Here is a 144179-nt window from a genome sequence, read left to right on the forward strand (position 1 = left end):
CATCACAGGTCCTGAACCACACCGGCATCTATAGGAACGGACGCCGCTGAGGAGATCGTCTGGGTGAGTATAACCATTTTTTTATTTTTTTTATTATTTTTAAACATTCTATCTTTTACTATAGATGCTGCATAAATAGCATCTATAGTAACAAGTTGGTCACACTTGTCAAACAGTATGTTTGACAAGTGTGACCAACTTGTCAGTCAGTTTTCCAAGCGATGCTACAGATCGCTTGGAAAACTTTAGCATTCTGCAAGCTAAAAAAAATGGAAAAAAAAACGCAAAAAAAAAATGCGGATTTCTTGCAGAAAATTTCCAGTTTTCTTCAGGAAATTTCTGCAAAGAAATCCGGACGTGTGCACAAGCCTTCAGTGTCTGTGTCGGAGGTGTGTAGATAGGCCTCCTGTGATGCTAGTCACTTCTCACAGCCAAGCTGTGAGTCACAGTGGTCAAGTAGTCCAAAGTCAGAAGCCAGGAGGGTACATCTTAAACACAAGGAAGAGACAAAAGTGTAGTCAGGTAACGTTCTGAGATCAGAGTACCGGGAGGATAATGGATCAGAGCTGAAGGGGTTAAACAGGTGGATGGTCAGAACGAAGTCCAAGGTCAGGCAACAGATCAAGCATGCAGAACTCAAGGAACAGGAAAGCACAAACTTCCCAGGCTGAATGTACGTCTGGCAGAGTTCTGGGAGAAACAGCTCAGTTAAGAAGCATGGCAATTAACTGGAATAATGAACACATGGAGACAGCTGACACCTCACAGTCTCAGATTGGATAGCTGAGCTGTCAATCAATACATTGACAGCTCAGCACGCCCCTGTACCAGATTGGATGGCCAAGCTGTTAATCAAAGTACCAACAGCTTTAGCACACCCCTATACCAGACAGGACGGCCAAGATGTCAGTAACTGCATCCCAGACACACTGAGGGGTGGAACCATGACACCTCCAGTATTGCTTGTGCTTGCTAAAGAACTCAAGAGCTGGACACTAATGTGAGCTGGCGAACCCAAACTACTGTATCATCTATTTACTTTCTGTTCTCACTCTGTGCTGGAAAAGGCTGTCTTTTTGTTTGGTTATGATTAAAGGTTTATGACGTTTTAATAAACCAGCCTGGACATTTTACTGAAACCACTTCCTGCGCCTACTGCAACCACAGATGAGTGAGTAGAAACCCTACAAAAGTGACTGAAAAGAAATACTGAAAGATTACATAGAAATATTAATCAATGCCAGTTCATCTATGAAATAGCATTATGTTCTCTAACATAATAAAACTCTGATTTCATATAAAATTTTCATTTAAGTAAAAAAAAATAAAAGCTTGATAATAGCAAATTAATCTCTGTCATCCCAGGAAAGATTTCCAGTGACTTACATACATTCCTGCTGCCTCAGTGCATCTTATCCCCAAATCCAGCAGCAGCTGTTTTACTGTATGAATTGTGTTGGGATTTCAAGTGCATTGTCTGATTCACATTCATGTAACCTTTTTCTGACCTAGTCTGGAAAATGCTCAGCCAAAGAATTAGTTCTGCTAGTTATCTCAATATCCCCAATAAAGAGCCTGGCCGGGGTGTTTATGTGTATTCAAAAATATGGTGCCAGGACTTGCTAGAATAAAAAGTATGTTAATGTGGATAACATACCCACCCACATATATCTATTGGAAAATTAATGGGATCAAGACGACCTGATAGCTGCTGCAAGCACTTACATTTTCCTCCAAGTAATCTTGGCCTGTGTTTTTAACAAACAACTCAAAATAGTATCTCTATCAACAGGATTGTCCCAAATTAAAAAGTTAAAAACTTGTTGCTCACTGTAAAAACTTGTTGCTCACTGAGGGGTCTCACCACAGGGGTTCCCACATATACAAAGAATGTGGCTCTGAAGTGCCCCCTTGGCATGAGTGGAGTGGCAATTGAACAAGGGCACCACCCATCAACTAAGTATCTCTACTAGCCTTTGTTTATGGACTGCTGCAGATAGTGGAGCATTGTACTCAGGTATTTCCAGCAGTTGTGTAGAAAATAAATGGAGCAGATGTGCATACAGTGGCACGTTAAAGTTTGGGAACCATGGTCGAAATTACTGTTATTGTGAACAGTTTAGCAAGGTGAAGATAAAATTAATAGTGATGAGCGAATATACTCGTTGCTCGGGTGATCTCCGAGTATTTGTTAGTGTTCGGAGATTAAGGGTATATGCACACGTTGCGGATTTCCTGCGGATCTGCAGTGTTTTTTACCGTGCAGAAAAGCTGCAGATCCGCAAGTGATTCACAGTACAATGTCAATCACTGAGAAAAAAAAGCGCTGTGCTAATGGTGTGGAAAATTCCATGTGGAAACGCTGTGGATTAAAAGAAGTAGCATGTCACTTCTTTTTTGCAGATCTGTAGCGTTTTTGTACCCATACCATTATAGAAATCCGCAGGGCTAAAAACGCAGTAAATCCGCAGCAAATCCGCACAAAATCTGCACAAAAAAACGCGTCAAATCCACACCTGCGTTTTCTGCCAAGTAGAGTTGAGCGACTTTTACTTTTTTCGGATTGAGTCAAAAGTCGGGTCGGGTGAAATCGGATGATTATTGCGAAAAGTCGGGGGCCGACTGAAACACGAAACCCAATGCAAGTCAATGGGGAATCAAAGTCGGCAGTGAGAGGAGGACAGGAAAACACCTACAGTGCCCATTTTAATGCCAAAAACATCAATTCTTATTACTTAAGCTTGTCAATCTTAATTTACTTTATAATAATAGTTAGGCATTGAAAACTGGGGGTCATTTGGCTAAAGTTGTGGGGGGGTAGGGCTGGCTCAAGATTTTCATGGGCCCAGGAAACGCGGAATACGTCATGGTGGTGGAGCAGGGGGAGGTAAGTATTTCAACTTTGCAAGTGCTGTGATCCTGAGCAAGCAGGTGGGCCCACTCGTTCGTAGGAAGGTGCAGATGAAAGTGCAGGTTCCTTCATCAGGTGGGGGGCATACTCGGCGACGTCATTGGCACAGGGCCCCTCATAGTACGGCGGTGTGTTTGATGGCGGGTGGCGCCTCCCACTGGCACAGACACTTTTGCGTACTATGAGGGGCCCTGTGCCAGTGACGTCGCCAACGAGTATGCCCCCCCACCTGATGAAGGAACCTGCACTTTCATCTGCATCTTCCTCTTTGTCCCCGTGTAAGGTGGTATAGTATGCGGGAAGGGGAACCTGACTTTCAGCAGGGTCAGATTCTGGCTGTGTAGAGTGCAAGGGGAATGTAGTGGTCTGGGTCAATGTACCAGCAGACTCATTTAGCAGTAGCTGGGCAATAGGCAGGATGAGGAGGAAACACAGTTAGTAGGCCCAAATAATAAAGTGGGCTAAATGCAGTTCAAATGTGATAACAGGACTAAACAGGCGGCATTGCTTTGTTCAGTGGAGGAAAACTGTAATGAGTGGCAGACACAGTTAGTAGGCCCAAATAATAAAGTGGGCTAAATGCAGTTCAAATGTGGCAACAGGACTAAACAGGCGGCATTGCTTTGTTCAGTGGAGGAAAACTGTAATGAGTGGCAGACACAGTTAGTAGGCCCAAATAATAAAGTGGGCTTAATGCAGTTCAAATGTGGTAACAGGACTAAACAGGCGGCATTGCTTTGTTCAGTGGAGGAAAACTGTAATGAGTGGCAGACACAGTTAGTAGGCCCAAATAATAAAGTGAGCTAAATGCAGTTCAAATGTGGTAACAGGACTAAACAGGCGGCATTGCTTTGTTCAGTGGAGGAAAACTGTAATGAGTGGCAGACACAGTTAGTAGGCCCAAATAATAAAGTGGGCTAAATGCAGTTCAAATGTGATAACAGGACTAAACAGGCGGCATTGCTTTGTTCAGTGGAGGAAAACTGTAATGAGTGGCAGACACAGTTAGTAGGCCCAAATAATAAAGTGGGCTAAATGCAGTTCAAATGTGGTAACAGGACTAAACAGGCGGCATTGCTTTGTTCAGTGGAGGAAAACTGTAATGAGTGGCAGACACAGTTAGTAGGCCCAAATAATAAAGTGGGCTAAATGTCTGCCAAAAATTGTTCATAAATAAACAGGTGGCATAGCTAGGTACAGGGGTGGGCTCCTCTGCAGTAGCAGACAGTGGTAGTAGACGCAAAGTATTAACGGGTCCAAGTGGAAGCCAGGGCCCCTGTATATTTTAACTATCATCTATCATTTCAACAAATTTGTATTGGCAGTGCCATTGAAGGATTTAACAGCACAGACTACACAGTGGTGGAGCAGGGAGAGGTAAGTATTGCAAGTGGTAGAGCACTGTTCGAGCTGGGGGGAACACTCTCTCGTGGCCGGCGGTACTGGCACAGGGCCCCTCATATTACGATGGTGTGTCTGACGTTGGTTGTGCACCACCACCATCAGAGACACTTCATTGTACTATAAGGGACCCTGTGCCAGTGCCGTCGCCCAAGATTGGGCCCACCCACCTGTCCAGGCAAACGGTACTTGCACGGGTGCTTGCGCCAGGTGGTGACCATGGCCCTGTAGGGGGAGTCAGCCCATTTAGGGAGGTATAAAAATGGCCTATGGTGGACATTCAGCAGCTGCAAATGGAGGAATTGGAGAAGTCAGTAAGAGGAGGCCAAAAGCAAGACATTTTTCAGGCAAGCTACATGTCAGCAGGGGAAGGTGGGGCAAAATAATTTGAAATCCATGATTGGTTCATTTTAATGAAGGTTAGATCATCAACATTTTGGGTAGCCAGACGTGTCCTTTTTTCGGTCAGTATTGAACCAGCAGCACTGAAGACTCTTTCGGATAGCACACTAGCAGCAGGGCAAGCGAGCTCCTGTAATGCATATTCTGCCAATTCAGGCCAGGTATCTATTTTAGATGCCCAGTAATCAAAGGGGAATGACCTGTGAGGGAGAACATCGATAAGGGAGGAAAAGTAGTTAGTAACCATACTGGACAAATGCTGTCTCCTGTCACTTTGAATCGATGCAGCAGTACCTGTCGTGTCAGCGGTCATTGCGAAATCACTCCACAACCTGGTCATAAAACCCCTCTGTCCAACGCCACTTCGGATTTGTGCACCTCTAACACCTCTGCCATGTTGCCCCCTACAGCTCGTGTGAGAACCATCACCGCCGCTGTGTGCTGGGAATGCCTGAACCAAACGGTCTACAAGAGTTGCTTGTTTGGTAGCCAATATTTGCTCAAGGTTCTCATGTGGCATGATAATTTGTAATTTTCCTTTAGATAGTGGATCCAGGAGGCAGGCCAACCAGTAATCGTCATCGGTCATCATTTTGATAATGCGGGGGTCCCTTTTTAGGATACGCAAGGCATACTCAGCCATGTGGGCCAATGTTCCAGGTGTCAATTCACTGCTTGTGCTGGGTTGAGGAGCACTTTCTTCCAAATCAACATCACTTGTGTCCCGCAAAAACCCTGTACCTGACCTTGCAACGTCACCAGTTTCTATTGCCCCCTGAGAAGCATCCTCCTCCAATAAATATTCAGCCCTATCATCCTCCTCCCCTTCGTCTGCTACCTCGTCCAGGAGAGTTCCCTGAGCAGACAATGGCTGACTGTCATCAAGGCTTCCCTCCTCCTCGGCTGCAGACGCCTGCTCCTTATTGTGCGTCAAACTTTGCATCAGCAGACGCATTAGTGGGATGCTCATGCTTATGATGGCGTCATCTGCACTTACCAGCCGTGTGCATTCCTCAAAACACTGAAGGACTTGACAGAGGTCTTGTAGCTTCGACCACTGCACACCAGACAACTCCATGTCTGCCATCCAAGTGCCTGCCCGTGTATGTGTATCCTCCCACAAATTAATTACAGCACGCCTCTGTTCGCACAACCTCTGAACCATGTGCAGTGTGGAGTTCCACCTTGTTGCAACGTCGATTATTAGGCAGTGCTGGGGAAGATTCAGCGATCGCTGATGGTTCTGCATACGGCTGGAGTGTACGGGCGACCGGCGGATGTGCGAGCAAAGTCTTCGCACCTTCAGGAGCAGGGCTGGTAACTCTGGATAATTTTTGAGGAAGCACTGCACCACCAGGTTCAAGGTGTGAGCCAGGCAAGGTATGTGTTTCAGTTCTGAAAGGGCTCTGGCAGCCATAAAATTCCTTCCGTTATCACTGACTACCTTGCCTGCCTAAAGATGTACACTGCCCAGCCATGACTGAGTTTGTTGCTGCAAGTACTCGGCCAGTACTTCCGCGGTGTGTCTGTTGTCGCCAAAACACTTCATTTGTAACACAGCCTGCTGATGCTTACCACTAGCTGTTCGATAATGGGACACCTCGAGTGCAACAGTGGCAGCTGCGGATGGTCATGCAACTGCGCTCTGTGGACAAGCTTTCGCTTCTGGAGGAGGAGGAGGGGTGGCGAATGCCTATAGCCAACTGTTTCCTGGACCGTGGGCTGGGCTAGGCAGAACTGTCCCACTATGGCTATCCCCTGTGGATCCTGCATCCACCACATTAACCCAGTGTGCCATGATGGACACGTAACGTCCCTGGCCATGCCTACTGCTCCATGCATCTGTTGTGAGGTGCACCTTTCCACTGACTGATTGCCTCAGTGCATGGACAATGCGGTCTTTGACATGCTGGTGGAGGGCTGGGATGGCTTTTCTCGCAAAGAAGTGCCGACTGGGTAGGTCATAGCTTGGTACTGCATAGGCCATCAGGTCTTTGAAAGCTTTGCTTTCAACCAACCGGTAGGGCATCATCTCTAACGAGATTAGTGTAGCAATGTGGGCATTCAAACCCTGTGTACACAGATGAGAGGATGAGTACTTTGTTTTTTTAATGAAAGTCTCTTGTAGGGTGAGCTGGACTTGAGAGCTGAATATGGTGGAACTAGCAGGGGTGGTGGTGGACATGGCGGATAGAGAGAGGGTTGGTGATGGTATTCTTGATGTTGGCCTACATACAGTGTTTCCTACCAATAACCTTGTGATTCCCTGACTGCTTTGGCCTTGCGACGATACATCCACATTTGCTGCTGGTGGTGTCCTAACCGGTGGGCTTACAGTGAGGGAAGCAATGTAGCGTTGCTGACTACCTTCATTCTGAGCAGGTGCACCAACGGTACGGAATGTTTGGTAGTTAGTCCAGGCTTGCAAATGCATGCTGGTTAAATGTCTAAGCATGCACGTTGTATTTAAATTTTTAAGATTCTTCCCTCTGCTAAAGGTCTTTGAGCATTTCTTACAGATAACTTTTGACTAGTGTTGAGCGATACCGTCCGATACTTGAAAGTATCGGTATCGGAAAGTATCGGCCGATACCGGCAAAGTATCGGATCCAATCCGATACCGATACCCGATACCAATACAAGTCAATGGGACTCAAGTATCGGACGGTATTCCTGATGGTTCTCAGGGTCTGAAGGAGAGGAAACTCTCCTTCAGGCCCTGGGATCCATATTAATGTGTAAAAGAAAGAATTAAAATAAAAAATATTGCTATACTCACCTCTCCGACGCAGCCTGCACCTTACCGAGGGAAGCGGCAGCGTTCTTTGTTTAAAATTCGCGCTTTTCTTTCCTTACGTGAAGTCCCGGCTTGTGATTGGTCGCATGCCGCCCATGTGGCGGCGACGCAACCAATCACAGCAAGCCGTGACGTAATTTCAGGTCATTCAGTATTTTAAAATTACGCTCCGGCTTTGTGATTGGTTGCGTCGCAATCACATGGGCGACGCAACCAATCACAGCAAGCCGTGACGTAATTTCAGGTCCTTAAGGATTTTAAAATTACGTCCCGGCTTTGTGATTGGTTGCGTCGCAGTCACATGGGCGCCGCAACCAATCACAAGCCGTGACGTCACGGGAGGCTGGACACGCGCGCATTTTAAAATGGGCGCGTTCCAGCCTCCCGTGACGTCCCGGCTTGTGATTGGTTGCGGCGCGGTCAACCAATCACAAGCCGGGAGGCTGGACACGCGCGCATTTTAAAATGGGCGCGTGTCCAGCCTCCCGTGACGTCCCGGCTTGTGATTGGTTGCGGCGCGGTCAACCAATCACAAGCCGGGAGGCTGGACACGCGCGCATTTTAAAAATTTTAAAATGGGCGCGTGTCCAGCCTCCCGTGACGTCCCGGCTTGTGATTGGTTGCGGCGCGGTCAACCAATCACAAGCCGGGAGGCTGGACACGCGCGCATTTTAAAATTTTTAAAATGCGCGCGTGTCCAGCCTCCCGGCTTGTGATTGGTTGACCGCGCCGCAACCAATCACAAGCCGGGACGTCACGGGAGGCTGGACACGCGCCCATTTTAAAATGCGTGCGTGTCCAGCCTCCCGGCTTGTGATTGGTTGACCGCGCCGCAACCAATCACAAGCCGGGACGTCACGGGAGGCTGGACACGCGCCCATTTTAAAATGCGCGCGTGTCCAGCCTCCCGTGATGTCACGGCTTGTGATTGGTTGCGGCGCCCATGTGACTGCGACGCAACCAATCACAAAGCCGGGACGTAAGTTTAAAATCCTTAAGGACCTGAAATTACGTCACGGCTTGCTGTGATTGGTTGCGTCGCCCATGTGACTGCGACGCAACCAATCACAAAGCCGGAGCGTAATTTTAAAATACTGAATGACCTGAAATTACGTCACGGCTTGCTGTGATTGGTTGCGTCGCCGCCACATGGGCGGCATGCGACCAATCACAAGCCGGGACTTCACGTAAGGACAGAAAAGCGCGAATTTTAAACAAAGAACGCTGCCGCTTCCCTCGGTAAGGTGCAGGCTGCGTCGGAGAGGTGAGTATAGCAATATTTTTTATTTTAATTCTCTCTTTTACACATTTTTACATTAATGTTGTTTCGATACTGATACCCGATACCACAAAAGTATCGGATCTCGGTATCAGAATTCCGATACCCGCAAGTATCGGCCGATACCCGATACTTGCGGTATCGGAATGCTCAACACTACTTTTGACTGATCATTCGGATCTTGGTTAAAAAATTGCCACACTACACTCTTCCTACTATGGAATACCTTTTCAGGCATTGCACGCTGTGCTACTTTCACCAGATGGCCACGCTGTCCTAAAACTGTTTTTGTTTTTGACAAACGTTTTTGGCCTGATACGGGCCTGCCAGATGACAGCTGTTGCGATGTAGATGGCGGCTGCGGATCATCCTCCTCTGCTTCTGAGCTACTGGCAGCGGCACCCTCTTCCCCCAATGGCTGCCAATCTGGGTCAACTGGGTCATCTATCACCTCCTCTTCACTGTCATGTGCACCTTCCTCTGTGTCACCGTGTAAGGTGCTATAGCGTTCGGGACGGGGCACAATAGTCTCATCAGGGTCAGATTCTGGCTCAGTACACTGCGAGGGCAGTGTAGTGATCTGAGTCAATGGAACAGCATAATAATCTAGCTTTTAGCTGTGGCTGTGCATCAGTGAACTCCATGTCCGATTCATCTTGTAATGGGCAGTTAACAATTTCCCTTTCTAACCCAGGCACGGTATGTGCAAAGAGCTCCATGGAGTAACCTGTAGTGTCGCTTGACGCATACTTCACTTTTGGTTTGGGTGAAGGACACAAGGAAACGTCTTGTTCCTGACCAGGAGCATCCACTGACGACTTGCTGCATTTATATTTGGAACTTTCTGAAGAGGAGACGAAAGAGCTAGAGGCTGAGTCAGCATGGAAAGCCAAAACTTTTTCCTGCTGCTCCAGCTTTAAAAGCTGTTTTCCTACTCCCAGATAAGGGAGCCTTCGAGGCCTTGTGTAGCCAGACGATGACGCTGGCTCAACACCTCCAGCCTTAGGTGCTATTGTGCTTTTGCCACTACCACCAGATGCACCACCACCACCATCAGTACCAGCTGGCAACCACCGCCCACGGGCATTTCCACCAAACTTCCTCATTTTTTGGAAAATCTAACCAAAATAACAACCGTTATATGGTACTGTAAAACAAGGTAGAAGGTGTATATAAACTTGTTGAGAATTTAAATCTCCCTTTTTTTTGTGGGAGACTGAACCAAAACTCAGGCCCTGTGCATAAAACAACACAATGTAAGTGGCAGAAAGTGGCTGGCTGATATACGACAAACTAACAGGACTGAAGTATATCCACTTTGTGAGAATTTGAATCTCACTTTTTTTTGGAGACTGAACCAAAACTCAGGCCCAGTGTATAAAACAACGCAATGTAAGTGGCAGATAGTGGCTGGCTGATATACGACAAACTAATAGGACTGAAGTATATCCACTTTGTGAGAATTTGAATCTCACTTTTTTTTTGGGAGACTGAACCAAAACTCAGGCCCAGTGTATAAAACAACACAATGTAAGTGGCAGAAAGTGGCTGGAAGATATATGAAAAAAATACAAGGACTGTAGTACAATTTCAATCTCCCTACAATGATCTCAGGACAAGTATAGCAGCAATAAAAAAGACTGCTGCACACAAAAGTGTGGACAAATAAACAAGATAACTGTGCAGAAAGGAGCAACAGGATTTTTGCTTTTAAAAAAGCAGTTGGTTTGCACAGCAGCGTGCAAACAGCAATGCAGCTATCAGGGAGCCTTATAAGGCAGCCTAATAAGCTACAGAGCTGATGCACAAAAATATAGCCTCCACTGTCCCTGCAAAAAAAAGGTGGTGTTGGACAGTGGAAATCGCTACAGCACAAGCAGTTTGGGGGTTAATCATCCCTCCTTAACTATATCCCTTCTTCTGATGAAGCTGCAGCTACCTCTCCCTATGCTAAAATCGGCAGAAGTAAGATGGCGTTCGGCGTGCACGCCCCTTTATAGCCCCTTTATAGCCGCAGAAAGCAAGCCAATCACTGTCATGCCCTTCTCTAAGATGGTGGGGACCGAGACCTATGTCATCACGCTGCCCACACTCTGCGTCCTCCTTCATTGGCTGAAAAATGGCGCTGAAAGTGCAGAAATGCAGCAGATCTGCACAAAAGAATTGACATGGTCCTTTTTTGAATCTGCTGCGTTTTCCATGCAGATTTGTCCGCACCATTAGCACTACATTTTTTTTTTGCCATTGATTTACATTGTACTGTTAATCACTTGCAGATCTGCAGCATTTCTGTGAGGAAAAAAATCAGGAAATCTGCAACGTATGCACACACCCTTAATCTCCGAACACTAATAAATACTCGGAAATCACCTGAGCGTGCTCGGGAAAACCCGAGCAACGAGTATATTCGCTCATCACTAAAAATTAACTCTAAAAGGCCAAAAGTTAAAGATGTAATATATATATAAATATATATATATATATATATATATATATATATATATGTACAGTATATATATGTCTATATATATATATATATATATATATATATATATATATATATATATATATATATATACACAGCTCTTGTAAAAATTAGGAGACCACTGCAAAATATTCAGTTTGTCTGATTTATCTCGTTATAGGTATATTTTTGAGTAAAATGTAAATTGTTCTTTTAGTCTACAAACTTCTGGCAACCCGTCTCCAAATTTCCAAGTAATACATTTTGGGTTTTTTTTCTGAAAAGGAGAAATGATCAAAATAAAATAAAAAAACAGTGCTTTCAGACCTGTAATAATGCAAAGAAAATAAGATGATAATCATTTAGAAACAACAATACTAATGTTTCAACTCAGGAAGAGTTCAGAAATCAATATTTTGTGGAATAACCATGATTTTTAATCACAGCTTGCATGCGTCTTGGCATGCTTTCCACCAGTCTTTCACACTGCTTCTAGCACAAAAATGTAAGCAGTTCTTCTTTGTCTGATGGCTTGTGACTATCTATCATCCTCTTGATTACATTCCAGAGGTTTTCAGTGAGGTTCAGGTCGGGAGAAAGGGCTGCCCATGACAGGGTTTTGATGTGGTGGTCTCTTAATTTTTGCCAGAGCTGTGTATATATATCCTTATATATTATTTCTAAACACTCTTTTTCGGTGATTACTTTGTATCTCCGTTCATAATGCACCCACATGCACAAATGATACACCATTTGAAAGGTAAACTTGCCCTCTTCAGCAAGAAAATAGCCTAACAAACCACGCATCCACGATGTGATCACAAAATACAGTTTAACCATTAATTTTTATAAACCTGCAGTATGGAAAAATGACCTGCAGGTGGCACCACACTACCCCAAAGCATACTATCGCAAAGCTGCTTACAGACATCACAAACAAATCTTAACATTTGCCTTGGGGGCATTCCAGCTTGCCGAACTCCTTGCCCAGCCGATTTCAGGCATATTGGAGGATTGCACACTTCACTGCAGGTGAGTCACATATGCAAACACATTTGTAAACATGCACTGCCTATTCAATTGCACATTTGTTCCGTTTATACTCCACTGACACACACAAATGATACACCATTTCAAAGGTCAAATTACCTGCAGGCATGGGTCTTTCCAGCTTGCCAAAGTGCTTGCCCAGCCAATTTCAGGCAAATTCACTGCAGGTGAGTCACATATACAAACACATTTGTAAACATGCACTGCTTTTTCGGTGATTACTTCACCCCACACACACAAATAATACACCATTTGAAAGGTAAACTTGCCCCCTTCAGCAAGAAAAAACAAAAACAAACCACATATTCACAATCTGATCAATAAATACGGTTTGAACATTCATTTTCAGAAACCTGCAGAAATAAACAATAATCTGCAGGTGGCACCACAACCTCAAGTTGCTCTGTTTATACTCCACTGACACACACAAATGATACATCATTTCAAAGGTCAAATTACCTGCAGGTGGCATTTGCCTTGGGGTCTTTCCAGCTTGCCGAAGTGCTTGCCCAGCCTATTTCAGGCAAATTCGAGGATTGCACACTTCACTGCAGGTGAGTCACATATGAAAACACATTACTTCGTCCCACACACACAAATGGTGAGTCACATATGCAAATACATTTGTAAACATGTACTGCTTTTTCGGTGATTACTTCCCCCACACACACAAATAATACACCATTTGAAAGGTAAACTTTCCCCTTTCAGCAAGAACAGACACAAACAAACCACACATTTATGATTTGATCAATAAATACAGTTTAAACATTCATTTTCAGAAACCTTCAGAAAAAACAATAACCTGCAGGTGGCACCACAACCTCAAGTCAATTTTTTAGCCTCTACTTACAAACCAATTTATTGTATCACCAATCTACATATATAAATACCTCTCTGTGTTCATCACCTCATTAAATATATTAACGCCTTCACCCCGAAGCCTGTTTTCAACTACCTGACCAGGCCATTTTTTTCAATTCTGACCACTGTCACTTCATGAGGTCATAACTCTGAAATGCCTCAACGGATCCTGGTGATTCTGAGATTCTTTTCTCGAGACATATTGTACTTTATGATAGTGGTAAAATTTATTCGATATGACTTGCGTTTATTTGTGGAAAAAAATGGAAATTTGACAAAAATTTTGGAAATTTTGCAATTTTCAAACTTTTAGTTTCTATGCCCTTAAACTAGCGAGTCATATCACATAAAATAGTTAATAAATAACATTTCCCACATGTCTGCTTTACATCAGCATAATTTTGGAAACATAATTTTTTTGTTAGGAAGTTATAAGGATTAAAAGTTGACCAGCGATTTCTCATTTTTACAACAAAATTTGCAAAACCATTTTTTTAGGGACCACCTCACACTTGAAGTGACTTTGAGGGGCCTATATGACACAAAATGCCAAAAAGTGACACCATTCTAAAAACTGCAGCCCTCAAGGTACTCAAACCCTCCTTCAAGAAGTTATTTAACCCTTCAGGTGCTTCACAGGAATATTTGGAATGTTTAAAAAAGATGAACATTTAACTTTTTTTCACCAAAAATTTACTTCAGATCCAATTTGTTTTATTTTGCCAAGGGTAACAGAAGAAATTGGACCCCAAAAGTTGTTGCTAAATTTGTCCTCAGTACGCCGAAACTCCATATGTGGGGGTAAACCACTGTTTGCGCGCATGGCAGAGCTCGGAAGGGAAGGAGCGCCGTTTAACTTTTCAATGCAAAATTGGCTGGAATTGAGATTGGAGAGCCCCTGATGTGCCTAAACAGTGGAAACCCCCCACAAGTGACACCATTTTTGAAAATAGACCCCCTAAGGAACTTATCTAGATGTGTGTTGAGCACTTTGAACCCCCAAGTGCTTCACAGAAGTTTATAACACCCGGGCATGAAAATAAAAAATCCTATTTTTTCCACAAATATGATAGTTTAGTCCCCAATTTTTTATTTTCCCAAGGGTAACAGGGAAATTGGACCCCAAAAGTTGTTGTGCAATTTGTCCTGAGTACGCTGATACCCATATATGGGGGTAAACCACTGTTTGGGTGCATGACAGAGCTCAGAAGGGAAGAAGCACCGTTTAACTTTTTCAACGCAGAATTGGCTGGAATTGAGAACAGACGCAATGTCGCATTTGGAGAGACCTTGATGTGCCTAAACAGTGGAAACCCCCCACAAGTGACACGATTTTGGAAACTAGACCTCCAAAGGAACTTATCTAGATGTGTGGTGAGCACTTTGAACCCCCATTTGTTTCACTAAAGTATATAATGTGGAGCCGTGAAAATTAAAAAATCAGCCCGCAATTTTTTATTTTGCCAAGGGTATCCAGAGAAATGGGACCCCAAAAGCTGTTGTCCAATTTGTCCTGAGTATGCTGATACCACACACAGTACAGACCAAGAGTTTGGACACACCTTCTCATTTAAAGATTTTTCTGTATTTTCATGACTATGAAAATTGTAATTTCACACTGAAGGCATCAAAACTATGAATAACACATGTGGAATTATATACTTAACAAAAAAGTGTGAAACAACTGAAAGTATGTCTTATATTCTAGGTTCTTCAAAGTAGCCACCTTTTGCTTTGATGACTGCTTTGCACACTCTTGGCATTCTCTTGATGAGCTTCAAGAGGTAGTCACTGGAAATGGTTTTCACTTCACAGGTGTGCCTTGTCAGGTTTAATAAGTGGGATTTCTTGCCTTGTAAATGGGGTTGGGACCATCAGTTGTGTTGAGCAGAAGTCTGGTGGATATACAACTGATAGTCCTACTGAATAGACTGATAGAATTTGTGTTATGACAAGAGAAAAGCAGCTAAGTAAAGAAAAACGAGTGGCCATCATTACTTTAAGAAATGAAGATCAGTTAGTCCGAAAAATTGGGAAAACTTTGAAAGTGTCCCCAAGTGCAGTTGCAAAAACCATCAAGTGCTATAAAGAAACTGGCTCACATGAGGACCGCCCCAGGAAAGGAAGACCAAGAGTCACCTCTGCTTCTGAGGATAAGTTTATCTGAGTCACCAGCCTCAGAAATCGCAGGTGAACAGCAGCTCAGATTAGAGACCAGGTCAATGCCACTCAGAGTTCTAGCAGCAGACACATCTTTACAACAACTGTTTAGGAGACTTTGTGCAGCAGGCCTTCATGGTAAAATAGCTGCTAGGAAACCACTGCTAAGGACAGGCAACAAGCAGAAGAGACTTGTTTGGGCTAAAGAACACAAGGAATGGACATTAGACCAGTGGAAATCTTTGCTTTGGTCTGGTGAGTCCAAATTTGAGATTTTTGGTTCCAACCACCGTGTCTTTGTGTGATGCAGAAAAGGTGAACGGATGGACTCTACATGCCTGGTTCCCACCGTGAAGCATGGATGAGGGGGTGTGATGGTGTGGGGGTGCTTTGCTGGTGACACTGTTGGGGATTTATTCAAAATTGAAGGCATACTGAACAGCATCTTGCAGCGGCATGCTATTCCATCCGTCTTGTGTTTAGTTGGACCATCATTTATTTTTCAACAGGCCAATGACCCAAACACACCTCCAGTCTGTGTAAGAGCTATTTGACCAAGAATGAGAGTGATGGAGTGCTACGCCAGATGACCTGGCCTCCACAGTCACCAGATCTGAACCCAATCGAGATGGTTTGGGGTGAGCTGTACCTCAGAGTGAAGGCAAAAGGGTCAACTCTGGAACTCTGGGAACTCCTTCAAAATTGTTGGAAGACCATTTCCGGTGACTACCTCTTGAAGCTCATCAAGAGAATGCCAAGAGTGTGCAAAGCAGTCATCAAAGCAAAAGGTGGCAACTTTGAAGAAACTAGAATATAAGACATATTTTCAGTTGTTTCACACTTTTTTGTTAAGCATATAATTCCACATGTGTTAATTCATAGTTTTGATGCCTTCAGTGTGAATTTACAATTTTCATAGTCATGAAAATACAGAAAAATCTTTAAATGAGAAGGTGTGTCCAAACTTTTGGTCTGTACTATATGTGGGGGTTTCCCCACCATTTGGGAACATGGCAGAGCTCAGAAGGGAAGGAGCGCTATTTTGGAATGCATACTTTGATGGAATGGTCATCACTTTGCATTTGCCAGAGCCCCTGATGTACCTAAACAGTAGAAACCCCCCACAAGTGACCACATATTGGAAACTAGACCCCCCAAGGAACTTATCTAGATGTGTTGTGAGAACTTTGAACCCCCAAGTGTTTCACTAAAGTTTATAACGCAGAGCCGTGAAAATATAAAATCTTTTTTTCCACAAAAATGATTTTTTTAGCACTCAAATTTTTATTTTCACAAGGGTAACAGGAGAAATTGGACTGCAAAAGTTGTTGTCCAATTTGTCCTGATATGTGGGGGGGAACCACCGTTTGGGCGCATGATAAAGCTCGGAAGGGAAGGAGCACGGTTTTAGTTTTTCAACGCAGAATTGCCTGGAATTGAGATCGGACGCCATGTCGCGTTTGGAGAGCCCCTGATGTGCCTAAACAGTGGAAACCCTCCAACCCTAACCCCAACACACCCCTAACCCTAATCCCAACCCTAGCCATAACCCTAACCACACCCCTAACCTGAACACACCCCTATCCCCAACACACCCCTAACCCTAATCCCAACCCTAACCATAACCCTGACACACCCCTAACCCTAATCCCAACTCTAATCCCAACCCTAACCCCAACCGTGAATGTAATTCAAACCCTAAACCCAACTATAGCCCCAACCCTAACCCTAACTTTAGCCCCAACCCTAACCCTAACTTTAGCCCCAACCCTAACCCTAATGGGAAAATGGAAATAAATAAATGTTTTTTATTTTATTATTTTTCCCTGACTAAGGAGTGATAAAGGAGGGTTTGATTTACTATTTATAGCAGGTTTTCATAGCGGGTTTTTATGTTTGGCTGCTGTTACACACTAAAAGACGCTTTTTATTGCAAAAAATAGTTTTCGCATCACATTTTGAAAGCTATAATTTATCCAGATTTTGGCCCACAGAGTCATATGAGGTCTTGTTTTTTGCAGGATGAATTGACGTTTTTTATTGGTACCATTTTCGGGCACATGACATTTTTAATTGCTTTTTATTCCGATTTTTGGGATGCAGAATGAACAAAAACCAGCAATTCCTGAGTTTGTTTTGGGGGGGCGTTTATACCGTTCCGTGTGTAGTAAAATTGATAAGGCAGTTTTATTCTTTGAGTCAGTATGATTACAGCGATACCTCATTTAAATCTTTTTTTATGTTTTGGTGCTTTTACACAATAAAAACTATTTTATACAAAAAATAATTGTTTTTGCATCGCTTTATTCTGAGAGCTATAATGTTTACATTTTTCTGCTGATGGAGCTGTATGGCAGCTTGTTTTTTGTAGGAAAAGATGACATTTTCAGTGGTACCATTTATATTTGCATCCGTCTTTTTGATCGCGTTTTATTGCACTTTTTTTAGGCAGTATGATGATAAAGCATTGTTTTTTGCCTCGTTTTTTACTTTTATTTTTTACGGTGTTCACTTAAGGGGTTAACTAGCGGGATAGTTTTAAAGAGCGGGTCGTTACGGATGCGGCGATACCAAATATGTGTCCTTTTATTGTTCTTTTTTTTATTTACATAAACGAATGGATTTATTGGAAAAATATATTTTTTTATTTGGGGATTTTTTTAAAATATTTTTATACATTCTATTTTTTTTTTTACTTTATAACATTGTCCCAGGTTGGGACATTACCAAATAAAGTCAGATCGTTGATCTGACACTTTGCATAGCACTGTGTCTGATCAGCGATCTGACAGGCAATGTAGTAGGCTTGCCTGCGACTACTCTCAGCAGGCGCTGACAAGCCAACTCACTGAAGGACTCGGAAGGACAACGTAGCCATTTTGGATCTGGGTTCTCCATGGAGATGACCGGAACAATGCGATTGCATGGCGACATGCATTGTACTAGTATGGCGCATGTCAGGAATGGGTTAGCATTTGACCAGCTTGATTTTCCTGAAATTGCCTGCGCCCCCCATCAACCAATGTGTGAACACTTTGCAGGGGACAACTAGCATATATATTTTTTTTGGACTATAAGATGCACCGGACTATAAGACGCACCTAGGTTTTAGAAGTGGAAAATAGGGAAAAAATATTTGAAGCCAAAAAAAGTGGTAAAATATTTAATAACATAAATAACACTATTATATGTGGTGTTATTATATATAATAGTATGTTATTATGTTGGAAGCTACGGGTAGAATATGGTGCAGCGGGACCAGTGTGGTGTCTGTAAAGTACTATGTGAAGACACTGGAGGGTGAGTATAAAATTGTGGGCACAATTAAAGCCCACTCCAGCACTGAAAAATAACACTGGAGTGCTGCTTTGAGATCCCATGTGAGAACTATAACTCCCAGCATGTCCTGCAGATGCTATGGCATGCTGGGAGTTATAGTTCACCGATTAATTCCAATTTTATTTACTCTGTTGTTGGTTGTCTTTCTTTATACAGTTCAAGCACCTTCCTACCTACTAAAGCTATTCCTTGAATGCTGGACTGACTTCGGATTACCCTTGAGATGGATACATGTGGATGACACAATACTCAACTTAATCGCCTCTGGAATATGTTATTTTTTTTCAGTAAAAAAGAAGGAAAGACGCGCACTAAAGGTTGGGAGGTGCTGACTGAACGTGAAAATATTCCACTGACTGTAATCCAGATGATAAACAGTCGCACTCAGAGTCTCATATAATTTGCAAAAAAGGATTTATTTCAATTACCAGATAAAGAAAATTGCCTCACCGCAGTAGAGAAATGCAAACTATTCCATAAGGTAATGTTTCGACCATGTCCCTAAACTCACCAGTGATTCCCAAAGCAGCACCAGACAAGCCCACAATGGGATTTCAGTATTTATCAACTTTACACCACTCTACCCTTCCTTGATTCTCTAATATAAGGTTTGATAAAGACCAGGGACATGGTCGAAACGTTATAAATGATAGCTGCGTTGCTGTGTGTACGCCGCTGTACAAACCAACTGCTTTTTTCAAAGCACAAATCCTGTTGCTCCTTCCTTTCTGCACAGCTATCTTGTTTGTTTGTCCACACTTTTGACTTTTGTGTGCAGGAGTCCTTTTTATTGCTGCCTGCCATACTTTTCTGAGATTACTGTAGGGAGATAGTAATTGTAGTACAGTCCCTTTTTTTTTTTTTTTTTGTTATATCTCTTCAAGCCACTTTCTGCCACAGAAAATATACTCTAATACAGTGGCCCAGATTTATTCACTAGTCTCCCTGAAAAAAAAAAAAGGGGGCAGATTAAAATTGGCAAATCTGCATCAGTGCCAGTCCTGTCTGTGGCATCTGTCTTTCATTTTCTGCCACAGAAAACCTACTGTATAACAGTGGGCCTGATTTCTTCACAATTCTCCCATAAAAAATAAAACAAGTGGAAGATTAAGATTGGCAAATCTGCATCAGTGCCAGTCCTGTGTGTGGCATCTGTCTTTCTTTTTCTGCCACAGAAAACCTACTGTATAACAGTGGGCCTGATTTCTTCACAATTCTCCCAGAAAAAAATAAAACAAGTGGGAGATTAAGATTGGCAAATCTGCATCAGTGCCAGTCCTGTGTGTGGCATCTGTCTTTCATTTTCTGCCACAGAAAACCTACTGTATAACAGTGGGCCTGATTTCTTCACAATTCTCCCAGAAAAAATAAAACAAGTGGGAGATTAAGATTGGCAAATCTGCATCAGTACCAGTCCTGTGTGTGGCATCTGTCTTTCTTTTTCTGCCACTGAAAACCTACTGTATAACAGTGGGCCTGATTTCTTCACAATTCTCACAGAAAAAAATAAAACAAGTGGGAGATTAAGATTGGCAAATCTGCATCAGTGCCAGTCCTGTGTGTGGCATCTGTCTTTGTTTTTCTGCCACAGAAAACCTACTGTATAACAGTGGGCCTGATTTCTTCTCAATTCTCCCAGAGAAAAAAAACAAGTGGGAGATTAAGATTGGCAAATCTGCATCAGTGCCAGTCCTGTGTGTGGCATCCGTCTTTCTTTTTCTGCCACAGAAAACCTACTGTATAACAGTGGGCCTGATTAAATCACTTGTCTCCCATATCCAAAAAAAAAATTAAAATAAAGGGAGAATAATCTTGCCAAATCTGTGCATCTGTGCCAGTGCTGTCTGTGGTATCTGTCAGTCATTTTGTGCCACAGGAACTATACTGTGATATAGTGGGCCTGATTAAATCCCTTGTCTCCCATATCAAAAAAAAGAGGGACATTTCTACTGCCAGTGTGTGCATCTGCGTCAGTCCTGTTAGTGTCATATCTGCCAGCCTCTTTCTGCCAATCAAACTGTGTAGTGTAATACAGTGGGCCTGATTTTTCCCTGCATTCTCCCACACATAAAGAGGGACATTTCTATTGCCAGTGTGTGCATCTGCGTCAGTCCTGTTAGTGCCATATCTGCCAACCTCTTTCTGCCAAACAGTGTAGTGTAATACAGTGGGCCTGATTTTTCCCTGCATTCTCCCACACATAAAGAGGGACATTTCTATTGCCAGTGTGTGCATCTGCGTCACTCCTGTTAGTGTCATATCTGCCAGCCTCTTTCTGCCAATCAAACTGTGTAGTGTAATACAGTGGGCCTGATTTTTCCCTGCATTCTCCCACACATAAAGAGGGACATTTCTATTGCCAGTGTGTGCATCTGCATCAGTCCTGTTAGTGCCATATCTGCCAGCCTCTTTCTGCCAATCAAACAGTGTAGTGTAATACAGTGGGCCTGATTTTTCCCTGCATTCTCCCACACATAAAGAGGGACATTTCTATTGCCAGTGTGTGCATCTGCGTCAGTCCTGTTAGTGCCATATCTGCCAGCCTCTTTCTGCCAATCAAACAGTGTAGTGTAATACAGTGGGCCTGATTTTTCCCTGCATTCTCCCACACATAAAGAGGGACATTTCTATTGCCAGTATGTGCATCTGCGTCAGGCCTGTTAGTGTCATATCTGCCAGCCTCTTTCTGCCAATCAAACTGTGTAGTGTAATACAGTGGGCCTGATTTTTCCCTGCATTCTCCCACACATAAAGAGGGACATTTCTATTGCTAGTGTGTGCATCTGTGTCAGTCCTGTTAGTGCCATATCTGCCAGCCTCTTTCTGCCAATCAGTGTAGTGTAATACAGTGGGCCTGATTTTTCCCTGCATTCTCCCACACATAAAGAGGGACATTTCTATTGCCAGTGTGTGCATCTGCGTCAGTCCCGTTAGTGCCATATCTGCCAGCCTCTTTCTGCCAATCAAACAGTGTAGTGTAATACAGTGGGCCTGATTTTTTCCTGCATTCTCCCACACATAAAAAAGGAGATTTAAATTCACAACAAGTTCACGTACACCTTCTACCTGGTTTTACAGGATCACTGTTGTGAATTCTGCTCTTGGGCTCCCTCCGGTGGTTGTTGGTGGTAGTGCAGTTGTCTTGGGGTTGTAATCCGGGCAGGTGTTTCTGCTGATTGCAGCTCTATTAGGTATTTAGGTGTGCAGGATCCATGAGTCCATGCCAGTTGTCCATTGTACTTGGAGGGATTGCATCTCTCTCTGGCTCCTCATGCCCTGCTGCCAATTCTGCTAAGATAAGTATCTGTTTTTTTGTCTCTGTGCACACATGCAGTGTGCTTTGCAATTCAGTGCAATTCATTGTGTTTTTGTCCGGCTTAGACTTTGTTTGGATTTTTCAGTCATGCTGGATTCTCAGGAGATGCAGATATACTCTCTATGTCTTTAGATAGATGTAGAATATTTGTATTATCTGCTGTGGATATTTTTAGGATTTTAATACTGACCGCTTAGAATTCTGTCCTATCCTTTTCTATTTAGCTAGAAGTGCCTCTTTTGCTAAATCCTGTTTTTCTGCCTGCGTGTGTTTTTCCTCTTATACTCACAGTCAATATTTGTGGGGGGCTGCCTATCCTTTGGGGTTCTGCTCTGAGGCAAGATAGAATTCCCATTTCCATCTATAGGGGTATTTAGTCCTCTGGCTGTGTCGAGGTGTCTAGGACGTGTTAGGTACATCCCACGGCTACTTCTAGTTGCGGTGTTAGTTTAGGGGTTGAGGTCAGTACAGGTACCACCTACTCCTGAGAAAGTCTCTCCTGCGGCTCCAAGGTCACCGGATCATAACAGACCACATAACGGTTGTTAGTTTGGTTACATTTTTCCAAGAATGAGGAAGTCTGGTGGAAGAGGTCGTGGCCGTGGGCGGTCATTGCCAGCTGGTAATGATGGTAGTGTTGGTGGTCGTGGAGCATCAGGTGGTCGTGGGAAAAGCAATATAGCCCCTAATTCTCGAGTTGCTGAGCCAGCGTCATCGTCTGGCTACACAAGGCCTCGAAGGCTCCCTTTTCTGGGAGTAGGAAAACCGCTTTTGAAGCCGGAGCAGCAGGAACAAGTATTGGCTTTCATTGCTGACTCTGCCTCTAGCTGTTTCGCCTCCTCCTCGGAAAGTGCCAAATGTCAGAGCAGTGCGTCGTCAGTGGATGCTCCCAGTCAGGAACAAGTCGCTTCCTTGTGTCCTTCACCCAGAACAACAGTGAAGGATGCGTCAGGTGACACAACTGGTTACTCCATGGAGCTCTTTACACATACCGTGCCTGGGTTAGAAAGGGAAATTGTTAACAGGCCATGCCCATTACAAGATGAATCGGACATGGAGTGCACAGATGCACAGCCACAGCCAGATTATTATGCTGTTCCTTTGACTCAGATCAGAACATTGCCCTCGCAGTGTACTGATCCAGAATCTGACCCCGATGAGACTATGGAGCCCCGTCACGAACGCTATAGCACCGGCTTACACGGTGACCCAGAGGAAGGTGCACAGGACATAGAAGAGGAGGTCATAGATGACCCTGTTGTTGACCCTGATTGGCAGCCATTGGGGAACAGGGTGCAGGCGGCAGTAGCTCTGAAGCGGAGGAGGAGGAGCCGCAGCAGGCATCAACATCGCAACAGGTTCCATCTGGCAGGCCCGTATCTGGCCAAAAACGTGTGGCAAAACCAAAACCAGTTGTAGGACAGCGTGGCCATCCGGTTAAAGTAGCTCAGTGTGCAATGCCTGAAAAGGTATCCGATAGTAGAAAGAGTGCAGTCTGGAATTTTTTTTAACCAAGATCCCAATGATCAGTGCAAAGTCATCTGTAAAAAATGCTCAAGGACCTTCAGCAGAGGTCAGAATGTTAAAAATCTAAATGCAAGTTGCATGCGTAGACATTTAACCACCATGCACTTGCAAGCCTGGACAAACTACCAAACGTCCCTTAATGTTGTAGCACCCTCTCACAATGAAGCTAGTCAGCAACGCGACATCCCTTCCCTCACTGTAAGCCCACCGTTTACTAGTGTTGAGCGATACCGTCCGATACTTGAAAGTATCGGTATCGGAAAGTATCGGCCGATACCGGCAAAGTATCGGATCTGATCCGATACCGATACCCGATACCAATACAAGTCAATGGGACTCAAGTATCGGAAGGTATCCCTGATGGTTCCCAGGGTCTGAAGGAGAGGAAACTCTCCTTCAGGCCCTGGGATCCATATTAATGTGTAAAATAAAGAATTAAAATAAAAAATATTGATATACGCACCTCTCCGACGCAGCCTGGACCTTACCGCTGTGAACCGGCAGCCTTCTTTGCTTAAAATGAGCGCGTTCAGCACCTTCCATGACGTCACGACTTCTGATTGGTCGCGTGCCGCTCATGTGACCGCCACGCGACCAATCAGAAGCCGTGATGTCATCCCTCAGGTCCTAAATTCCTAGAAGGGAATTTAGGACCTGAGGGATGACGTCGCGGCCTGTGTCAAGTCCTTCAGTGTTTTGAGGAATGCACACGGCTGGTTAGTGCAGACAACGCTGTAATAAGCATGAGCATCCCCCTAATGCGTCTGCTGATGAAAAGTTTGACGCACATAAAGGAGCAGGCGTCTGCAGCCAAGGACAAAGGAAGCCTTGATGACAGTCAGCCATTGTCTGCTCAGGGAAGTCTACAGGACGAGGTGGCGGGCGAAGAGGAGGAGGACGAGGAGGATGATGGGGATGAGTTTTTTTGGATGAGTAAGCTTCTCAGGGGGCAATAGAAAGTGCTGGCAGTGCAAGGCCGGGTTCAGGGTTTTTGAGGGAGACAAGTGACGTTGATTTGCCCGAAAGTGCTCCTCAACCCAGCATATGCACTGACTTGACAACTGGAACATTGGCCCACATGGCGGATTATGCCTTGCGTATCCTCAAAAGGGACCCACACATTATAAAAATGATGACCGATGACGATTACTGGTTGGCCTGCCTCCTTGATCCTCGCTATAAAGGCAAATTGCAAAATATCATGCCACATGAGAACCTCGAACAAATATTGGCAACCAAACAAGCTACTCTTGTAGATGGTTTGATTCAGGCATTCCCAGCACACAGCGCCGGTGATGGTTCTCACACGAGCTGCAGGGGGCAACAGGGCAGAGGTGCTAGAGGTGCACAAATCAGAAGTGGCGTAGGACAGAGGGGTTTTCTGACCAGGTTGTGGAGTGATTTCCCAATGACCGCAGACACGACAGGTACTGCAGCATCAATTCAAAGTGACAGGAGACAACATTTGTCCAGTATGGTTACTAACTATTTTTCCTCCATTATCGATGTTCTCCCTCAACCGTCATTCCCCTTTGATTACTGGGCATCCAAAATAGACACCTGGCCTGAATTGGAATATGCATTGCAGGAGCTTGCTTGTGCAGCGCCCCAGAGTCCTGGTCGTTGCAGTACTGATGCTCCGCCGCTAAGGGGGGCTATGGTATGTCTGATGGCACTGAAGGAGTTCACCTGACCAGATATCACAGACACCAATACACTTCACAGTCTGGCCTCCAGGGGGAGCTAAGGGTACTATGTATTAGGCCACTCTTCACAATCTGGTAAAACTGGGGGTTAGATAGGAAGTTAGAGAGAAGCTGACTGGGTTGGAACCAGGCAACATCCTGTGGCAGAGGGTGTTGCAGGGGAAGATTCAGGGGGGTCCCTGTCAGGGGTGGGATCCTGACAGAAGCCTAGCGAACAGAAAGAACGTTATGGGACCGTGCCTGCACTTCATTGCGGCGGTACCCTAAGAAAGGACAAGAAGCGAGGTTTATTGTGCTGAGTGAGAAACGAGATCAACGCAACAAGGAGAAACACCAGTAGGAGTCGTGCTGTAAGACGAGGCAACATCCTACTGAGGCGCGTAGCCGGTGGCCGGAACGCCGAGGAAGTATTGAGCTCCAGGCCTTACTTCAAACCTACGGCAGGACAGTCAGTTATAGGCGGGCTGTCTCACTCAAATCACCTAAGAAGACATAGGGGGCAACCTTTGGAGAGGGGCGACACTAGGGTCCCGGAAGACCTCCAAGCCTACCCGTCATACGGGTGCATCCTAGCCATATCATCTGGGGGACGAAGAAGAACATCATAATCGAGTTGTGAGGGAACTTCAGAAACAGACACAACAGTTGTGGGGACTATCCCGTAAGCACAGCAGGGGAGGACCACAACACACAAGCGCTAGAAGGTAGGCACAGATTTCCACCTGCAAAGGGAACTCTGGAGGTGCCATCGGACCGGCCGGACTCACGCAGCCCGGTTAACCGTATTCCGGACTGAGGATCCTAAAGCCTTCAGTAAAGAGGTAAAGAGACTGCAACCTGGTGTCCTTGTTATTTACTGCGACCGGCACCACACCACAACAGCACCACCATCCACACCTTTCATTGGACGCCCCTCAGCAGGGCCACGGACCAGGTCTAGCCACCGTGACAACCCCAGAGCAGAGACTCAGAGGCCCAGTACCGGGTACCCCTCGGCCCTGCGGCAGTGGGGGCGCTCCACTTGCCCAGCAGCTAGTGTGCTATCAGAAAGAGTATTCAGTGCTGCTGGTTCAATACTGACCGAAAAAAGGACTCGTCTGGCTACCCAAAATGTTGATGATCTAACCTTCATTAAAATGAACCACTCATGGATTTCAAATTATTTTTCCCCACCTTTCCCGGCTGACACCTAGCTTTCCTGTATAAAGGTCTTGCTTTGGGACTGGTGTTACTGACTGTTCCAATCTCTTAATTTGCAGCTGCTGTTTGTCCAGCATACGACATGATTACACCTCCCTAAATGGCCTAACTCCCCCCACGGGGCCGTGGTCTCGCCACTTGGCGCAAGCACCCGTCAGAGTGCCGTTTGTCTGAAGGGGTGGGTGTGCCCACCTTTGGTTGACGGCACTGGCACTGGGTCCCACATAGTACAATGAAGTGTCTCTGGCGGTGGTGGCGCGCACCCAACGTCAGACACACCGTTGTAACATGAGGGGCCCTGGGCTTGTACCGCCGGCCAGGAGAGAGTTTCCCCCCCCCAGGTCAAACAGTGCTCTACCACTTGCAAAATTATCTCTCGCTGCTCCACCACTGTTTAGTCTATGCGCTGAAATCCTTCAATGGCTGGCACAGACAATAACAATTTGTTGACATGTATGATGCTAGTTAAAATAGTCAGGGGCCCTGTCCTACATTTACACCACTAAATACTTTGTGCCAAATTACAATGTCTGAAAGTCACCATAGGAGCACACCCTGTACCTAAGTATGCCATCCTTTTTTTTTTTTTTTGGTTTTGTTTTTTTTGGGGAGACATTAACATCTATTTAGTTTTTGGGAGTACTTACTCGCCTTCCAATTGTCCTCCGCTGACCACACCAATGCTGCCTGTGTACCCCTGCCACATAATGGAAGCTGCATAGAGCCTATTTTATTATTTTGGGCCTAGGAAGTCTGTCTGCGGTCCCTCCTTCCAATTGTCCTCCGCTGACCACACCAATGCTGCCTGTGTACCCCTGTAGCCAAATTTAAGCTGCATAGAGCCTATTTTATTATTTTGGGCCTAGGAAGTCTGTCTGCGGTCCCTCCTTCCAATTGTCCTCCGCTGACCACACCAATGCTGCCTGTGTACCCCTGCCACATAATGGAAGCTGCATAAAGCCTATTTTATTATTTTAGGCCTAGGAAGTCTGTCTGCGGTACCTCCTTCCAATTGTCCTCCGCTGACCACACCAATGCTGCCTGTGTACTCCTGCCACATAATGGAAGCTGCATATAGCCTATTTTATTATTTTTAGGCCTAGGAAGTCTGTCTGTGGTCCCTCCTTCCAACTGTCCTCCGCTGACCACACCAATGCTGCCTGTGTACCCCTGTAGCCAAATTTAAGCTGCATAGAGCCTATTTTATTATTTTAGGCCTAGGAAGTCTGTCTACGGTCCCCCCTTCCAATTGTCCTCTGCTGACCACACCAATGCTGCCTGTGTACCCCTGTAGCCAAATTTAAGCTGCATAGAGCCTATTTTATTATTTTGGGCCTAGGAAGTCTGTCTGCGGTCCCTCCTTCCAATTGTCCTCCGCTGACCACACCAATGCTGCCTGTGTACCCCTGTAGCCAAATTTAAGCTGCATAGAGCCTATTTTATTATTTGGGGCCTAGGAAGTCTGTCTGTGGTCCCTCCTTCCAATTGTCCTCCGCTGACCACACCAATGCTGCCTGTGTACCCCTGCCACATAATGGAAGCTGCATATAGCCTATTTTATTATTTTAGGCCTAAGAAGTCTGTCTGCGGTACCTCCTTCCAATTGTCCTCCGCTGAACACACCAATGCTGCCTGTGTACCCCTGCCACATAATGGAAGCTGCATATAGCCTATTTTATTATTTTAGGCCTAGGAAGTATGTCTGCGGTCCCTCCTTCCAATTGTCCTCCGCTGACCACACCAATGTTGCCTGTGTACCCCTGTAACCAATTTAAAACTGCATAGAGCCAACTTTTTTAGTTAACACATACTACCTTTGTCTGTCTGCACCACTCAATCACGCTGTCCTCCACTGAAAAAGCTGAGCTTCAACCTTCAGGCTCTCATTAAGTAGTTGTTTATATAAGACAGCAGTTGCCCTACTACTTTGGTTGGGGCCTAGTAACGGTGTCTGCCGCTCCTTGGTGTTCTCCTCCTCCTTGGTGTTCTCCTCCAGGTTTCCTTGTCTGAGCTTCAACCTTCAGGCTCTCATTAAGTAGTTGTTTATATAAGACTGCAGTTGCCCTACTACTTTGGTTGGGGCCTAGTAACGGTGTCTGCCGCTCCTTGGTGTTCTCCTCCAGGTTTCCTTGTCTGAGCTTCAACCTTCAGGCTCTCATTAAGTAGTTGTTTATATAAGACAGCAGTTGCCCTACTACTTTGGTTGGGGCCTAGTAACGGTGTCTGACGCTCCTTGGTGTTCTCCTCCTCCTTGGTGTTCTCCTCCAGGTTTCCTTGTCTGAGCTTCAACCTTCAGGCTCTCATTAAGTAGTTTTTAATGTAACACTGCAGTTGCCCTACTACTTTGGTTGGGGCCTAGTAACGGTGTCTGCCGCTCCTTGGTGTTCTCCTCCAGGTTTCCTTGTCTGAGCTTCAACCTTCTGGCAATCATTAAGTAGTTGTTTAGATAACACTGCATCAGGCCTACTAGTTTGGTTGGGGCCTTCTAACGGTGTCTGCCGCTCCTGGGTTTCCTCCTGTTTGGTTTTCTTGAGCTTCAACCTTCAGGCTCTCATTAGGTAGTTGTTAATGTAACACTGTAGTTGGCCTACTAGTTTGGTTGGGGCCTAGTAACGGTGTCTGCCGCTGCTTGGTGTTCTCCTCCACTAAACAAAGCAGTGCCGCCTGTTTCCTACTGTTACCAATTTAGAACTGCTTTTAGCCTAGTTACTTATTTGGCCCTACTCACTGTGTCAGCCTCTCATTACAGTTGTCCTCCACTGAACAAAGCAATGCAGCCTGGTTAGTCCTGTTACCAATTTTGAACTGCATTTAGCCTACTTTAATATTTGGGCCTAGATCTGTGTTTCCTCCTCATCCTGCCCATTGCCCAGCCACTGCTAGATGAGTCTGCTGGTACATTGACCCAGACCACTACATTCCCCTTGCACTCTACACAGCCAGAATCTGACCCTGCTGAAAGTCAGGTTCCTCTTCCCGCATACTATACCACCTTACAAGGGGACAAAGAGGAAGGTGCAGGTGAAAGTGCAGGTTCCTTCATCAGGTGGGGGGGCATACTTGTTGGCGACGTCACTGGCACAGGGCCCCTCATAGTACGCAAAAGTGTCGCTGCCGGTGGGAGGCGCCCCCGCCGTGCAAACACACCGCCGTACTGTGAGGGGCCCTGTGCCAGTGCCTATGCGAATGAGTGGGCCCCCCCTGCTTGCTCAGGATCACAGCACTTGCAAAGTTGAAATACTGACCTCTCCCTGCTCCACCGCCGTGACGTAGTCCACGTTTCCTGGGCCCACTAAAAACTTTAACCAGCCCTTCCCCCCACAACTTTAGCCAAATGACCCCCAATTTCCAATGCCTAACTATTATTATAAAGTAAATTAATATTGACAAGCTTCAGTAACAAGAATGGATGTTTTTGCCATTAAAATGGGCACTGTAGGTGTTTTCCTGGCCTCCACTCACTGCCGACTATGCTTCCCCATTGACTTGCATTGGGTTTCATGTTTCGGTCGATCCCCAACTTTTCGCGGTAATCGGCCGATTTCGCTCGACTCGACTTTTGACAAAGTCGGGTTTCGCAAAACCCGACTTGACCCCAAGAAAGTAAAAGTCGCTCAACCCTAGTGCCAAGATATCAGTTTTTAATTTTTGTGTATTCTTTGGCATCCTGGAGGGCTAAGTCATAATACGCCTTTTGAGGTTCTCCTGACCAATACGGCACCAGCACATCTGTCCACTGCTATAGTGGAAGTTTCTCCCATTCAGCCACCCGCTCGAAAAGTCAGAAAGGCTTTCACAACATCTCCTGGTGTCATTTTTTTCATGGCTTATCTTACCTTTTTCTGGAAGTACAAGTCCTCACCTGGAGTTGGGAGGAGACCACCGGCCTTCCACGAACTGCCCCGGCAAGGAGCTCCACTTTCTGTCATAGCACTTCCAGCTGCTGTCGCTGCTGCTGCTGCTGTTGTTGTTGAAGCTGTTGTACCTACAGTTTATTCATCTCCTCTTGCTCCATTTGCTGCTGTTACCTGGTGAGCTGGTGTTACTGTTGGGCCTGGACCAGATGCTTCACAAGCTTCTCCATACTGCCAGATGTCTTGTGCTGGATGGAAGATTTTACATGCAGTTGTCCACAGCTTCTATGCGTGTTCCTGGAATGCTGTCCACATTCAAAACACGTGCGAGGATTTAACTTACTCAGTTGCTTTCCAAGGTAGACACAGGAACTCTTCTCATGGTAAAACTAAAAGATAGCGTATACCAAAGTCCAGTTGTCTGAGGGATTCGCCCTCTCAGACCCTCATGTGTCTTCAGCTCCACCTGGAGTCACCGCTTTAATAAAAATATTAATAATAATTTTATCTATATAGCGCCAACATATTCCGCAGCACTTTACATTATAGAGGGGACTTGTACAGACAATAGACATTACAGCATAACAATAAACACAGATCAAAACAGATACCAAGAGGAATGAGGGCCCTGCTCGCAAGCTTACAAACTATGAGGGAAAAGGGGAGACACGAGAGGTGGATGGTAACAACTGCTTTCGTTGTTCAGACCAGTCATAGTGTAAGAATCGGGTGTTCATGTAAAGCTGCATGAACCAGATAACAGCCTAAATATGTAACAGTACAAACACAGAGGGCTATTAAATGCATAAAGTGTATGAGAACATGATGCGAGGAACCTGATTATGGTTTAAGTTTTTTGAATGAGCCACACAGGGATAGTTAGGTTAATGCGTTGAGGCGGTAGGCCAGTCTGAACAAATGCGTTTTTAGGGCATGCTTAAAACTGTGGGGATTGGGGATTAATTGTATTAACCTGGGTAGTGCATTGAAAAGAATTGGCGCAGCACGTGAAAAGTCTTGGAGACGGGAGTGGGAGGTTCTGATTATTGAGGATGTTAACCTCAGGTCATTAGCAGAACAGAGAGCACGGAAAGGATGGTAGGCTGAGACCAGGGAGGAGATGTAGGGTGGTGCTGAGCTATGGAGCGCTTTGTGGATAAGGGTAATAAGTTTGTGCTGGATTCTGGAGTGGATGGGTAACCAGTGTAATGACTGGCACAAGGTAGAGGCATCGGAATAATGGTTGGTGAGGAATATGATCCTGGCTGCAGCATTCAGGACAGATTGGAGTGGGGAGAATTTGGTAAGAGGGAGGCCGATTAGTAGAGAGTTACAATAGTCCAGACGAGGATGAATAAGAGAAACAGTAAGAGTTTTTGCAGAGTCGAAAGTAAGAAAAGGTTGAATTCTAGAAATATTTTTGAGGTGCAGATAACAAGAGCGAGCCAGTGATTGGATGTGGGGGGGTGAATGAAAGCTCAGAATCAAGTATTACCCCAAGGCAGCGGGCATGTTGCTTGGGAGTAATGGTGGAACCAAACACTGAGATGGCAATGTCAGGCAAAGGTAGGTTAGTAGAGGGAGAAAACACGAGGAGTTCAGATTTTGACAGGTTCAGTTTCTTTCCTCTCCAAAACCAACACCCTGACTGCCTCTCAAGGCCAGCCATTTAAACCCAGACCATGTGACTGATCACATGACTGTGATGTCACACAGGTCCTGTTGGCACACTGCTGGCCAACTCTGCAGGTGGAGATAGGTTGGACACCTTCCCACCCACTCTATAGGTGTCCACTAATACCTGCCCATGTATGCAACTTTAATTTAACCCTCACAACATGTAGTGTGCTTACGGAGTGACAATAATCATCCATACAATTTATATAGATCTTCCATTTTGTGTGGACTTTGCTTAACATGTGCCTAATGGATATATTGCCCAAACTTTTGCACCTTCCCATTTTCCTTTTTGTAATTTTTAAAATATAAAAGATTACAATATATTTTTATTTGCTGCCTGAAATTCTGAGAACGTTTTTTCGTGACATATTGTACTTCATGATAGTGGTAAAATTTATTCGATATAACTTGTCTATTTGTGAAAAAAACAGAAATATGGCAAAAATGTTGAAAATGTTGCAATTTTCAAACTTTTAATATATATGCCCTTAAGTCAGAGAGTTATGTCACACAAAAGAGATAATAAATAACATTTCCCACATGTGTACTTTACATCAGCACAATTTTTGAAATATTATTTTTTTGTTAGGAAGTTATAAGTGTTAAAAGTTAACAAGCGATTTCTCATTTTTTCAACAAAATTTTCAAAACCACTTTTTTTAGGGACCACATTACATACGAAGTGACTTTGAGGGGTATATGTGACAGAAAATACTAAAAAGTGACACCATTCTAAAAACTGCACCCCTCGAGGTGCTCAAACCACATTCAAGAATGTGCTCCTTTTCTTCTTCCAGGGTCCTTACCGAGAAGGGCCAAGGACCACCTGCCAAAGGAAAATGGATGGTTTCCAAGTTTTCACACATTCCCTCAGGTACATTGAACATTTTAGATATAAAGCATTTATGTTACAGAGTTATAAAAGAGATTATTCAAGAACTTTTGCACTGTTTGAATAATATTAATGGTTGAGAATGGTAAAAGTACTTGAGATTAGCTAGCCTTAGCTGGTTGACGACAGATAAAGAGCTCCAGCTGAAAAGATGTTGATTGTTAAGTTGTCTTATTTCTTGCAGGAGACCTTGAAGCAAGAGTTAAGGTACCGTCACACTCAGCAACTTTGCAAAGAGAACGACAACAATCTGTGACGTTGCAGCGTCCTGGATAGCGATCTCATTGTGTTTGACACGCAGCAGCGATCTGGATCCCGCTGTGCCATCGCTGGTCGGAGCTAGAAGTCCAGAACTTTATTTCATCGCCAGGTCGGCGTGTATCGTCAATGTTGACATCAAAAGCAACGACGCCAGCATAGGGGGCATCGCAGCGTCTCCTTCTAGCCAGTCGGTACACTCCGGCTGTTTGACATGGAGCTAACAACCAGCGAGAACGAGAAGTGAGTCGCCGTTACGTCACTGGATCGCTCCTGCATCGTTCTGGAGTTGCTGTTTTTCACGTCTCTACAGCGACCTAAACAGCGACGCTCCAGCGATCTAGTTTAGGTCGGCTTGTTGTCTATATCGCCGCATCATCGCTGAGTGTGACGGTACCTTAAGTTAGGAATTTGGTGTTAATGTTTTAAATTGAGTGCTAAATGAACAATGTCTAGCATGTCCACAGCGTTACACGACTTTCACCACCTTTTCCAAAAGGGCAGTAACATGGGGGGGCAAACATTTGTCAATGTACCAGTGATGCTGGAATCCTGGGTGTGGTAGACGCCCCTCAACTAGGAAAAATTAGAGGTATTGACCTCAGACATCTAAGGGAGAATAGCTCCAAAGAGTTGGTTTGACCAACCAGAAAGAAGATGAATGTCGGGGATGACATTAAATTAGTATGGTAAAGTGTGACAGATAGAAGCTGCACTGATAATTTAGAATCCGAGTGGTGAAATCATGAACAACTTAAAGAGCATGATCAATGAAGGGTTTGAAATGGGAGTGATAGACAACAATGAAAGAGAATTCCTAACCCCTATACATCCGGTAATGGCTACATTTTATTGCCTGCCCAAGGTCCATAAAGGAACAAACCCTTTAAAAGGTAGACCTATAGTGGCAGGCAAAAATAGCATGACAGGCCGTTTGTTTTGGCCTTAAATTCATATGTGCACGACACGACCGATTTTGTCAGGAGACTGGATGGCATATGCATGGAGGCGGGCACGATCCTCTGTAGTATAGATGTTGAGGCACTTTATGCCTCCATTCCCCACGAAGTGGCCCTGAAGGCCATGGGAGAATTCTTGCAAACCAGAGGCTGCCAGTGTAACAGGCATAATGAGTTTGTGCTCAAGGCCTTGAAATTCTGCCTTACCAACAATGTTTTTTTGTTTGATGGTAAGTACTTCCACCAGTTTAGGGGCACTGCGATGGGCAGCCCTTGTGCGCTTACATACGCAAATTTGCTCCTGGGCTTGTGGGAGGAAAAAATCGTATTTAATGAGACGTCAAACAATCTGGAGGACAAGGTGGCATTATGGCTATGGTATATCGACGATGTCTTTGTGATATGGAGGGGTGGTGAGGAGGATTTCGGAAAATTTGTGGACAATTTGAATGTCAACAGTCTGGGTCTGCATTTCACCTATGAGACCAATAGAGCTAAGCTGGCATTTCTTGATGTCCTGGTCCAAAGGGGTGATAGTGGAGAAATTGTCACCAAAAACCCGAAAACCCACTGCAACAAACTCTCTCTTAAGATGGGAGAGTAATCATCCAAGACCCTTGAAAAAGGGTATTCTGAAAGGACAATATTTGAGGCTCCGCCGGAATTGTTCTGATCTTTCCAGTTTTAAGGAACAGGCGGATGATCTAAGAGTGAGATTTCATGAGAGAGGATACCTTGACCGTATATTAAATGAAGCGTAGATCATCACTTTTGAAAGAACGAAAGGACCTTCTAGGACAAAAAACCCCCATAGTGGAAGAGGGCACTACATGCTTCATAACAAGCTTCTCTAATGGAGCGGATGAGGTCCACAAGATCTTACAGCGGCATTGGCAAATCCTCCGTATGGACCCTGACATTAAGGATGCTATCAGCCTCACACCACAAATCACTTTCCGTAGAAGAAAATCCCTAAAAGATAGACTCGTCCATAGCTATTACCACAGCCCAAGGAGCCAGTCGTGGCTGGGTGTGCAACCGGCGGGTTGCTACAAATGTGGTAGGTGCAAAGCCTGTGCCTCTTTACAGACGAGAAAAACTTTTGTAAGCAATAACACGGGCAGGACTTATCAGATTAGGCAGTTCATTAACTGTCAAACGAGAGGAGTAATTTATAAGGCAACATGTGAATGCGGATTAGAATATGTAGGGAAAACTAGAAGGGAATTTTGTAGGAGAATAGGAGAACACATACGAGACATCGTGAACAAGAGAGACACCTCAATAGCAAATCACATGAACAGGTGTCATCAAGGCAATATAAAGAAAATCTCCTTTGTAGGGATCGACAAAGTAAAACCCCCAATTAGAGGGGGGAATTGAGACCTAATGATACTTCAGAGAGAATGCAAGTGGATCTTTTGGTTACGCACTGTTCATCCCAAGGGTCTTAATGACCAACTCTCCTTTGCTTCCTTCTTGTAGCACAGGGATTGGTAGGGTCAGCAGTAAGGGATAGCCGCCATTGAGTGGGGGCACCACTGCGCAGGTCCTAGGGTGCCAACCTCCACGTTAGGTAGTGCTTAAGATAGTATAGGGTACCCTAGGTATACTGTAGGCTTATATCACGCTCACCCCCCTTCTATCTGCATCTTTAAATTCCTCATGCCTACTATGCTTTTGTATTTAGTTGGTCGTCTCATGCACAAATATGAAATCATGCTCTGATGTGAGTTCATTTTTAATATATGTAACCCTAGTCCATCAAATGTATGGACCATGATTTCACCACAATATGGGTCTCTATAGTAGCGAGTGTGCCAAATCTCCACAACCCTGAGCCCCCCCCCCTTTTGTGGCCAATGATATGTTTATAAGATGTCTTACCGAAGATTGTAATATGTACATACAGAGTCGTATGGTTAGGGAAATCTGAATATGTATTCCCTTAAATGGACGTGTAATACGGATCTCCCCTCTATGCATCGGGATGCACACCGGAGCTTGTGTCAGCTGATAGGTATGATGAGTGACGCATCCTGTTTGCATGATGTAACAGCCTTTGAGAATAGCGCATGTGCACCTTGGATGTTTGCGCTCCACTAAAGGCTGGGTATGCGGCAGGCCGAACATCCGGTCAACTGCTGCATTCCAATGAGTTCATATCCGGTGTTCATACACAATCAGGTGATTGGCACCCGCGCGTCATTGAAGCCGGAAACATAGACAGAAAGCGCACTTATAAGGCCGGCTCACACAGCACTGACCACGCGCATGGATAGCAGCGTCGGCTGTATGGCAGTTTTGAATAGCCCCAACGGTATCCCCTGATGAGAGATAACAAAACACGTCGGGACCAGAAGATGGGGAAAGGACTCAACGCCAGTATTGGAACATAGATTGAGTGAAGATGGTTCCTGGCGGGTGAGATCGTTTCATTTTGTATTTGCCGGTTATAGTCCTTTGGTTGGGATGGATCCCTGGAGGTATGAGGAACAATGTGTGATATGTGTATTCCTCAATACAAAGAGTATGTTGACTGCGTGTTAACTGTATCCAGGAAGTTACTGTCTCATATCATTTAATCCCTAAGCCCATGATAAAATGACTGCACAGGTTTATGTCTGAATGTTTTATAGAGGCTAATTGGGTAGTGGTTTAAATGCGGATAGGTGTTGAAAAAACCCCGCAATAAGGAGTGATTACACTCACTAAGGCTTTAAGGGTGACTGATTTTCAAGCCTAGGTCGTGAGTTTTGCTTCATTTAAGTGGATTCTGCGTGATATTTTGAACTACAGTGTTTAAAACCTGATAAATAGCTTAACAATTTGAGTTCATACTGTATAATATTTCTACTATGGGTTCAATACCTCTGAAGGTCAGATACAGACATAGGGTATCTTCTTAATATTGATCTGAAACGCAGTCCACGAGTGTGCTTACTGTTTGTTTGTCTTATACAATTTGCACTTTTTTAAGAGAGTATAGCAATTTTGGTATTTTGCCTTTTAGAGATTTGAGTAAAGATTATGTTTTAATCCTAGACGTACATACAGGCAACTATTTAGGGTTACACCACAGGCTGAATTTATCTAATTTAGAATCTTCCGGCAACTAGAGGAGTTAAAATAATTCCAGTATACAGGGAGTGGTCAGCACTGTGGATATGGGTAAGTTAGTATGTGGGCCAGGAAGTCTGCAGAGAGATGCAGGTCAGGACACAGGACTAAAGGAGGTGCTGGACCTGCCTGGCTGTAATGGCCAGCTAGTGCAGAGCACCTATTGGCAGAAATGGAGAAAGTCAGGACAATCTGTTTTGTAACAGGAGAAGAGTGATAATGTAGGAAGATGGGCCAGAATAGTAGTCTCTCTTGCGTGTCCGGGCTGGAACTGTTGGGACTGTCACCATTGTTGCTGGGGGAAGCACTTTCTGACCGTATTACACCTTTGCACCTGACTGCTGGGGGCGGGTGTGATACAAAAGAGACTGGGCGCGGTAACAGGGTTTTTAGCGGGGACCCAGCGTGTGCTACAGGAGAAGGATGACTCCCTCTCCGCTGACCGACGCCAATTGACAGGCCAGCTTTGCAGCATACCATCCCCCCTGTATACAGACTGTGCCTCTCTTGAGACTGACTCCCCTATAGTCTCTGACCCTAACATCACTAACTGGTCGGTGCATCTATCTTCTGCAGTCTCTCTTGGTAGCGCTGATCCGGCATTGCACGCGGCTCTCAGCGGTGAGACTGCAGACTCCAGTCCAGGACTTTGTAAATCCTCAGCTGTGCCGCAGACCTTTCACTGCTCAGCACCCCGTTCCAGGATCACAAGGCCACGTGAAAGAAGAACAGGATGCTTCATCGCTGTACAGAGACAGTGCTACACTTTTCTCCAGAATCGGCTCAGGGTCTTCTCGCACCACCTATGGCGCCATCATGGAATTTTCCAGCCACCATTGTCCAGGAACCAGAGACTGATAAGATAACCAGTTATTTCACCCGTTGTACTCTTTCATTTGCTATATACACATTGTGGGCCTGTATATTTACAACCCCTCACTCCTTGCGTATTCACTGTTGAGATAATTATATCTAATATATAAAGCTGAATGTGTGTATGTATGTGTGTATGTATTTCCGGGATTGGCATCTGAACCGTCGCAGCTACAGCCACAAAATTTTGCACAGTCACACGTCTGGACCCCGAGAGCGTCATAGGCTATGTTGTGAGGTGAAATTTTAACCCCGCGCTTTCCAATTCACCAAACAATTTTGCCCCTATCTACATAATGGGGAAAAAGTGAAAGGAAAAGTGTTGGAGGCATCGCAGCTACAGGCACAACATTTTGCACAGTCACACGTCTGGACCCCAAGAGCGTCAAAGCTATGTTGTGAGGTGAAATTTTAACCCCGCGCTTTCCAATTCACCAAACAATTTTGCCCCTATCTACATAATGGGGAAAAAATGAAAGGAAAAGTGTTGGAGGCAAATTAACAGCTGCCAGATGTGAACAAGGGGGACTTAAAGAATGACAGCGATGGCGCCAAAGAGTATATACAGTACAGTTGCTAAGGTGGGGCCCCGACATGGGATAATCACCACACCACCACGGGGATATGAACACACACACAAAATGCGCCACACACTACCACGTGCTCAAACACATACCACCCTCAGCGCACATTTCACCACACATACACCAACCTCGCCACATAAAAGTTGAAACACAAAAGTTGCAGCTCAAAACTCGCCGCACGCAAAACTCTCCACATGCAAAACTCGCCACACGTGCAAAACTCACCTCATGGAAAACTCGCCACACGCAAAACTTGCACACGCGGAAAAATTGCCACATGCACAAAAGTTGCAACACATGCAAAAGTTGCCTCACACAAAACTTGCACATACTCAAAAGGCACCACACATAAAACTCGCCATGCGCAAAACTCGCCATGCGCAAAATTTGCTGCACACAACTTGCTACACTAACCTGTCACATGCAACTCGACACACAAAAAGTTGCTACACGCATGTTGCCACACAAAACTCATCTCACAAAAGTCGCTACATGCATGTCGCCACACGCAACTCAACACACACAACTTGACACACGAAACTCGCCCTAAAACACACACAAGTCTGGTATTATCCTTCAAAAATAAAAATCTGATTAATAAGCTGAAAAACTACAAGAGCAACAAATGTACCATATAGGAATCGGGCAGCTGTCAGTCACATGACCAGTCTATTATGTGTATGTGTGAGCTAATATATACTGCCAGGGGGTGGGCTTACTGTAGGCTGGAGATTTATCAGGCTGCCAATTTAGCTTACAAATACTGAGGTAAAAATACTGACCAAATAATGTGTGAACGAGGTCTAATACAGGAGGAGATGACATACAGATATATACTATATACAGGAGGAGATGACACACAGGTATATACTATTTACAGGGGAGATGACACACAGGTATATACTATATACAGGAGAGATGACACACAGGTATATACTATATAGAGGAGGAGATGACATACAGGTACATACTACATATAGCAGGAGATGACATACAGGTATATACTATATACAGAAGGAGATGACACACACATGTATACTATATACAGGAGCAGATTACCTACAGGTATATAGTATATACAGGAGGAGATGACATACAGGTATATGCTATGTATAGGAGGAGATGACATACAGGTATATACTATATACAGGAGGAGATGACACACAGATATATACTATATATAGGTGAGATGACACACAGGTATATACTATATACAGGAGGAGATTACATACAGGTATATACTATATATAGGAGGAGATGACATACAGGTATATACTATATACAGGGGAGATGACACACAGCAGGTATATACTATATACAGGGGAGATGACATACAGGTATATACTATATACAGGAGATAACATACAGGTGTATACTATATATAAGGGAGATGACAAACATGTACATACTGAGGTGAAAATGAGAGGTGTGAGGTGAAAATGAAAAGGTGTGAGTGCAAGATGAGAGGAGTGAGGGAAAATAGTGGAGTGATCGGAAAATGACAGATGTGAGGTCAAAATGAGAAGTGTTAGGGGGGAATGAGAGAAGTGAGGGGGAAAATAAGAGGAGTGAGGGGGAAAATGAGAGGTGTGAGGGAGAAAATGAGAGATGTGAGGGGGAAAATGAAAGATGTGATGGGGAAAATGAGAGGCGTGATGGGAAAATAAGAGAAGTGAGGTGCTATAACTAACCACAGATATTTACTATGCCCAGGCAACACCGGGCTCTTCAGCTAGCTTAGATTTACAATCTCCATGCTTTTCTCATGGTCAACTTTATGTGGCCTGTTCAAGAGTTGTAACAGCCAAAAATCTGTTTGTCTTTGCACCTGAAGGAAAAACTAAGAATGTCGTTTATCAAAAGGCTCTCAAATAAGCAGTAGAAGATTACTTCACATTACTTGGCCAATTTAGTTAAATCTGTGTGGAATATCTCTGGTGTTGAAATATATGTTGTAAAATGCTTCTATTAGCTTAGTTTTTGCCTTTTAATAATTACATTTCTATCTATTTGTTTTGTGGTTTTTTTGTGCAGAATAAATTTTTGTTAACACATTCTATTTTGCTAACAGCAGTTATTACCCCGGGCGAAGCCGGGTAGTACAGCTAGTATATATATATATATATATATATATATATATATATATATATATATATAACCTTGTTAACTCTTGCTCTGCCTCCTGCTCGTCACTGCATCCCGCGTTCCTATTAGTACCTTACAATAGCTATGACCGAGGGCCGGACTCACCCTTACTTCACCTTCCCCCCACTACACTGCATAAAGAGGTATTGCATACTGCATTGTGTATGAACATTGAAGAAAGAGAGGTGATTGTGTGTGATTGAAAGAAGTTTGAATAAAACCGTAATGTTTGCCCTGAGTAAGATTTACCCAGGATTACAAAGAACTCATGTAGTGTCATATACTGAGTGGTGTGCAAGCAACTTATATATGACAATGATCTACTTTTGAACAACCAAATTTATACACCTGTAGCAGACCAAGTTTGGTTTTTATTTCAAACCAACGAAATTTCACACAAACCAAGTTCTACAGTATATATACAGTATATGACAATAGTACATTTTTTAACTACCAAGTTTGTACACCTGTACCGGACCAATTTTTCTTTTTTTTTTTTTTTTCAAACCAATGAAATTTCACATAAAGCAGGCTATACAGTATGTGTGACAATAGTAAATTTTTGGAACATAAATATTTTGTGAATTGTACCAGGCCAAACGATTTTTTAAAATTTTAAACCACCTAAATTTACTCACATCACATTAAACTGTATGAATGACTAATTGAATCCAGGAAAAAAAAAGTATACTTTTAGGAATGTTATATACCGCCGAAAGTTAAAACAAAGCACATAATACTCCATGGATGACTAGTTGAATTAAAAAAAAATTTGAACGCTTTTTTGGTGTGTTACATACCAGTGAAATGTAAAACAAAGTAATACTCTACAGATGACAAATTCCATCCAGAAATTTTTTTAACGCTTTTTTGGAATGTTATATACCACAAAAATTTACCACAAAGCATGTTAAACTGTATGGATGAATTAAATCCAGAAAACTTGTTGAATGCTTTTTTGGAGTGTTAAATATCACTGAAATGTAAAACAAAGCACATAGTACTCTATGGATGACAAATTAAATCCAGAAAAAATTTTAAATGCTTTTTTGAAGTGTTATATACCGCCGTGCAGGTGGATACAGCTGATAGGAAGACAGGCGGGCACAGCTGATAGACAGGTGGGCATGGCTGATAGGTAGGCGGGCACAGCTGATACACAGGCAGGTCTACAGGTATACGAGCACTGGCAAACATGTTAGACACAATATACAGTGTTGCACAGGCACCTCTAACCTGGTGGAAGTGCCTTAAATAATTGGTGTCTCCCAACCATTGGCTGGAGACACTTTAGTACGGCACACACTGTCCCTTTAAGAGGGCAGGACCACGCACAGTGTCCAGGGATCTGCGAGCCATCCACAAACCCCAGACAGCAGCAGCAAGAGGATGAGGGAGAAGTGCGGCACCGTGGTGGTGAGAGAGTCAGCATCTCTGCCAAGGAAGGGAGTGCAGAGACACTGGTGCTACACATTCCATGCCACTCCCTATAATATTCCATGGCTCTCACGCCATCACATTCCATGCCTTTCCCCATAATATTCCATGCCTCTATCCATCACATTCCATGCCTCTACCCATAATTTTCCATGACTTTTCCCATAATATTCCATTCCTCTCACTATAAATATTCCATGACTCTCTCTTGCATCACATTTGATGCCTCTCCCCATTATATTCCATGCCTCTTCTCCCATCAAATTGCATGCCTTTCCCCATAACATACCATGCCTCTTCCCCATCACATTCCAAGTCTATACCCCATCATATTCCATGCTTCTACCCTCTTCACATTCCATGCCTCCTCCAATCACGTTCCATGCCTCACCCCATAATATTCAATGCCTCTCCCCATAATATTCCATGGCTCTCTCTGTCACATTCCATGCCTCTCCCAAACACATTTCACGCCTCTTCCCCATAATATGCCACGCCTCTACCACATCACACTTCATGCCTCTAACCTCATCACATTCCATGCCTCTCCTCATAATATTACATGGGTCTCCCCATCACATTCTATGTGTCTCCGCATCACATTCCATGTGTCTCCCCATCACATTCCATGCCTCTGCACTTACCAAATTCCATGGCTCTCCCCATAGTTTTCCATGCCTCTTCCCCCCATCTTATTGTATGACTCTCCCCATCACATTCCATGCCTCTCTCTATAATATTCCATTGCTCTCCCCATAATATAACATGTCTCGCTCCATAAAATTCCATGTCTCTCCCATCCTATTCTATGCCTCTCCCCATCACATTCCATGCCTCTCCCCATCACATGCCATGCCTCTCCCCATCACATTCCATGCCTCTCCCCATCACATGCCATGCCTCTCCCCATCACATTCCATGCCTCCCCATCACATTCCATGCCTCTCCCCATCACATTCTATGCCTCTCCCCATAATATTCTATGCCTCTCTCCAGAATATTCCATGCCTCTTACCTATACTCCTCTTACCGAAGCATGACGTCATCTCCACGGACCTTACTGTTGTCACCGCTCCTGTCGTTGCTGCTCCTCCAGTCCACGCTGCTCTTCCAGTTAATGCTGCTCTACCGGTACTTGCCACTCATCTTCACTGGTGTCTGCTACTCTTCTGTCCACCTTCTCCGGTGTCTGCAGCTTGACCTCTTCACAACATGGGACCAGTTATGTCAGAAGTAGTGTTGAGCATTCCGATACTGCAAGTATCGGGTATCGGCCGATACTTGCTGTATCGGAATTTCCGATACCGAGATCCGATACTTTTGTGGTATCGGGTATCGGGTATCGCAACAACATTAATGTAATAATGTGTAAAAAAGAGAATTAAAATAAAAAATATCGCTATACTCACCTGTCCGACGCAGCCGGGACCTCAGCGAGGGAACCGGCAGCGTTGTTTGTTTAAATTTCGCGCTTTTACTTGGTTACGTGAAGTCCCGGCTTGTGATTGGTCAGGGCGGCCATGTTGCCGGGACGCGGACCAATCACAGCAAGCCGTGACGAAATTACGTCACGGCTTGCTGTGATTGGTCCGCGTCCCGGCAACATGGCCGCCATTAACCAATCACAAGCCGTGACGTCACGGGAGGCTGGACATGCGCGTATTTTGAAAAGCGCGCGTGTCCAGCCTCCCGTGACGTCACGGCTTGTGATTGGTTAATGGCGGCCATGTTGCCGGGACGCGGACCAATCACAGCAAGCCGTGACGTAATTTCGTCACGGCTTGCTGTGATTGGTCCGCGTCCCGGCAACATGGCCGCCCTGACCAATCACAAGCCGGGACCTCACGTAACCAAGTAAAAGCGCGAATTTTAAACAAACAACGCTGCCGGTTCCCTCGCTGAGGTCCCGGCTGCGTCAGACAGGTGAGTATAGCAATATTTTTTATTTTAATTCTTTCTTTTACACATTAATATGGTTCCCAGGGCCTGAAGGAGAGTTTCCTCTCCTTCAGACCCTGGGAACCATCAGGAATACCGTCCGATACCTGAGTCCCATTGACTTGTATTGGTATCGGGTATCGGTATCGGATTGGATCCGATACTTTGCCGGTATCGGCCGATACTTTCCGATACCGATACTTTCAAGTATCGGACGGTATCGCTCAACACTAGTCAGAAGTGAACAGTATAGCTTCTGGCATAACAGATCCTTTGATAGAGTATAAGTGGAGCTCCGCAGAGAGCGCTGGGCTATATTGAAATGGCACCCAGCTACACCTACAGCTGTGAATTGGACAACCCACAGAGGTCTGCCCTTTTCAAAGGTGATGCTGCAGTAATATTGGAGATAGGGTTGGCATCTGACTGCCGTCTCCTATGGCAAGAGACTGCCTTATTTGCAGACTGTAAGGGTCATACAATGACCCTTACAGACCTGCAAAGTAAAACGTCAACCCTCCGTGGCTGCATTAAAAAAATTATTTAACAAAACATAAATCCTATTTAATACATTTTCTAAAACATTTTCTAACATTCTTTTATTTTTTAATATAATATAATAATGCAGCTCCTCCCCTTTGTAGTACCCATGTTAGATGACCAAATTAGTTGCTTCCTGCTCATGAAAATGTTATATCCTTTGTATTGATGGGATCTTATCCCAAACTTGACACAATACAGAGCTACTGTGCATGTTATAGCTCTCAGACTTCACCTTGAGCCCCAACTTTCATGGTCAAACACCCCTGAAACAGGATGTCTGTACATGAATTTTTGACTTGGCATTTATCCCTGCTCATGTAAAGCTAATAAAAGACATAGCCACTCTCCACCTCTACTAGGGGGTATTAGTGAAATAGTTTCATGCTGAAGAGACCTAATTTGCATGTGACACTCTTACAATTTAACAGCTGAGGACATATTGATAAATCTTCTCAATTTGGTGATTAATTTGTCATTTAATGAATCTTCTCTAGGCAGAAGCTAATATTTTCTCTGTCCCAAGCTCCAGATCATTAGATTCTGCAGTCAAGACAGAAAAGTCATCTTACAAGACTTTTGTTTTGTCTATATTTAACCTAAAATTCTATTACCAAGATAGATACAGGGGCAGCTAAAGCAACTCTCTAGTACAAGTATCTTAAAGGCTATGGACACCATTGACATGGAATAAAAAATCTTTATCCAATATGTTAGTGGTTACTTTTAGTTAATAAAAGTACAGCACGTTTCAGTCTGCGATATTCATTACTTCATATCAGCCCTCTTCATATGTAGTTTGCAACCTGATACAAGTTTCAGTGTTTTTTCTTGTTGGAGTGTCCCTCCCAGTAATACAGGCTGAATGGGAGGTCTGTGTGTATCCACAGTTCTGCTATCTTTACTTGCTTTCATGTATCAGAACAACTCCAGAACTGCATTTATCTTCTCTATCTACATTCCTTTTTGTGTATAACTTGTTTTCTCTGCTCTGCTCTGCTCTCCAATAAAACTTTGGATAGTATCGCCCCTGCCGAATGCATATTTGTGTTCAACCACCATCCTGCTATCTATAAAATTACGTGAAAATTTGATAGAAAAATAGCAGAGATGGCTATTAGAACTAAGTCAGAGTTGTGATTGATTTATATATTAGCTTGAAGATCAGTTAGGTGAAACACTTATAGGCCTTCTGCAGCAGCAAAATTGTAGAACACTTTTATTGAAGACTATTTAGAAAGTTGCTTAGTATTTACTGAATAACCAACATTTTATATTTTTTGTAATGTATCTTATCAGAGAAATCTGCATCTTTCTCTTCTTTGACTGATTATTTATTCTCAAGAATAAAGTCAGATTTTTACATAATAAGGAAAGGAGATGGCAGTTACTACTGACAAGATTCTATGTACAGTGTCTTGCGAAAGTATTCGGCCCCCTGGAACTTTTCAACCTTTTCCCACATATCATGCTTCAAGCATAAATGTACCAAATGTAAATTTTTGGTGAAGAATCAACAACAAGTGGAACACAATTGTGAAGTTGAACGAAATGTATTCGTTATTTTAAATTTTTGTGGAAATTCAAAAACTGTAAAGTGGGGCGTGCAATATTATTCGGCCCCTTTAACTTAATACTTTGTTGCGCCACCTTTTGCTGCGATTACAGCTGCAAGTCGCTTGGGGTATGTCTCTATCAGTTTTGTACATAGAGAGACTGAAATTCTTGTCCATTCTACCTTGGCAAACAGCTCGAGCTCAGTGAGGTTTGATGGAGATCATTTGTGAACAGCAGTTTTCAGCTCTTTCCACAGATTCTCGATTGGATTGAGGTCTGGACTTTGACTTGGCCATTCTAACACCTACGTTTATTTGTGAACCATTCCATTGTAGATTTTGCTTTATGTTTGGGATCATTGTCTTGTTGGAAGACAAAATCTCTGTCCCAGTTTCAGGTATTTTGCAGACTCCAACAGGTTTTCTTCAAGAATGGTCCTGTGTTTGGCTCCATCTATCTTCTCATCAATTTTAACCATCTTCCCTGTCCTTGCTGAAGAAAAGCAAGTCCAAACCATGATGCTGCCACCACCATGTTTGACAGTGGGGATGGTGTGTTCAGGGTGATGATGCAAGTCTTAAAGTTCCTATCGACCGGAGCATTCAGGTCTCCTTGAAGATATCTTATTGCTCGGCAGTTGCACAGTCCTCCGTTGGGATCTCAGCCAATGAAACATCTAGGGCCCTTAGACGGAGGCTAGCCAGAGTAGAGGAGGATATTGAGTCTGAGTTCTGCAGACAGGATCTACTTAAAAGGTTTAAGCACATGAGCCTATCTGTGGATTTTCTGTGCGATGCTTTGGAACAGATGATAAAGTCGGCAGCTAGGGCCATGGCCCTGTCTACTATGGGGAGGAGAGCGTTGTGGCTTAAGCCATGGCCAGGTGACGTACCTTCCAAATACCATCTCTGTAATCTGGAATATTCTCCAGGAAGGTTGTTCGACAAGAAGTTGGATTCAATTATGGAGGACCTAGCCGATAACAAAGGCAAGTCACTTCTTCAAAGACTGTCCTTTCGTGGCTTAGCCTCATCCCATTGGGATCCATCCTGTACTTCACCCCCTAGATTTAGAGGAAGATTTCAGTATGGTGGAAGAAGAGGGGAAACTGCATATTCCCATCGGGGAGCTCACAGCAACCCTAGAGCAATCAAAAAATACTTCTGACACCAAAAAGTTACCGGTGGGGGGAACGTTGACACATTTCTTGCAAAACTGGAAAGATGTAATAAAAGACACCTGGGTGATCAGAATTATAGAGAATGATTACATAATTCTGTTCATTTCTTATCCCCAAGAAAGATGTTCGGTGTCCAGAACTCTTCTTCCTTTTAGGCAGAAAATTCTAGAAAAGGAGATACAGGATTTAATTCTTCCATCAGCCTTGGAACCTGTTCCAATGTCCCAGGTTGGAAGAGGCGTATACTCACCTGTCTTTCTGGTTCCGAAACCATCAGGCAAGTGGCGTCTGATAATCGATCTAAGGTACCTGAATCGGTTCATTCAAAAGGAAAGGTTCAGGATGGAAACTATCAAGTCCATCAGAGTCATTCTGGAGAGAGACAATCTTATGGTGTCCATAGATCTGAAAGATGCATATTTTCATATACCGATACTTTCCTTACACAGAAGATACTTAAGAATTGCAGTCACCCTCAATGGAAACCTTCGACACTTCCAATTCAAGGTTCTTCCCTTTGGGATAACCACCGCACCCTATGTCTTCACTAAGGTGGTATCTGCGATGATGTCCAGGCTCCATATTCAGGGGATACAAATAATTCTATGTCTGGATGATTGGCTGATTATTGCAGCATCTCGCCCTCTCCTTCTGGAGCACCTACAGATTACTCTGGACTTTCTTACGGACCTCGGCTGGATAATAAATATGGAAAAGTCGGATCTGTTCCCAGACACCTCCAAATCCTTCCTGGGGTTTGTAATCAACTTTCTAGAGATAAAATTGTATCTCTCTCCCTGGAGAGAGTATTCTCAATGGAACACGTTTTCTCTCATGGTGTTACAGGGTCCCGATAAGGACCGATAAGGTTCTTAGGGGTATTAACTTCCACTGCCAAGCCTGTTCCTTGTGCCTTAGCCCACATGAGAACCCTTCAGACAGAAGTCCTAAGGGCATGGGACAGAACTGCTTCCAACTTGGATGCCATGCATATCTTTTCCACGGCAACGAGACAAACCCTCTCTCATTGGCAAAAGGTTCCGGATGGAATGAGTCTGGAAGAACCAACCTGGATAATTCTAACAACAGACACCTCAGGAACAGGTTGGGGAGCCCACTTAGGAAGCAGTACCATCGCAGGAGCTTGGTCCAGTTCCGAATGCCTCCTGGCTTCCAATGTAAGGGAGCTACGAGCCATTTACCTTGCTCTTCAAAACTTCACAGATTCCCTGACAGGTCACGCGGTGATGGTCTGCACTGACAATATGGCCTGTGTGTGCTACATAAACAAGCACAGCAGCACAAGATCTCTCCCTCTCATGGCAGAGGTGGCTCGAATTTCTCAGTGGGTGGAGTCAATGATAACCAGGTTATCGGCTACTCATACCCGAGGGAAGCAGAATGTCCTCTCCAACAGACTCAGTTGGAATCTATTTATTCCAGGAGAATGGTCACTGAATTCAGAAGTGTTCAGACAGATTTCACTAAGGTGGGGGTCACCCAAAAATCGACCTGATGGCGACCAGGGAGAATGCCAAGACTGTGAGTTTTTTCTCCTTATATCTGGAGGACAACCTAATGGCGGTAGTCACCATGACAATTCCATGGAGTTTCAGACTGGCTTATATTTATCCACCGACTTCCATGATTCCAAGGGTATTGATGAAGATCAGTATCAAGTGTCTGTCATAGCCATCCTACCATTCTGGCCAAAGAGATCGTGGTTCATTCTCCTCATGACAATGAGCCAGGGCCAGTTCAGGAAGCTCCCCCTCCAACACAACCTGACTTCTCAGGGGCCGATTCTGTGTCAGACCCTGAGAGCTCTCAATCTGACAGCATGGAGGTTGACCTCCCCCTATTGAAAACTAAGGGTTTTTCAAATAGGTTGTTGGATATGCTAGCTCACTCTAGGAGTGATGAAACCAAAAGGTCCTATGTACGGATTAAGAAAATATTTTCCTCTTGGTGCTCAAGAAGATCCATCAACCCTGGGGAACTATCCATCCCACAGATCTTGGAATTTTTGCAGGATGGATTTGACAGAGGACTTAAACCTAGTACCATCAGAGTCCATGTTGCGGCAGTCCTTTAAACCGCACATCCAAGCTCTCGCCACCTCCTGTTGCCTCCTGCTCAAAAATATTTCCAGAATCCATCCTTTCCTCAACCCTCACTCTACCAAAATGCTTGTGCATGCCCTAATCATCTCTCACCTCGACTACTGCAACATCCTCCTTTGTGGGCTACCCTCTAACACTCTCACACCCATCCAGTCCGTCCTTAACTCTGCTGCCCGGCTAATTAATCTCTCTCCTCCCTACACTCCTGCTTCCACTCCACTCTTGAAAATCCCTTCACTGGCTCCCAGTTTCCCAGCGTATCCAGTTTAAACTACTAACACTGACCTACAAAGCCATCCATAACCTTTCTCCTCTGTATATTTCTGTACTAATCTCTCAATATCTTCCCTCACTTACTCTCCGGTCCTCCCAAGACCTCCTTCTCTCCTCCATGCTTATTCGCTCCTCACCCAATCGCATCCAAGACTTCTCCCGAATATCCCCCATCCTCTGGAATTCTGTGCCCCAACACATCCGGTTATCCACTACATGTGGATCCTTCAAACGGAACCTGAAAGCCCATCTCTTCAAAGAAGATAACAACCTGTAATGATCACACGGCCACCTCAACACCATCGGAGCTACTGCAACACCCGACCTACTGTCTCCTTTCCCATAATCCTGTAGAATGCAAGACCGCAAGGGCAGGGTCCTCTCCCCTCTGTATCAGTCTGTCATTGTTAGTTTGTTTACTGTAAGTGATATTTGTATTTTGATGTAACCCCGTCTCATGTACAGCACCATGAAATTAATGGTGCTATATAAATAAATAATAATAATCTCTGCTTGCCTTAGAAGACATCTTGCAGAATCTCTAGAGATCAGGGATTATTATTATTTCAAGAATAAGGCCTCAAATTTCTAAATCAGTTACCCAGTGAGACCTCGGCTTGGTGCTCAAACATGTCATGATCCAGTCCTGAGTTTGCTTTCAGCTACCTTGTCTCTGGACTGGTCATGCGGGAGTTTATCCCCTCTGCCTCGTTTTCAAGCTGGCTGGGCTATTTCAGTCCTCTGCAGCCTGCGGGCCAGTGTCAGCTATAGTTCATGCTTCCTGGCTTGAGCCCATGACCTGTACTGGTGAACCTTGTGCCTCTGACTGCCTGTACTCGTGTATGACTCGACCTGATCTCTGGACTTCGCCCCTTGTTTTCTGTCTCTGATACCACGCTCCCCGACTGGCTTCGACTCTGGCTTGTACACCAACTTCGTCTTACGTCTCACGTTTTGGTTACCACGTTCCCGGTAGGCTCTGACTTCTTGCTTGTCCCTGACTATGTGTTTGCTGTTATCTTTGGTACTTCGACTCCTGACAGTTTTGGATTTGGCTTGTCTGACTACTTATTCTTTACCTGTGGCACCTGTGCTGCTGCTCAGTTTTGCTATGCTGTGTGTGAAACCTCTCTTCCCTCACCAGCACTCCTTGGTGGAGGTTGCACTATACTGCACTGCAGCAGCACATTACAAAACAGTTTACTAAGCCACCACTTAAACCCCTGATCTCAGTAGAATTGAAATTCCTGACCCTCAAGACTGTTCTCTTGCTAGCAGTCACCTCAGCCAAAAGAGTGAGTGAGCTACAGGCTATGTCTTCCAGGGAAGCCTACATTGTATTCAAACAGGATAAGGTTAATTTGAGACTTCTTCCTTCAGACCAAAAATTCCATCATCAGAGAATCTGAACCAAACGATCTCTCTTCCATCTTGTGTTCCTGAAGCAACATCATCCCAGGAAGAAGATCTCTCTACTCTCGACATCGTAAGATGTCTAAAAGTTTACCTCGAAACATCTCAGGCATTTAGCAAAGATGGAAACCTTCTAGTATCTCATTCAGGAAAGTTCAAGGGGAAGAAGCCCTCAAAACCTTCCCTTTGAATATGTATTCGTGATTGCATTAGGCTGTGCTATCAAAATGCCAATGTTCCATCACCCCAGTTTACTTCTGCCCATTCAACTAGGGCAGTATCTACTAACAGGCTGAGAGGGACTCTGTATCTATTTGCCACATATGTCGCTCAGCTACATGATCAACACCGATGACCTTCTTTAAATACTATAGGTTAGAAGCTTCCTCTGCTCCATCTACCACCTTTGCCAGATCTATTCTTGACTCAGTTTCAATCCCTCCCAAATAAAGAATACGTGCTAGATCCAATATTGTGCTGCTGTGGATGTAGGGGGAGATTGGATTATTGTGTGAATCTGTTTTCCCCTAGTCCAACAGCAGCACAAGACTCCCACCCTTTAAATTATGAGTTATTAATGTCATGTTATTAAACTGGTGGCTTCTGGGATGCTTCCCCTTTATCTTGGGGGAGATGAGGGGGTGGGACTACTAAAAAATCATTAAATATTCCACTTTGTCCCGTTAGCGTGCAGGGGCATGGTAACTCTCCCCCCATATTGTGCTGCTGTTGGACTAGGGGAAAACAGATTAACACAATAATCCAATATTTCTGCACCACATCCTCACCATTCACACATTAACTGTTCCCATCGAACACCAGATCACATACATAGCCACCAGCTTTTGTTTTGGCCAAAAGATTTTTTAAGCCACCACCACTACAAAGTACACTCTTTTGGCACGGCCCTACTCTAATCTATTAAACTTTTCTTAAAATATCCAATACTCTTTTCAGGTATATTTTTTATTTTTCTTTAACCCCTTCCTGACATGCGCTGTACTAGTACTGCTCTGAGGGAACTGCGTTCCCGCCAACAGCAGTACTAGTATGGCGCACGGATGGTGCGGTCTCATGCTGAGCGCCACAGTGATCAGGTGCAAGTGTCATCTATATGTGACAGCTGACACCCCGCAGCAATGCCCATGATTGGTGCTAGCACCAATCGTGGGCATTTAACCCCTTTGATGCCGCTGTCAGTAGTGACAGCAACATAGAGGGGCATTGCGCAAGGAGGGGCTCCCTATGCTCTTCCATCAGGACAACGCAATGCGATCGCATTGTCCTGATGGTCTCTATGGAGACTCCTGGCCCCAAGATGGCCACGGGGTTCTTCTGGGTCCAACAAGGAAGGTGGCTTGTGAGCGGCTGCTGGGAACAGGCACTGGCATGCCTGCGTCTCTGCCTGTCAGATCCTGATCTACAGTAATGTCCCATCCTGGGACAACTTAAAAAAGTAAAAAAATATATACATTGCAAAGTGTAAAAACATATTTTTTTAAATCCCTAAATAAAGAAAAAAAAATTTTTTTACAAGAAATACATTTATTCATGTTAATGAAAAAAAATGATAAAAGTACACATTTGGTATCGTCGCATCCATAACGACCCGCTCTATAAAACTGTCCCTCTAGTTAACCACTTCAGTGAACACCGTAAAAAAAAAAAACGAGGCAAAAAACAATGCTTTAACATCATACCGCCGAATAAAAAGTGCAATAAAACACGATAAAAAAAGACGGATATTAAAAAATGTGGTACCATTAAAAATGTCATCTTGTCCTGCAAAAAACTAGCCACAATACAGCTTCATCAGAAGAAAAATAAAAAAGTTATAGCTTTCAGAATAAAGCGATTCAAAAATAATTATTTTTTCTATAAAATAGTTTTTATTGTGCAAAAGCGCCAAACCATTAAAAAAATATAAATGAGGTATTGCTATAATCATACTGACCTAAAGAATAAAGCAGTCTTACCAATTTTGCCACACGCGGAATGATATGAAAAAAAAATTGCTGGTTTTTGTTCATTCTGTCTCCCAAAAATCAGAAAAGAAAGAGATCAAAAAATGTTATGTGCCCGAAAATGGTACCAATGAAAAAAACAGCTCATCTCACAAAAAACAAGCCATCGCATGATTCTGTCGGCCGAAATATGAAAACATTATAGATCTCAAAATATGGTGATGCAAAAACTAGTTTTCTCAATAAAAAGCGTCTTTTAGTGAGTGACAGCAGCCAAACATAAAGCCCTGATATAAATCTGGTATCGCTGTAATCACACCAACCCAAAGAATAAAGTCGCCTAATCACTCATACCACACAAAGAACGGTGTAAAAAATAAATAAAACCAATTGTTCACATGCTGTTGATTTTTTCATTCTGCCTCCCAAAGATTTCAGTAAGGCTCAGTGCACATTTATCCTGTGCTCTATGCTGAGTGCTTACACTGGGGTTTCCGTGTAAATCTCTGAAATACATGATTCAGACAGAACCCCAGGAGGAAAATTCCCTATAATGAGGCAGATGGAAGCACTGTGGATGCCATAGGACCTGTGATCCGGTGGTGTCCATCTTTTTAGGATTGCATAAAAGTGCTGTCAGACAAAGTTTTGTGCACTTCTGAAAAGGACACCGCTTAACAGATGCAAGCCGGAGTCCAGAGGAAATATGCTGCCTCATTACAGTGAATGGATCCCTAGGGGGTTTCATTTGAATCACGTCACTCAGAGATTTAGATGGAAACCCCAAAGTAAGTGGTCAGCGTAGAGCGCAAGAAAAATGTGATCTCAAATGTTATGTAAAGTGTTCCCAATAAAAGCTTCAACTCAATCCACAAAAAAATCAAGTCCCCACTCAGTTCTGTCGACTATTAATGGTAATTTAGGGGACTCCCACGTTACAGGTAGCACACAGGCTATGGAAAAGCAAAATGGATCCAAAACACTTCAAAAGAAATTCAGCAAATTCTCAGCTACCAAATTCAAATGCCCTCCTCCCTTCTGAGCCCCAGTGTGCATAAACCACATTTAGTGCCCACATGTTTGGCATTTCTGTAGTGATGAGAGCCCACCTAATTTACAGGTGTGTGTCTCCAGAAGCATGAGCTGGGCATAATGTACTCGTGACTGCAAAGTACTGGTCACTCACCACAGTGGCAGTTTCTATTTTTCACTCAGCAACATTAACTGGTGCCCGTTTCTAGAAAACACCCATGGAGTCAAAATCGTCACTACATCTATAGAAAAATTCCCAAAGGGGTATCATTTCCAAAATGTGATCACTTGAGGGGGGATTCTGCTTTTCTAGCACTTAGGGGCTATTTCTATGAAATCCGCAAACTAGTCTAGGAAAATCTGATCTCCAGGAAGCAAATAGCGCTCCGTCGCTCCCGAGTCACTCCGTATGGCAAAGTAGTACTGTACAGCCATATATGGGGTATTTCTATATTCAGCAGAAATTTTGGGACAAATTCTGGTGTCATTTTTACCCATTTCCCAGTGTGAAAATGTAAAACTTGGGGCTAACACACAATCTTGGTGGAAAAAAATGTAAATTATTTTTTCTTCATTGCCCAATGGTATAAAAGTTTGTGACACACCTATGGGTCAATATAATCACTGCACCCCTAGATGAATTCATTGAGAGGCTTAATTGGTAAAAGGGAGTCACTTAAGGGGGGGTTCTGCTGTTCTGGCACCTCAGGGGCTTTGCCAATGTTTCATGGCACCCTCAAACCTTTGCTGCAAAATCTGCACTGCAATATCAAAAGTAGTTTCGACCACATATGGGTTATCGGTGAACTCAGGAGAAATTGCACAAAAAACTTTGGAGTCGATTTTCTCTTTTTGCCCTTGTGAAAATACAAAATTTTTAGCTAGAAAAGATTTTTGTGGGAAAATTGTGATTTTTTTTATTTCCACGGCTCTACATTATAAACTTGACAACCACTAATTATTCCAGCATATTTTACATTCAAAAAGTCAAATGGCGCTCCTTTCCTTCCAAGCCCTGCCCCAAACAACAGTTGTTTTCCTCCACATGTTGGGTATGTGCGCACTCAGGACAAATTGCACAACAAAGTGAATGGAGCAATTTCTCCTGTTACCCTTATGAAAATGCAAAATTTGAAGCTAAAAAAGATTTATCTTGGAAAAATGTGATTTCTTTTATTTTCACAGCTTAACTTTATAAACTTTTGTGAAGCACCTGTGGGTTTAAGGTGCTCAATACAGATCTAGATAAGTTCCCTAAGCAGTCAAGTTTCCAAAATAGTGTCACTTGTTGGGGGTTTCGACTGTTTAGGCACATCAGGGGCTCTCCAAACATGACATGGCATCTGCTAATTATGCCAGCAAATTTTACATTCAAAAAGTAAAATTGTGCTCCTTCCCTTTTGACCCCTGCCGTGTGCCCAAACAGTAGATTTTCCCCACATTTGGGGTATTGACATGCTCAGGAAAAATTGCACAACAAACTGTGTAGTATATTTTCTCCTGTTACCCTTGCCAAAGTAAAAAAAATTAGGTCTAAAGGAAAATTTTTGAGAAAGAAAAGTAAATGTTCATTTTTTCCTTCCACATTCCAAAAATTCCTGTGAAGCATCTGAAGGGTTAATAAACTTCTTGAATGTGGTTTTGAGTAGCTTGAGAGGTCCAGTTTTTAAAATGGTGTCATTTTGGGGTATTTTCGGTCATATCAGCCCCTGAAAGTCACTTCAAATGTGAGGTGGTCCCTAAAAAAATGGTTTTGCAAATTTTGTTGTAACAATGAGAAATCGCTGGTCATCTTTTAACCCTAATAACTTCCTAACAAAAAAAATTATGTTTCCAAAATTGTGCTGATGTAATGTAGACATGTGGAAAATGTTATTTATTTACTATTTTGTGCAATATGATTCTCTGATTTAAAAGCATAAAAATAACATTTAGAAAATTGCGAAATTTTCTAAATTTTTTGCCAAATTTATGATAGTGGTAAAATTTGTGAAAAAAACGTAAAGTACAATATGTCACGAGAAAACGTCCTCAAAATCACCGGGATCCGTTGAAGTTTTCCAGAGTTATGACTTCATTAAGTGACAGTGGTCAGAATTGTAAAAATTGGCATGGTCAGGAAGGTGAAAACAGGCTTCGGGGGGTGAAGGGGTAAAGGGAATGTGTCACATATAGTGTTGAGCGATACCTTCCGATATCGGAAAGTATCGGTATCGGAAAGTATCGGCCGATACCGTCAAAATATCGGATCTAATCCGATACCGATACCCGATCCCAATGCAAGTCAATGGGACGAAAATATCGGAATTAAAATAAACCCTTTATAAACTTGTAGGTTCATTCTACATGAAGGAAAACAACTAAGAATAATGTAGGATGTATTGGGGGACGTGGCGGAGACATTAAAGGCACAGAGGTTTAGCCCAATGTAATAGAATAGCAGGATTTTGTTGTTTTTTTTATGACGTTCGGCGTTAGAAAGATTTTGACTATGTTAATTTTTTTTTTATTTTGTCAGATATTGATGTTTCACTACTTCCACGCCCTTCACCTTCTTTTTTACTTCTCCCACACTTTCTTCTTCATTATCCTCATCATCAGCTTCTTTGACATCAACTTCTTCACCTTATTCATCTTCTTCTTCATCTTCTACCTATTATTTTTTTGGTTACATTGTTCATATTCTTTTTATTTTACTATTATCTTCATCATATTCTACTTCTTCATCATATTCTTATTTGTGACAGGCATTCCCGTAGTTGTTATCTATAAAAGTTTGAAGATTACACCTTCCGTTCTGCCTGTCACAAAACAGTTACATTTGTCCGCGTTCAGTTTGGCCTGCAGCATCAGGCTTTATCCAGGGGCACCACGAGGAGGAACGGACTCACCCCCATACACTGCTTAGTCTTCTTCTGCTTATAATTTAGATAATATTTTTTGCTCTGATATTTAGTGTTATGCTTAATGTTCTTCTGCTCTTTGTTCTGCAGCCTCGTGTTCTTCTGCTTCTCGGTCTTCCAGGTCGTCGTCGTCTCCAGGGTCGTCGTCTCCGGGGTCGTCGTCATCGGGGTGGTCTTCAGGGTCGTCGTCTCCGGGGTCGTCGTCATCGGGGTGGTCTTCAGGGTCATCGTCTCCAGGGTCGTCGTCATCACGGTGGTTGTCGTCTCTGGTGTCGTCGTCATCTTAGGGGTGGTCTTCCGGGTCATCGTGTTTAGTCTCTTGAACTTGGAAATGTAGCAGAAGGTACAAGAAGGCTGAGAAAATGCTGAGAACCAGCTGATGGAACTGGAACTCGGATGGCTACCCGAAGGTCCAAGAGCCAATGGAACTACCGAGGACCAGCTGACGTTACTGGAACCCGGTTACTAAGCAGGAGGTACCCGTGCCTGAAAGCACTACCAAGGACCACCTGACGTTGGTGGAACTCGGATACCCAGAGGGAGGCACCTAAGCCAAAGGCTCTGCCCGGAACCAGCTGACGGTACTGGAACCAGGATGGGGAGCAGAAGGTACAACAGCAAAAGACACTGCCGAGAACCAGCTGACGGTGCTGGAACCCAGATGGGTAGCCGAAGGTCCAAGAGCCAATGGAACTACCGAGGACCAGCTGATGTTACTGGAACCCGGTTACTAAGCAGGAGGTACCCGTGCCTGAAAGCACTACCAAGGACCACCTGACGTTGGTGGAACTCGGATACCCAGAGGGAGGCACCTAAGCCAAAGGCTCTGCCTGGAACCAGCTGACGGTACTGGAACCAGGATGGGGAGCAGAAGGTACAAGAGCAAGTGTCTGCGTGGCTTTTGCAGGACACGATGCTGGCTGCACAGCAGGGGAACAGCTGGCGGTGCTGAACCCCACTGACACATTGGCTGGTGTTTTTCTCTGTGCAGCTAGCAGTACCGGGCCCCAACTGGCGGTGTTAGAGCCCGGGGTCAGCAGGAGGAGGAGATGGAGCAGAGTGTAGGCCGAAGCCTGCACTGGCGGCAGCTTTGGGTCTGTTGTGCCTGCGTGGCAGTTGCAGGACACATTGCCGGCTGCACAGCAGGGGAACAGCTGGCGGTGCTGAACCCCACTGACACATTGGCTGGTGTTTTTCTCTGTGCAGCTAGCAGTACCGGGCCCCAACTGGCGGTGTTGGAGCCCGGGCTCTGCAGGGGGAGCAGAGTGTAGGCCGAAGCCTAATTGAACCAATTTCAAAGGTAACCTTTAACCCCCCCTCAGGGGTTACAAAGTAGAAGAGCCACAGCTTATGCAGCAGTAGTGCTGCACAAGTCAAAGGTTGCTCTTTTAATTTTGCTCCTTGCACACGCTGAATGAAACACGTATAACATTTAGCCCTTTATACAGTCAAACTGTGTTGGAGGCGCGAGTTCCCTTTGTAATGAGACGCAGCACAGATATCAAGAATCCCACCTTGGTGCTGGGTGCAGCCTCCTGAGCGTTGTTATTTGCTGTACAGGAGTCTGCGCTGTCGTGTTATCCCCTGGCCTAGCGCTGTTAGCGCTGCCCATCTTCTGACCTCATTTAATGTCGGCCGGTGCGGTTCGCGATGACCATGAATCCCAGCCCCGCGGTGTCTTAACATTGTTAAAACACTGCGGGGCTGGGATTCATGGCCTGGCGCAGCACATATGTTCGCCTCTCGCACTCGGGTCCTTACACCCGCTTCAGACTGTGCGGCGTCAGCTGATCCCTTATCGCATGCCACGGCCATGAAGCCGCACAGTCTGAAGAAGGCGGAAGGAGATGAGGGACAGGCGAACTGATGCACTGATCATGCCCATCAATCACACCCTCGCAGTCCCAATAAATAAGACACCGAGGGGCGTTGTGTGGGTCAGGGCGGCCGCAGAGGCGCAGGCAGCCAAACAATGATGCCAGAAGACGGGCAGCGCTACCAAGGGGGTTGCAGCGTGTCATTACAAAGGAAAGTCACACCACCGGGACGGTTAAATGGTCACACAGAGGACACATTTTAGACGTGTTTTCAGTTCCACATGTGCGAGGAGAATACGTTTATGAGCCACCTTGCACACATGCAGCATTACCGCTGTACAAGGTGGCTGTAAAACGTACAAACGCCTGGGGGAGGGGGGACAGGTTCCCTTCAATTTCAGTTCTGGTGTCTGCGTGGCTTTTGCAGGACACGATGCCGGCTGCACAGCAGGGGAACAGCTGGCGGTGCTGAACCCCACTGACACATTGGCTGGTGTTTTTCTCTGTGCAGCTAGCAGTACCGGGCCCCAACTGGCGGTGTTAGAGCCCGGGGTCAGCAGGAGGAGGAGATGGAGCAGAGTGTAGGCCGAAGCCTGCACTGGCGGCAGCTTTGGGTCTGTTGTGCCTGCGTGGCAGTTGCAGGACACGTTGCCGGCTGCACAGCAGGGGAACAGCTGGCGGTGCTGAACCCCACTGACACATTGGCTGGTGTTTTTCTCTGTGCAGCTAGCAGTACTGGGCCCCAACTGGCGGTGTTGGAGCCCGGGCTCTGCAGGGGGAGCAGAGTGTAGGCCGAAGCCTAATTGAACCAATTTCAAAGGTAACCTTTAACCCCCCCTCAGGGGTTACAAAGTAGAAGAGCCACAGCTTATGCAGCAGTAGTGCTGCACAAGTCAAAGGTTGCTCTTTTAATTTTGCTCCTTGCACACGCTGAATGAAACACGTATAACATTTAGCCCTTTATACAGTCAAACTGTGTTGGAGGCGCGAGTTCCCTTTGTAATGAGACGCAGCACAGATGTCAAGAATCCCACCTTGGTGCTGGGTGCAGCCTCCTGAGCGTTGTTATTTGCTGTACAGGAGTCTGCGCTGTCGTGTTATCCCCTGGCCTAGCGCTGTTAGCGCTGCCCATCTTCTGACCTCATTTAATGTCGGCCGGTGCGGTTCGTGATGACCATGAATCCCAGCCCCGCGGTGTCTTAACATTGTTAAAACACTGCGGGGCTGGGATTCATGGCCTGGCACAGCACATATGTTCGCCTCTCGCACTCGGGTCCTTACACCCGCTTCAGACTGTGCGGCGTCAGCTGATCCCTTATCGCATGCCACGGCCATGAAGCCGCACAGTCTGAAGAAGGCGGAAGGAGATGAGGGACAGGCGAACTGATGCACTGATCATGCCCATCAATCACACCCTCGCAGTCCCAATAAATAAGACACCGAGGGGCGTTGTGTGGGTCAGGGCGGCCGCAGAGGCGCAGGCAGCCAAACAATGATGCCAGAAGACGGGCAGCGCTACCAAGGGGGTTGCAGCGTGTCATTACAAAGGAAAGTCACACCACCGGGACGGTTAAATGGTCACACAGAGGACACATTTTAGACGTGTTTTCAGTTCCACATGTGCGAGGAGAATACGTTTATGAGCCACCTTGCACACATGCAGCATTACCGCTGTACAAGGTGGCTGTAAAACGTACAAACGCCTGGGGGAGGGGGGACAGGTTCCCTTCAATTTCAGTTCTGGTGTCTGCGTGGCTTTTGCAGGACACGATGCCGGCTGCACAGCAGGGGAACAGCTGGCGGTGCTGAACCCCACTGACACATTGGCTGGTGTTTTTCTCTGTGCAGCTAGCAGTACCGGGCCCCAACTGGCGGTGTTAGAGCCCGGGGTCAGCAGGAGGAGGAGATGGAGCAGAGTGTAGGCCGAAGCCTGCACTGGCGGCAGCTTTGGGTCTGTTGTGCCTGCGTGGCAGTTGCAGGACACGTTGCCGGCTGCACAGCAGGGGAACAGCTGGCGGTGCTGAACCCCACTGACACATTGGCTGGTGTTTTTCTCTGTGCAGCTAGCAGTACCGGGCCCCAACTGGCGGTGTTGGAGCCCGGGCTCTGCAGGGGGAGCAGAGTGTAGGCTGAAGCCTAATTGAACCAATTTCAAAGGTAACCTTTAACCCCCCCTCAGGGGTTACAAAGTAGAAGAGCCACAGCTTATGCAGCAGTAGTGCTGCACAAGTCAAAGGTTGCTCTTTTAATTTTGCTCCTTGCACACGCTGAATGAAACACGTATAACATTTAGCCCTTTATACAGTCAAACTGTGTTGGAGGCGCGAGTTCCCTTTGTAATGAGATGCAGCACAGATGTCAAGAATCCCACCTTGGTGCTGGGTGCAGCCTCCTGAGCGTTGTTATTTGCTGTACAGGAGTCTGCGCTGTCGTGTTATCCCCTGGCCTAGCGCTGTTAGCGCTGCCCATCTTCTGACCTCATTTAATGTCGGCCGGTGCGGTTCGCGATGACCATGAATCCCAGCCCCGCGGTGTCTTAACATTGTTAAAACACTGCGGGGCTGGGATTCATGGCCTGGCGCAGCACATATGTTCGCCTCTCGCACTCGGGTCCTTACACCCGCTTCAGACTGTGCGGCGTCAGCTGATCCCTTATCGCATGCCACGGCCATGAAGCCGCACAGTCTGAAGAAGGCGGAAGGAGATGAGGGACAGGCGAACTGATGCACTGATCATGCCCATCAATCACACCCTCGCAGTCCCAATAAATAAGACACCGAGGGGCGTTGTGTGGGTCAGGGCGGCCGCAGAGGCGCAGGCAGCCAAACAATGATGCCAGAAGACGGGCAGCGCTACCAAGGGGGTTGCAGCGTGTCATTACAAAGGAAAGTCACACCACCGGGACGGTTAAATGGTCACACAGAGGACACATTTTAGACGTGTTTTCAGTTCCACATGTGCGAGGAGAATACGTTTATGAGCCACCTTGCACACATGCAGCATTACCGCTGTACAAGGTGGCTGTAAAACGTACAAACGCCTGGGGGAGGGGGGACAGGTTCCCTTCAATTTCAGTTCTGGTGTCTGCGTGGCTTTTGCAGGACACGATGCCGGCTGCACAGCAGGGGAACAGCTGGCGGTGCTGAACCCCACTGACACATTGGCTGGTGTTTTTCTCTGTGCAGCTAGCAGTACCGGGCCCCAACTGGCGGTGTTAGAGCCCGGGGTCAGCAGGAGGAGGAGATGGAGCAGAGTGTAGGCCGAAGCCTGCACTGGCGGCAGCTTTGGGTCTGTTGTGCCTGCATGGCAGTTGCAGGACACGTTGCCGGCTGCACAGCAGGGGAACAGCTGGCGGTGCTGAACCCCACTGACACATTGGCTGGTGTTTTTCTCTGTGCAGCTAGCACATCTGGGCCAAAACTGGCGGTGTTAGAGCCCAGGGTCAGCAGGAGGAGCAGGGGGAGCGGAGTGTAGGCCGAAGCCTGCACTGGAGCAAGTTGAAAGGAAACCTTTAACCCCCCCCCCCCAGGCGTTTGTAGCTGAAATAGCCATTGTGTACAGCACTAATGCTGGAAAAGGTAAACTTAGCTCTTTTAATTATGGTCCTTGCACATGCTAACCTAACACTTATGAAATGTGTCCCCTCACAGCGTTAAACCGTCCGGTAGGTGGAACTTTCGTTTGTCGTGTGACGCAGCACAGCCATCCTTTATACCCCCTTGGCGCCGTGCGCCGCCTCCTCAGCGTTGTTTGAATCTGTCCCGGAGCCTGCGCTGTTAGGTTAGCCCTTGGCCATGCACACATGTTGCGCTGCCCGTCTTCTGACATCATTTGGTGTCAGGCTGGCTGCGCCTGTGCGGGTGCGCTGGCCGAGATCCCGCCTCGCAGTGTCGTCTAATGTAATCCCACCGCGGGCCTGGGATCCGTGGCCATGCGCAGTGCATATCCTCGCCTCTCACTCCCCTCCCTACGGCTTCTTCAGACTGTGCGGTGTCACGGCCGTGGCATGCTATTAGGGATCAGCTGACACCGCACATTTACATTTCAGTTGTTGTGTCAGCGTGGCGGTCGCAGGACACATTGCCGGCTACACAGCTGGGGATCAGCTGACGTTACTGAAACCCAATAACACTGGGTCGTATGTTTTGACTGTGCAGACGACACTTCTGAGCCTCAACTGGCGGTGTTGGAGCCCAGGAATTTAAGTTCAGGTGGTAGAAAGATGAACACAACAGGAGACCTGGATAACGTACAGTGACCTAATTATTTAATCAGGAAGAGGAGTGGAAAATTCCTGCGAGATCCAGGCCTTGTTCATTTTCAGGAAAGTAAGCCGGTCAACGTTATCGGAGGATAGTCGCATGCGACGGTCAGTTAGTACACCACCTGCAGCACTAAAGACACGTTCCGATAATACACTGGCCGCAGGGCAAGACAGCACCTCCAATGCATACTGGCTTAGCTCTGGCCATGTATCCAGCTTTGAGACCCAAAACTTGAAAGGGGAAGAGCCGTCTGGGAGTACAGCAAGAGGGCAAGACATGTAGTCTGTCACCATCTGACGGAACCGTTGCCTCCTGCTGACTGGAGCCGTCTGTGATGGTGTAGACTTTTGTGGGGGGCACAGAAAACTGTGCCACAGTTGGGCCATACTGGTCTTGCCTTGGGCAGAGGCACTGCTTCTGCTCCCTCTTTGTGCAGAGCCTCCACCACTGCCTGGACGCACTGAGCTGCTTTGGAATGCACTAGCAGCACTTCTCTCAGTTGGAATGGAGAAGATGATGGAATTCACCAGTGTGTCTTGGTACTCCCGCATTTTTCGCTCCCAGTTCAACGGTGTGATGAGGCTTTCTACGTTGTCCCGGTAGCGAGGATCGAGGAGGGTGAACACCCAATAATCAGACATGTTGAGAATGTGGGCGATGCGGCGGTCGTTTCTCAGGCACTGCAGCATGTAATCCACCATGTGCTGCAGACTGCCAACTGCCCAAGAAACGCTGTCCCCTGCTGGAGGTGTGATCTCTGCCCGCTCGTCATCACCCCACCCTCGCTGTACACACTGAGTACTGGACAATTGTGTAACTCCCTCCTCTGGACGGATGTCTTCCTCCTCCATTGACTCCTCCTCATCCTCCTCACAAACTGTCCCCTGCCTACGCGTTTGTGAGGAACCACGTGGCGCTGACTGTCCAGAAGATGATGGAAATGGTGAATCCTCATCCTCCACCTCTTCCACAACATCATCCCTTAGCGCTTGCAGTGATTTTTCAAGCAGGCAGATAAGGGGGACAGTCATGCTGACTAGTGCATCATCTGCACTCGCCATCCGCGTGGAATAATCAAAGGGACGCAAAACCTGGTAGACGTCATTCATAGTGGCCCACTCTGTGGTTGTGAAGTCTGTACGGCGCTGAGTGCGACTTCTTTGCGCCTGAAGCAGCTGGTACTCCATTACAGCTTGCTGCTGCTCACACAACCGCTCCAACATATGTAACGTGGAATTCCACCTGGTAGGTAGGTCACATATGATGCGATGTTCCTGCAGGCGGTGTCGGCGCTGCAGAGCCGCAATGCGCGCTTTTGCCGTGCTGGAACGCCGCAAGTGAGCACACTCTAGGCGGACCTTGTGCAGCAGTGCATCAAGATCCGGATAGTCCCTCAAAAAGCTCTGCACGACCAAATTGAGCACATGTGCCAGACATGGGATGTGAGTGAGGTTGCCGAGGCCCAGAGCTGCCACCAGATTTCGGCCATTATCACACACTACCATGCCTGGCTGGAGATTCGCTGGCACAAACCACACATCGCTCTCCTGCTTGATGGCATTCCAGAGCTCCTGCGCTGTGTGGCTACGATTCCCCAAAAAAATTAATTTCAAGATGGCCTGTTGACGTTTGGCCACGGCTGTGCTCATGTCGGTCGTAACAGGTACACGTTACTCACAGGTCCATGTGGAGGTGGACTGTGACGGCTCCTGCAGCGATGATTCTGAGGAACTGGTGTAAGAGGAGGAGTCAATGCGTACAGAATGGATTCCTGCAATCCTTGGAGTGGGCAGGACACGTCCTGCGCCACTCGCACGGTCTGTACCCGGCTCAACGACATTAACACAATGGGCAGTGAGGGAAAGGTATCGCCCCTGTCCATGTTGACTGGTCCACGCATCGGTGGTGAGGTGGACCTTGCTACTGACGGCGTTCAGTAGAGCGTGTTTTATGTGTCCCTCCACATGCTTGTGCAGGGCAGGGACGGCTTGCCTGCTGAAGTAAAAGCGGCTGGGCACATTGTACTGTGGGACTGCCAATGACATCAAGTCACGGAAGCTGTCAGTCTCCACCAGCCTGAATGACAGCATTTCCAGTGACAGAAGTTTGGCAATGCCTGCAGTCAGAGCCTGTGCTCGTGGGTGGTTTGATGAGAAAGGCCGCCTTTTCTCCCATGCCTGTACTACCGATGGCTGTAGACTGGGCTGGGAGTGTGTGGATGACTGGGAAAGTGGTGCTGCGGGTGGAATTACAGCGGGTCTCTGGACAACAGGGCCAGAGGTTCTTCCACGGCGATCCTGGGAGGAAGCCGAACCAGCTGCGTGTGAGCTGGAGGAAGAGGCAACACGAGCTGAAGAGGTGGTAGCTGCCGCTGTTGGTTGGCCTAGCTCTTCAGTGTGTTTTTCTAACTCCGCCGGGTGCCTGGTGCGCACATGTTTCCACATGTTGGAGGTATTGAGGTTGCTGACATTTTTCCCTCTTTTGACTTTTTGATGACACACCTTGCATCTGACATAGCAAATGTCATCTGCAACTGTGTCAAAAAAGGACCAGGCACTGCAAGTCTTGGGAGCGCCCTTTTTGGCTTTTGGAAGAGACATGCTCCTAACGGGTGCCAAAGCGGAGGCTGCAGGATCCGCAGTCTTCCCCCTCCCTCTCCCTCTTTGGGCCGTACGGGGAATCTCTTCCTCAGAGCTGCTCCCACCACCTTCCTGTCCCTCACGCCAAGATGGGTCAAGGACCTCATCATCTACACTACCCTCTGCCCCCAACTGCTCCTCCTGGGTAGTCTCAGCAGCAGAGCACGCACCAGTAAGTGGCACCTGAGTGTCATCATCAGCTGATGCGGCCTGCGATGTGGTGACCGGAGCCACTGGCCCACCCGCCTCTTCAGAGGAAGAGAGAAAAAGCTGTTGGGCATCACTGCACCCTGCCTCTTCTTCCATTTCTCCAATGCTGCTTGGCTGGCCCCCTGTTTCCAAGCCAAGAGATTCAGAGAACAGAAGTAGAGACGGCTCCTGTCCTGGGCTCTCTGTCTGCCTGGGCAATTTGGCAGGTGGTGAAGAGACAGATGGCTGCTCTCCAGTGCTCTGTGTCTGAGAGGATGTGGCACTAATTGAAGTTGATGCATTAGCTGCCATCCATCCGACAACGGCTTCAATTTGTTCTTCACGCAGCAGCGGTGTACGGCGCTCTGACACAAAGCTGCGCATGAATGATTGTTGCCTGGTGAAAGTGGGTGCTGATGAGTCACCGGTGCCCGCAGCAGGCACAGAATCCCCACGTCCCCTCCCTGCTCCACGCCCACGCCCACGCCCACGTGCCTTACTCACTGCCTTCTTCATCTTCGTTGACTGATAAAGATAAGCAGAAAAGTACTAACGGCTTTGTGTGCTTATTCCTGAACAACTCCTCCTAACAGGTATAAGAAACACTAATTTTCTAAAGTGTGGACTAGACTTTAATATGAGCTAATGTGGCCTACACAAATGTAAAGTGGTGTCACTGGTGTGTTTGGTGAACTTTATTATTTATTTATTTTTTGGGGGCTGAACTGACAACAGATAGAGCTGCAGTCACACGGAGACCGTGCAGACAGCCGTAAACGGCGCTGCAAGGCCCAAAAACCCTCCTCTACGTTATCCTATGTAGTGTTTTTCCACAAGTTAGCTGGAGACGGGTGGAAAGACACTAATAGGAATTTTTTGAAAAAATGTGCAGCAGCCTGCACTACTTAAAACAAAATGAAAATTGATTTGGCGGTATGACGCAGTGAAGAACCCTGAGCTGGAGACAACCAGGCTATGGCTGCTCACAGACTACAGGGCGAGCTGCAGTCACACGGAGACCGTGCAGACAGCCGTAAACGGCGCTGCAAGGCCCAAAAACCCTCCTCTACGTTATCCTATGTAGTGTTTTTCCACAAATTAGCTGGAGACGGGTGGAAAGACACTAATAGGATTTTTTTGAATAAATTAGCAGCAGACTACACTACTTGGAAAAAAAAAAAAAAAAAGAACAGTATGAGGCAATGAACCACCCTCCCTGAACTGAATACAACCAGCTATGGATGGCCTATGTGGCTGCACTCAGACTAGAGAGTGGGCTGCACTCACACACACACACACACACACAGACCTTGCAGATCGCTGTGAAAACAGCGCTACAAGGCAAAAGCAAGGTGAATAGTAGGTGAACACAGCGGTTGCTAAATTAGCCTTTGGAAAGCACAAAGAAGCAAATCGCTATCTCTAAACTGGCCCTCAGTCAGCAAACAGCGTTCTGTCACTAACTGAATTCACAGCAGAGTGATCGCAAAATGGCGCCAGCGACTTTTAAACTGCATCATGACATCATTTCAGCAGCCAATCACAGCCTTGCCAGTAGTTTCATGCCCTCCATGCTAAACAGGATGTGCCCACACTTGGAATCATTCTCATTGGCTGAATTTGTGCATTTTGAATCTGGGAACTTCCGATTCCGGTATCCGATACGCGGCAAGTATCGGAATCCCGGTATCGGAATTCCGATACCGCAAGTATCGGCCGATACCCGATACTTGCGGTATCGGAATGCTCAACACTAGTCACATACATAAATTTTTTAAAATGACCAATAATACAACATACAAGGAACAAATACAGTTACACCATGGCTGGTCCTCATATTACCACCATATAATGAACAAATAATACTACATACAAAGAACAAATACTGCCACAATATGACCAGACCACATATTACCATCACATATTGACTGAATAATACCACATACAAAAACAAATACCACCATCCCATGACCAGACCCCATATTACCATCACATAGTGACAATATAATACCACATACAAGGAGCAACTACTGTCACACCATAGCCATACCAAATATAACCATCACAGAGTGACTAAATAATACCACATACAAGGAACAAATATCACCACACCATAACCAAACCACATATTAGTATCACATAGTACATACAGGGACAAATACTGCCACATCATAACCAGACCACATATTTCCATCACATAGTGAACGAATAATACCACATACAAGGGTCAAATACCACGACGCAGGCACACAGACACACAGCCACACAGCGCAGGACATCCTGGCATCCTGCTTCTGGAATGCCTGCCTGGGTCGTGGGGTACTCGGTATCGGGTCCAGTACTTAAAGGGGATTCACGGTGGCTGTGACCCGGTCCGCGGCCCTGGGCGCCCAATTAAAGGGAAAGTCTTTTAGGGGTTTTATGAATAAAGTTCGTGACTCCACCTGTGGTACTGGATTATGAACCTGTAGCCATGGCAAACCCAACACGACCACATCATGCAAATTATGCAACACCAAAAAGCGAATATCTTCCTGATGTGCAGGAGCCATGCACATGGTCAACTGAGTCCAGTACTGAGGTTTATTCTTGGCCAACGGCGTGGCATCAATTCCCCTTAATGGAATAGGATACTGCAAAGGCTCCAAGAAAAAACCACAGTGCCTGGCAAACTCCAAGTCCATCAAATTCAGGGCAGCGCCTGAATCCACAAATGCCATAACCGAGTAGGATGACAAAGAGCAAATCAGAGTAACAGACAAAAGAAATTTAGGCTGTACAGTACCAATGGTGACAGACCTAGCGAACCGCTTGGTGCGCTTAGGACAATCAGAGATAGCATGAGTGGGGTCACCACAGTAAAAACACAGCCTATTCTGACGTCTGTGTTCTTGCCGTTCAGTTCTGGTCAAAGTTCTATCACATTGCATAAGCTCAGGCCTCTGCTCAGAGGACACCGCCAAATGGTGCACAATTTTGCGCTCACGCAAACGCCGATCAATTTGGATGGCCAAGGACATTGATTCATTCAGACCCGCAGGCGTGGGGAATCCCACCATAACATCCTTAAGGGCTTCAGAAAGACCCTTTCTAAAAATTGCTGCCAGGGCACACTCATTCCATTGAGTAAGCACAGACCATTTTCTAAACTTCTGACAATATATCTCCGCTTCATCCTGACCCTGACACAAAGCTAGCAAGATTTTCTCTGCCTGATCCACTGAATTAGGTTCGTCATAAAGCAATCCAAGCACCAGAAAAAACGCATCTACATTAAGCAATGCAGGATCTCCTGGCGCAAGGGAAAATGCCCAGTCTTGAGGGTCGCCACGCAACAAAGAAATAATAATTTTTACTTGCTGAATGGGGTCACCAGAGGAGCGGCGTTTCAAAGCAAGAAACAGTTTACAATTATTTTTGAAATTCAGAAACTTAGATCTATCCCCAGAAAACAAATCAGGAATTGGAATTCTAGGTTCTAACATCGGATTCTGAACTACATAATCTTGAATGCTTTGTACCCTTGCAGTGAGATGATCCACACAAGAGGACAGACCTTGAATATCCATATCTACACCTGAGTCCTGAACCACCCAGAGATTAAGGGGAAAAGAGAGACAAAACACACTGCAAAAAAAAAAAAATGGGTTCAGAACTTCTCTTATCCCTCTTTTGAGATGCATTAACACTTTCGGGCTAGCTGTACTGTTATGATGGCCTGGTGGTTAGGAGCACCCGGAATGACCTGATGAGTAAATACAAAATCGGATCTAGCTCTGGGTAAGTGGGAACTCTGCTGACCGCAACCCTACTCCTATCACACACAACTAGAAATAGCCGTGGAGCGTACCTAACTCTCCCTAGACGCCTCTTCACAGCCTAAGAGCTAACTACACCTAAAGATAGAAATAGAAGCCTTACCTTGCCTCAGAGAAATTCCCCAAAGGTAAAGGCAGACCCCCACATATATTGACGGTGAGTTAAGAGGAAAGTCACAAACACAGGAATGAAACAGGTTTTAGCAAAGGAGGCCAGATTTCACTAAATAGTCAGAGGATAGAAAAGGGATCTATGCGGTCAGCACAAAAGACTACAAAAAACCACGCAGAGTAAGCAAAAGGACTCCCCACACCGACTCACGGTGTGGAGGTGCCACTCTGCACCCAAGAGCTTCCAGCTAGCAAGGGAACATCATGATAGCAAGATGGACTAGAAATTAGCAGTAACAACAAAAATGAACTAGCAAAGACTTAGCTTGTGCTGGAGTAGACAGGTCCTCAGAGAAGTCCAAGAGAGATCTAAACCAATACTGAAACAACGACAGCTGGCATGAAGTAAGGATCTGAATGAAGTTAAATAGGGAAGCAGCATAGCAATAAACGAGAGCAGCTGATAAAGTCAACCTCAGTGACCAGCAGTTCCGCTCGAAGCCACCAGAGGGAGTCCAAGAGCAGAACCAACCAAAGTACCATTCATAACCGCAGGAGGGAGTCCGAGAACAGAATTCACAACAGGTCCGGCCGGCTTGGAGGTGACTCCAGAGTCCCCTCACCAGGTGGAGATTTAAGCCTTCCTCAAAGTGCAGTTGTGATGTGGCTCCTTACTGCCTAAGGCTTCAAACAAGGTCCTCACAGTTCTTCTCTGTCCCCCATAAAGGTTAGGACACAACCCGTATAACAGGTGAACTGGGCTGTTTTACAGGGTCTCTATCATGACCCGGGCCCTATAGATATCACTGTGTCTCCTGGGTATCAATGCAGACAGGTGATGTACAATCCAGCTGTCCTGCCGGTTTCTGCTATGCTACTATACAGTTCAGCACGGCCACGGTCTTCCAGCTACCGGAATCTGCACTAGCCAGGGAGGTAGCCACTTCTCAGCTCTGTTCCACTGGCTCTATTCTCCTGCACTTTCTCCCTCCTGCAATGTCTTCACAATCTGTTCATCTTTCTGTTTCCTTCTTCCTCCAGGAGCTGTAGTGCCTTGGACTTCATGGCCCCTTCGGATTTTCTGGCACTCACTGCCTGTCTGCTCTCTTCCCTGTATCCGGGAACAGAGCTCCCCCTTCTGGCCTGGAGTATGAACGTGTTGTATGTGAGATTTACTTGGTGAAAGTTATCCATCATCGCCACCAAGCGTGACATCACTCTCCCCAAGGGGAAAGCAATACCACTGTGACAACCAGGACCCTGGGGCGTCACACTTCCTGTCTGAGACAGCCCAGCTGGATGAGATCATCATCCAGCATGCTGTCTCAGACAGAAAGCTGCCGGCGAGGAAGAGGCTGCCGGGATGTGCTGCTGCTATGGGGAGGTGAGCTGTGCTGTGTGTCTGTATGCCTGCATGTGTGTATGTGGTGCGGTGCTTTGTGTGTGTGTGTGTGAGAGAGTGATGCAGTGCTGTGTGTGTGGTGGGGAAGGACAATGATATTGGTGGGGGGAGGCAATGATGGTGGTGGGGGAGACAATAATGGAGGTGATGGGCAATGATGGTGGTGGGGGAGGCAATGATGGAGGTGATGGGCAATGATGGTGAGGGGAGGCAATGATGCAGGTGATGGGCAATGATGGTGAGTGGAGGCAATGATGGAGGTGATGCGCAATGATGGTGGGGGAGGCAATGATGGAAGTGATGGGCAATGATATTGGGGAGGCAATGATGGAGGTGATGGGCAATGATGGTGGGGAAGGCAATGATGGAGGTGATAGGCAATGATGGTGGGGGAGGCAATGATGGAGGTAATAGGCAATGATGGTGGGGGAGGCAATGATGGAGGTGATGGGCAATGATGGTGGGGTAGGCAATGATGGAGGTGATGGGCAATGATGGTGGGGGAGGCAATGATGGAGGTGATGGGCAATGATGGTGGGGGGAGGCAATGATGGTGGTGATAGGTAATGATGGTGGGGGAGGCAATGATGTAGATGATAGGCAATGATGGTGGGGGAGGCAATGATGGAGGTGATTAGGCAATGATTATGGGGGAGGGCAATGATGGCGGTGAGTAGGCAATGATGGTGCGGGACACAATGATGGAGGTGATGGGCTATGATGGTAGGGGAGGCAATGATAGAGGTGATGGGCAATGATGGTGATTAAGCAAAGATGGTGGGGGTGGCAATGATGGAGGTGATGGGCAATGATGGTGGGGAGGCAATGATGGAGGTGATTAGGCAATGATTATGGGGAGGGCAATGATGGAGGTGAGTAGGCAATGATGGTGTGGGACACAATGATGGAGGTGATGGGCTATGATGGTAGGGGAGGCAATGATGGAGGTGATGGGCAATGATGGTGATTAGGCAAAGATGGTGGGGGTGGCAATGATGGAGGTGATGGGCAATGTTGTGGTGGGGGGAGGCAATGGTGGTGGTGGGGGGAGGCAATGGTGGATGTGATAAAATGGGCAATGATAGTGGTGGGGGAGGCAATGATGGAGGTGATGAAGGAGGTGATGAAATGGACAATGATGATGGTGGTGGGGGAGGAGGCAGTGATGGAGGTGGTGGAATGGGCAGTGAAAGGGTGGTGGGGGAGAATGATAGGGGTGGTGGGGGAGAAGGCAATGATGGAGGTGGTGATGAGGACAATAATTGGGGTGGAGAAGGGGCTCCATTATACTTTATGAGGGGGCTACATTATATTCTGTGGGGGGACTGCATTATTCTCAGGGGACTACATTATATTCTGGGGGGCTACATCATACTATATGAGGGGGCTACAATGTACTCTATGGGGGGCTGCATTATTTTCTGTGGTGGGGCTGCATTATTCGCTCAGGGGACTACATTATATTCTGGGGGTTACATATTGCTATATGAGGGGGCTACAGTATACTCTATGTGGGGCTACATTATATTCTTTGAGGGGACTGCATTATTCTCTCAGGGGACTACATTGTATTCTGGGGGCTACATCATACTATATGAGGGGGCAGCATTATGCCTGTGAGAGGGCTACAGTATACTCTATGGGGGGCTGCATTATATGCTGTGGTGGGTTGCATTATACTATATGAGTGGGGCTGCATTATACCCTATGAGGGTGCTACATTATATTGTATGGTGTGTTGTGAATTCCGTTCTTAAACTCCCTCCTGTGGTCATGAATGGTACTTCGGCGAGTTCTGTCCGTGGACTCCCTCTGGTGGCTGTGAGTGGAACTGCTGGTTTTGAGGTTGCTTCCTCAGCTGCCCTCGTTTGCGGCTAGGCTGGCTTCTCTATTTAACTCCACTCAGATCGTTACTCCATGCCAGCTGTCAATGTATCAGTACTGGTTCAGATCTCTCTCGGATCTTTCTGATGACCTGTCTATTCCAGCATAAGCTAAGTCCCTGCTAGTTCATTTGTTGTTCATTGTGTACTGAATATGTTTCTTAGTGCTTGCTAAGTTCTAGTCCAGCTTGCTAACATGATATTGCCTTGCTAGCTGGAAGCTCTGGGTTGCAGAGTGGCACCTCCGCACCGTGAGTCAGTGCGGGGGTCTTTTTGCACACTCTGCGTGGCTTTTTGTAGTTTTTTGTGCTGACCGCATAGATCCCTTTCCTATCCTCAGTCTATCTAGTAAGTCTGGCCTCCTTTGCTGAAACCTGTTTCATCCCTGTGTTTGTGACTTTCCTCTTAATTCACAGTTAATATATGTGGGGGGCTGCCTTTACCTTTCGGGAATTTCTCTGAGGCAAGGTAAGGCTTATTTTCCTATCTTTAGGGGTAGTTAGCTCTTAGGCTGTGAAGAGGCGTCTAGGGAGAGTTAGGTACGCTCCACAGCTATTTCTAGTGTGTGTGTTAGGATTAGGATTTGCTGTCAGCAGAGTTCCCACTTCCCAGAGCTTGTCCTGTCTTTTAGTTTAACCATCAGGTCATTCCAGGTGCACCTAACCACCAGGTCCATAACAGTACAGCTGGCCAACAAAGTGTTAATGCATCTCAATAGAGGGATAAGAGAAGTTCTGAGACCATTTTTTTTTCTCTGCAGTGTGTTTTGTCTCTCTTTTCCCCTTAACCTCTGGGTGGTTCAGGACTCAGGTGTAGATATGGACATTCAAGGTCTGTTCTCTTGTGTTGATCACCTCACTGCGAGGGTACAAAGCTTTCAAGATTATGTAGTTCAGAATCCTATGTTAGAGCCGAGAATTCCAATTCCTGATTTGTTTTTTGGAGATAGATCTAAATTTCTGAATTTCAAAAATAATTGTAAACTGTTTCTTGCTTTGAAACCCCGCTCCTCTGGTAACCCCATTCAGCAAGTAAAAATCATTATTTCTTTGTTACGTGGCGACCCACAAGACTGGGCATTCTCCCTTGCGCCAGGAGATCCTGCATTGCTTAATGTAGATGCGTTTTCTTCTGGCGCTTGGATTGCTTTATGACAAACCTAACTCTGTGGATCAGGCAGAGAAAATCCTGCTGGCTTTGTGTCAAGGTCAGGATGAAGCGGAGGTATATTGCCAGAAGTTCAGAAAGTGGTCTGTGCTTACTCAATGGAATGAGTGTGCCTGGGCAGCAATTTTCAGAAAAGGTCTTTCTGAAGGCCTTAAGGATGTTATGGTGGGGTTTCCCACGCCTGCTGGTCTGAATGAATCAATATCCTTGGCTATTCAGATCGATCAGCGCTTGCGTGAACGCAAGGTTGTGCGCCATTTGGCAGTGTCCTCTGAGCAGAGGCCTGAGCCTATGCAATGTGATAGGAATGGGCTGTGTTTTTACTGTGGTGACTCCACTCATGCTATCTCTGATTGTCTTAAGCGCTCTAAGCGGTTCGCTAGGTCTGTCACCATTGGTACTGTACAGCCTAAATTTCTTTTGTCCGTTACTCTGATTTGCTCTTTGTCATCCTACTCTGTTACGGCATTTGTGGACTCAGGCGCTGCCCTGAATTTGATGGACTTGGAGTTTGCCAGGCGCTGTGGTTTTTTCTTGGAGCCCTTGCAGTATCCTATTCCATTAAGGGGAATTGATGCTACGCCTTTGACCAAGAATAAACCTCAGGACTGGACACAGTTGACCATGTGCATGGCTCCTGCACAGCAGGAAGATGTTCGCTTTTTGGTGTTGCATAATTTGCATGATGTGGTCGTGTTGGGTTTACCATGGCTACAGGTCCATAATCCAGTATTGGATTGGAAATCAATGTCTGTGTCCAGTTGGGATTGTCAAGGGGTACATGGTGACGTTCCGTTGTTGGCAATTTCTCCTTCTACTCCTTCTGAAGTCCCTGAGTTTTTGTCGGATTACCGAGATGTATTTGATGAGCCCAAATCCAGTGCCCTACCTCCTCATAGGGATTGTGATTGTGCTATTAATTTGATTCCTGGTAGTAAATTTCCTAAGGGACGGCTTTTCAATTTATCTGTGCCGGAACACGCCGCTATGCGGAGTTATATAAAGGAGTCCTTGGAGAAAGGGCATATTCGTCCATCGTCGTCACCGTTGGGAGCAGGGTTCTTTTTTGTGGCCAAGAAGGATGGTTCTCTGAGACCTTGTATAGATTACCGCCTTCTCAATAAAATCACGGTCAAATTTCAGTACCCTTTGCTTCTGCTGTCTGATTTGTTTGCTCGGATTAAGGGGGCTAGTTGGTTCACCAAGATAGATCTTCGAGGGGCGTATAATCTCGTGCGTATTAAACAAGGCGATGAATGGAAAACAGCATTTAATACGCCCGAGGGCCATTTTGAGTACCTGGTGATGCCATTCGGGCTTTCTAATGCTCCATCTGTGTTTCAGTCCTTTATGCATGACATCTTCCGAAAGTATTTGGATAGATTCATTATTGTATATTTGGATGATATTTTGGTCTTTTCGGATGATTGGGAGTCTCATGTGAAGCAGGTCAGAATGGTGTTCCAGGTTCTTCGTGCTAATTCTTTGTTTGTGAAGGGGTCTAAATGTCTCTTCGGAGTTCAGAAGGTTTCCTTTTTGGGCTTCATTTTTTCCCTTTCTACTATCGAGATGGATCCTATTAAAGTTCAGGCCATTTATGATTGGACTCATCCTACATCTGTGAAGAGCCTTCAGAAATTCCTGGGCTTTGCTAATTTTTACCGTCGCTTCATCGCTAATTTTTCTAGCGTTGTTAAACCATTGACTGATTTGACCAAGAAAGGTGCTGATGTGGTGAATTGGTCCTCTGCGGCCGTTGAGGCTTTTCAGGAGTTGAAACGTCGTTTCCCTTCGGCCCCTGTGTTGTGTCAGCCAGATGTTTTGCTCCCTTTTCAGGCCGAGGTTGATGCTTCTGAGATTGGAGCAGGGGCTGTTTTGTCTCAAAGATCTTCTGATGGCTCCGTGATGAAGCCATGTGCTTTCTTTTCTAGAAAGTTTTCGCCTGCTGAGCGTAATTATGATGTTGGCAATCGGGAGTTGTTGGCTATGAAGTGGGCGTTCGAGGAGTGGCGACATTGGCTTGAGGGAGCCAAGCATCGCGTAGTGGTCTTAACTGATCACAAGAATCTGACTTATCTCGAGTCCCCGGGAGTTGCTGAGTCGGCTGTTATTCTCAAAGAGGGGGTAATTCTGTCTGCCATCTCACCTGATTTGCGGCGGGCGCTGCAGGAGTTTCAGGCTGATAGACCTGACCGTTGTCCAGCAGAGAAACTGTTTGTCCCTGATAGATGGACTAGTAGAGTTATCTCTGAGGTTTATTGTTCGGTGTTGGCTGGTCATCCTGGGATTTTTGGTACCAGAGATTTGGTGGCTAGGTCCTTTTTGTGGCCTACCTTGTCACGGGATGTGCGTTCTTTTGTGCAGTCCTGTGGGACTTGTGCTCGGGCCAAGTCCTGCTGTTCTCGTACCAGTGGGTTACTTTTGCCCTTGCCAGTCCCGAAAAGGCCTTGGACGCATGTTTCCATGGGTTTTATTTCAGATCTCCCTGTCTCTCAAAGGATGTCGGTCATCTGGGTGGTTTGTGATCGCTTCTCTAAGATGGTCCATTTGGTACCCTTGCCTAAATTACCTTCCTCCTCTGATTTGGTTCCACTATTTTTCCAGCATGTGGTTCGTTTGCATGGCATTCCGGAGAACATCGTGTCGGACAGAGGTTCCCAGTTTGTTTCAAGGTTTTGGCGGTCCTTTTGTGCTAAGATGGGCATTGATTTGTTTTTCTCTTCGGCTTTCCATCCTCAGACAAATGGCCAAACCGAACGAACTAATCAGACTTTGGAGACCTATCTGAGATTCTTTGTTTCTGCTGATCAGGATGATTGGGTGACCTTCTTGCCATTGGCTGAGTTCCCCCTTAATAATCGGGCCAGTTCGGCTACTTTGGTTTCGCCTTTTTTTTGTAATTCTGGTTTTCATCCTCGTTTTTCTTCAGGGCAGGTTGAGCCTTCGGACTGTCCTGGTGTGGATTCTGTGGTGGACAGGTTGCAGCAAATTTGGACTCATGTTGTGGACAATTTGACATTGTCCCAGGAGAAGGCTCAACGTTTCGCCAACCGCCGTCGCTGTGTTGGTCCACGACTTCGTGTTGGGGATTTGGTTTGGTTGTCATCTCGTCATGTCCCTATGAAGGTTTCTTCTCCTAAGTTTAAGCCTCGTTTCATTGGTCCTTATAAGATTTCTGAAATTCTCAATCCTGTGTCGTTTCGTTTGGCCCTTCCAGCTTCTTTTGCCATCCATAATGTGTTCCATAGGTCGTTGTTGCGGAGATATGTGGCGCCTATGGTTCCCTCCGTTGACCCTCCTGCTCCGGTGTTGGTCGAGGGGGAGTTGGAGTATGTGGTGGAGAAGATTTTGGATTCTCGTATTTCGAGACGGAAACTTCAGTACCTGGTCAAGTGGAAGGGCTATGGTCAGGAGGATAATTCCTGGGTTTTTGCCTCCAATGTCCATGCGGCCAAGTTGGTTCGTGCCTTTCATTTGGCTCATCCTGATCGGCCTGGGGGCTCTGGTGAGGGTTCGGTGACCTCTCCTCAAGGGGGGGTACTGTTGTGAATTCCGTTCTCGAACTCCCTCCTGTGGTCATGAATGGTACTTCAACGAGTTCTGTCCGTGGACTCCCTCTAGTGGCTGTGAGTGGAACTGCTGGTTCTGAGGTTGCTTCCTCAGCTGCCCTCGTTTGCGGCTAGGCTGGCTTCTCTATTTAACTCCACTCAGATCGTTACTCCATGCCAGCTGTCAATGTATCAGTACTGGTTCAGATCTCTCTCGGATCTTTCTGATGACCTGTCTATTCCAGCATAAGCTAAGTCCCTGCTAGTTCATTTGTTGTTCATTGTGTACTGAATATGTTTCTTAGTGCTTGCTAAGTTCTAGTCCAGCTTGCTAACATGATATTGCCTTGCTAGCTGGAAGCTCTGGGTTGCAGAGTGGCACCTCCGCACCGTGAGTCAGTGCGAGGGTCTTTTTGCACACTCTGCGTGGCTTTTTGTAGTTTTTTGTGCTGACCGCATAGATCCCTTTCCTATCCTCAGTCTATCTAGTAAGTCTGGCCTCCTTTGCTGAAACCTGTTTCATCCCTGTGTTTGTGACTTTCCTCTTAACTCACAGTTAATATATGTGGGGGGGCTGCCTTTACCTTTGGGGAATTTCTCTGAGGCAAGGTAAGGCTTATTTTCCTATCTTTAGGGGTAGTTAGCTCTTAGGCTGTGAAGAGGCATCTAGGGAGAGTTAGGTACACTCCACAGCTATTTCTAGTGTGTGTGTTAGGATTAGGATTTGCGGTCAGCAGAGTTCCCACTTCCCAGAGCTTGTCCTGTCTTTTAGTTTAACCATCAGGTCATTCCAGGTGCACCTAACCACCAGGTCCATAACAATGGTGGGGACTGCGTTATACCTGAGGGGGTTGCATTATATTTTGTGGGGTGCTGCATTATATTCTATGAGAGGGGCTGCATTATATTTTATGAGGCGGGCTACATTAATTTATGAGGGGGGGCTACATTATATTCTATGAAGGAGGCTACATTATATTCTATGAGGGGGCTACCCCTCTATGATTCTACCCCAAGCCCTGCTATATCATTAAGACGTGTACTATCTTATATTATACCCTGATATTAGCCGCATAATTTGTGGTCTTGTATTTATTTCTATGTAGCTACATATTTGGGCCCAAGAATGATTTTCTCTGGTGTACCCAAGGTGCTCCAGTCCGACGCTGCACACAGATGACCATACGGAGAACACTCGTGCAACTCTTGGCAGGGAGACTCAGACTGATTTTCCATATGTTTAGCGTGACCCCGGCCTTAAGGCCCCGTCACACATAGCGAGATCGCTAGCGAGATCGCTGCTGAGTCACAAGTTTTGTGACGCAACAGCGACCTCAGTAGCGATCTCGCTATGTGTGACACGTACCAGCGACCCGGCCCCTGCTGTGAGATCGCTGGTCGTGTCGGTCGTGTTTTTTGGTCGTTGAGGTCCCGCTGACATCGCTGAATCGGTGTGTGTGACACCGATCCAGCGATGTCTTCACTGGTAACCAGGGTAAACATCGGGTTACTAAGCGCAGGGCCGCGCTTAGTAACCCGATGTTTACCCTGGTTACCAGCGTAAATGTAAAAAAAAAAAAACAGTACATACTCACCATCTGATGTCCGTCAGGTCCCTTGCCGTCTGCTTCCCACACTGACTGAGCGCCGCAAAGTGAAAGTGAAAGTACAGCACAGCGGTGACGTCACCGCTGCGCTCTGCTCTCACTGTATGGCGGCACTCAGTCAGAGCAGGAAGCAGACGGCAAGGGACCTGACGGACATCAGATGGTGAGTATGTACTGTTTGTTTTTTTTGGTAACCAGGGTAAACATCGGGTTACTAAGCGCGGCCCTGCACTTAGTAACCCGATGTTTACCCTGGTTACCCGGGTGCTGCAGGGGGACTTCGGCATCGTTGAAGACAGTTTCAACGATGCCGAAGTCGTTCCCCTGATCGTTGGTCGCTGGAGAGAGCTGTCTGTGTGACAGCTCCCCAGCGACCACACAGCGACTTACCAACGATCACGGCCAGGTCGTATGGCTGGTCGTGATCGTTGGTAAATCGCTATGTGTGACGGGGCCTTTAGAAAGAGATTAGTGAATTATTTATACTCTATATGTACGATCTATAGCCCAAACACTAGATTTGTGGTGTTACAGCAGACACAAAACAAATTGTTGTTTCTTCTATTTATAGAGCGGTATTCATCATAAATACCTGTGTACCTGTGTGTACATTTGAATTACCATGATTTTTGTAGGGATTATCTGAGCATTACCTTATTAATGTAATTCTTATTGATATATTTATCATTGCACATGTATCAGTTTGTAAGAGATGATAGTTGCTGCTGATAAGATTCTATTTAAGAAATCTGTACTCACAGAATACAAATTTTACCTCTGCATTTAGAATTTTAAGAAAGATTGATCAGTTCTGGAGGAGAAAGAAGTGTATTTCTCTAATAAGATTTATTACGTTTCTTATTTTTCGAGCACAATTGATTTATGAAAGAAAAATTTATATGAAATTACTCTTTAATAAGTAAATGAATAATATTTTAAAAAATAAACCTGGTGAAAGCATACATGGCATTTAAATATGACTTAGTGTGAGTTCGGTGATTATGCATAAAGCAGTATGGTGGCTCAGTGGTTAGCACTAGTGATGAGCGAATATACTCGTTACTCGAGATTTCTCGAGCACGCTCGGGTGACTTCCGAGTATTTTTTAGTGCTTGGAGATTTAGTTTTCATCGCCGGAGCTGAATGATTTACATCTGTTAGCCAGCATAAGTACATGTGGGCGTTTCCTGGTTGCTAGGGAAGCCCCACATGTAATGAAGCTGGCTAAGAGATGTAAATCATTTAGCTGCGGTGATGAAAACTAAATCTCCGAGCACTAAAAAATACTCGGAGGACACCCGAGCATGCTTGGGAAATCTCAAGTAACGAGTATATTCGCTCATCACTAGTTAGCACTGAAGCGCTGGGGTCCTGGGTCAAAGTCAAACCAAGGACAACATCTGCAAGGAGTTTGTATTTGCATGTGACGTGCCCACAGGACAGTGGGGTACTCGGTACTGGGTCCGGTCGCAAAGGGGGATGTCACGGTGGCTGAGACTCTGTCCGTGGCCCTGGGCATCAACGTTAAAGGGGGTTAAATGTTCAAAGTTTGTCGTGACGCCACCTGTGGGGTTCGGTCAGTAGTGAACCGAAGCTGCATTGGAGGGGTCCCCTGGGGGATGTTGCGGCAGCCCAGATGTTACACTTCCCACAGGTGAAGCGGGGTCCCCAGGGGTCCTATGGTGTGTGGCTTAGATGGTGTAGCCGGTGAATAAACAGAGGAGACAAGTGATAAGTCTTTACCTGATTTACTTGTGGGTGACAGGCCGCAGTCCAGGGTACCAGGCATGGGTGATGGTGGTCCGGCCGGCTCAGAGGCAAGTGAGAGTACTCCTGTACCAGTAGAGGTCTGTGAGCCTTTCCAACTAGCGCCTTTCTAAGTGAGATCCCTGCTGCCTGAAGCTTCCTACAGGGTCCTCCAGTTTCCCCTTGTCCTGGGACAGGTACCTGCACAACGGGCAGCTTGAGCCTTTTTACAGGGACTCTCAGATGCCCTGGGCTCCCCAGGTGCTGCTGCGTCTCAGGCGTGATGGGGCAGGTGTCGAATAGTGTAGTGCCCTCTGGTTCTGCTCCATGTCCTAGAGTCCACAAAAGCATTGGGCTCCTGGTTCCCGGATTCTCTGCGCTTTAGCTCCGAGGGTGCCCTGCCATAGTTCTCCTCTGAGCTCTGTCTCTCTCCACTGTGCTCCTTCCCTTCCGGCTGCTCCACATGCAGCCCAACAGGTTACTCCTTCGCAGAGGCTGCAGCTCCCTCGTTGTTGCCAGGCCTATCTCTCTCTACACTGCGTCTCTCCTAGACATCTTCTCTGTCTGGTCTCCTAGGACCAACTAACTAGCTCCTCCTCCAGGTCAGGAAACATATATGCTTAGGGAAGCTCCCCTAAATCAAGGTCTTGAGATCCCCCTCCTGGCCTGGATTCAGAATGTGTTGCTTGTGTGTGCCTTACCTGGTGAAGAGCACTCCTTTGCCTCTGAGTATGACATTACCTTCCCCGAAGGAAAAGCAACATCACTGCAGCAACCGGTGACCTGGGGTGCTGCACATGGGTTTTCTCCAAAGACATAGGGAATAGATAGGGAATCTAGATTGTGAGCCCCAATGGGGACAGTGATGATGATGTATGTAAAGTGCTGTGGAATTAATGGTGCTGTATAAGTGAGTCAAATAAATAAAATGTATTTCCAGTCAAAGATGAAAACTTCCCAGCATTTGTGAATAGAGACTGCTCCTTTTTTACAATATTTGTCACTCTGAATGGAGCGACTGCTTGATTCCCTGGGATAACACTTACTACACTCTGCTCCTCTTTCTCTCTTCTAGTCGTAGTAGTATAAATTGCTGCTTTTTTACATATTGTATTGATCTCAGATTAATGAACTTTAAAAAAAAAACAGTATGGAAGCTCCTGGAAGGGCTGTAGTGAAGTTTCTCCTACAGGCATGCTTGCACAAGCGTATACATCAGATGAGTGCAAGCCGCTATTTTATTGGATAACTCTCGGAACAATCTTATTCAATGGAGCACTACTGACGCCCAACTTTGTCCACTAACAGAATCACTCACCCATTCAAGGTGAAAACATCGGACTGCACATGGATGACATCTTAGTGCAGTCCGATTTTCGCAGACTCACAGAATGGAGAAGCTGGAGAAATCTTGTTCTCCATCTTCTTCTCACTGTGTGCTCCGATTTTCGCATCTGATAGAAGCGGATCCCACTAAGCAAACACTCGGATCAGACCCTGAGCTGAGTTTTATCAGTGTTTCATTAGCATAATCAGCACAGTTCTCTCTGATGAGAAAATCTACGGCCATGTGAGCGAGTCCTAGTGATGAGTCCGATGAGTCTCCAGAAAAGAAAGTTTCTTGAGCAGCTTCACTTAGACGTGGTGAAGAAAAATCAGCTAAATCAGTGTTTATTAGAATGTATAGATTTATATAACAGACAGATATGAACGATATACAAGCATTCTTGTAAGATATCTGTAATCAAGAAGCAGAAACACTGACTATAAATAATAATAATATGATGCCATGTCCATGGGTGCCTTGCATAGATTCTAAATAATGTTATCAAGCTCAAAGCATAAAATTATTTCTTGCCACATTTACCAACAAAATGAAACCACCAGCAGATCATGATGTACTGTAAAAGTTTAATTAAAGAGTCATGTAAAAAATTAAATTGGTCCAGGGGTCTGGTTGCAGTTTTGCCCCATTTCACTTGGTGCCATTTTTATTGTATTCCGAACTCCCATATGACTTTCTTAAAATATACCAAGACATCTTGACTAGTGGTCATTAAATCGCCTATTAGATTGCTGGACAAGTGCCTGGAGCACACTTGAGGCACAGTTATAGTAATTACACTAAAACTCACATTTCTCACTTAATACTCGGCCTGTCTGACCCATAAAAGTCTACTGTTCCAGTCGTTCCAACATCTCAGATACCTCAGTGGGCCAATTTCTACATGTCAGCAAGTTTATCACAGAAAAGGGGAGAAAAAAAAGGAACCAATTCAACTTTCTGCTGTTACCAGAAATTAAATTAACAAAAGGAATGTTCTGCGTTGAGGTTAGTGGTGGATAAGGGGATTCTAGTCAAGCACAATAACATTTCAGAGCAGCTCATTTCCATCTGAACCATGGCATAGCAAGGAAAGAAAACTTATAGTACGCAGAGGAGAAGGGTAATCAGATTATATACAGTACAGACTAAGTATGTGAACTGTGCAGTCCTTGTTAAATCCATTTGATAGGGTGGAAAGTCTTTGAGAAAATAATACAAGAGTGCAGAGCTAATTAGCAATGGAAGCGTCTGATAGAACAATTGCTTGGCCAATTTCCTGCCTGGTAATACGGCATTGAAGCCATAAACCTCCCTTCAAAGCTGGAGTATAATACCAGTTGTGTAGAAATGATGCAGTAATGCACAGACACTATATATGAAGCACTGCATTCAAGTCATAGTAAAGCTTCTTTTTTATTACATTTTTCACTTGGTTTTCTTAGTGATCTTGTTATTATTATCTCTCTGCAAACATATCCACACAAGTATGTGATTATTTTCTCAGCAGCAGCGTTAAAGCCATTTTAATCTTCATTTATTATACTTTTTTATCTTTAAACCAGCAAGCCAACCCAAGCATAACAGCAGATCAATCACAAGAGCGGTAATATGTGCTCCCATGATTATTCTAGTTACTGCCGCTCTGCAAGGGTTATGATTGGAAAACGTTTCAAGCCTTTGATCACAGCACCCAAGGCTACGATAACTGTAATGCTGTGAAATGGACAGGAACAAGAGATCGCAAAAGTCTTTTTATAAGTAACTATATCATTCAGAATATAATCATTTTTCATTCCCGATGGGGCACAGCGTTGCTATATTGATTGACTCATCCCTATAAGTCTACAGCATTCTTAATTAGATTATATTACCCAAAAGGCAAAATACATGCCTCAACATTGAAATTACAACATCAAGAAGGAAAAGTCATGGATTTATGGATATCACAAGACTGATAGTCAACCTGTTACGTAAAACTATATTAACCTGCAGATATGGGGATAATCTGCAGGTTAATGGCATTTTGAAACTGCCTGGTGGAGGCTCTTGGTCCCCGACTCCTAGGCGGAAATGAATTTTATCCCTCCAGGTAGCATCCGGTTTTCAATCATGGGGGCGGCAAAAGCGCAGTTTCAAGCACCACTCTACGTATAGAGAGCTGTAACCGTGTCGCCGGCACTGACTCACAACAGGTCGTAATGCTGAGCTGCTATCAGTCAGTGCCGGGGGCTGGGTTACAGTCTCTGCTCTCTGTAGACAAAGTGGTGATTGAAACTGCGCCGGCACCACCACTGTAAGGCCTCTTTCATACTTCCGTTGGTACGGGTCCGTCGCAGTGCGTCGGGCCGACGTACCGACGGACGTTGTGAAAGTTTTGCACGACGTGGGCAGCGGATGCAGTTTTTCGATGAATCCGCTGCCCATTCTGCAGTCCGGGGAGGAGAGGGTGGAGTTTCGGCCGCGCATGCGCGGTCAAAAATGGCGGACATGATGTACAAAAAAACATTACATTTAACTTTTTTTGTGACGATGGTCCACCAAAACACGACGGATCCGTCGCACGACAGACGCGACGTGTGGCAATCCGTCACGATCCGTCGCTAATACATGTTTATGGGCAAAAAACGCATCCTGCGAGCACATTTGCAGGATCCGTTTTTTGCCCAAAGCGACGGATTGCGACGGATTGCAAAAAACTGAAGTGTGAAAGAGGCCTTACTGAAACCCGAATGCTACCTGGAGGAATAAAGTTCATTTTCCTCATTGCAGAGTGGGTTTATGTGTCTCCGGCAGGTAGATTTAGAACCCTAGAAACCCACAGGTTAACCCCATTTCTGCAAACTAATAGCGTTTTTTCACATGACTGGTTGTCTTAAATGATACCCAAATAATGAAAAAATTGGCAGCAAGATTTTCAAAACATCTTGATTTATTCAGTATCAAGTATTAGCGCCATGCTCAGAAATACACTTACATGAGGTTATAAATAAGTTGTCTGAGGACTGTTTTGCCACTCTGAATGCACTTGAGCAAGTAAATCATCAAGATCCGCTGCTGGCAGCTATCTTTGCAATTGCTGATGTCCCAGATGTGCTTGATGGCAAAGTCTAGAGATACTGCAGGCCATGGTAACACCTTTAATGATCGTTCATTGAACCATCAACTTACAAGCTACTTACATTGTCCATACAGTGGCACTTATTGAATGTTTTATGGTACTAGAAAGACAAAGTAAAAATCTTGGATAGTTCAAAGCAAAACAAATGATTTGTCATCTGATGTAAATAATAATCATTGTATGATACCATGCTGATGAATATCTCTGCCACATAGTATCTGTGAAGTAAAGAGTGGAGAAATGATCAGCGGTTACAAACATACAAAGTACAAGATGATTAAAATGATCTAAAAGAATTGGTCCCTAAAATTATCAAGATCAGTGTAATGACCAGAGGTCCGAATAAGATCCAGTGAGTCACAAACCAAGACTAAGGCAGAAATCTCCAACAGTTGTTTACTCAAAGGCAAAATAACTAAGGTAGTATGGAGAATACCAAGGCAGATGCACCCCAAGATACACCAATTCAGCAGCAGCTGAAATCACTGTGCCACTCCAAGGTCTCTTGAGAAGTGTATGCTCCAACAGACTAATAATCAATTTACCTAACAGAACAACTCAATGCAAGAACAAGTGTAAATTGATTGTAGTGCAATCAAGGGAGCCCCTGGAATGGCACACTGAGTATAACTTATACACATCTAATATTAACGATTAAACACTCTGAACAGGGATACCCGGGTATCTATGACTATGGTACCGTATCCTGAGATAGATCTCGTCTCAGGCAGGAATCTGCACAGGCTGCAGCCAAGTCCAAATCTTCAGCGCCAATAAGTTACAGCAAGCTCCTCTGTCTTGTCGGCCGATGCCGAGCCCAAACGCCGGGGACTTAGTTTGGTGGCCTCACGATGTTGTCTCTGCTTCTGTAGCTCCTAGAAATGCTACCACAACAACCCGTCCGTCTCTATATCAGCAGTCTGTCCAAACTTGTTTCTCCACTCAATGCACAGGGACTCCACAGACTCTCAAATACGTACTGAGTTTCCAGTGAAGTCTCAGTCTTCCAAAATAAAAGGTTAGCTCTTCTCCAGCAAAATGTTAGCAACAAAAGTCTCTCAAAAGCTTTTTCTCCAACACACTCGCAGTAAATCCACACAGTCTCTTGCTATATCACTGCAGCTTCTTCTTCTCTTTCCGCCTTTTCTTCTCTTCTCTCACTTCCTTATCTGACACTTTACACACAGGACACCAGACCCCACCCACCAGCACACATTGTCTCCGGGAGTCTGGCAGTGTCTGTCCCTTGCTGCAGCAGGCAAAAACCACAGGGTCCTAGTGCTCTCTCAGTGGGATTACAGTTCACCCTCTTACATGCCACCCCACTAGAGGTTGGCGTCCTCGACACACCTTCCCACTCAAATTCATCCTGAGCAAATCGCTGAGGCGGTATTCCTGCCGTAGATCGTGTAGTTCTCCTGAGTCCTACATCAACAGGTGCAACCCTAGAGGGAGCTAAAGTCTCTTCCATGGTCGTGTTAGCGGACGCAAGTGGAGTTGTCTCCTTCTGCGGTTCGATGTCCCGTGATACAGTGTCAGGACCAAGCAGTCGATCTGATGCGCTCTCCTCAACAGCATCCTCCACATTCCCAACATTCTCATCACACAAGGCCAGATTGGTCACAGGGGGCAAATAAGCAGGCGCAGGAGTAAGCACACCATCAAATTCAAGATCATTCAGAGTTCCCGCCCCTTGGGACATGGCCTCTGGCTTTAGGGGGATAGGCGCCGAATCTTCAAACCTGCACCGTTGTAGCATGTTACGGTGCAAATTACGGGTTGGCCCCCCTGTCCCCACCGGTTCGACCTCGTACACTGGAATCTCAGGATTCACCTGTTTTTTCATCAGATACGGTAACGCCTCCCATCGGTCACTCAGCTTTCCTGACCGTCGTTTTGTCCTCACCAACACTCTGTCTCCCGGAGAGAACAATTCTGTTTGTACGGGTCGCGTGTCCCTATGAACCACCTGGCGAAGGCGGTCGCCCACCACCTGATGCACCACCCTCAACCGCCGCCGATGCTCTCGTACCCACTCGGATGCAGTCCGAAGGGGGACGGAGGAGGGATCTGGCATGTTCAAATCCTCAATGTCTCGGCCAGGTCTACCAAACATCAACATGTGTGGCGAGTAACCAGTAGTACTGTGCACCCTGTTATTGTAAGCCCACATCAATTCGGGGAGATACTCAGGCCAGTGTGTCTGTTGCTGACTCTCTAAGGACCTCAACATTTGCAACAATGTCCAATTAAAACGCTCACACGCCCCGTTACCCTGAGGGTGGTAAGGCGTTGTTCTCGACTGCTCGATACCATAGAGCATAGATACCATAGATACCATAGAACTCCTTCATCAGCGTCCCCTGAAAGCAGGCCCCTTGATCTGAATGTACTCTCTGCGGACACCCGAACACTTGGAAGAAATGTTGGCACACGGCCTCAGCCGCCGACTTGGCCGTCTGATCTCTTGTCGGCACCGCTACAGCATACTTGGTGAAGTGATCTGTCATCACCAGGCAATAGGAGTACCCTGACGTAGAGTACCCTATCAACACGTAGTCAATCATGAGTAGCTCCATCGGAGCTGAAGTCTTAATAGACTGTGTGGGAGCCCGCTGCTCAGGGCTTTTGTTGAGCCCACAAATTCGGCACTGCCGACACGCGTCTGCCACCATCCCTCCCAACTCAGGGCAGTAGAGGACTCGCTGCAACCACTGAAGTGTCTTTTCACTCCCAAAATGGGTCCCCTTCTCATGCGCCTCACGAGCGACCACTGGACCCATCCCCACAGGAATTATCAGTTGGTACCGATGCTGCAGCTCCGATGGCAGGTACACCTTACGATACAAAAGACCTTGTTCCACACACAATTTATCCCATTGTCGAAGGAGTTTCATTCCTTCCATGGACAACTGAGCCTTGTCCTCTGCACGGGGCCAGACCTTGTTTTGTACCCAACGGCGCACAAGTGCAACGTCCGGACACTCGTCCTGGACTTTTGTCCAATCTGAGGGTGTTTTACCCAGGACACAGGGCATCCCGGTGGCCACCCCACTTGAGTGTACCACACTTTGGAAGATAGGTATCTGCCCCAAAGCTGGAGTTTCAGTGTCCTCAAGTTGTTCGTCAACATCTTCCCCTGATGACCCAAGGGGCACTTTTGACAATGCATCTGCATTGCAGTTTTCTCGACCCGAGCGAAATTTAATGCGGTAATTGAACTTGGCTAGTCTGGCGACCCACTGCTGCTCCAACGCTCCCAGTTTTGCATTCTCTAAGTGAGCTAGCGGGTTGTTATCTGTCATGACTAGCACCTCAGCTCCTGTAAGATACTCGGCGAAGCGTTCTGTCATTGCCCACACCAGGGCCAGCAATTCCAGCCGGAATGAGCTGTAGTTAGCCGGATTTCGCTCGGAGTCTCTTAAAGACCTGCTGCCATAAGAAATCACTCACTCTCGGCCGTCCTGCACCTGTGCTAGTACTGCCCCCAACCCATGAAGACTACCATCGGTATACAACAAAAAAAGGGGTGTCAAACCGGGCGTATGCCAGCAATGGGGCACTCGTTAGGGCGGTTTTCACTTCATCAAATGCCTTTTTCTGCAGGGGTCCCCATGAAATGGGGCGATTTCGAGGACCCAGCGCTGTCCCTCTCAAAAGTTCGTTCAAGGGACTCACCACTTGTGAGAATTTAGGCACAAACCGCCGATAGTATCCTGCTAGGCCCAGGAAGGCCCGCACTTCCCGCAGGTCACAAGGAGGTGGCCACTCTTGTACCGCCTTAATCTTACTGGCTATCGGTAGTACCCCGTCCGGGGTCACCAGATGCCCCAAATATTCAATCTGGTTTCGTAACAGTTGACATTTTTTTGGCTTTATTTTCAGGCCGTAGCTCTTGAGCCGCCGGAGAACTTGACGCAGCTTCTCCAGATGATCTTCAAATGAGGTTCCGAACACCACAATGTCGTCTAGATATATCAGGACTGATTCAAAATTTAGATCGCCTAAGCAATGTTCCATCAGGCGTTGGAAGGTTCCCAGGGCGGTAGCGAGGCCAAAGGGCATCCGGTTGAACTCAAAGAGCCCCATTGGCAAGACAAATGCCGTCTTGGCCCGATCTTTTTCAGCCATTGGGACCTGCCAGTACCCGCTTGCCAAATCCAACTTTGAGAAATACTTGGCCCGACCCAGGGCCGACAGGGATTCTTCAATACGGGGTAAAGGATATGCGTCCCGTACGGTGTGGGCGTTCAATTTCCGATAGTCCACACAAAACCGGAGTGTCCCATCCTTCTTGCGGACCAAGACTACAGGGGCCACCCAGGGACTCCGGCTCTCTCGGATCACTTGGTTGTCCAGCATACTGGCCACCATGCTTTTCACCTCTTGATAGAGCGCCGGAGGAATTTGACGATATCTTTCTCTAATGGGTGGAGTATCCCCCGTTGGAATCTCATGCTCAATCGTCTGGGTACACCCGAAGTCCTCTCCATGTCAGGAAAAGGTCTCTTGATGTTCCCACAAAACTCTCTCCAACTGCTCCAACTGCACGGGGGTCAGCTTCTCCCGATCCACTCCCATCTGCTCCATGATCACATGACCATTCCATTCCTCCGTAGGAGGCTCAGTCCGGCCTACCTCGACCGCAAATGTCCAGGATGACTGTTGGTCTGGTCGCAGTTCGAATCCTGCATTTTCCGGCACCTTCTCTGCCGGCACAAACAGTTCAGCCAGTATGGTTCCAGCGGGAATTGCAACAGCTTCATCTAAAACATTGATGCATCGGACCGGCACTCGTCCATTCTTCACAATCGCCAAAGACCGGGCCACATGTACCTTGGCAAATGAGGAACTCTCTTGGGCGGGCTCAAGTAGCACTTCAAGTCCATTCAATCTCTGTGCAGCTCCCACCGGCAGCATTTAGAGTTCCTCTTGTCTGGGTCCCAGCAGGATCGGGGCCCACGATGGCACTCGAACCCGGCCCACCCGGCCACCTGGGACCGCACTTTTCAGCAAGTCGCAACTCAGCGCTAGACGGTGTAGAATTCTCTGTGTGGGTCGGTGTCTTGTCGCACGGGCCCAGTATCGGGGTCCTTCACTGGCATACATCTGGTGATTCAAGTCTCGCAGCACGTTCATTCTGAGCGTCACCTCCATCCCTCTTCTAGGGGGGTGATCCACCAGTACTACCCCTTTCTGCCCCAGCTCTTGACCAAACATTTTTAGTTGCATCCACACGATCCCCTTGACTGACAGTTGGCCATTATTTGCGGCGGTCAGTCGTATCACTCGGCCATCCTCTGGAATCACTAGTCGACTGAAGTATCTCTCATATACTTCTAGAGGCATTATAGTACATTCGGATCCCGTGTCAACCAAGCACCTCATCTTCTGCCCTTCAAACTCTGCTTCTATCACTGGACTACATGCAAACAAATCTTGCTCATTCCGTCGAGGGCTTTTTGCTGGTGGGGCCGCTGCTGCTTGCCCTCTCATGGCAGCGGCCGGAAGTTTAAAGCCGGCGACGGGGTTTCTGGGGCCACAAGCGTCCGGCAGTAACGAGAGATGTGTCCCTGGCGCCCACACTTCCAGCAGGTGATTGTTCCGCGTGAACGAGGGCTTGACTCATTCTGATAGGACGACCTGGTCATCTGTGGGGTCACCGTTCCAGGGGGTGGGGCAGGAGGCCCCCGTGAGGGGGTAGAGGCGGGATCAACTGTCAGTTGAGACAATTTTAGCTTCAACTCCTTCACCTCACCACGCAAAGCTTGTACCACGCTTACCAGCCCCTCTCCCCCTGACCCTGATGACCCACCTTCCTCCAGCTGGGCACTGTTCACTGACCCCTCGGGCACATGGGTAGATTTCTCTTCCCTTTCCACCGCAGCTCGGTAAATCTGCCAGAAAGATAATTCTGGTGCCACCCGGGCCATTTCCAACAGTTTGTCCTGGAGAAGTCTATTGGCTAAACCGGTGATGAATTGATCCCGGAGCAAGCGGTCTACCTCCCGGAACGCTCCCATGGCCCCCGGGTCTAGTCGCTGCATCTCATTCAACGTCTCTTGCAAGATATTAGAGTACTGCATCAGGGACTCACACTCTCTCTGGGGACGATTAAAGAATAGAGACCGAAGCTGGGCCACACGCGCTCGGCCCCCCAAACTCCCCTCTAACAGTTCCAAAATCTTTTCTAAGGTATCCCTCTCTGATTCTGGGCGCACCATCACCATACGCCTAATATCGCCCTCCAGTGCATTTAATGCCAGCTCAGCGCGTAACGTGGGGGTCAAATTACACATGCGCAGAATGCTCCGGACCCTCTCGGCCCAATCTTGCAACGCCATATTGTGCCCGTCGTATTTCGGCATGTGCTGAAGTAAAGCTCCTACAGGCACATACCCTCCTGGATTCACCGCGGCTGCCAGGGGAACCCCAACCCCCGAGGAAGATGCGGATACAGCGGGGTCATTTCTATCCTCGCCCTCGTCCATGACAAACACTGGATCCTGCCGACTACGCCAAAAATGTAATGACCAGAGGTCCGAATAAGATCCAGTGAGTCACAAACCAAGACTAAGGCAGAAATCTCCAACAGTTGTTTACTCAAAGGCAAAATAACTAAGGTAGTATGGAGAATACCAAGGCAGATGCACCCCAAGATACACCAATTCAGCAGCAGCTGAAATCACTGTGCCACTCCAAGGTCTCTTGAGAAGTGTATGCTCCAACAGACTAATAATCAATTTACCCAACAGAACAACTCAATGCAAGAACAAGTGTAAATTGATTGTAGTGCAATCAAGGGAGCCCCTGGAATGGCACACTGAGTATAACTTATACACATCTAATATTAACGATTAAACACTCTGAACAGGGATACCCGGGTATCTATGACTATGGTACCGTATCCCGAGATAGATCTCGTCTCAGGCAGGAATCTGCACAGGCTGCAGCCAAGTCCAAATCTTCAGCGCCAATAAGTTACAGCAAGCTCCTCTGTCTTGTCGGCCGATGCTGAGCCCAAACGCCGGGGACTTAGTTTGGTGGCCTCACGATGTTGTCTCTGCTTCTGTAGCTCCTAGAAATGCTCCCACAACAACCCGTCCATCTCTATATCAGCAGTCTGTCCAAACTTGTTTCTCCACTCAATGCACAGGGACTTCACAGACTCTCAAATACGTACTGAGTTTCCAGTGAAGTCTCAGTCTTCCAAAATAAAAGGTTAGCTCTTCTCCAGAAAAACGTTAGCAACAAAAAGTCTCTCACAGGGTTAAATAAAAGGTTAGCTCTTCTCCAGCAAAACGTTAGCAACAAAAGTCTCTCAAAAGCTTTTTCTCCAACACACTCGCAGTAAATCCACACAGTCTCTTGCTATATCACTGCAGCTTGTTCCTCTCTTCCCGCCTTTGCTTCTCTTCTCTCACTTCCTTATCTGACACTTTACACACAGGACACCAGACCCCACCCACCAGCACACATTGTCTCCGGGAGTCTGGCAGTGTCTGTCCCTTGCTGCAGCAGGCAAAAACCACAGGGTCCTTGTGCTCTCTCAGTGGGACTACAGTTCACCCTCTTACATCAGTACCAATTCTTTGGCCTAAGATAATCTGAAAACCCAGTGTCAGACATTTCTGTCCAGGCCTATTTTATGAGTTTTATTTTATTTTTTAAAATTCTGTGGAAGCATGGTTGAAAAGCTATGTCTGACTTTCCTTTGTTCATTTTCATAGATTTTTTATTTATTATTACTTTTTGTCAGATTCAAGTTATTTCTGTGACCATTGTGGGCTTTTCTGTCAATAAACGAGTGGTACCAACAATCTTGACCACTTGTATACATACACCTTTTCCAAAAGGCCACAGAAGCTGCAGCACCATTAAGCAAGAGGCACCACTAACCAAACAACACCATGAAGACAAAGGAGATCTCCAAACAAGTCAGGGATAAAAGTTGTTGAGAAGCACAAGTCAGGGTTGAGTGATAAAAAAAATAACCCAATCTTTGATGATCACCCAAAGCACCATCAAATCAAATGGAAAGAACATGGTACCACAACAAACCTGCAAAGAGAAGGCCACCCACCAAATCTCTCAGCATGGGCAAGGAGGGCATTAATCAGAGTGGCAGCACAAAGATCAAAGTACCCTGAAGGAGTTGCAGAGTTCCCAAGCAGAGACTGGCGTATCTGTCCATATGACCACAATAAGCAGTACACTCCATAGAAGTGGCCTTTATGGAACAGTGGCCAGAAAAAAATCCTTTACTTACATACAAAAATTGTAAGGTTTGTTTTGAATTTGCAAAAAGATATGTGGGAGGCTCCCCAAATGTATGGAGGAAGGTGCTGTGGTCAGATGAGACCAAAATTAAATTTTTTGTTTACCAAGGAAAACGCTATCTCTGGTGTCATAGCTCATCATCCCAAGAACACCATCCCCACAGTGAAACATGGTGGTGGCAGCATCATGCTGTAGGGATGTTTCTTGACAGCAGGGAAGGTAAAATGGTCCGAGTCAAGGAGAAGATGGATGGTGTGAAATAAAGAGACATTCTTGTGCAAACCCTGCTACAGTCTGTCAGTGATTTGAAACGGAGATGGAGGTTCACCTTCCAACAAGACTGACCTAAAGCATATGGCTGAAGCAACACTCTAGTGATATAAGAGGAAATGCGTAAATGTTTTAGAGTGGCCTTGTCAAAGCCCAGACCTTCAACCAATTGAGAATCTGTGGTCAGAATTGAAGATTGCTGTTCACCAGAGGAAACCATCTAACTTGAAGGAGCTGGTGCCTTGAGAAATGGGAAAAACTCCCAGTGGCAAATGTGGAAAAGTCATAGAGATTTATCCAAAGTGACTTGCAGATGTAATTGCAACAAAAGGAGGCTCTACAGAAGTACTGACTTTAGGGGGATCAATAGTTATTCACACTGAAGTTTTCAGTTATTTGATGTTTGCTTCACTATAAAAAGAAATCCAAATGTTCACAGTTGAAGGTATGCTCTTTACTTGTACTGATGCAAACCCTAAAAAAACTGTTAAATTCCAGGGTGCGTAGTAGTAAAACATGAAAAATGCTAAGGGGGGATGAATACATTCGAAAGCCACTGTAAACTGGTCTATCATTGTGTACTCTTCAACGATTTCCCTCCCCCTTTGTGTAAGGCTGAAAACCTGCACAGCCCTATAGCCCTATTCACTTACAATTAACAATTGTAATGTTACATGTCGATGTGACCACATTTTAACGTCAATGGAAAAGCAAAAGGGAGTTATTTACTTTAATTAATTTCCTTTCAAACAGCGAGAAACTGCAAATTGCACCGTTACAATAAAACAATTGCATCAAAGGGCTTCAATTAGAAGAAGTAAAATTTTGTACCTCCTTTCTCCACAAGAAACTCTTTACTTACTGTAAGGGTCAGCAAACCTTCACATGATCATATTTGTGGCTTAATCTTTAGAAAATGCCTTCCAGCCTATTCTGCAAAATTTTCAAGCACATTTCCTTGCTGGTTCTGAACACACTTTGTTAGGCCAATTTATTCATGTAATACTTTTCACTTGAAATGAAAACAGCCCAGGGCAGGATAAACTTTCAATTTAAGCTAATAGATGGTAAAACTATAGCATTCACCCCTGGAACAGTGGAGTTATAGTGACCTCTGGTGACTGAGAACGAGAACCATTGATAGAAAAGGATGTGAAAACACCAGCTCTCCACTGGGCGATGTTAGAAAAATGTAACAATGGTGATGTATTTTACTGGAAATTTAAATTATATTATGTTTGTCACCAATTAACTCACTTTATGTCACCAACATATATTTAATGCAGCTTGTTTGTTTATTAAAATAATATGTTCATTCTGCACTATAGTAATTCCGAGTGGTCCCATTATAGCTGTCGATGCAGAATTTATTTTTATTATTTATTTAATGAAAGTCAAATGTTCTTTCCTATCCTTGACCTTGCAATAGTTTTCTTGATCTTAATTGCTCATGAATAATATCCCATACAGTGGCGCTTGAAAATTTATGAACCTTTCAGAACTTTTTATTTTTCTGCATACATTCAACCTAAAACAACATCAGATTTTCACCAAAGTCCTAAAACTAGATGTAAAAAAGTAAAATCAAAGAAATAAGTTAGAAAAAACTGGATTTTGTCATTTTTTTTACTGAGGAAAAAAATCTCATGTCTGTGATTGGCAAAAGTATGTGAACTTTTGTTTTAAGTATTTTGTGTGACCCACTTGTAAAGCAATAATTGCATCTAAACATTTCCAATAAAGGCTCGTTCACGCGAGCGAATAGATTGGACGAGCGCTATCTGATAAAAAATCGGATTGCATTCTGACCAACGTTATTCAATGATTAAGTCCTCTTCTGCAATTTTTTTTTCTCTGCTCAGATCAGATTGAGATTGAACTGAGAAAATATTGCAGCATGCTACAATTGATGTGGATGTGAAAATCGGATTGCAATAACCAATGCAAGTCAATGGATGCGATTTTTAAATTGAACTGCAAACAAACTGTCAAGGCACATGGCACATGGAATGTCTTGTGATTTTCTTGCAAATTTCTCCAATTGGGCAGGAAATTGCATCAGCACATTGCAGAAACTTGTAAAGGGCAAAGCACCCAGGCAACTTATAAAAAAACTCATAAACACGACTCCACAGAGATCAGGACCATGCCATCACACATTAATGTGGAGTTGCTTATCGTCCTGGTCCAGGAGCGGACAGAACTGTGGGACAAACGTGAGTCAACCTACCAGGACCGTAGGCGTCGAGATGCAACCTGGATGTACTTGTGCCGCCAGGTGTATCCGTCCTATAAGTAGAGATGGGTGGACACCTGGATGTATGGGGTTCGGGTTACAGAACAGTTACAAAAAGTTCGGGTTCGGGTACCAGAACAGTACCCGGACCCTATTCACTTGAATGGGGGGCCCAAACATCCAGTGTTTGCAAACACCGCTTCTGATCGGCGCTAAAATCACCACCGCCGGTCAGACAGCTGCGGTTCCCACGCTGTCAAAAGAGCACGAGTGAGCAGCTGTAATCGAAGGTATAAAGTTTACCTGCAATCACTAGCGTCAGCGTATGGAACTACTGCTTCCGTCAGCTGAAGCTTGCTGCTGCTAATACCAGTGAGAGCTGGAGCGACTGAAGGTGTATTCATCAGCCTTTGCCTGCGCTGTAAATAAATAATTAAAAAAAAAAACAATGTGGGTTCATCTGTATTTTTGATAACCAGCCAGGCAAAACTCACAGCTGGGGGCTGCAACTCTCAGCTGTCAGATTCAGCAAGGCTGGTTATGAAGAATAGAGGGGTCCCCACCACATATTTTTTAATTATATTTAACAACCAGCTAAAGCAAACAGCTGGGGGCTGGTATTCTCAGGCTGGTAAGGGGCATTGATATTGCCCCCCCCAGCCAAAAAAGAACAACCCAGAAAAGGTGCATCTTTTAGATGCCAAAAGTGAAAAACGGCACCAAACCATTGACTGCAGTCTGAATCAGTCCTAAATATGAAGCATACCACATAAAGATAAGCTAGGCTGTGCATGGAAATGTGTTGAAGATCAAGTGTGTTCAATGTTGAAAAAAGAAACAGCACTCACCATTGCTTCTTAAAAAAGGTAATGTTCTTTATTCCATGTGGCGGGACCATTCTTTACTATGCAGGGGGAGCTGGGAAGTAAAGGAGGATAACAGCTGTTTCATGCCTATCCCAGCGCTTTTGCGGGACCCTATTGACATGACAGCACAGCAAACACCAGGCTTTCGGGGGCCCGAAACAGTAACACAGACTTCCTGGTGTAACCCGTGTTCGATGTCCGTGCCCGAACAGTAGGTCTCCGGTACGGACGCCAAACTTTACTGTTCAGGTTCACTGATCTCTACCTATGAGCCCAGCTCGCAAGAGGGGCAAACAACAATGAGTAAGTAAAGTTGTGTTTCTGTATATCCTAAAAAAAAATGTCAGTACACTCAGTTTGTTTTAGCAAACAACATCTATGAGGTTCAAAATTTCCGCTATGTAAATGTGTACATGGATATCAGCATGTTCATCATTAGTATTTCACTTACCATAAATGCACAGCTGCCTGCTGTATTGTTTACACAAACATGTCAAATTTTTGGTGGCTTCATGTGGTCTCCAGTATTATATTTGCCATGACAATGTTTATTCATTATGTCAACTGTAATTTAGCATGTCATGATCATGGCTAACACTGGTAAATGTTGAAAACATACATAATAGCCATTATTTTTAACATGTGTGCTATGTTTTTTTATTTTTTAAGAATGAATGATATCACCCAACACTGCCGCAGCTGTAGGGATACATAAAGACATGAGTGCCAACAGCATGCCAAAAGTGGGTCTGTGGCCTCCAAGAAGTGGCCCTATGTCCTATGGACCAGCTAAATTTCCTGGCCCCCATTATGGAGCTACATAAATAAGTTCTTACTAGTTTGAGCACTCCACAAGATTATAACCTTGTTAAGTTGCGTTATTTCAACCAACATTATATAATTTTTTCACTTGCAGAACTGAATCAAACTTATGTGATAGGGAGACGGCCTCATAGTCAAATACTCTGTTGGATGCAGTGGCCTATTCTGCCCAGGATGTAGAACAAGCACAAGGCCAATCATCAGATTCAGCCTCACCAGCCACACCAGCACCAGGTCAAGCCTCTGAGGAAGTGGAAGGATGCCAGAGCAGCAGCCTTACCCTTTCACTTGACAACTGTCCTGTAGCTGCACCCATCCTACGACGAGTTCGGCGCATGAGGGAGCTCCCCATCATTACCACCAGGCACGAGGTAGATGGTGGTGTTTTAAATTATCAATCACACATGGTGAATGATGATGGCGAGGAGGCTTTTGCATGTAGCCTGGCATGGTATCTTTGTCACATTGACAGGCCTGTGCGATGGCGTTCCAGGAATACCATCCAAATTGTTTTGGATGCATGTACCAGACCCAACAATCTGTGCAAGGTTTTTGAATGCCTTGAAAGCTGGCATCAGTCTAACAGAAACCGTCTTCACCTGCAGAGGAAGATGATGAGCACACGGAGTCCACCCAAAACACAGCCCACCAACAGCTCCCAACAACACAACCATCACCCTAAGTGCCTCAACAAGCACCCATTCACTATGGTAACATGACTGGCCAAAGGCAAGGGGAGACGGATGGTCCAAGCACTTCAATGGCTGGATACATTGGTGGTCGGAGGCAGCAACCATGGTACAGGCATGGGCCTAATGAAGGTGCCTATTACCACCAAGAGCCCCAGACACAGAGGCCTCCTTTTCCTTCAGTGTCCTCTAACCAACATTTCATGTCTCAACCATATTCGCACCACTACAATCTATAGTAGAAAACAATCCTACCTCTCAACAAATATTACCACCCACACATCAAAACCTGTCCATTTATAATGAGCACGGACAAGATAAAGATCCCCAACTTACATAAGGACTACAGAATCCTAGGTACTTTCAGCTGCATCACATTGAATGTAATGTATTTAATCATATGTACCAAATGTCCAGCTAGGGGTCTGTATGTAGGGGAGACAGAGCAAAAACTTATGTAACGCCACTGGGTTTATACCTTGTTTCTTTGGCGTTACTTTTGCATGTCTCTGCTTTAATCCTTGCTCCCCTCCCCCTAACTTGCAGGGATACTGTAGTCTGTTACCTGTATGGATGCGTCTCAGTTCCCTGTGCTGCTGCGTAGCTGTACATGTGCTGTGATGTCTTGGCTCTGCTGCATGACCACTCACATGTGCGGTCCCTGGCTGCCGCTGTGGAAGCTATCCGCAGCTTGCATGGTCCTCTGTATCTGGTGCACGACTTTCCATGTGTGTTCAGGTTAGCAGTCACTGCCAGGTGCCCTAAGCCACAGTTCCTGTGTTGTCTGTGCTGTAATGGTTTATGTTTGTGCTTAGGGTGCACGCGGCCACACATACCCTGCCTTTATTAGGGTTTGGGTGTACACCTGTGTTGCTTCCTCAGCCTATTGCTGAGGGGCAGCTCCTATATAAACTCCCTCTTTCCTGTTGGGCGTTGCCAGAGCATTGCATTGTGTTTCTGTGTCTTGCCTTGTGAGTTAGGTATCCAGCTCCCGTTCTGTCTGCAGTATGTTCTGGGAGAGCTGATACCTGTTTTCTGCCTAATCTGGGGGCAGAGTACCCAGACCTGCCTATCCTGGAGGCTGCATATCCAAATCTGTTTGTTTTTTGTTTTTCTGCCTAATCTGGGGCAGAATACCCAGACCTGCCTAGCCTGGAGGCTGCATATCCAGATCCATTTGTGATTTGTACTGCCTAATCTGGGGGCAGAGTACCCAGACCCGCCTATCCTGGAGGCTGCATATCCAAATCTGTTTGTTTTTTGTTTTTCTGCCTAATCTGGGGCAGAATACCCAGACCTGCCTAGCCTGGAGGCTGCATATCCAGATCCATTTGTGTTTTGTACTGCCTAATCTGGGGGCAGAGTACCCAGGCCCGCCTATCCTGGAGGCTGCATATCCAGTACCTGACCCTGTCTGAACTGTGTCCTCTGTTATGTTCCTGAAGTCCTTTTGTGTCTGACACCCTGTACCCAGTGACTGAACTTCCTGGGCTCATCTTTTAAAGATGGAGTCTGGTGTTTATGCTGAGCCCTTACTATGCTGTGCTCAGCCTGTTATGCGGTGCTAACACCGTCTGGCCCAGGCCCAGTCCGGCGGTGCTTGCACCATCACACTTGAGTTCCTTCCTAGGTCCGATGCCCGGAGCCTGACGGCCGTAGCTAGGAACCTGATGACCACCACTACCTGATCCTGTGCCATCTGAGTCTCAGCCGATGATCTGTGCTGCCTCGCCAGTGTCCCAGATGTCTATCCGGTATTGCTGATGTCCTGATGCCCTGCCTGTGTCCTGATGTCCTGATGTCCTTCCTGTGTCTGATGTCCTGATGTCCTTGGCTGCCACGCCAGTGTCCCAGCCGATGACCTGGGCTGCCAAGCCAGTGTCCCGGATGTCTATCCTGATGTCCAGCCTGTGTCCTGGTGTCCAGCTTGTGTCCTGATGTCCAGCCTGTGTCCTGATGTCCAGTCTGTGTCCTGATGTCCAGTCTGTGTCCTGATGCCCAGTCTGTGTCCTGATGCCCAGTTTGTGTCCGATGTCCTGATGGCCAGCCTGTGTCTGATGTCCTGATGTCCTGCCTGTGACCTGATGTTCCACCGGTTCCCCGGGGTCCACCTTCTGATGACGTATGTCCTGGGTTGGTGTCTGATGTTCTCCTGCTGAGCCTTTGCTATGCCTGAGGCCTGCGAAAGAGACTGTTCTAGTAAGCCCATGCCAGATGACCCTGGACTGCATCAACCCGTGATGACCCTTGCCATCGTCAGAAGTCCGTCTGAGGTCGGTGTCTGATGTTATCCTGCTGAGCCTGTGCTGCGCCTGAGGCCTGAGAGAGAGGCCGTCCTAGCATGCCCATGCCAATTAACCCTGGACTTCATCAACCCGTGATGTCCTCCTGCCTTCGTCTGTTATCCTGAGACATGTACCCTACTCTGATGTGTGGAATCAGGATCCTGACTAGAGTTGAGCGACTTACTTTTTTCGGATCGAGTCGTTTTTTGCGAAACCCGACTTTGTCAAAAGTCGGGTCGGGTGAAATCGGCCGATTATTGCGAAAAGTCGGGGGCCGACTGAAACACGAAATGCAAGTCAATGGGGAATCAAAGTCGGCAGTGAGTTGAGGACAGGAAAACACCTACAGTGCCCATTTTAATGCCAAAAACATCAATTCTTATTACTTAAGCTTGTCAATCTTAATTTACTTTATAATAATAGTTAGGCATTGAAAACTGGGGGTCATTTGGCTAAAATTGTGGGGGTGTAGGGATGGCTCAAGATTTTCGTGGGCCCAGGAAATGCGGAATATGTCACGGCAGGGGAGCAGGGAGAGGTAAGTATTTCCACTTTGCAAGTGCTGTGATCCTGAGCAAGCAGGGGGGGCCCACTCGTTGGCACTGGCACAGGGCCCCTCATAGTACGGCGATGTGTTTGACGGTGGGTGGCACCTCCCACCGGCAGAGACACTTTTACTATGAGGGGCCCTGTGCCAGTGATGTCGCCAACGAGTATGCCCCCACACCTGATGAAGGAACCTGCACTTTCATCTGCACCTTCCTCTCTGTCCCCGTGTAAGGTGGTATAGTATGCGGGAAGGGGAACCTGACTTTCAGCAGGGTCAGATTCTGGCTGTGTAGAGTGCAAGGGGAATGTAGTGGTCTGGGTCAATGTACCAGCAGACTCATCTAGCAGTGGCTGGGCAATGGGCAGGATGAGGAGGAAACACAGTTAGTAGGCCCAAATAATAAAGTAGGCTAAATGCAGTTCAAATGTGGTAACAGGACTAAACAGGCGGCATTGCTTTGTTCAGTGGAGGAAAACTGTAATGAGTGACAGACACAGTTAGTAGGCCCAAATAATAAAGTGGGCTAAATGCAGTTCAAATGTGGTAACAGGACTAAACAGGTGGCATTTCTTTGTTCAGTGGAGGAAAACTGTAATGAGTGGCAGACACAGTTAGTAGGCCCAAATAATAAAGTAGGCTAAATGCAGTTCAAATGTGGTAACAGGACTAAACAGGCGGCATTTCTTTGTTCAGTGGAGGAAAACTGTAATGAGTGGCAGACACAGTTAGTAGGCCCAAATAATAAAGTAGGCTAAATGCAGTTCAAATGTGGTAACAGGACTAAACAGGCGGCATTGCTTTGTTCAGTGGAGGAAAACTGTAATGAGTGACAGACACAGTTAGTAGGCCCAAATAATAAAGTAGGCTAAATGCAGTTCAAATGTGGTAACAGGACTAAACAGGCGGCATTGCTTTGTTCAGTGGGCTAAATGTCTGCCAAAAAATTGTTCATAAATAAACAGGTGGCATAGCTAGGTACAGGGGTGGGCTCCTCTGCTGAGTAGCAGACAGTGATAGTAGGCGCAAAGTACTAACTGGTCTAAATAGAGGCCAGGGCCCCTGTATATTTTAGCTATCATCTATCATTTCAACAAATTTGTACTGGCAGTGCCGTTGAAGGATTTAACAGCACAGACTACACAGTGGTGGAGCAGGGAGAGGTATGTATTGCAAGTGGTAGAGCACTGTTCGAGCTGGGGGGGAACACTCTCTCGTGGGCAGCGGTACTGGCACAGGGCCCCTCATATTACGACAGTGTGTCTGACGTTGGTTGTGCACCACAACCATCAGAGACACTTTATTGTACTATGAGGGACCCTATGCCAGTGCCGTTGCCCAAGAGTGGGCCCACCCACCTGTCCAGGCAAACGGCACTCGCACGGTTGCTTGCGCCAGGTGGTGACTACGGCCCTCTGGGGGGAGTCAGCTCATTTAGGGAGGTATAAAAATGGCCTATGGTGGACATTCAGCAGCTGCAAATGGAGGAATTGGAGAAGTCAGTAAAAGTTATAACAACCGTTATATGGTACTGTAAAACAAGGTAGAAGGTGTATATAAACTTGTTGAGAATTTAAATCTCCCTTTTTTGGGGGGGAGACTGAACCAAAACTCAGGCCCTGTGCATAAAACAACACAATGTAAGTGGCAGAAAGTGGCTGGCTGATATACGACAAACTAACAGGATAGAAGTATATCCACTTTGTAAGAATTTGAATCTCACTTTTTTTGGGAGACTGAACCAAAACTCATGTAGGATAGCTGCGGAGACACCATCACGTGTTTCTCAACGCAAGCAGTGAATAGCCAGACCTTTCCCCGGGAAGGAACAACCATGGGAAGGGCAGCATCCAATAAAGGAAAACATCCAATACAGGAAAACCACCTATGCCAAACATGGTATCCATCCACAGACAGCTGTTTCGGGGTGTTTGCCCCTCATCAGTGTGGAGTAGGAATCTGGCTACTAGGAGCAGTGCCTAGTAAAAGGCTGTGAAAGAACAGATGATTGGCCTCGGGGAGACCAAAACATCCAACACCGCGGAGACACCATCACGTGTTTCTCAACGCAGTGATCCAGAACACTGCCCCCATCCCTTATGGGAAATATGCAAATGCATGTCTCCGCAGCTATCCTACATGCATTTGCATATTTCCCATAAGGGATGGAAGATATATGAAAAAATACAGGGACTGTAGTACAATTTCAATCACCCTACAATGATCTCAGGACAAGTATGGCAGCAATAAAAAGGACTGCTGAACACAAAAGTGTGGACAAATAAACAAGATAACTGTGCAGAAAGGAGCAACAGGATTTTTGCTTTTAAAAAAGCAGTTGGTTTGCACAGCAGCAGTGCAAACAGCAATGCAGCTATCAGGGAGCCTTATAAGGCAGCCTAATAAGCTACAGAGCTGATGCACAAAGATATAGCCTCCACTGTCCCTGCAAAAAAAGGTGGTGTTGGACAGTGGAAATCGCTACACCACAAGCAGTTTGGGGGTTAATCTTTCCTCCATAACTATATCCCTTCTTCTGATGAAGCTGCAGCAACCTCTCCCTATGCAACGATCGGCAGAAGATGGCGGTCGGCGTGCACGCCCCTTTATAGCCCCTGTGATGCCGCAGAAAGCAAGCCAATCACTGTCATGCCCTTCTCTAAGATGGTGGGGACTGAGACCTATGTCATCATGCTGCCCACACTCTGCATCCTCCTTCATTAGCTGAAAAATGGCGCTGAAAGCGTCATATGAAACGCGACTTTTGCGCGCAGATCGGCGACCTCATGTCTGATCCCACACTAGGATCAGGTCGGGTTTCATGAAGCCCAACTTTGCCGAAAGTCAGCGATTTTTTAATTTGTCCAATCCGTTTCGCTCAACCCTAATCCTGACATCATTATGTTTTGTTATGTACTGTGTTTTCTTTTAAGTAAACTTTGTTACTTCATACCTGAAGTTGTGCGGTGTAATCTAGTTCTGCATATTGCCATCTTGTTCACATACTCAGCTGCCACAGATCCTGCTCGCTGCCATTCCCTAGTCTGGGTAGGTCCAAGTTACTCTATGTGGTCCAGTGGGTCCACATCGCATTCCCATTTGGGACACTCGCCCACGTCGTCATGGGGGCATCGGCTCGGCCGCGTTTACGGTCGCAGCCATAACAACTTATAACAAGGATGAATTCTCATCGCCACACAATAAAAGAATGCATCCCCCAGTGGCCAAACATTTTTGTAACCCTGATCACAACATCATAGACATGAAAAAAATTGTATTTAAAGGTAACTTCAAATCTCAGAGAGACCCAAAAATTTGGGAGTATAAACTTATGACAACCTTTCACACACTCAGTGCAAGAATGAATGTGTCACATGGATTTATGTCTTTTTATATCAACTAAGGAATGTGCTCCTCAGACCATTTGGGGCATCATAATCATTGAGCAGACTTCAATCACAGGACAATAAAACCTTCACACTCCTTATCTATGAACTGTTCCAATATTGACAGCCACAACTGTATTCTCCCTGTCCAACATTGATAGTTCTGCTTGCTTATCTAATGCACTATTCCTGTGCTGTGTTCTCTTGTGCATAAATATGTGACTCTTCAGATTTTTTGTTACTCTATACCTGATAAAGAGACCTGAGTAGTCTAGAAATCTTGCAATTTGTTAAAATAGTCAAACTGCAAAATGTTTCTATCTACTGGCTAACATGGTACAAAGACAGATATTTTTCCAGCTGCACATCAGAATTTGTGATGTTTGCGTTACATTTGTTTCAAAATTTCAATTTTATGTGATTCTCTGTGTAAATATTTTTGTAAAAAGAAAAAGTCATTTCATTTTGGTGTTCATATGAAAAAATCTAAATGCCCATATTTGTAAAAAAAAAGTATTAAAGTTATTTTGAACACAAAAACTACGTTTTTTAACCCAAAAATATACATGTTGCTAGTGAAGGTAGCAAAGACAACATGTAAGTTTATGGTAGAAACATTATTTCACAAAGTACTAACACATTTTACTATAACACATTTTAAATTAACCCCTTAATCCCATATGACATACTTTCCTGACTATCGCAGCTGACATTCGGCACTATGTGCCAGGAGCGGTCACGGACCGCCCCCGGCACATTAACCCCCCGGCACACTGCAATCAAACATGATCGCAGCATTCCGGGGGCATAGGGAAGCATCGCGCATGGAGGGGGCTCCCTGTGTGCTTCCCTGAGACCCTCGATACAAGGCGATGTGTTCACCTCGTACCGAGCGTCTCCTCTCTGCAGACCCCGGATCCAAAATGGCCGCGGGGCTACTTCCGGGTCCTGCAGGGAGGTGGCTTACCAAGGGCCTGCTCAGAGCAGGCGCTGGTAAGCCAGGAGCTGTGCACGTCAGATCGCTGATCTGACATAGTGCATTGCAAAGTGTCAGATCAGCGATCTGACCTTACAACATGATGCCCCCCCCCTGTGGGGCAATGTTATAAAGTAAAAAAATATTTAAATGTGTTAACAAAGTAAAATTATTCCTAAATATAGGAAAAAATATATATATATTGTTCCCATAAATACATTCCTTTATCTAAATAAAAAAACCAAAACAATGAAAGTACGCATATTTAGTATCGCCGCGTCCATAACAAACCCACCTATAAAACTGTCCCGCTAGTTAACCCCTTCAGTGAACACCGTTAAAATAAAGGCAAAAAACAACGCTTTATTATCATCCCGCCGAACAAAAAGTGGAATAGCACGCGATAAAAAACACAGATATAAATAACCATGGTACTGCTGAAAATGCTATACAGCGTCATCAGTGAAAAAATTAAAAAGTTATAGTCCTCAGAGTAAAGCGATGCAAAAATAATTCTTTTTTCTATCAAATATTTTTTATCGCGTAAAAGCGCCAAAACATAAAAAAGATATAAATGAGGTATCGCTGCAATCGTACTGACCCAAAGAATAAAACTGCTTTATCCATTTTACCAAACGTGGAACGGTATAAACGCCCCTCCCAAAAGAAATTCATGAATAGCTGGTTTTTGGTCATACTGCCTTACAAACATCGAAATAAAAAGCTATCAAAAAATGTCAGGTGCCCAAAAATGTTACCAATAAAAACGTCAACTCGTCCCGCAAAAAACAAGACCTCACATGACTCTGTGGACCAAAATATGGAAAAATTATAGCTCTCAAAATGTGGCAACGCAAAAAAATATTTTTGCACTAAAAAGCATCTTTTAGTGTGTGACAGCTGCCAATCATAAAAATCCACTACAAAACCCGCTATAAAAGTAAATCAAACCCCCCCTTCATCACTCCCTTAGTTAGGGAAAAATAAAAAATTAAAAAAATGTATTTATTTCCATTTTCCCATTAGGGCTAGGGCTAGGGTTTGGGCTAGGGTTAGGGTTAGGGCTAGGGATAGGGTTAGGGTTAGGGCTAGGGTTAGGGCTAGGGTTAGGGTTGGGACTAGGGTTAAGGTTGGGGCTAGGGTTAGAATTAGGGTTGAGGCTAGGGTTAGGGTTTGGATTACATATACGGTTGGGATTAGGGTTAGGGGTGTGTCAGGGTTAGGGGTGTGGTTAGGGTTATGCTTGGTATTAGGGTTAGGGGTGTGTTGGAGTTAGGGGTGTGTTGGAGTTAGGGGTGTGGTTGGGATTAGGGGTGTGCTTGGGTTAGGGTTTCAGTCAGAACTGGGGGTTTCCACTGTTTTGGCACATCAGGGCTCTCCAAATGCGACATGGCATCCGATCTCAATTCCAGCCAATTCTGCATTGAAAAAGTAAAACAGTGCACCTTCCCTCCCATGCACCCAAACAGGGGTTACCCCAGACATATGGGGTATCAGCGTACTCAAGACAAATTGCACAACAACTTTTGGGTCCAATTTCTCCTGTTACCCTTGGGAAAATACAAAACTGGGGGCTAAAAAATAATTTTTGTGGAAAAAAAAGAATTTTTATTTTCACGGCTCTGCGTTATAAGCTGTAGTGAAACACTTGAGGGTTCAAAGCTCTCACAACACATCTAGATAAGATCCTTAGGGGGTCTACTTTCCAAAATGGTGTCATTTGTGGGGGTTTCAATGTTTAGGCACATTAGTGGCTTTCCAAACGCAACATGGCGTCTCATCTCAATTCCAGACAATTTTGCATTGAAAAGTCAAACGGCGCTCCTTCCCTTCCGAGCTCTGCCATGCACCCAAACAGTGGTTTACCCCCACATATGGGGTATCAGCGTACTCAGGACAAATTGCACAACAACGTTTGGGGTACAATTTATTCTGGTAACCTTGGGAAAATAAAAAATTGGGTGCGAAAATTCATTTTTGTGAAAAAATATAATTTTTTATTTTTACGGCTCTACATTATAAACTTCTGTGAAGCACTTGGTGGGTCAAAGTGCTCACCACACATCTAGATAAGTTCCTTAAGGGGTCTACTTTCTAAAATGGTGTCACTTGTGGGGGTTTCAATGTTTAGGCACATTAGTGGCTCTCCAAATGCAACATGGCGTCTCATCTCAATTCCAGCCAATTATGCATTGAAAAGTCAAAAGGCGCTCCTTCCCTTCCGAGCTCTGCCATGCGCACAAACAGTGGTTTACCCCCATATATGGGGTATCGGGGTACTCAGGAAAAATTGCATAACAACTTTTGGGGTCCATTTTCTCCTCTTACCCTTGATAAAATAAAATAAATTGGACCTGAAGTAAATTTTTTGTGGAAAAAAATTAAATGTTCATTTTTTTAAAACATTCCAAAAATTCCTGTTTAACACCTGAAGGGTTAATACATTTCTTGAATGTGGTTTTGAGCACCTTGAGGGGTGCAGTTTTTAGAATGGTGTCACACTTGGTTATTTTCTATCATATAGACCCCTCAAAATGACTTCAAACGTGATATGGTCCCTAAAAAAAAATGGTGTTGAAAAAATGAGAAATTGCTGGTCAACTTTTAACCCTTAAAACTCCCTAACAAAAAAAAAATTGTTTCAAAAATTGTGCTGATGTAAAGTAGACATGTGGGAAATGTTACTTATTAAGTATTTTGTGTGACATATCTCTGTGATTTAAGGGTATAAAAATTCAAATTTGGAAAATTGTGAAATTTTCTACATTTTCGCCATATTTTTGTTTTTTTCACAAATAAATGCAGGTAATATCAAAGAAGTTTTACCACTATCATGAAGTACAATGTATCTCGAGAAAACAGTGTCAGAATCACAGGGATCTGTTGAAGCGTTCCAGAGTTATAACCTCATAAAGGGACAGTGGTCAAGAATTGTAAGGGATAAAGGAACAATAACTTGTTAAACCTGCCATGAAGTTTCTCCCCCGTGTGAGGAAATACATGGCAAACATGTCCCAAACCTAATAGTTGACACAGTTGGTTATAGGAGGGGAATGGGCATATCCTGTACATCTTCAAGACCTGGATCCTCACGACATTCATGCATGCAAATAAAGTTTTGTGGGACCACACGTGCCTTGATCACACCATTCACATTCTGTTAGCTAAGTTGGAGGGCAGACAGGAGCACCCGCCATTTAGCACACAGGATGCCAAAGACACACTCAATCATTCTGCCAGCACGAGACAGCCATTAATTGAAAACTTGCCTCTGGTGATATAGCAGAAGACATCGGTAGGGCTGCAAGACATGGTGAATTAATTGAAAGGCCTCATCAGCAACAAAAATACATATGGTGCTGGTTCAGCCCTCGAACCTGGGAAAACACATGGAGATGGGAGAACAAGATCATTATTTTGAAGCCACTGTCACATTACGGAAGCTTTGAAGATTTGTGAATCTCCTGTTCTTCCATAAGGCCCAATATTAACAATTATAAACATGTAGTTACTGTCAACTAATGGCAATAGTACAACAGAAAAATATTGCTGTCTAACTGTAATATTGGGAGCAAGAATGCTGCTTCTTGACCCTGATGTGTTTACCATCCAAGGCCCCAATGTGGTTGGGAAACTGACTTTTTAGGTGAAAACCACATGCTTTCTGCTCCCAGTCAGACTGCGTAGGCTCCAGCATCACAACAGAATGGAGTCTGTCTCATATCTAGGCACATGTGTTCCAGATATTGTTGACTTGCCCAGTAGGAATTCCAAATGAAGGGCCAAAAATAATACAGCAGTAGCTTGGAACCTATTTGAAAAAGGTTAGGTCACATTCACATGTTCAGTATTTGGTCAGTATTTTACATCAGTATTTGTAAGCCAAAACCAGGAGTGGAACAATCAGAGGATGAATGTGTGAATGTGGCCTATCAATGCATAATTAGATTTTGTCTGAGGATATTTTATCATAAAAAGACATTTGATTATTATTATTGTTTTAAAATATTCAAAAAAGGAAAGCCCCCCAAACATAGCCACCATCTTGAGTTTCCTCTATTTGTATACAATCTGTTTGACTGTGAATTGGAGGAGTCTAAGTGTTTTAGATATACAGTAGTTTTCCAGCCCGATGAGCATCAATAACTTTTCTTTTGAAGTCCTCAAAAACATCTGTTTCATTGGTGCCATGTGTCACGATATGGTATGAAATATCATATAAGTTTAGTTCTCTTGCTAGCATGCTGTGGGCTAAGCCCCCCTTCTTGGAGTGTCTCTGCAACAGCTTGTAGCTGCAAATTCCTGACTTTCAGCTCACAAGCTTTCATCCCCCTCACCAAGGTATTTACGACCGGCATTTCCTGTAGTGGAAAGTGACCAGCTTTAACTGGATGAGAAACTTCTAGAATCCATGAAAGTTCTTTGTTTGGTTTTTGTAAGATATTAAGCAAACCATCTAAGTTAAGAGCACGAAAATACATATTCTTACTTCCACTCGGTGGACCTACCCATCACTCTAAACACGGGCGTCTAACTCCATCTGGTGAAGAAGTAGGGATTTCTCTGTAAATATGTATCCCAGACAGGGCATATTTGATCTCATTGGAATGCCCACGATAATCCGAGATGAATGCTGGGTGTGATATGACGATGACATGTTTTGTAGCGGAGTTATAGAAATTAGATATAGGTTAGGGAAAAGTTAGTTAACTGAAGAGGTAGGAGGGATGAGGTGATCCAACCCCTTTCTGGGATGTTACAGGCTCCTGCTATAACTGTCTGCCCAGATCCCCAGCTCAGTCTTCTTGTCTTTTCCTGGAGAGCCCTGAGCACATCCAATGAGCTGGGACGTATGGTTGCCTGCAATGCAATGAACTGAGAATATGTGAGTGTTATCTTTTCTCCTTTAATACCCTTTATGTTATAATTACCTTGTACATATTTGCAATTGTCTCATTTGTAACATCTTTGTAAAATATTTTGATAAAGCACTGCCTACATTTTGTGGGGTATATTATTTCATGCCAGTTCTTTCTCCATGCTCTAAAAACATACCCTAAGTCTTCTGAAGGGAATTTACGCTACTGTTTTGGGTTAGCTTCGGACCCGTTTAATCGGAGCTGGTGGCAGCGACCGTGTGCAGGCCTTTGGGTGACTTTGCAGCGACTGCGGCATTGATAATTATTGCTCCTGCCTGAGTGGGAGTAGTTTATCACATCGCTGCAGCGTGCCCAATAGCCAGTACATAGCAGGCAGCCTTTCTGGCGACTAATTGCCCTAGGTGCAGTACCTAATCTGACCTGACAGTAAGGGGGGCGCCAGAGAGCTGCAAGTGTTAAGTGGAACTGTAAGCGGGATATACACAAATCCCTGCAGTTCATGGTATATTGAAGAGCAGTGGGATACCTAAAATAAGCCCCTGCTGTAAACTAAGCGGTCCCTAGCCTTGTGTGTGTTTTTTCCATCACAGTGGGGCAGTGGAGGGATAACTAAGATAAGCCCCCCCTGCACATGTGATAGCCGTCTGTTGGTCTAAAGTCACCCCAATCCGTGACATATTGGTGGCAGCGGCTAAGGGATCGTGACAATTGGTGGCAAGGCGGTGGGATATTAGAGCATTAGTGATTTGGTTTGAGCAATCATTCCTCTCACTAAAAACTTGCAGAAAGTTCTTGCGAGGACTCTGCGCAAATAAGTTTGGAGAACGAACTCAGTGTTTATTAGTTGTGAGACAATTGTGTACTGGTAATTATCCCCTCCCTTTCTCTTCGTTTTTCTATCCTATCTTTTATTTGGCAACCATGGTTGGGCTGGGCGAAGCCTTTTATGAACAGCAGACCAGAGACACCCTTGTTGCCTTATGCAAGTCACAGCACATTGACTATGCAAGCAAAAACAAAAGCCAACTGGTCGCAGTCCTGATGCAATGGGAAGCCGCTCTAGACCACTCACAGAGCCCAGACGCCGCAGAAGCCAGCACCAGCGAACATGGTGCTGCAGCAGAGGTCCAACCACTGAATACGGGCCCTACTGGCAACCAGGGGGGCACAGACCTCCGCCTGCAGCTGGCTCTGCAACAATGCTCCGCAGATGACCTAGAGAGACGTCTGCAGCTGATCCAGCAATACCAGGAGCAAGCTGAGCGAGAGGCCCAGCGAGAGGCAGAGAGAGCCCAGCGAGAGGCAGAGAGAGCCGAGCGAGAGGCCCAGCGAGCCGAGCGAGAGGCCCAGGCCCAGCGAGTCGAGCGCCAAGCCCAGCGAGAACATGAACTGGAGATGCTCCGGCAGGGGGGGACGCCTTCCACCGCCCAGAGCCGTGAGCCCAGCAGCGCTCAGACACCAAAGCCCCGGCCCGACCACTTTCCTGTTATGGAAAAGGATGGGGACTTGGACACTTTTCTGCGGGCCTTTGAGAAAGCCTGCAGACAGTACCAGCTGCCTACACAAGAATGGGCACGATACCTGACACCAGGGCTGAGAGGCAAAGCTCTGGAGGCGTTTGCTGCACTCCCTCAAGAACAAGATGGTGACTATGAGGCTATCAAGCAGGCCCTCATAGCCAAGTACCAGCTTACACCCGAGGTGTACCGTAAGAAGTTCCGGACCCTCCAACGTGGCCCACACGACAGTTACAGTGATGTGGTGCATGGACTGGGGACCCACTTTGACCAGTGGACCCAAGGACTGTCAGTGACCACCTTTGCACAGCTGCGAGACCTGATGATCAAAGACCAGTTCTTCCAACTTTGTCCAGCTGAGGTGCGACAGTTCGTGATGGACAGAGAACCCAAAGACGTGACGAAAGCAGCGCAGATTGCCGATGCCTATGAGGCCAACCGTAGATCGGAAGAGCGGAAGCCAGTCACCACCAGCTGGAGAGGGGGTAAGCCTGCAACCAACGCCAGTACCCCTGCCAGCCAACACACCAGAGGTCCTGTCCCCATGGCCAACAGCACCAGACCTACCACCGAACTTCGCCAGTGTTACCACTGCCGGCAGCCTGGTCATATCAGTACCTTCTGCCCAATCAAGCAGAAGAACCTCCCAGCCAAGGCCCCAGGGCCTAATGCAGCAGTTCTTTTGGTGGGTGGTGTGGTTGGGAGGGTGTGTGATAACGTACAGCACGTCACTGTGGGATGTCATGTTGCTACAGGCCTCAAGGACACCGGGGCTGAACGAACCCTCATCCGACCTGAACTGGCGGCCCCTGAAGAAATCATTCCGGGGAAAACCCTAACTGTCACGGGGATTGGGAGCATCAGCTGTCCCTTACCGATGGCCCGGGTTTATATTGATTAGGGTGCTGGGAGCGGGGTGAAGGAAGTGGGGCTGTCTGATAATTTGCCCACTGATGTTTTGTTGGGGACTGATTTGGGGAGGTTGGTTGCATACTACGTCGTTGACACCCCTCCCCAATCTGCTAATAAGGGTAACATTAACCCTGATGTTGATGATGATGATGATGGGAGATCGCATGTGTTACCTGACCATGCTTTATCTAGTAATGATGCATCTGATAACCATTTTTTCCCTAGGATTGATGGTGAAAATGTTGTACCTGTGCCAACTGAACCTAATAATGATGTTTCTGTGAAAGTTGATGTGTCCGTAGGTACAGGAGTGCTCAGCCACGTCGCTCTGCGGAGTGAGACGGCTGAGGAACCCCTAGCAGGGGCAAGTGTCGGTGCTACAGGAAATGGGGAGATACATAGGAACCGTGAGGAAGGTGATGCCATGCAATTGACCAGTGCCACCGAGGAAGGTAACTGGCCCATAAGTAGCAATGCTCCTGAGGTAATGGGGGTGGATGGGGAGGTAGAGCCCATAGCAGAGTCGGCTGATGGGTCTGTAGAAATCCCCAGGGAGACAGCCTACGTAGCTGCTGTCACCCGCAGTCAGAGTGCCCGGAACGCAGATAACTGTCTGCCTCCCGGACCCTCCTCAGTCATCAGCATGACTGAACCAGAGGTGTACCCAGAGCAGGTCCCAGAGGGCTCCCGTGGGGAAGGGACCCTGACGTCGCTTCTGGCTTCCCCTAGCCAGGAGTTTCAGGCCGCTCTGCACACAGATGCGAGCCTAGAGAGTTTGAGACAACTCGCCGGGACGCGCTTCTCCGAGGCTGATAAGGAGAAGGTGCTCTGGGAAGGAGGAAGGTTGTACCGGGAGACAGTACCCGGAGAATCACAAAAGGAGTGGTTGAGGGAAAGACAGCTGGTCGTCCCGCAGCAATTCCGGGGTGAGTTGTTGTGGATTGCCCATGAGATCCCGCTAGCTGGACACTTGGGGATCAGCAAAACTAAGGCCCGGCTGTTTCAACACTTCTATTGGCCTAAGATGGGGACAGATGTGTCAAACTACTGCCGCTCCTGTGTCACCTGTCAAAGAGTGGGGAAGGCGGGGCCTGCTCTTAAGGCTCCCCTGATCCCTTTGCCAGTGATAGAGGAGCCTTTCCAGAGGATTGCGGTGGACATTGTGGGCCCGCTGGCCGTCCCCAGCAGCTCTGTAAAGCGATTTATTCTTACTGTGGTAGACTACGCTACCCGGTACCCAGAGGCAGTAGCTCTGTCTTCAACTAGGGCAGATAAGGTGGCGGATGCCCTGCTGGCCATCTTTTCACGTGTAGGATTTCCCAGGGAAATGCTTACTGATCAAGGGACCCAATTTATGTCTCGCCTGATGGAGGCTCTCTGTAAGAAAATGCAGGTGAAGCACCTGGTATCGAGTGCGTATCACCCACAGACCAATGGCTTGTGTGAACGCTTCAATGGTACCCTCAAACAGATGCTACGCATGCTGGTTGAGACTCAAGGGCGCGACTGGGAGCGGTACCTCCCACACCTGCTATTCGCTTACTGAGAGGTTCCGCAGGCCTCAACGGGGTTCTCTCCCTTCGAGCTCCTGTACGGCAGGCGAGTCCGGGGACCCCTTGGGTTGGTAAGAGAATCCTGGGAAGAGGAGCCGAACCCTTCGGAAGTGTCCATAGTGGAGTATGTCATGCACTTCCGTGACAAGATGCAGACCTTGAAGCAGTTGGTGCATGACAACATGACGCAGGCTCAGGCTGATCAGAAGCACTGGTACGACCAGAACGCCCGGGAGCGGACCTACCACGTGGGTCAAAAGGTGTGGGTGCTGGTCCCCGTACCAACGGATAAGCTTCAGGCAGCTTGGGAGGGCCCGTACGTCATCCACCAACAGCTCAACCCGGTCACCTACGTGGTCACGCTTGACCACGCTCGGGGTAGGCGGAAGGCCTTTCACGTCAACATGATGAAGGCTCATCACAAATGTGAACCTTTCATCCTACCGGTCTGCAGCTTACCCGAAGACGAGGAGGAGGACACCCTCCTGGACATGCTGGCCCAAGCCAAGGCCGGTGGGTCCATTGAGGACGTGGAGGTAAGCGCCTCGCTAGATGAACCACAGCAGTTGCAGTTGCAAACCACACTGGAACCCTTCCGGGTCGTGTTCTCCAACCGACCTGGGAGGACTGAGTTAGCCGTCCACGAGGTGGACACCGGGAATCACGCCCCACTACGGCGAACACCCTATCGAATCTCTGACCAGGTGCAGCAGATTATGCGCCAGGAGATCGATGAGATGTTACAGCTGGGGGTGATTCGACGGTCAAAGAGCGCGTGGGCCTCACCTGTAGTTCTCGTGCCAAAAAAGGACCGGACCACCCGGTTCTGCGTGGACTACAGGGGGCTCAACGCCATTACAGCCTCTGATGCGCACCCAATGCCGCGCATCGAGGAGCTGCTTGAGAAGTTAGCTGGCGCAAAATACCTGACAATAATGGATCTGAGTCGCGGATACTGGCAGATTCCCCTGAGCCCCAAGGCACAGGAGAAGTCCGCCTTTATCACACCCTTTGGACTGTACGAGTCCACGGTCATGCCCTTCGGCATGAAGAATGCCCCTGCCACTTTCCAGCGGATGGTCAACCGCCTGCTTCAGGGACTGGAGAAGTACGCAGTGGCGTACTTGGATGACATTGCCATCTTCAGTCCGTCCTGGGGGGAACACCTGCAGCATCTCGAGGAGGTGCTCAGGCGAATTCACCGAGCAGGACTGACTATCAAGCCGGGAAAGTGCCAGATGGGCATGAGGGAGGTCCACTACCTGGGGCACCGGGTAGGCGGAGGCACCCTGAAGACAGAGCCTGAGAAAGTGGGTGCGATCGTGAACTGGCCCACTCCTGGGACCAAGAAACAGGTGATGTCCTTCCTGGGCACTGCAGGGTACTATAGGCGCTTTGTGCAGCACTATAGTAGCCTGGCAAAACCTTTGATGGACCTCACCAGGAAGAAGCTACCCCACATCGACAGATGGCTGTGAGGGGGCCTTCCAGGCATTGAAAACCGCACTGTGCAACGCCCCTGTGTTGAAAGCAGTCAACAGCAGTCGACCGTTCCTGGTACAGACTGATGCCAGCGAGTTTGGCCTCGGTGCTGTGCTCAGCCAGGTTGACTCGGAGGTCCAAGAGCACCCCGTGTTGTACCTGAGCCGGAAACTTTTGCCGAGGGAAGTGGCCTACTCCACCATTGAGAAGGAGTGCCTGGCCATAGTCTGGGCCCTGCAGCGCTTGCAGCCCTACTTGTACGGTCACACCTTCACTGTGGTGACCGACCAACCCTCTGCGCTGGCTAAGCACCATGTGTGGAACCAACGGCAGGTTGCTACGCTGGAGCCTTGCCCTTCAGCAATTTTACTTCACCATTGAACACAAAGCGGGCAGGGAGCATGGGAATGCAGATGGACTGTCCCACCAGGGTGAACCTACTGAGGTGCGCATGGAGTCATACCGTGGGGTTCTACCTCCCTAGCGCACTCCAAAAGGGGGAGGTGTCACGATATGGTATGAAATATCATATAAGTTTAGTTCTCTTGCTAGCATGCTGTGGGCTAAGCCCCCCTTCTTGGAGTGTCTCTGCAACAGCTTGTAGCTGCAAATTCCTGACTTTCAGCTCACAAGCTTTCATCCCCCTCACCAAGGTATTTACGACCGGCATTTCCTGTAGTGGAAAGTGACCAGCTTTAACTGGATGAGAAACTTCTAGAATCCATGAAAGTTCTTTGTTTGGTTTTTGTAAGATATTAAGCAAACCATCTAAGTTAAGAGCACGAAAATACATATTCTTACTTCCACTCGGTGGACCTACCCATCACTCTAAACACGGGCGTCTAACTCCATCTGGTGAAGAAGTAGGGATTTCTCTGTAAATATGTATCCCAGACAGGGCATATTTGATCTCATTGGAATGCCCACGATAATCCGAGATGAATGCTGGGTGTGATATGACGATGACATGTTTTGTAGCGGAGTTATAGAAATTAGATATAGGTTAGGGAAAAGTTAGTTAACTGAAGAGGTAGGAGGGACGAGGTGATCCAACCCCTTTCTGGGATGTTACAGGCTCCAGCTATAACTGTCTGCCCAGATCCCCAGCTCAGTCTTCTTGTCTTTTCCTGGAGAGCCCTGAGCACGTCCAATGAGCTGGGACGTATGGTTGCCTGCAATGCAATGAACTGAGAATATGTGAGTGTTATCTTTTCTCCTTTAATACCCTTTATGTTATAATTACCTTGTACATATTTGCAATTGTCTCATTTGTAACATCTTTGTAAAATATTTTGATAAAGCACTGCCTACATTTTGTGGGGTATATTATTTCATGCCAGTTCTTTCTCCATGCTCTAAAAACGTACCCTAAGTCTTCTGTAGGGAATTTACACTACTGTTTTGGGTTAGCTTCGGACCCGTTTAATCGGAGCTGGTGGCAGTGACCGTGTGCAGGCCTTTGGGTGACTTTGCAGCGACTGCGGCATTGATAATTATTGTTCCTGCCTGAGTGGGAGTAGTTTATCACGTCGCTGCAGCGTGCCCAATAGCCAGTACATAGCAGGCAGCCTTTCTGGTGACTAATTGCCCTAGGTGCAGTACCTAATCTGACCTGACAGTAAGGGGGGCGCCAGAGAGCTGCAAGTGTTAAGTGGAACTGTAAGCGGGATATACACAAATCCCTGCAGTTCATGGTATATTGAAGAGCAGTGGGATACCTAAAATAAGCCCCTGCTGTAAACTAAGCGGTCCCTAGCCTTGTGTTTGTTTTTTCCATCACATTGGGGCAGTGGAGGGATAACTAAGATAAGCCCCCCCTGCACATGTGATAGCCGTCTGTTGGTCTAAAGTCACCCCAATCCGTGACATATTGGTGGCAGCGGCTAAGGGATCGTGACACCATGGTACACATCCGCAAACTTGTGATGTGATGATGATGATCAAACTTTGAGAGTTCCCCATCAAAACAGGTTACACACGCTTACTTTATTATAATTCCATTGATTATAAATACCAGACTCTAATTTCATCTTTAGATTATCTACTAATCATAAAGGCACACATATTTTCGCCACTTAAAGACATGTCAAGCATCTTTGGCTTTATAATAGATTTGCTTATCTTTATTTACTTTTAGAATTTATGTTAAAATCTGATGTAGTTTTAATTCATATATATGCAGATATATGTAAAAATGTGAAGGGTTCACAAACTTTCAAGCACCACTTTATATTGTTAAAAAAAAAAAACTATATATTTAACAACTACAGTGGGTAGTGTAGGTACACTTCAACTGTGAGGGTATGTGCAGACGTCCGGATTTCTTGCAGAAATTTCCTGAAGAAAACCGGAAATTTTCTGCAAGAAATCCGCATTTTTTTTTTTGCGTTTTTTTTCGCGTTTTTTTAGCATTCTGCAAGCGTAATTAGCTTGCAGAATGCTAAAGTTTTCCAAGCGATCTGTAGCATCGCTTGGAAAACTGACTGACAGGTTGGTCACACTTGTCAAACATAGCGTTTGACAAGTGTAACCATCTTTTTACTATAGATGCAGCTTATGCAGCATCTATAGTAAAAGATAGAATGTTTAAAAATAATAAAAATAATAAAAAAAATGGTTATACTCACCTGCAGGCGTCCGTTCCTATAGATGTCGGTGTGGTTCAGGACCTTCCATGACGTCGCGGTCACGTGAGCGGTCACATGACCGGTCTCGACCAATCACAAGACCGTGACGTCATCGCAGGTCCTTCACCGCACACCAGCTATAGAAACCGAAGTGGCAGCATGCAGCGGAGAGGCGGGAAGACATCGAAGGTGAGTATAGGACTATTTTTTATTTTAATTCTTTTTTTTGGACCAATTATATGGTGCCCAGTCCGTGGAGGAGAGTCTCCTCTCCTCCACCCTGGGTACCAACCGCACATAATCTGCTTACTTCCCGCATGGTGTGCACAGCCCCGTGCGGGAAGTAAGCAGATCAATGCACTCCTAGGTGTGCAGAATCCCCTGCAATTCCGCATTTTAATGAACATGTTGCTTTTTTTTCCGCGATGCGATTTTTTCGCGGAAAAAAAGGCTACATTTGCACAAAAAATGCGGAATACACTGAAAATAATGGGAGGCATATGTTAGCGTTTTTTTCGCGTTTTTATAGCAAAAAACCGCGAAAAAAACGCGAAAAATACTGAACGTGTGCACATGGCCTGAGACACAGAATCTTCAAACAAAAAACAGAAAATCACACAGGAGACACTGGGGCTGGGGTATATACATTACCGATGGATCTGGGAAACATAAATCACAGGAGACAATAAGGAATACCTGTCACAGAAGACACTGGGGTATATACAGCTCAGGAGATGCAGGGGCATCTACATCAAAGGACACTCTGAGGCACATACATCAGGAGACTCTGCAGGCATGTACAGTGGTGAAAAAAAGTATTTAGTCAGCCACCAATTGTGCAGGTTCTCCCACTTAAAAAGATGAGAGAGGCCTGTAATTGACATCATAGGTAGACCACAACTATGAGAGTCAAAATGAGAAAACAAATCCAGAAAATCACTTTTTCTGATTTGGTAAGATTTATTTTGCAAATTATGGTGGAAAATAAGTATTTGGTCATTAACAAAAGTTCATCTCAATATTATAGAAAAATTCTCATATATAAAAAGACCAATTCTACATATAGCAGTTTAAAGGTTTAAGATAAAAATAAGTACTACCCCTAAAGGGTGTATATGTCACCTCAAGATAGGCACCAAGAAAATGTATATATAAAAAAATATATAATATTCAAAGGCAAATATGGTCCTCACATGCGGGTCTCACGTGTAGGCTAAAGGTAAAAAAGTAAAGAGTGCACAGTACAGAAAAATAAGTTAGTGACCAAAATAAAATATGCAATATGTCTATTCCAACACTTGAGCACTTTAGTTCTTGGTCTTAAAAAAAAGAAAACATTTCTGGCCTTTATAATTAAATCTGATATTGATTATTGCATATTTTATTTTGGTCACTAACTTATTTCCCACCTTCTAACAATCTGTCTGCTGCTCCTCATTGCTGGAGACATATACCCAAATCCTGGCCCTCCTCAACACATCCCCACACTCATTTCTAACCACCTGCCATGATCCTCTACACATTTTCGCAATGATGATAACCTCATCACCATTCATCCAGCCCCAACTCTCCTGGTCCCCTTACCTGGAGCTCTATGGAACGTGGTCGCCCCGCCAGGGCCGCCGGATACTCGGTACCGGGTCCTGAGTTCACAAGGGGATGTCACAGTGGCTGCGACCCGATCTGTGGCCTGGGCACCCATGTAAAAGGGAAAGGTCTTTTTATGGAATAAAGTTTATGTTCATGACGCCACCTGTGGTTTTTTGGTCAGTGGGGACCGGCGCTACTTTAAGGGGTCCTCTGGGGTGATGTTATGGCAGCTAGCTGGTATAACTTCCCACAGGTAAAGTATATCCCCAGGGCTCCCGGTGTGTAGATGGAAGATGGTGGGAAGTGTAATGAAGAATGAGGACACAGGTTTGCAGTCTTTTTACCTTGTTTACTGAAGACTTCAGGCAGCCACAGTCCAGGGCACCAGATCACATGGCAGGCAGGGTCCGGCCGGCTTGGAGGCAAGTTAGGAGTCCCCTTAACCAGGTGGAAATCAAAGCCTTCCTCTAGCGCCGTGGTTTTGTAGTCCCTTACTGCATAGGTCTTCAAGTAAGGTCTTCACAGGTGTTCTATTGTTCTCTCTGTCCCCCATATAGGATAGGACATGACCCGTATGACTGGTGATTTGAGGCGGTTTATAGGGACTTTAGCATGCCCAGCCTCTAAGGGTGTCACCGTGCCTCCTGGGTACTAAGGAGGGCAGGTAACGTAGAGTTCAGCTGTCCTGACGGTTTCTGATGTAAGTCGTAGAGGGCCTTACAACCTCGATGTTCCGGCTACCGGTTTCTGCGCCTCAGAAGGAGGCAACCTGCTCGGGGCTGATCTCCCCCTGGTATCCTCTCCTGTGCTTTCCACTCCTGCACGTTCACTGCAATGTATTCGGCTTTCTGAATGTCTCTTTCCGGGAACTGCTGCACTGCGGCTACACAGCTCCGTAAACCCTCTTCTGCCTCAGACTGATCCAGTCTGTTTCCTGGCAAGAACTGACTGAATGATGTTCTTTCCTTCTCAGTTTCCTCTTTCTGCCAGGAGCTGCAGACCCCCACGTCTGCTCAGCTATTCTCATATCTTACCAGCTCCGCCTCAGCTGATGTTCCACGACAAGCTCCCTTCTGGCAATCTCTCTCTCTAGCACATCTTTCTGCTTCCTTCCCCTCTGTCTCTCTGACAGGAACTGACCAAACCTTCCTGGAACTAACTCACTTTCCCTCCAGACTACCATATATATGGGGAGTCACCTAGTAAATAGGATCAAAAGCTCCCCCTGGTGGCCTGGAGTGTGCATGTGTTGCATGATGGTGTTACCTGGTTACAGTTATCCCTTCTTGCCTTCAAGGGTAACATCACTCTCCCCGTGAAGAAAGCAATGCTACTGTGATGACCAGGATCCTGGGGTGCCACACGCTCTGTCTGCAACAAACTGTCATTTATCCATGACCTCTTTATCACCAACAAACTCTCCTTCCTTGGCATGACTGAAACCTGGCTCACCCCCTCTGACTCAGCCTTTCCAGCTGCACTTTCCTATGGCAGATTTCATCTCTCTCACACACCCCCGCCCCAGCAACAAATGTGGTGGAGGAGTTGGCTTGCTCTTGTCCGACACCTGCTTCTTTACTCCAATTCCACTAACCCCCTCTGCTACTCTCCCCTCGTTTGAGGTGCACTCCATCCGCATCTACTCTCCCTTGAACCTCCAGCAGGCTGTCATCTATCGCCCCCCAGAACTAGCCATCTCCACCTTTCTCGACCACTTCACCACCTGGCTGCTTAATTTCCTCTCTGCTGAAATCCCCACTATCATCATGGGCGACTTCAACATCCCCATTGACACTTCCATCTTAACTGCCTCTAAAGTTTTATAGCTCACTGCCTCCTTTGTCCTCACTCAATGTTCCCCTGCGGCCACTCACAAAGATGATAACATGCAGGACCTTATCTTCACCTACCTCTGTTCCCTTACTAATCTCAATAACTCACCCCTTCCCCTGTCTGACCACAACCTACTGACATTCTCTTCCCTCCCCTTTCCTAGTGCGCCACCCTCACTCCACAAACTCACTCACCCTCGCAGAAATCTCAAACACCTCAATTTACAATCACTCTCTGAGTCCTTTCTCACTCTTACAGACATAGCTTTCATTCATGACACAGACGCTGCTGCCACTTTTTATAACACCACAATAACAGCAACACTTGATTCGGCCGCCCCCCCATGCATAGCAAAGTTCGTACAATCAACAGGTAGCCCTGGCTGACCAGCCTTACCAAAGAACTGAGATGGGCTTCCAGGGTGGCTGAGCGGAAATGGAAGAGATCCCACTCTGCCGAACACTTCATCACATACAAGCAGTCCCTTGCCAGCTTCAAGTCAACACTCATTGCCATAAAACAAACTTACTTCTCATCTCTCATATCCTCCCTGTCTCATAACTTTAAACAGCTTTTCAACACTTTCAATTCTCGACTCTATCCCCCAGCACCTTCTCCCTCTCCTCTCATTTCTGCCAAAGACTTTGCCTCCTTCTTTAAGCAGAAGATCGATACGATCAGAGAAAGCTTTGGCCCGCAGCCCCAATGCCCCTCTTCACTTCTCAGCCCAGTTCCTCCAAAACCAGCTTTTCCACCATGTCAGAATATCAGCTCTCCACCCTCTTGTCAAGATCACATCTCACCACGTGCATGCTTGACCTGCTCCAGTCCTACCTCATCCCTAACCTCGCCACAGTCCTCATCCTAACCTTAACACACCTCTTCAACCTCTCACTTACAAATGGTGTCTTCCCTTCATGCTTCAAGCATGCCTCGATCACACCCATCCTCAAAAAGCCCTTCATCGACCCTTCCTCTGTATCTAGCTATTGCCCAATATCTCTTCTCCATTATGCCTCAAAACTACTGGAACAGCATGTTCATCTTGAACTGTCCTCCCACCTCTCTTGCTGCTCCCTCTTTGAATGCTTACAATCTGGCTTCCGGCTGCATCACTCAACTGAAACTGCCCTAACTTAAGTCACCAATGAACTACTAACCGCCAAGAGCAAGCGACCACTACTCTGTCCTCCTTCTCCTGGACCTGTCTTCTGCCTTCGACACTGTCGACCATTTCCTCCTGCTACAGATTCTCTCATCGCTTGGCATCACAGACTTGGCGCTATCCTGGATTTCATCATATCTAACAGACTAAACATTCAGTGTCTCCCTCTCCCACACCACCTCCTCATCTCACCCCCTGTCTATCGGTATTCCCCAAGGCTCAGTCCTACGACCTCTACTCTTCTACATCTACAACTTTGGCCTGGGACAGCTCATAGAATCCCATGGTTTAAAGTATCATCTCTACACCAACGACACGCAGATCTACCTCTATGGACCTGACCTCACTTCCTTACTGACCAAAATCCCACAATGTCTGTCTGCTATTTCAGCTTTATTTTCTGCTCGCTTTCTAAAACTGAACATGCATAGAACAGAATTCATCATCTTTCCCCCATCTCACTCTGCCCCTCCACGAGACCTATCCATCAATGTCAATGGCTGCTCACTTTCCCCAGTCCCACATGCTCGGTGCCTCGGGGTGATCCTCAACTCTGCCCTCTCTTTCAAGCCACATATCCAAGCCCTTGCCTCCTCCTGCTGACTCAAACTAAAAAATATTTCCTGAATCCGTGCATTCCTTGGCCATGAAACCACAAAAACACTAGTGCCCGCCCTTATTATCTCTCGCCTCGACTACTGCAAACTTCCTACTCTCTGGCCTCCCATCTAGCACTCTGGCACCTCTCCAATCCATCCTACACTCTGCTGCCCGATTAATCCACCTGTCTCCCCGTTATTCCACAGCCTCCCCTCTCTGTCAAGCCCTTCAGCCAGAGGCACCAGTTCAAAACCCTAACTATGACATACAAAGCCAACCACAACCTGTCTCCTCCATACATCTGTGACATGGTCTCCCGGGACTTACCCACACGCAAACTTCGATCCTCTCAAGATCCCCTTCTCTACTCCCCTCTTATCTTTTCTTCCCACAACCGCATACAAGACTTCTCCCGTGCTTCCCCCGTACTCTGGAATTCTCTACCCCAACACATCAGACTCTCGCCTACCACGGAAACCTTCAAAAAGAACCTGAAGAACCACCTCTTCTGTTAAGCCTACAACCTGCAGTGATCCTTAGTCTGCTGAACCACCGCACAACTAGCTCTACCCTCTCCTAGTGTATCCTCACCCATTCACTGTAGACTGTGAGCCCTCGCGGGCAGGGTTCTCTCTCCCCCTGTACTTGTGTGTGCCTTCTTTTGCTTATGTTTATTGTACTTGCCTATAATTGCCCCTTCCACGTGTAAAGCGCCATGGAATAAATGGCACTATAAAATGAATAATAATAATAATATTCTGCTCAGTTGAGAGCTCCTAGAAGCTTTCCTGCATTAATTCTCTCAGCTGTGCACTGTTAGCCATTCTTTATCTGAGACTGTTGCTAGGTTTTGAATGTGTGATAGATAATTCCCTTTCTTCTACTTTGGTTTAACCCCATTTTCCACAAAATAGTACGTCTGAGATCAGAACCCCCGCTTTGATGCGGGCTCCGGTTGTGAGCCCGCATCAAAGCCGGGACATCCACCCGCCGCTATTAACTAGTTAAATGACTAGTGCTTCCAGCCATCGGGCCGGAAATGTGCGCATCGCTGACCCCCGTCACGTAATCAGGGGTCAGCTATGCGTCGGCATGACAACCAGAGGTCTATTGAAGACCTCTATGGTTGTTGATGCCGGATTGCTGTGAGCGCCACCCTGTGAAATCTATTACATAAAAGAAATCTGAGCTTCGCTCCTATGTAGCTGAACCGATCGAGTTGTGCCAGCTTCTAGCCTCCAATGGAGGCTATTGAAGCATGGCAAATGTAAAAAAAAAAGTTTTAAAAAATCTGAAAAAAATTAAAAAAAATATAAAAGTATAAAAATATAAAAAAAATATAAAATATATATAAATATATATATATATATATATATATAATATATAATATAATATATATACAGTATATGTATAATATATATATAATTATTATTATTATTTTTATTATTTATTTATATAGCATCATTAATTCCATGGTGCTGTACATGAGAAAGGGGTTACATACAGAGTTATAGATATCATTTACAGTAAACAGGTTTACAGTGACACACTGGTACAGAGGGGAGAGGACCCTGTCCTTGCGGACTTACATTCTATTGGATAGTGGGGAAGAGACAGAAGATAGGGGTGAAAAGAACATATCTGCACCAAAATGGTATTATTAAAAACATCAGCTCGGCACGCAAAAAATAAGCCCTCACCCAACCCCAGATCATGAAAAATGGAGACGCTACGGGTATCGGAAAATTGCTCTTTTTTTTTTTTTAAGCAAAGTTTGGAATTTTTTTTTACCACTTAGATAAAAAATAACCTAGGCATGTTTGGTGTCTATGAACTCGTAATGACCTGGAGAATCATAATAGCAAGTCAGTTTTAGGATTTAGTGAACCTAGCAAAAAAAGCCAAACAAAAAACAAGTGTGAGATTGCACTTTTGTCGCAATTTCACCGCACTTGCAATGTTTTTGCTGTTTTCTAGTACACAACATGCTAAAACCAATGATGTCGTTCAAAAGTACAACTTGTCCTGCAAAAAATAAGTCCTCCATATGGCCATATTGATGGAAAAATAAAAAAGTTATGGCTCTGGGAAGGAGGGGAGCGAAAAACGAAAACGCAAAACCGAAAAAAGCTGGGGTCATGAATGGGGTTAATCTGAATTTTGCACCTGTCCTGCCTCCACCTTATATCACTGGGACTTGTCTGCATTTAGTGGTTGTTTTGTATTTGTATGTGTTTGTTGTGATCTTTTGGGGGGCATTTGATGTCCTTTTCACTGAAGTCCTCAATATTGATATGAATAACAATCAAATCCATCTGTAGCTGCTTTTAAAATCATTGATTGGGTTGGGATTTATTTGAGCTCTATTTGTAATGGGTTGGGATTTATTTGAGCTCTATTTGTAATGACTCTGCAGCTGCCTCTCACAAAATTACAATATCATCAAAAAGTTAGTTTATTTCAGTACTTCAATACAAAAAGTAAAACTCATATATTACATAGAATCATTACAAACAAAGTAATCTAGTTCAAGTGTTCATTTCTGTTAATGTTGATGATTATGGCTTGCTTTGATAGCAGCCTTCAGCTTGTCTACATTGTTGGGTCTGGTGTCTCTCATCTTCCTCTTGACAATACCCCATAGATTCTCTATGGGGTTAAGGTCAGGCGAGTTTGCTGGCCAATCAAGCACAGTGATACTGTTGTTTTTTAAATTGCAAAGCATGCAAAAACCATATCAAGAGTCATTCCTTTGTAAATCATAATGGTACTAGAACATATTCAATATGGAAGAATCTTACTTGCTCCTCGAAAGGAGTAATTTATCATGCACAATGTCCCTGTAAGAAGGTGTACATTGGACTTACAACGCGTGAATTAAAGATACGTACCAGGGAACATGTCATTGATATTGAGAAGGCTTCTATAGTGGAGGATATCAGCATGTTGAAAACCCTACCTAAACATTTTAAATTGTATCATAATTCTAACCCGTGTGGGCTAAAAATTCAGGCAATTGATCAAGTCGTATTGAATAATAGGGGAGGCAATTTGGGGAGAATTTTAGCACAAAGGGAGATCAGATGGATTTACCAACTTGGCACTCTTGCACCACAAGGGCTCAACGAAACTATGGGTTTTAGCTCTTTTTTATAGGCATTATTTAGGCTATTATGTATAAACCCATCTGCCCTTTGACTCTTTCTTTTTCCTGCCTTTTTTTTCCCCCTCCCTCTCCCCCTATATATTCTTCTTTTTTCTTCTCCTATTTATTACCCATTTTCCAGTTTATGTCTGGGTGCAGTTTTTAGTGTGTTTGTTTGTCTTGTGTTTTAATATTTTTCTTTATTATTGATTTTAGTTATCAACTTGTTACGTGAACTGATTTCGCTGAAATTCTCGGGAACAGTTCTTCAGCATGAATTTATTCAACAATCAACTATTAAATTCATCTTGTGCTTATGTACTTTAATATTTTGTATTTAATGTATTATTCATTATTTAGTTTTGTATTTATTATTTTTATTTTTCTTTATGTGGTTTCGTTATGTTATTCATTCATTTCGGTCAGAGGTATTCATATTTATATTTCTATTATCATTTGGTCATATTTATTTATATGCACAATTAATTATCTGTATGGCCCTATTAATCAGCATTGGTGTTTGCCATTTACTGTATTATATTTATTTAAGGCACGAATTATCCAGTCGGGATAACTATTACACACACACTTCACCTTTAGGGTTATTTGTTTTATTTTCACTTTTTTTCTCTTGGCCGGTTTGAGCACGCCCCTTTTAAACTCCGCTCCATAATGGGAGCGATATCATCGGTGTTCCCTGGATCTAGTGCGCATGCCTTATCTGTATCCGCTCTGTGTCTTCTGGCCCTGCTCACTAGGTTATGCGAGCGTTTCACGCTTGCGTTCCATATGCGGAGGACCGGAAGTTACATTGTTGTAGGAGCGGCTTACCTAGTAACGCATGCGCCGTTACGGATCCATGACGTGGACGCCGCCATCAGCTGTTAGGAGTGGGCGGTTTAATTTTCACCATATAAAGGGAGCTCAATCTAGACACAGCACACTTGCCCCCATATGGAAGAAGCCTGGTAGGCGAAACGGCGCTGTCACAGTTTTGCAGCATTCATGTAAGTGTTAATCACCTAGCTGGCCACTTGTTCTTCATTTTTCATTTAGGTGGTATACATGTGCCTAAAGTGCACTGATGCACACATAGCATTACTAGGATTGCACTTCAGGAATATCTATATATAGTTATACTGTATGTATTGTGACTATTAGGCCTGCATATGGCTATATGTCTTTAGCACTTTTTGCACTTTACTGGTAATTTTATATATGGGTTTCATGAATGGTTGTTACCCTTTGGCATTTTTGTAATTTTCTATAAATGGTGACCTTTTGGCACCTTGTTTGCACCTTGTTTGTTTGGCATAAAACGTATACGTCTACATCATGAGAGCAGTAGGCCATTTTTAATTAATGTCCTATAAAATTCTGTGTATATTCATTACTGCCCTGTAGCTGTCCTTTTGTTTTTAAATGTAGAATTTCCTTGTTCAGTATAGTTGTCGTGGTCATACCATTTTAATATTGTTTCAATAAAATATTATATATTTTATTTTCTTTGTATGCCTTTATTTTTCCCTGGTATTCAAAGGGAATTGAGTATTATTCTATGGTCTTTTGAGGCTTCATTATTTGATTAAGGATACGTGTTATACATGTTTTTAAACCAGGTATTGGTACTTTTGGCAGCGTGGACAGGTGCCAAGCCCTGCTGGAGAATAAAATTTCCATCCCCAAAAAGCTCGTTGGGAGAGGGAAGCATGAAGTGCTGTGCTGACTTTGGTATTGATAAAACACAGTGGACCTACACCAGCAGATGGCATGGCTTCCCAAACCATCACTGATTGCGGAAACTTCACAATAGACCTGAATCAGCTTGAATTGTGTGCCTCTCCACTCTTCCTCCAGACTCAGGGACCTTAATTTCCAAATGAAATGCAAGATTTACTTTCATCTCAAAATAACACTTTGGACCACTGAGCAACAGTCCAGTTTTTCCTCTCCGTGGTACGGGTAAGACTCTTCTGGCTTTGTCTATTAGTCTTGAAGCAATGACTCCAGCAGCAGTCCACTGCTTGTGAATCTCCCCAAAATGTTTGAATGGCCTTTTCTTAACAATCCTTTCAAGGCTGCGGTTATCGCGATTGCTTGTGCACCTTTTTCTACCACACTTTTTCCTTCCACTCAACTTGACATTAATATGCTTGGCTACAGGACTCTGTGAACTGCCAGCTTCTTTAGCAATGACCTTTTGTGGCTTACCCTCCTTGTGGAGTGTGTCAGTGACTGCCTTCTAGACATCTGTCAAGTCAGCAGTCTTCCCCATGATTGTGAAGCCTACTGAAACAGACTAAGGGACTAGTGATAAGGGAGTATACTCGATACTCGAGATTTCCCAAGCACGCTCGGGTGTCCTCCGAGTATTTGTAAGTACTCGGATATTTAGTTTTCTGCTCCGCTGCTGAATGATTTACATCTGTTAGCCAGCATAAGTACATGTGGGGGTTGCCTGGTTGCTAAGCAACCCCCACATGTACTTATGCTGGCTAACAGATGTAAATCATTCAGCTGCAACGCAGAAAACTAAATCTCCGAGTACTTACAAATTCTCGGAGGACACCCGAGAGTGCTCTGGAAATCTCGACTACCGAGTATACTCGCTCATCACTATAAGGGACCTTTTTAAAAGCTTAGAAAGCCTTTGCAGGGTTTTTTTGTTAATTATTCTAATTTACTGAGATAATGACAGAAGTAAACAATTGAAATAGATCACTCTGCTTGCAATGACTCAATATAATATATGAGTTTTACTTCTTGTATTGAAGAGCTGAAATAAATTAATTTTTTGATGATATTTTAATTTTGTGAGAAGCACCTGAAAATCTATATGTGGTACCTGGTATATGTGAAAGAGAGTCACTCTTCAATGGCATGATTCCTTCTTTTAACTGCAGATCTCATTATGAAAATGAGACAAAAGTCGTAGTTACTCACCGATAACGGTGTTTCTCAGAGCCCATGACAGCACAACCAGAGAGATGGAGTCCGCCCTTCAGGGACAGGAAACCCTACCGAATAAAAGGGCGGTACCTCTCTCCTGCCTCAGTTTAGTTTACAGAGCATCAGAGGTCCTCCAGGTTAGTGACAACAAGAAATACACATATTTTTAGCAAAATACTTATGAAGATCACACCGTGTCTAAATCAAACACACACTTCGTATACTAAAGTGCTCACCGCACACGTGATAAGGGGGGGAATAAGCAGGTGCTGTCATGGGCTCTGAGAAACACCGTTATCGGTGAGTAACTACGACTTTCTCAGTCGCCCATGACAGCACAACCAGAGAGAATTGCAGAGATTATTGCTTTAGGGAGGGACCACAGCCTGTAAGACCCTTCTTCCGAAGGTTAAGTCCGACGAAGAGGCTAAGTCCAAGCGATAGTGCCTAAAGAAGGTTGAAGGTGTTGACCAGGTGGCCGCTTTACAGATTTTATCTATTGGTACCTCCGACCTTTCGGCCCAGGAGGTCGCCATAGCCCTTGTAGAGTGTGCCTTGAGTCCTTCAGGAACTGCATTTCCCGTGGACGAGTATGCCAAGGCTATCGCATCAGTGACCCAACGAGCTATAGTGCCTTTGGAGGCTTTGAGTCCTTTTCTAGGCCCCTGAAAGCAGATAAAAAGACAGCCTTCCTTCCTACACTGACGGGATGACTCTAGGTAGTGTATAAGACACCTTCTCACATCTAAGGTGTGGAATTTTTCCTCCTTTTGATTTTTTGGGTTTGGGCAGAAGGACGGAAGGATTATTTCCTGGGATCTATGGAAATTGGAAGCCATTTTGGGTAGATAAGCAGGATCTGTCCTCAATACTACCCTATCATCCATTATTTGTGTAAATGGGGGGTTCGCAGATAGAGCCTGAAGGTCACTAATCCTACGGGCAGATGTTAGAGCTGTAAGAAGGGCCATTTTAAGGGATAAGATTTTAAGCGGTATTGAATCTATAGGTTCAAATGGGGGTTCAGTCATAGCTGAAAGAACCAAATTTAAGTCCCAGGACGGAGGGCTTTTGATTTTTACTGGCCTAGAACGTGTTGCGGCTTTAATGAACCTTGCTACCCATGGGTTAGTGGCAATACTATCATTATATAATGCCCCTAAGGCCGCTACTTGTACCTTTAAGGTGCTCACTGCTAGACCCATATCCAAGCCTCTCTGTAGGAATTCTAATATTTTGTTTATTGGAACCCCATCTTGTAGTGTTACACCAGAGGTGGACAGAAACTTCTTCCAAGTTTTACCATAGATTCTAGTTGTTACTGTTTTCCTACTTTTTAATAGTGTGGACACTACATTATCTGAGAAGCCCTTTGCCCTTAGCAGTGACCTCTCAAGTTCCACGCTGTCAGGTGTAGATTTGTCGACTGAGGGTGGAACACCGGCCCTTGAGATAAGAGGTCCGGAATATCCGGAAGGACCCAGGGATCCGTGACCGATAGGATTCTCAGCCAGGAAAACCAGGCCCTTTTGGGCCAGAACGGGGCTATTAGAATGATTCTCGCCCTGTCCTGTCTTATCTTCCGTAGGACTGCTGGTATAAGTATATGAGGGGGAAAGGCATATGTCAGACCGTGAGTCCAGGGAATCGAGAATGCATCTAGTGCTCGGGGGTTCCCTCTGTGGTCTAGAGAACAATACTGTTTTACCTTCCTGTTCTCTAGAGTGGCGAAAAGGTCTATTGTCGGTACTCCCCAGATTTTTGTGATCTGATCGAAGACCCTTTGGTTCAGAGCCCATTCCCCCTGTTTCAGCTGGGTACGGCTTAGGAAGTCTGCCTTTTTGTTTACTATGCCCCTTATGTGTAACGCCGAGAGGGATAGGAAGTGATGTTCGGCTAGGGCGAAGATTTGGGAAGTAGTGTCCATCAGGGCTCGTGATCTGGTTCCCCCCTGGTGGTTCAGGTAGGCCACTACTACTTGATTGTCCGAGAAAACCCGGACATGCTGTCCCCTTAGTTGGGGAAGAAAAACTGATAGAGCGTGGCTTACTGCGCATAGTTCCTTTTGATTTGAGGATACCTGGTATTCTCGATCTGTCCAGACCCCCTGAGTAACACTGTTTCCCAGGTGAGCTCCCCACCCCGTGGGACTGGCGTCCGTGGTGACTACTCGATGTGTATCTATCACCCATGGAACTCCCTTTGATAGATTGTTGGGATCTAGCCACCAGTCTAGGGAACGAATAGTGTTTGAACTTAGAGTCATGCGACCTTCCAGGCTTCCCTTCAGTATGAGCTGATTTTTTAGGACATCCCACTGGAGGTCTCTCGTGTGGATCTGAGCCCACTGTACTGCCGGGAGACAGGCAGAAAGGGACCCCAGTAGTGACATTGCTCCCCTTAAGGTCATATGAGGGTTTGAACGAGCTGCTGACACAATGCTTAGTATTTTTTGTATCTTTAAGTTTGGAAGGCGACATTCCTGTAAAACCGAGTCGAGAGTTAGGCCCAGAAACTCTTGTACCATGGTTGGTTCTAGTTTCGACTTCTCGAGATTCAGGAGCCAACCTAATTCCGTTAGAGTTTTTATCACTCTGCTGCACTGTTGGCGGCAATGTTGGGCTGTGTTGCTGATAATCAGGAAGTCGTCTAGGTAAGGTATTATAATCACGTCTTCCTCCCTTATGTGTGCCATCATTTCTGCTACCACCTTGGTAAAAACACGGGGCGCTACTGAAATGCCAAACGGAAGGGCCTTGTACTGATATTCTCTCACTACTCCCTCCATGACCACTGCTAGTCTGAGGTATTTCTGTGAGTTTTTGTGGATGGGGACGTGATAGTACGCGTCGCTGAGATCCAACACTACCATGAAACAACTTGGAAACAGGTTTTTTATTGTGGATCTTATCGATTCCATTTTGAATGTTTGATTCCTTACATAGGTGTTTAATTTCCGGAGATTTATTATTGTACGGAAGGAACCGTCCGGCTTTGGAATCAGGAACAGTGGGGAAAAAAATCCTCTCCCTCTTTCCAGGAACGGAACTTCTCGGATCACATCTTTGGATATGAGTTTTGAGATTTCTATTTCCAGGGCTTGTTGTTGTCTCCCTGAGGGTTTCAATGGAGTGACCACGTAGTGTTGGGGAGGAAGGTTGGTAAAGTTTAATTGAAGTCCCATTTTTATTAGGTTTAGAATCCAAGAACTGGAGGAGATTTTTTTCCCAGGCCGGAAGGTAATGAGACAGTCTCCCTCCCACCCTGGGTGAGGTGTCATTTAGGGGTTTTTTTATTTCTGGGGGAGTTGCCAAAGAGGAAGCCTCTATCTTTATTTCTCCCCTCCTCCCACCTGTTCTGTTCTCTAGGGGGGCGTCTGCGGAAAAATTTCCTGTTCCGAAAGGGCCGCCTGACATATGGAGCGGCCAGGTTAGGGAACCCCTTCTTCTTATCCCCAGCTTTTTGTAAGATGTCATCGAGGGTTTCTCCAAACAGAAATTTCCCCTCACATGGGATTGAGCAAAGTTTTTGTTTCGTTTGTAGATCACCTGGCCAGTTTTTCAGCCACAGCGTTCTACGCGCTGCATTGGACAGGGCTGCCGATTTCGAAGTCAGTTTTATAGAATCCGCCGAAGAGTCAGCCAAGAAGGCTGCCGCTCCTCTAATCATGGGAATTGACTCAATTATTTTTTGCCGGGATACTCCATCCCTTAGCTGTTTCTCCAGATTGTCTAACCAAATCATCAGAGATCTGGAAGTACATGCGGCCGCTATGGCAGGTCTCAAACATCCCCCTGCTGACTCCCAAGCTCCTTTTAGGAAGGTGTCGGCTCTTTTATCAAGAGGGTCTTTTAGCGTACCCATGTCTTCAAAGGGCAGAGCAAACTTCTTTGACGCTTTAGCGACTGCCACGTCAAGTTTAGGGGCTTTATCCCATGCTATAGAATCATCTTCCGCAAAGGGATATTTCCTTTTAAGGGAGGGTACAGATGAGTTTTTTCTTTCTGGCTTCTCCCACTCCTTTTTAATCAGGGCTTGCACATTTTCATTAAGTGGAAAAACTCTGCGTTTTTTCTGGCCCAGGCCGCCAAACATAATGTCCTGCACCGTTTTATCAGGACGTGGGTCTAGAACCCCCATTGTAGATCTTACAGTCTTTACGAGGGCATCTATTTCGTCTAAGGGGAAACAGTGACGGCCTCCACTCTCAGTATCTGAGGAGAAGGAGGAACCTTCCTTGTCTGACACATCCTCATCAGAACTAGAAGGATCAGAACGAGACAGGGGGACAGGTGTTCTCTCCTTAACCCCCTCCCCTTTAAGGGATTTAAACGCCGTTTCTACCTCTGATCTAATTACCGAGCGTAATTCAGAGGCAAAACTAGGGGTTTCTTCACAGAGGACTTGACCTATACAGGAACCGCATAGTTTTTTATCCCAGCTCTGAGCTAGGGGTTCTCCACATAAGGGGCAGTCTCTATGTTTGGTTTTTTCCGTTTTTTTTCTTGCCTAAAAAACAAACGGAAAAGGGGGACCCTAATTATTTAGTGAACTTTCACGAAGATCACTCACCCATCTTGCGCAGCTACAAATACCAGTTCTGGAGGAGGCACGGGATCTTGAATGAGACCCGAAGTAGAAGGTGCCGGCTGGCTGGACATATTGGAGGCTTTACTCTGCGGCGTAGAATGGCTCCTAGAACGGGAACTTCGGGTGCCTGCAGATGTCCTTCCGCCCGACTTGCGCTGGTGACGCTGTGGTAGCTGCACTGGCTGTAAGGGCTGTGCTGACTGGAGCTGCTCATCGCTGTCCGCCATAATGGGACTGTATGCAGCGACGAGCGCTCACACAGCTGTGCTTTTTAAAATGCGCGCCGAACTCCCCTCCTCCAGGCTGCGTTTGCAGGGAAGCGCTGGTCCCCAGTGCGCATGCGCATTCCCCAGGACCCGGAAGTAGATGTATCTATATCCGGTGCGGCGGCCATCTTGGTGCTCTCACACACCAGGCCGTCGCTCCGGAGCAGGCCTCTCTGCAGAGGCACGCCGGGTCCCTAAGCCCCTACCCCAATCTGGGGAGGCGGCGGCGCTTCCCTCCGCTCACTCTGCAGCCCCATCGGACCCAGAAGCGGCGGCGTCGGACACCGAGCCAGCGGTGACAGGGGCCTCCCCGCCGTCATACCCCCACTGGTCGGCTCCGGATCACAGGTACCGATCCTGAGGGTTCGCCTGTCAGGGACAGGAAACAAAACTGAGGCAGGAGAGAGGTACCGCCCTTTTATTCGGTAGGGTTTCCTGTCCCTGAAGGGCGGACTCCATCTCTCTGGTTGTGCTGTCATGGGCGACTGAGAAATTGGATATTATGGACAGGAGCCAGCTGGATTCAAAAGCATGTGTTAATTTAAATATTAGCAGTGTGAAATAATTAAGCACATATTCCCAATTTGCAATTAGGTCTTCCCTTTACATGGCACTGTTATTCTAACCTCTCATAAACCATAAAGAAAAGAGGTTAGCCTTGTAATGTTGGGTAATCAGATTGCTAAAAGCACAGTGATGATTACATTACGCATTTCACAGATGGTATTAGTTTATTGTCACTCCAAGGTGAGTGTTGTAGCATGCAAATTGCATTTCTAACAGGAGCTTTCTTTATGAGTCTATTCATTGAGGGGGTAGAATTACAATGCCAACTTTGTAAGAAGGATATTTGACCTAATACTTGAAACTGAACTATATGTCCCATTAGCAATTCATATCAGGGACGTGAGCATCTGTGGGTTTACATGGAACTGACTGTACAGCCTATATGATGCCCTGAATAAAGGGATTGCCAACGGCCAGTGTGCTCTGAACCCCTAATCAAGGCTGTCAACAGGCAAATTATTATATCATGAAAAACTATATATAAAGAGTTGGGCTCTGTGATTTGGTTAGTAAATGGGACCAATTTCCCATTATCTGATTACTATTATTTGTTTCATGCTCCATGCATTCCAATCAGATTGAATTCCCAAACTTTCAGAACTAGACAGAATACATCTGTAATATTTTAGACCTTTTTGTTTATTTCAGAAATTCACTGCTACATAATTATACATTTGATACTGGGACACAAAGGAAAGACAAGATCTAGACAGTCTTGGTACAAGACCAATGGACCTTGAGGGTGTTAGTAAAGATTTTAGAATTGCTTTGTAAATGCTACATATTCTTAAGGTGGTTGTCCATTATTTTGACAAACCCTTCTTAAATGCCCAAGTCCCCTGAATAAAATACAAAAACCTTATACTCACCTCCTGCATCTGCACTGTTTCAGTGTTGTCAGCCTAGGTTTCGAGGTACTCACGTGACATGGTTATATCAGATGAGTGTGCTGCTGACCGACTGCAGTCATCTCTATTTAATTAGAACAAATGTCCACTCTGATGGACTATTGTTGAGCAGCAGTCAATTAGCACCTGATTTGCTGCAGCTCTCACATGACATAAAAATGTGACATAAGTGCCAGGAGACTTGTCACTGACATCACTGGAATGGACCCAGCCTTGGAGTTGCGCGTAAGATTTTCATATTTAACTCTGGGAATGTAAGCATTTAAGAAGGGCTTGTCCAAATAGTGGATAGCCCCTTTAAAAACGTCTTATTCTCTCAGATATAAAGTACTATTTGCCATTGCATCATTTGTCATTATATATATATATATATATATATATATTGTAAGGTGGCTGACAGACACATAGTGGATGGGGCATATGTATCAAAGAGGTGCATGTCCTCTGTGATATAAACCTGGAGTAATGCTCTAGCACACAAAGTACTTAGAGGGGTTAGTCAGCCATCTTAGGTCCAGCTCTAATTGTAAGCAGCAGAAGAGTTAGGGCCAGTAGGCTGCTCAACATATCTCCACCCCTTAGTCTTCTGCACATTGTAAAATGGGACCTATTTATCTGACACTTGGTGCTGTGTATGGAGGTGTATAGACCTGCTGGATTGCGTGGTTTTGCAAAAGGACTAAGAAGCTGGACTCTAAGCCAAGCGGGTGAACCTGCACTACTGTATGAACTGTTTACTTTATATTTTACTTTGTGCAGGAAAAGGGCTGTATTTACGTTTTCCGGCAATGTAGTTTATGATGACTGAAATCCTGTGATAACTCAGGTATCTCCCAAGTGAGTATCCTTGTTACAATATATATGTATACTGTATACGTATATTCTATGAGTGATTGGGAGAAGGTGCTGTGGTCAGATGAGACAAAAATTGAGGTCTTCTGCATTAACTCAGTGCGCTGTGTTTGGATGAGGAGAAATGGTGTCTATGATCCAAAGAACACTGTCCCCACTGTAAGCATGCGGGTGGAAACATTATGTTTTGGGGGTGTTTCTCTGCTAAGGGCACAGGACTATTTCACCGCATCAATGGGATAATGGATGGAGCCATGTACAGTAAAATCCTGAGTGACAACTTCGTTCCCTCTGCCAGGGCATTAAAAATGTTGTCATGACTGGGTCTTCTAGCATGACAATGACCCAAAACTTACAGCCAAGGCAACAAAGGAGTGGCTCAAAAAGAAGATATTAAGGTCATGGAGTGGCCTAGCCAGTCTCCGGACCTTAACCTCATAGAAAACTTATGGAGGGAGATGAAGCTCCAAATTGCCAAGCGACAGGCTTAGAATCTTAATGATTTAGAGATGATCTGCAAAGAGGAGTGAACCAAAATTCCTCCTGACATGTGTGCAAACCTCATCCTCAACTACAAAAAAAGTCTGACTGCTGTGTTTGCCAACATGGGTTTTGCCACCAAGTATTAAGTCTTGTCTGCGTACTCTCATAAGCAGATCCAGCAGCTCCGGGTAGGATTTGAGAAAACGCTGAATAACGAGGTTAAGCACATGTGCTCACTTGTGTGAGCACGCCTCACCTCAGAGCCACCACCAGGTTCCGGCCATTGTCACACACGACCATGCCTAGCTGTAGGTTCAGCGGTGTCAGCCACAGATCTGACTGCTCTTTCAGAGCTGTCCACAACTCTTCAGCATTGTGCAGTTTGTCACCTAAGAACACGAAAAAAAGATGATACTAGGTTAATAATATGTAAAAAGACTAGCAAATTTTATTAATATTAACATAGACACAGGTGAAAGGAAATAAAAAAACAAGACACCACTGCCACATGTGTGTCGTGCAGACACACAACAACTAGGATAATGCAGCAGTAATAAATACTATAGTAGTAGATCTTATATATTATAAGCCATACTCTCATATAACCTGCTCAACCAAATGGAGTAAATACAGAGTGTATAGAAATAAATTACAAAAGAAATGGCTAGCTGCTGGAACCTAAATTACAACACCCACTGCTCCCATGGTGTATCCAAACCTCCATACAGGCATGTCTGCCGGAGTATCGTAATAGAAAAGTAATTAGACCATAATCCTTACCAGCAGCAGGGTGTATGTTAGGTATCCAGGAGGCACGCACCCACCACAACGTGTGTTTCGGTAAGTTACCTTCTTCAGGGAGTGGTGTCAGCCACAGATCTGACTGCTCTTGCAGAGCTGTCCACAACTCTTCAGCATTGTGCGGTTTGTCACCTAAGCAGATTAGCTTCAGCACAGCCTGTTGGCGCTTGGCTGAGGCAATGCCTCAGTGCTTCCAGCTTGTGACTGATGTGTTACTTTCAGAGATGGAGGCTGAAGAGGAGGCGGAAGAGGAGGTGCAGGAGCTGTAGACTGTGGGGGCAACCCAGATTGATGTGGGGCCCGCAATCCTTGGGGTTGGGAGGACGTGCACCATCCCAAGGTCCGACTGGGTCCCAGCTTCCACTGTTATCCCAGGGTGCCGTCAGTGAGATGTACGTTCCCTGCCCACAAGCACTTGTCCACGTGTCCGTATTTGGTGGACTTTCCCAGTGAAAGCATTGTTGAGGGGACAGCTAATGTTGTGGGACACGTGCTTGTTTAATGCCGGGACAGCATACCAGGAGAAAGTGGCAGCTGGGGACCAAATACCTTGAGACGTCCGCCGCCATCAGGTTGCGGAAAGCTTCCATCTCCACGAACCTAAAAGGCACCATTTCGAGCGCAAGCAGAAGAGAAATTTGTGAATTTAGTACTGTGGCCTGTGGGGCGTTGGAGGTGTATTTCCACATGCGTTCCAATGACTGTGGTATGGACAACTGAAGGCTGTGCTGGAACAAGAACGAGGACGTGCTCGATGATGGTGCTAGTTGAGTCTGGGTAACGGCAGGTGTAGGGCAGGAGGCATCTTCACATGCACCGTGGACTGGGGATTGGCTTTCACGCACAACAGTGGAAGAAGGAGTGGTGTTACCCACAGACACTGTTCCTGGTGCCTGTGGTTCGGCCCACAAAGTCGCGTTCGTGTGACTGTGGCTGCTCAAATATTTGGGCATTGCTACATAGAATCTGATCTTGTCTCGCTTCAAGTGGACCAGGAGAGAGGCCCGAATCGATAAATGGAAAATTGAACAACACTTCAGAGCATCCAAGTGTTGGATCAGTTGTCTCACTGCACTCAGCATAGTGGGAGGAAGGAGGATCAGGGTGAGAAATATGCGGTCCAGAGTCACAGCAACTCAGACTTGACCATGTGGAAGACAGTGTGCTAGTGGTGGTGGCAAAGTGATTGGAAGCATTATCCGCCATCCAACCAACCTTTTCATGCTGCTCTGGTGTTACAGAGTGCTGTTCTGCCGTTCACTATGAATTATGACAGGAATCTGTTGCGAGAAGATGTGGGTGTTTGCTGTGGCCCACTTTCAGCTTGCCCACAGCCTTGACCTTTGCATGCACCATCACCATCACGTCCATTTCCCCATCCCTTGCCACGGGCCTTGCCCATTTTAATAAAAAGGTTAATGCAAGCCTTGACTCTAATCTATTGACACAATTTGTAGGCCAAAGATAGATGAGGCATGTCACAGAGATACCAGACTGTTCTATATGTGGCCAGTATTTTTTTATTTTTTACCCCAAAATAGTGTTTTGAGCTAGGGTAGCAGATGGCCAAAAAAGTGGAATGTAGGCCTGAAAAGCAACTATTTGTAGAGCACAGATTGACCAGGAGTCTGACGGAGATATCACACTCTTCAATATGTGGCCTTGAGTTTTTTTTATTTTTTTTACCCCAAAATACTGTACAGACCTAGGGTAGCGGACAGCCAAAAAAGGTGAATGGAAGTCTCAGAAGCACACTTTGAAGCCCACAGATAGATGAGGCGTGTCACAGAGATACCAGACTGTTCAATACGTAGCCTGTATTTTTTTATTTTTTACCCCAAAATACTGTATAGAGCTAGGATAGCAGACAGCCAAAAAAGTCGAATGTAGGCCTGAAAAGCAACTATTTGTAGAGCACAGATAGACCAGGCGTCTGATGGAGATAACAGACTGTTCAATACGTGGCCTGTATTTTTTTATTTTTTACCCCCAAAATACTGTATAGAGCTAGGGTAGCAGACAGCCAAAAAAGTCGAATGTAGGCCTGAAAAGCAACTATTTGTAGAGCACGGATAGACCAGGAGTCTGATGGAGATAACAGACTCTTCAATATGTGGCGTGTATTTTTGAATTTTTTACCCCAAAATACAGTTTAGAGCTAGGGTAACACACAGCAAAAAAAAGCTGAATGGAAGTCTCAAAAGCACACTTTGTAGCCTACAGATAGATGAGGCGTGTCACAGAGATACCAGACTGTTCAATACGTGGTCTGTATTTTTTGATTTTTTACCCCAAAATAGTGTATAGATCTAGGGTAGCTGACAGCAAAAAAAGTGGAATGTAGGCCTGAAAAGCAACTATTTGTAGAGCACAGATAGACCAGGCTTCTCAGGGAGATAACAAACTGTTCAAAATGTGGCCTGGAGTTTTTTTGTAATTTTTTACCCCAAAATACTGTATAGACCATCACATAGCTTGCACTAATCCCTGTTCCATGGATGTATATTTGTTATGCTATGTTCCTTACGTATAGTCCCTGTGTCAGTGTACACTGTCTCTTTCTTATCTACCACTTACCTGGTTCTAAGCCAGGTTCCAGGAGTAAGTAAATGTTATGCCCATATATACCACACACAAATACTTTTGTTTCTGATGATGGGATGGATTAACTCTACAAAGCCAGCATGGCATGTATTTGATACATCCTCGAATCCCTGTGAACTTTTCCATAGACTTGTATATAATGCATATATATTTACAACTTATCAAACATGTGAGGGATGCACAAAATTTCTGACATATATGAACAAATCCCTACTATTAACAAGTAAACATACCTTTACTCATAATATTAAAAGAAAATACCCAAATCAATTCCTGAACAACACTTGTACATATACACTACTGTTCCAAATGTTGGGGTCACCCAGACAATTTTGTATTTTCCATGAAAAGTCATATTTCATTAATCAAATGAGTTGCCAAATGAAAAGAAAATCTAGTCCAGACATTGACAAGGTTCGAAAAAAACAGATTGTTTTTTTAAAATAATAATTTTCTCCTTCAAACTTTGCTTTCATCAAAGAATGCTCCCTTTGCAGCAATTACAGCATTGCAGACCTTTGGCATTCTAGCAGTTAATTTGCTGAGGTTATCTGGAGAAATTTCACCCCATGCTTCCAGAAGCCCCTTCCACATGTTGGTTTGGCTAGATGGGCACTTTTTGTGCACCATACGGTCAAGCTGCTCCCACAACAGCTCAATGGGGTTGAGATCTGGTGACTGCACTGGCCACTCCATTACAGATAGAATACCAGCCGCCTGCATCTTCCCTAAATAGTTCTTGCATAATTTGGAGGTGTGCTTTGGGTCATTGTTCTGTTGTAGGATGAAATTGGCTCCAATCAAGCGCTGTCCACAGGGTATGGCATTGCGTTGCAAAATGGAGTGATAGCCTTCCTCATTCAAAATCCCTTTTACTTTGTACAAATCTCCCACTTTACCAGCACCAAAGCAACCCCAGACCATCACATTACCTCCACCATGCTTGACAGATGGCGTCAGGCACTCTTCCAGCATCTTTTCAGTTGTTCTGCATCTCACAAAGGTTGTTCTGTGTGATCCAAACACCTCAAACTTGTATTCGTCTGTCCATAACACTTTTTTTCAAATCGCCCTCTGTCCAATGGCTGTGTTCTTTTGCCCATATTAGTCTTTTCCTTTTATCGGCCAGTCTCAGATATGGCTTTTCTTTACCAGTCTGCCCTGAAAACCAGCATCCTGGAGTCGCCTCTTCAATGTAGATGTTGACACTGGCGTTTTGCATGTACTATTTAATGAAGCTGCCAGTTGAGGACCTGTGAGGCATCGATTTCTCAAACTACATACTCTAATGTACTTGTCTTGTTGCTCAGTTGTGCAGCCGAGCTTCCCACTTCTCTTTCTACTCTGGTTAGAGCCTGTTTGTGCTCTCCTCTGAAGGGAGAAGTACACACCATTGTAGGAAATTTTCAGTTTCTTGGCAATTTCTAACATGGAATAGCCTTCATTTCTAAGAACAAGGATAGACTGTCGAGTTTCACATGAAAGTTCTTTTTTTCTGGCCATTTTCAGAGTTTAATGGAACCAACAAATGTAAAGCTCCAGATTCTCAACTAGCTCAAAGGAAGGTCAGGTTTATAGCTTCTCTAATCAGCCAAACTGTTTTCAGCTGTGCTAACATACTTGCACAAGTGTTTTCAAGGGTATTCTAACCATCCATTAACCTTCTAACACAGCTAGCAAGCACAAAGTACCATAAGAACACTGGAGTGATGGTTGTTAGAAATGGGCCTCTATACACCTATGAAGATATTGAATTACAAACCAGATGTTTGCAGCTAGAATAGTCATTTACCACATTAAAAATGTATAGAGTGTATTTCTGAATCATTTAATGTTAGCTTCATTGGAAAAACTGTGCTTTTCTTTCAAAAATAAGAAAATTTCTATGTGATCCTAAACTTTTACACGGTAGTGTATCTATGTGGTTACCAAACGATAATCGCAATAAAACCACACACAGAAACTGGACTAAAGAAGATTGAGCAGGCAGGTGTCCTAACACTTTCTCTCAATAATGCACACTAAAGATTAGTCCTGCCTGACTGCAGAGATTGGCACCTTAGATTAAGCACGCAAGTTTTGGCACTCACCGTTGTTTGACACTTGCTGACTCTAAGTAGTCCTGAATTATCTATTTATAGAATTGCCTTGTAATGTTTTCATTTCCTGTTCTGTCCAGATGTCACTGTATCCCAGAATTCCAAGTGGAGGAAGTTCACTGACTGCCATATTGGGACACCCAAGTGATGGGTGTCTCAATATGGAAACTGCTGCTGGTATCAACCTATTGCGCGGTACCACCAGCGGAACACTGTCGCACCAGACACACACACACTCTATTCGCCGTATGCACCTCACACACACTCACACACTCACTCTGCCTCTTGCGCGGTACCACCAGCAGAACACCGTTGCGAACACGCCACCGCCGGGATCAGCCAAATGATTCACTGACTGCCGCCATCTTTGTACAGGAGGAGTGCATGCACAGTTTTAATGTGACCGCCGCTATCTGTCTGCACAAAGATGGCGGCAGTCTGATGCAGTGAATCATTCGGCTGCTCCCGGCGGCAGATGCGCGATGTGTATACAGGTAGAGGAAGCCGGTCACATTAAAGGGGTTTTCCCATGAGCAAAAGTTCATTTTAAAAATTGACTGTGTCTGACCGTGTATGGAGCATGCCACATCTCCTGGGCAGGGGAGGAAGCAAAAGATAATA

This window comes from Ranitomeya variabilis, chromosome 1, assembly GCF_051348905.1.
Source record: "Ranitomeya variabilis isolate aRanVar5 chromosome 1, aRanVar5.hap1, whole genome shotgun sequence".
In the NCBI taxonomy this organism is placed as follows: Eukaryota; Metazoa; Chordata; class Amphibia; order Anura; family Dendrobatidae; genus Ranitomeya; species Ranitomeya variabilis.